The sequence below is a fragment of the Temnothorax americanus genome, unplaced genomic scaffold (genome assembly GCF_048541705.1).
Source record: "Temnothorax americanus isolate GAGA-0224 unplaced genomic scaffold, ASM4854170v1 Scaffold5, whole genome shotgun sequence".
Classification (NCBI taxonomy): domain Eukaryota; kingdom Metazoa; phylum Arthropoda; class Insecta; order Hymenoptera; family Formicidae; genus Temnothorax; species Temnothorax americanus.
The window spans coordinates 3,369,006-3,513,184 of record NW_027509657.1 but is presented as its reverse complement, the minus strand read 5'-3'; the positions used below and the strand labels follow the sequence as shown (position 1 = coordinate 3,513,184).

The 144,179-nt window shown below is 38.6% G+C and overlaps 4 protein-coding genes, 1 long non-coding RNA gene, 1 other non-coding gene and 1 pseudogene across 23 annotated transcripts; 4 read left to right on the top strand and 3 right to left on the bottom strand.

Annotated features, from left to right (window-relative positions):
- Positions 1–720: 720 nt before the first annotated feature.
- Positions 721–793, bottom strand: Trnav-aac (transfer RNA valine (anticodon AAC)). The gene has a single exon. It is a non-coding gene; the product is annotated as a tRNA-Val (tRNA).
- A 1,807-nt stretch (positions 794–2,600) lies between these two features.
- On the top strand, positions 2,601–8,839 carry Sap-r (prosaposin). Of its 2 annotated transcripts, none has more exons than XM_077418395.1 (13): positions 2,601–2,934; positions 3,990–4,086; positions 4,544–4,904; positions 5,516–5,824; positions 5,891–6,079; positions 6,149–6,268; positions 6,361–6,627; positions 6,720–6,854; positions 6,921–7,085; positions 7,164–7,383; positions 7,498–7,812; positions 7,902–8,044; positions 8,117–8,839. In XM_077418395.1, the coding sequence occupies exons 1-13, from the start codon at positions 2,895–2,897 to the stop codon at positions 8,276–8,278; spliced, it is 2,523 nt and encodes an 840-aa protein (XP_077274521.1). In that variant the 5' UTR covers positions 2,601–2,894; the 3' UTR covers positions 8,279–8,839. The 2 variants fall into 2 exon arrangements, with proteins under 2 accessions (XP_077274521.1, XP_077274520.1); XM_077418394.1 differs by having other exon boundaries at positions 3,987–4,086.
- A 699-nt stretch (positions 8,840–9,538) lies between these two features.
- On the top strand, positions 9,539–18,424 carry Srrm1 (Serine-arginine repetitive matrix 1). 8 transcript variants are annotated; one of them, XM_077418387.1, is made up of 16 exons: positions 9,539–9,689; positions 9,804–9,898; positions 10,312–10,401; positions 10,768–10,890; positions 12,630–12,800; positions 13,292–13,455; positions 13,535–13,726; positions 13,816–14,634; positions 14,910–15,047; positions 15,103–15,621; positions 15,774–15,996; positions 16,159–16,244; positions 16,319–16,557; positions 16,653–16,814; positions 16,906–17,396; positions 17,477–18,424. In XM_077418387.1, the coding sequence occupies exons 2-16, from the start codon at positions 9,887–9,889 to the stop codon at positions 17,687–17,689; spliced, it is 3,642 nt and encodes a 1,213-aa protein (XP_077274513.1). In that variant the 5' UTR covers positions 9,539–9,689; positions 9,804–9,886; the 3' UTR covers positions 17,690–18,424. The 8 variants fall into 8 exon arrangements, with proteins under 8 accessions (XP_077274513.1, XP_077274516.1, XP_077274517.1 ...); XM_077418390.1 differs by having other exon boundaries at positions 9,588–9,898; positions 17,477–17,603; positions 18,303–18,424; XM_077418391.1 differs by having other exon boundaries at positions 9,589–9,898; positions 17,477–17,593; positions 18,303–18,424.
- Positions 18,425–18,462: 38 nt separating this feature from the next.
- Rpiiic53 (RNA polymerase III subunit C53) lies at positions 18,463–20,845 on the bottom strand. 2 transcript variants are annotated; one of them, XM_077418426.1, is made up of 7 exons: positions 20,611–20,845; positions 20,025–20,453; positions 19,849–19,966; positions 19,231–19,549; positions 18,995–19,113; positions 18,711–18,941; positions 18,463–18,629 (listed from the first exon to the last, which is right to left on the bottom strand). In XM_077418426.1, exons 2-7 carry the CDS (start codon positions 20,291–20,293, stop codon positions 18,510–18,512), a joined length of 1,176 nt encoding a protein of 391 aa, XP_077274552.1. In that variant the 5' UTR covers positions 20,294–20,453; positions 20,611–20,845; the 3' UTR covers positions 18,463–18,509. The 2 variants fall into 2 exon arrangements, with proteins under 2 accessions (XP_077274552.1, XP_077274551.1); XM_077418425.1 differs by having other exon boundaries at positions 19,225–19,549; positions 20,611–20,842.
- Positions 20,846–27,208: 6,363 nt separating this feature from the next.
- Lmpt (four and a half LIM domains protein limpet) lies at positions 27,209–140,675 on the top strand. 9 transcript variants are annotated; one of them, XM_077418553.1, is made up of 10 exons: positions 27,209–27,352; positions 64,666–64,751; positions 99,706–99,880; positions 100,905–101,138; positions 101,419–101,628; positions 122,068–122,268; positions 123,318–123,492; positions 136,986–137,155; positions 137,930–138,116; positions 138,435–140,675. In XM_077418553.1, the coding sequence occupies exons 1-10, from the start codon at positions 27,308–27,310 to the stop codon at positions 138,590–138,592; spliced, it is 1,641 nt and encodes a 546-aa protein (XP_077274679.1). In that variant the 5' UTR covers positions 27,209–27,307; the 3' UTR covers positions 138,593–140,675. The 9 variants fall into 9 exon arrangements, with proteins under 9 accessions (XP_077274679.1, XP_077274676.1, XP_077274680.1 ...); XM_077418550.1 differs by lacking the exon at positions 27,209–27,352 and adding an exon at positions 55,563–58,247; XM_077418554.1 differs by lacking the exons at positions 27,209–27,352; positions 64,666–64,751 and adding an exon at positions 78,239–78,342.
- LOC143904166 (uncharacterized) lies at positions 72,330–81,635 on the bottom strand. Its single transcript, XR_013258862.1, has 3 exons — positions 81,482–81,635; positions 73,099–73,389; positions 72,330–72,769 (listed from the first exon to the last, which is right to left on the bottom strand). It is a non-coding gene; the product is annotated as an uncharacterized LOC143904166 (long non-coding RNA).
- Positions 81,675–84,023, top strand: LOC143904165 (uncharacterized; annotated as a pseudogene).
- Positions 140,676–144,179: the final 3,504 nt, after the last annotated feature.

Sequence of the window (144,179 nt, the reverse complement as noted above, 5' to 3'; positions counted from 1 at the left end):
TTTATAATGTCAGTGATACATAGAGAAACCTAAACAGAGAAACTTAAAAAGTATAAGACTTAAGCGATAAACAAATTGGCCAATCGAGACTTGTCGAAAATATAAACTTACTATTTTTAAAGTCTCGGCTATAATTAGTTGGTTTACGACGTACTGCTTAAATTTTACTTCTTACGTTTTTCTATGTGCCTAAAAGACGTACGTCCTGTAAAACGGTTTAATGTTGTCCAGGTAGTCTTGTCGTTTCCATGATGGACTTGTTTCTCGAAAGATATATTACCCACGTTTGCTTCTCAATTCAGGAAATAATTTCGAATTCTTTGAGTTTGTTTATTAATAGAAATAATGCGTCTGATAGAAAAATTTGTCTCTGTATCTTGCACTGTTAAATTCGCATTCAATTTCAGTTATTTTTAACCATTTTTATAGATCTCTCTCGTCGCTGCTTTTTATTTCAATATGTCGTGAATTTAACCAAAACAATGTTAATTGAACTAAACCAATGTCAAAATAATACTTTTTTTGTCAAAATAATAAATTTCGACACACATGTCAGTTAACAATAACAAAATGTTATTTAACTCAAGGTATTTAAATTTTATCCTTTAATATATTTAACAATGTGTAGAAGTGTCCTCACAGTGTTCTTTGAAAATGGGGGTCTGAGTCTTTACCTGCGATTTTGCAATGACCGAATTTATACGGTGACGAAAAAAAAAATGTTTCCGCCCGGGATCGAACCGGGGACCTTCCGCGTGTTAGGCGGATGTGATAACCACTACACCACGGAAACTTGTTGGGAGTACGGACTTGCTGCACGTGTTTTCGTGGGACGATATCTCTAAATTATCTGGGACACACACACACACCGCATCTATGTTATGTGTTATTATACAAGAAAAAAAGATATCATTGTTTTTGCAGCATATTTTTTTTCGCAAGAACGTCATCTAACTTATATGATTATGCTGTTACGACTAAAATTATCGACGCTTGTTATTCTGCATGCCATTAATATTCCTTTTTCCTATTTATTGAGTCATCAATGTCTTCGGCGTGTTCAACTTCAAATGATTCGAAGTACAAAGCGGCAAAATAAAACGCAAAGAATCGCGAATGCTGGTAAACGCAGGTTTCGCGAAAATAAAATCGAGATTGGCGGAAAGTGTTAAAAGCGTTCCGTGATAAGAAATATCGTGCGATAAGCAAGCGATCAATCGAACAGGTATCTCTCGAGCAGCCGATTCCGTATCGGTCGTTAGTTTATCGCCGATTAAAATCGACTGGCTCTCGTAAAAAAAATATTGCTCGTATCGCGATCACACGTATGCGCTTCGTCAGAATGTCCGTGAGATTCGCGCGTTTTTCGATAGAACCGCAACGATGCGAATCGGAATGAGTGTTCCACCATCGTTTCACCGTCGATTCCATCATCGACCGTGATACAATAACTCGCTCGGCTTTCGCGCATAAATATCATTCCGTTCTAGATTTCGCAATTCACAGCGCTTATGTATCTATATAGGTTTTATTTATAACAGCGGCGATTGGAATTTTTTTCTACGCGGAACGTCACGTGGCCTCAGGAATCTCATCGGGACGTTATATGCGAGAAACGAAGTTGCTAACAATAAGATTGAAGCTAGAACGAAGTTGGATTTCGGCCCAACAGATGAACGAAAGGAACAATTCAGAGTTTCCGCATTTAAAATTTATTAACGCTAAATTTTATCGTGATGAAAGCTTATTTCGTACGAGGTTCGTTTACGCTGGTTCTGGCAGATCTTCGAATAAATCCGTTTCATAGCGCGTTTGAAGTGAACGAGCCTCGAGTGCACGCATTTATTTCCAAACTGTGCATAATGAATATACAGAAATAAAAGCTTAATCCTATTCTAGACGAGCTTTAATTCACCTCAGATTTTTCAGGATAGGATTTTATTTGCCGTTTTATAATTTTATGTACGTAATTCCGATTTTGCGAATGTTGTTCGCGTGAAATCGTAAACTTCTACCCTGAATTTTCCGATGTAAATTATTATAGATCGTCTAAAACTCTAAAGTAGAGGTTTAACGGGAAAATTCTGGCTTGCAACTCGACCTGTGTGAACCTGATTTAGATTCCGATATTATGAATATGCGATAACGATACTCTAGAATGTTTACTCGTGACAAGATAAAAATTTCGGCAAACTATATAAAACATTTTCAGTTTACCCAGTCGGAGATACAGTTATTCTATCGAATGAGGTCTCGAACCTTTTCTATCATATAAAAATTTTTCGCAATCGACTAACGGCGCCGCATGAGTTTTATTTTTGAAAATCATATAAGAATAAAATATCTCCATTAGATCAATAACGTCAACATTTCTTGCGCCGGATAAAACTTCAGTTCCTGTTCTAGACTAATCTAGACAAACATAAAGTGTTTGTGCTTTCCAGGAACCTCTCGGAAAATTGGACAAAGACAGGTCTGTGTAACGACACGCAATGGAGACCGAAACGCGATTGGTCTGATTGGTCATCGTGATTGGCGCGCCAGTGTGTGCGCACGTGTACGTGCACGCTGTCGGCCACATTAGTCGTCGAATTGCGTGTGAACTGCGCGGTGCGGCGGACGTCACCGAGTATTGCCGAAGCCGAAGCCACGAATTGCGAGACGGAAAGCGGAAAGAGCTGTTCCTGCTGAAGTGGCTGAAGAAGTTGCAGCCGTTGCCAGCGATTCGCCGTCCAGCGTCCAGCCTGCCAGCCGTCGGTGTCGATCGTTCCGGGAAAGTGCCGTTGTTCGGTGATTCACGCTGCTTGATGTTCGCACGGCCAGCCACGCGATAATCCAACTGCGCACATATTTCGAAAACGCTTTTGGACGGAGTGACGAGGCGACGTGGAAGCATGAAGGAGATCCTGATCGCGCTCGGCGCGATTCTGGCTGGTGAGTCGAGACGTCGCCGCCCGCCGTTTCCTATGTGCCCGTGCCTTTTTTCCTCCTTATCCCGGCGATTTCCTCAACGTGTATATCTTGCGTCATCCCCCGTTTTCCCTTTGTCGTCGCGACAATCCCGCTCCGATGCGCACTTCCTTCTGGAACGTTGTTTTTTGTTTGGCATCGCGTGCTTACGCGCACGCAATCTATATTTGTACCTCGGCCTCGTAAACATTGTGACGGTTGGCTTTATCTGCGTGCGACCTTTAGTTCTTGCGAGCGATTTTTAGTGTCCGGTATACTCCAGTGCAATGCATATGACGGCGTTGGATTTAATCGATTCTGTTTTTTTTTTCTCTTCCGTCCGTGATGGAGCAGATAAAGTACTCTTGGCCGCTCGGCGTTTTCTCGGCCTCCCTCTCCCCGCGGACATTTCTCTCGCTCTTTTGTTATTGCGCTCTTTCTCTCTCTCTCTCTCTCTCTCTCTCTCTCTCTCTCTCTCTCTCTCTCTCTCTCTCTCTCTCTCTCTCTCTCTCTCTCTCTCTCTCTCTCTCTCTTTCTCTCTCTCATTGCCGGCTAAATCACGTTTCTATTACTCATTGCAAAGGAACTTCAGTTACTCTAGGATGAACATGGATGACTCAGTTAATTTGAGCTTGTAATTTGTTAATATAGGTAGAATGTACGATTCTTTTGTGGAATGTTGCATTGCGAATTGCGATAATAACAATAATAATTGCTCATAATAATGCCGATAACGCTTATCATCGAATGATTTATGAGTGCTTTCTTGTAAGATGAGATTGTTTCAAAAATCTATATTGTTGAGTCGCTCATGCATTTCCATAAATATACTAACTCGAGCAGACATCGAAAACTATGATTGAGGCAATAAATACTTCCTGCATTAAAGATTATTCACCGTTGCGAGAAGTTGAAGATATTATTCTGACAATGAGACTTATACCGAGCGCTTTGTTTTTTCACTCTAAACTCTTTGTAATATTCAGTTTATAAAGTTAGGGTTGAAAATTACGTGAATGTAATTTTTTAATTTTCAGTAGCTGCAGCCGGAGTGGTCATAACTGCTGAACCGAAAGATGGTCTTATAGGTGTAGATGAATGTACGTGGGGTCCGAGTTACTGGTGCGAAAACCTAAAGTAAGTTTTAGTAATTTGTATTTAGAATCTAAAATATTTTTTCCGTATATTGAAAAAAAGAAGATGAGGATGATTTATAAAACATATTTAACACTGCGCGGACACCGTGGTCTTAAGGCACAGTCGATTTTTCATTTGATTCCCACCCATGTAAGTATAGAAATCACTTTTTGAATCTTTAAAGATGATACATGAATTTGTATAGATTTTTTGTAACACAAAAACGCTTTCAAAAACTCTTTGGACTTGAAAAGTCCCAGAGTATCCAGGTAAGTGCTCCAAAAACACGGTGTCCGCGTAGTGTTAAAATACATTTTGTTACATATTTATAACGTATATGTTTATTAAGTAGACAATAATGATAAGACATTACTTTAATTTAAATTTTTTTAGTAATGTAATGTAGTTAATGTAATATTTCAATAATACCGATTATATATACTATTGCTAATAATAGGACAGCTAAGGGATGCAATGCTGTCAAGAATTGTATTCATAAATACTGGGAGCAGATGGAAGTTCCAGAGGATAATGATAGTGTATGCGGAATTTGTAAAGATATGGTGAAACAGGCGCGAGATCAATTGGAAAGTAATCAGACTCAACAAGACCTGAAAGATGTCTTTGAGGGAAGCTGCAAACTAATTCGCATTGAACCAATTATTGATGAATGTATCAATATTGTGGATCAATTTATCCCCGAGCTTGTGGAGACATTGGCATCTCAAATGAATCCATCTGTCGTTTGCTCTGTCGCAGGACTCTGTAACAATGCTCACATTGATAAATTGCTTGCACAGTATCCAACTCCAATTAAGGTAAGATTCAGCTCTGTCTTGTTTTATCACATCACCTTGAATGAATCAAATTTCCAAACTGGTTTAGTTACAAATTAATATTTGTTCATCGCCAATTACCTTGAGGTTAAATTTATGTTTCACAGATTTTGTTTTTATTAAAGTAAAATATTTTTCCACTAAAATCTAAAATTCTTAGCATTGTATACGGTGACGAGTCCGAAAATGAAATCTTTTGATTGAGAAGTGATTATTCTAAACTGTTTCAGATTGAGTTATTCAGCATCTTATTTTATTTATTTTTTTTTTTTTTTTTATATAATTCAGTTATGTCAATTGTCATCAAATAACTTGACATTCATATATGTTATATCTATCGCCCTCGAGTATTTTTTTAACAATTTAGATTAGATTAGTGGGACTTAATCTACCGTAAATAGCGTTCAATAACATTTTCACACATGCCTACATATTCATTACGTTATTTAATTAATTATCCCAACAATAAAGTTTAAAAATATATCGAATTTTATCTGTATGTTTGTAAATAACGGTGGATGAAGAATGTCAGTTATGTATCAGTATGATTGGTAAAATGACTTGTTGATAAAGAACGTGTGTTATATTTTTAGAAGGCCGAAACAAAGTCAGTTTTATTAAAGAATGATGAACTCGAGCCTGACGAGTGCACCAAATGCTACACAATAGCAAAGTATATGGAAAACAAATTGCATCGAACACCGCAGAACACGATGCTCCTACAATTTTTGAATATTTGTGGTCAACTTAGTTCTTTCTCAGATTCCTGTTCGGCCATTATTATGACTCATTTTGATACCATTTATAATCATCTACAGAATAATTTCAATGCTGATAACATATGTCACTTGTCGGGACAGTGCAGCGGCAAATATCATAAGCATGAAAATAGTACGGACGTGGTAAGTATGTTAATAATATTTATTGCGGCTAAAATTTATTCGTTAATGTATTGTTATTGATAACAGGTTCCACACGTAGAGATAACACCACTGTCAAGTGTAGGCATGGTAGAGGTCGAAGATGATCTCCCGTGTAAGTTGTGTGAGCAACTTGTTGGTCATTTGAAAGATCTTCTAGTTGCAAACACAACGGAGTTAGAATTTAAAGAAGTTCTCTTGGGCCTTTGTAAACAAACTAAATCTTTCGCCGACGAGGTTTGTATTTTAAATAAGTAGTCACATATTATTTCATATATCTAGTACTAATAAAAATAAATTTTCCAGTGTAAAGCCATAGTTGATGAGTATTACTCGCAAATTTATGAATATCTTACAAACGGTTTGGATAGCAATGTCGTCTGTCAAATTTCTGGAATTTGTCCTAGTCCTGGCAAAGCGATACAAGTAAGATACTACTATTGCATTATAGATAATAAAATATGTTTTGCAGATTAAAAAATCTAGTTACATTTATTTTACATTTTATGTTAAAACAGGGACCTATTTGGCCTTTGGTCCCAGTAGACGTAGCAAAAGTAGGATTGGGTATAATGAAGCAGGAACAACCTCGAAAAGATGAGGTTGAAGTAGCTATTGGCAAAGAACATCCAAAATCAGAAGCTGACGAGATGCAGTTGCCACTTGAAAGATTAATGCCTTTTCCTTTACTGCAAGCCGAAAGTCTTAATGGACCGAAAGCGTGTACATTGTGCGAATATTTGTTGCATTATATTCAAGACACTATGACAAATCCTGTAACAGAGGTAATAAATATTAAATTTTATGAAAGCATATATATAAATTTATGCCATACATAACACACACACTCATATTCGTAAATATATCACAATTTAAGGAGAAAGTGAAAGGACTTCTTGGAAAAGTGTGTAAAAAGATACCTTCTGCCATTGAAGGCGAATGTCAAGAATTCATAAATACTTATGGGGATGCAATCGTGGCCATACTTGTCCAGGAAATAGATCCATCGCAGGTAATGGTATTTTTGTATTTGAAACATTAGGATCAATAAAGAGTATAATTTAATGTGTAATTTAAGGTTTGTCCCATGTTACGTATTTGCCCATCAGAGGAATTATTGAACATGATGGAAAAAATTCCTAAGCAGTTCACCATTACAAGTGAACAAGATAAGCCAAGTTGTCCATTGTGTTTGCTTGCAGTAACGCAGATTTATAACGTTATCAAAGACAACAAAACTGAGGTATTAGTTTGCAGTTTATCATGCTATGATTCTGTTTAACTATACGATCTATTATTTCATGCAATGTTAATGTTACAGGCTAACATTGTAGCAGAATTGAATAAATTATGTAGTCATTTGCCACGAAGTTTGACCGATCAATGTACGGATTTTGTCAAGTCGTATAGTAGAGAACTTGTAGAGATGCTACTTGCAGACTTGACTCCTCAGGAAGTATGCGCCTTACTTCATTTGTGTGATCCAACCAAAGATGTTGGTCCAAAACCTGTCAACATTGCTGCGAAGGATGGAGAGATATGTTAGTTATTTCTTAAAGTATATATATATGTAGATGAGAGGAACAGAGCAATTTCTCAATTATTTTACAATAAAAATATTTGCAACAAAAGTAACTTCTTTTTAAACATTTCAGTAACCAATGAGATACCTGAGTATCCGTTACGTATACTTCAGCCCACGAACTTTTTAGACGATAGTGTGTGTATAATTTGCGAATTTGCAATGCAATATATTGATAAAGCGATTGGTAATCAAAAGACACGGGATAAGATCGAAAAGGCAGTGCATGGTGTATGCAATCATTTACCAAAAACAGTTGCAAAGGAATGTAATAGTTTTGTCGACGAGTATGCTGACGCTCTGATAAGTATCCTCTCAGAAGATGTCACTCCTAAAGAGGCCTGTTCCGTGCTAGGTCTTTGCAAAGTGAGCATGATACAGATTCAAGGTACAGTGTTAGAAATAATAATTTATTACAATTTTTGCTAATATTATGTGGAAATTATATATGTAATTTAATTACTTTTTTTTTTATAGAATCCGTATCTGAATGTGCCTTATGTCGAGCAATTATATCGCATATCGACAAGCTGTTAGGTAATGATTCAAAGGTGGACGCTGATATCGAGGAAGTTGTTAAGAAGGTGTGCAAGTATTTACCAGCAGATAGACGAGACAAGGTAATATTTTATTTTACGATTTCTTTTTAACGAAAAACTAATGACTTGACACTGAAATTTAAATCTGTACAGTGCGACAAGATGGTGGAAATTTACGGGCCGAGCATAATAAATATGCTGAAAGATCAAGTGGATAGCAATAAGATGTGCAGCAAAATGGCTCTGTGCTCTTCCAGTGATTACTTTGCGATGCCATTTAAGAATCCACGTATATCGCGATCAATTGTTTCGTAATAAGTTTCGTGATTACAAGTTTCATCGGGTTGCGGGTGATACAAGCTTCAAATTGGAGGCGAACCTAAGAAGCGAAAGTGAGCTGATAAAGAGTGATGCGCTACGCTCCTTAATGTGAAGTAATCAGATTTCTGGAGATATTAGCCATAGCGAATAGCCTATTTCACGTTATGATATTATATATATCGATGATCTTTTTATTAAATCTCTCTAACTGTATTTGAGCACTCGGATAATGTTGATCTGTGTAGACACGACGAATGCCCTGCGAGTTTCGCACTACTTGTACCAAATGTCACGCTTAGTTAGCCATAAAGTTACATTGACGTAACGAAATTTGTAATTTTTAATAAGTATCGCTGCAAGAATCCATTTCTTCCGGCTAAGATAAAATGAATTGTTATTTTATATAATCAAACCCGATATATTAAAAAATACGAATTCCCTCTACGTCTCTCTACGCGTTTCTTTTTTATTACATTCAACCTACAGCAATGATCTGTTATTTTTAACTGTGATAATGGTAAAATAAAGAATAAAAAGGTATAATTTGATTCTGTATATGAATTGCGTATATTTATTTTATCTGGAATATTTCCAGTTTTAGAGAGTATCGTTGTTTCACTCATTAATGCTCTTATCTATTGAATCATTAACGTTTTCGGTACATTTGAGTGATTCAATATGCAAAACAGTAGTAAAATAAACCGCATAGGATCGTAAATGTTGTAAGCGCAAGTTTCGCAAAGATAAAAACAAAAAATCGATGGAAAGTGTTAAATAAATAATGAGCATCTCGCAATAAAAAATTCGTGTAAATCGATCGAACAACAGATAATGTATCTTCGGAGCAGCTTATTTTTTATATCAGTTATTGGTATATCACCGATTAAAACCACCTTGCTCTCGTGGGAAAAAAATTGCGCGACCACAAAACGACGTGAATCGAAACGAGTAAAATATGTCCCGTCATCGTTCCACACACACACATTGATTCAATCATAAGAAATAAATATAATTCTAATTGTGCATTCCTAAAAATGTATGATTAAATATCAGTATTGTTTAAATAAAGATATTCTCTCTTTTTTGTGCTTATGGGATATTTTACTTGAAAAATTTTTTGTTCAATTTTGGACTAAAGAGTAGCCGCAGTAGTCATTCTTTCAAGAAATTTCTTTGTCATTTCGCGCCTACCGTTTCCGGCTACCAATTCAGACGGTTTTGTGTCGAGTTTCTGTATCTATGTATAAATCGTAAATCACAGCCGCTGCGCGCGCCGCTTCTCGGCTCGGCTCCTGTTGCGTGATCGTTGCACGACAATGCACGACTCCACTCTCCACTCCACGACTGGGCACGACCGCCATATTAGTGGACCGTGCTGAGTTTCCGTATATGATTTTTTAGCGAGGTAAATTGTTTCGCGGGGAAGTATAGCGCGTCTCGCGCCTCGCGCCCGAACGCCGTCGCTCCGTCGACGGTCACGATCACGGACCTGATTTAACCTACTCGTTTGTCGTCGCAGAGGACCAAGCTGTCGACTGGCGTCTCGCCGTTTGAGCGCACCTCGTCTCGCCGAGCTTCGGATTCCTGCTGCACGTTGCCAAGATGATGTACACAGTAAGGGGCCCCGCGTCGTCGGCGCGTTATTTCCTGACCTGATATTCGACCTCGCTTTCGACGAAAATGCCGAGGGCATTTCGCGGTTTTCGTTTTGGCTGTTGAGAATGATTTATTGACCGAAGGAGTTTATTGACCGTTTAAACTTGTAGAGACGCGAACGGAGTAGAGCAAGATATTTCTGTTTAACTTGAAAAATACTTTGCACCGACAAATTTCTAATTCGAAGATTAGGAAAATTAGATTCAAGTGACCATACCAGACCATACTCCATATTTTTGCTGAAGAGATATCAATTTTTTATTCAACTTGAAGTAGTGAATGTTTTGGAGTTTATTAGAGATAATTTTTCATTTTTAGTAATTTTTTATCTAACTTGTAAATTTATCTTTTCCAATTGTTTGTCTTTTCAGGGGACAACTGCTTCGCAGGACACCAGGTTCAGCGACAAGGAGAAGAAGCTTCTAAAGCAAATGAAGTTTGGAGATTCATTGACACAAAAAGTAATTAATAATTTTCACTTTTTTACATCATGTTCTTTATAGATTTATTTTAAATGTTTAATATATATTTGCTGTATATATCAACTACAATCTGCATTAGCGAAAATGTTGCAAATTTTTTCTATCTCTGACAGTTAAAATTTTAGTATTTAAAAAGTTATTTTAGTATCCAAAGGTTAAATTAAATTTTACGAAAGTAAATTTAATCGCCTTTGGTTAAGTGGAGTATTAAATTTTGCTGTTTCTCTACATATAAATTTTTAATTGTTGAAATGTTTAGTTTTGCTACTGTATATTCTCCTGCATTTATGATGTTTATAAAATTTATGTTAAATACAACATGAATCTTCAACACATTTGTCATAGGTGGATATGAGCAAAGTGAAACTTGATGTGCTTAAGCCATGGATAACGACGAAGATCACGCAGATTCTGGGAATGGAAGACGACGTGGTGGTAGAGTTTGTGTATAATCAACTTGACGAGAAGGTAAGAGATGTGTTGCGCTTAATTCAAGTGAAATTAGACAGTTTTATAAGAGACACATTTTTAGTACCACAACTTATGAAAAAGCAGTAATTTAGTAATGCAGTCACTTGGCTTTTTCCCCTCATCATTATAGGAAATCGATAAATATGCGTTATTTCAGCACGATGTTTTCGTACAAATCGCAAGCGTATGATATCCAAACTTTGCACGACGTGCCGAGTTTGGATAACACAAAGTAATGAGGCAGATATTCTCTTAGCCATTTTGGCATACTTGCCGCATTGTTCTTTTTTTATTTCTATGAATTTCATCGTCACTCAATATTTAAGTTTCATCGTCCCTTGTTTTTTAATCGGCCTATATATCCCTTTCCAAGCGTATCCACTTCAACAAAACAAAAAAAGAAAAAAAAAGGTTAAAAAACTGATCTGTAGCTGATCCTGCCACATTGAACTGTGCAAAATCAGTCTTTTATCATATGTGTTTGAATTCCCCGTTAGTATAAGTAGAGACCGTTGGTGGGGCCCAACCCTTTTGTCCAAATGGCATTCGGATGTGCTCCTCTCTACATCCGATTGGCCGCCTTTCTATCAGCCGTCAACCCTAATCAGTCAGCTGTGGCAGTTGGTATCTCAACATCACCTTAGAACCGCCGACAAATCTTCAGCTTCAGCAGTTACGTCGTCGCCGCTGCCACCGCTGTCGCCGCCACTGCCGCCATCTTCGTGGCTACTGCACGTCGTCGACGTCAACATCGCGACACGTCGCCGGCATCTCCAGGTGATACTCTCATCACGTCACGTTCCTGTCTCGCGTCCTTTTCCGGAGCCTGCCGATGTCTACGAGTCTCCTTCGACGGATCTGCGTCACTTCTGTTCTTGTAACTGCCTCAACCGAGGTAGTTTGTCATCGCGAGCCGTGGGACTTCGAAAGCTTTGCAGCTTTCGCTCACCCAGGGAGCTTCAACTTCGCGATGGCATCGTTTTTCCCGATCATCTCAACCCAAGGTGGCGTCCGCGTGCCAATACGATCCTCGGAACTTTCGTCTGCCGCAAGCTACGATTCTCCGTTGGAACCACCAATGTCGAGCTCCAATAGCATGGTCGAACGCCAACCTGACGCTTACTTACCACCAAAACTCAGTTCGCGAAGGACTTCGATATTCTTCCGGACGTACTGTCGGTCACGCGTCGGCATGATTGAGGCGAAAACGGCGCCCGGAGGTATCCCTACACATGGTTTGACTCTTTGCCACTGTCACAGGTTGGTGAAAAGGTTGATCCTTTTATACCACATTATCTCTCCGATTTTCAGGCGGACATTTTCGCCAGATATCCGATATGTACATGCTTCTCTCTCGTTTCAGCTCACGCACCTTAGCGGTGTAAATGTTAATAAAATCAATGAAGGGTGACGAGGTATCGGTCTATTTTCTGCTACTTGCATTTAACATAATTCTTTTTTCTCCTCAGCATGTAACTATTTTAATGCAGGTACGAAAGAGTGCGGTCGGCGGCATTGGTGGTAAGGCACGCTTAGATATAGAATAGTTAAATATCTGCTTTTTCGAGGGGGAAAAGCAGTTCATAACAGAATAGGAATATAGATTATCTGTCAAAATTTTAGTAAAAATTTAACACAATTTACTTTTATTTCATCGTTAAAATCTGTTTGCACAAAGACTTTTTTCGTTACTCTTATGTACAAAGAATTAAATTTGTACGTTGTATATTTTACAGTTTCCTGACCCCCGAAAAATGCAGATCAACCTGACAGGCTTCCTCAACGGTAGGAATGCCCGTTCTTTCATGTGTGAATTATGGGACCTTCTGGTCTCTGCTCAAGAAAGTGTTACGGGCATTCCCGCGGCATTCTTGCAACAAAAAAAAGATCAAATTAAAAAAAAATTGGTAATTATCAGTTTTCATCTCCTATGTAATAATCGAATATCAAGGCTCATAAGCACATGCAGCATAACTATTGTTAAATATGGCTATCTGATATTATTGCGTGTAATTTTCATTTATCAAATATCGATATATTAATAAATGGAACATTTATGTGGTAAATTTTATTGCACTTATTTCAGATAATAATCATAATAATCTTCAGTATCCGATAGTTATATTTAACATTTGTATGTGTGCAAAGTGCATACATGCAGCTTTACAAAAATAGATTGGCTCATCACATCCTCGCAAAAGTATTGCATGAAGTTTCTTAGAAATGAATGAACAATTGAATCACTATATTTTGACAATCAGTGAAATCATGTTCACACACAATTGAATATATCCAAATGGATGAGATCAATTTGAACTTGGTTATTATATTTAGTTGTAAGGAAGCGATATTTTGTAAGTAACATTTCTTTATGTTATGTCATAATATATCAAATTAGGAAGAGCAAGAGAAGCTTCAAGCATCGTTGGCGGAGAAAGAGAAAGAAAAGGAGCGTGAAAAGGAAAAGGATGACGCTGATAGTAAAGTGAAGAAGGAAGAGAAAGATAGAGGCTCATCGAAGGAGCGTAGAAGGGATCGAAGTAGGGATCGTGATAGAGACAGGTATTATTATCAAACAAAATATAGCTTTTAAGAAACATGGTTATATGTCATATCACTTATCTTACGTTATTTTATATAGGAGCAAAAGGAGTAGATCGCGGGATCGACACAGAGATCGCGATCGATCGAGTCGTAAGAGAAGATCTGTTTCGAGGTCGCCGAGTAAAAATTCGAAAGATAACGGAAAAGATATGCTTGAGGTTAAGGTCGAACGAGAAGATTCGCCGCAACCGGACAATGCTATACCTCTGATGCCAGTTAAAACCAAGCCGTAAGTAAACTCAATCATATTTATACATTACTGAAAAATGAAAATACATTTTATATTATAAATACAATTTAAATTTTATGTATTTGCAGGGAAGCCGCAGTAGCAATATCAAGATTGCAAGCCAAGTTGATGAGCATTGCTGATGGAAAGAAGAAAAACAATCGCACACCGTCACCAGAATCGTTGGAAAAATCAGCAAGGAAATCGCGATCTGGATCGCCGTTGTTCGAACCGAGTCGTTCGAAGAAATCTAAATCGGAGTCACCTAGTCGGGATTTGAAGACACGTCGATCACGATCGCCTGTTTCGAAGTCGAGACGATCTCGTTCCAAGTCGAGATCTAGGAGATCTCGATCTAAATCCCGGAGATCAAAGTCGCGCTCGCAGGACCGTACCAAGTCCAAGCGGAGCAAATCCAAATCGCCGAGATCACGATCACGATCGCGATCCAAGAAGTCTCGATCTAAGAGCGAGGACAGAAGCAAGTCGAGAAAATCGAGGTCCGACTCGAGCGACTCGAGATCCTCCAAGTCCCGCTCGAAGTCTCCGGAGAAGCAGAAGGACACTGGAGAGTCCATTAGAAAACGCGACGGTAGTACTAGCAGCAGCTCTGAATCCGAGGAGGGGAAAGATGCGAAGGATAAGAACGACTTCGAGATACGAAAGAAGAAGGATGGCGTGCAAGCTAAAAGATCCTACAGGAAAACCAACAAAGATGATAGTGGCAGTGATAGCGACTCTAGTCGGGAGAGAAAATCCGCTCCTAAGCGAAGAAGTCCTTCGCCGCGTAAGGATAGGGGTCGATCTAAAGACAGAGACAGAAACAGATCACGAGATAGATCACGAGACCGATCGCAAGATAGATCGCGAGATAGATCACGTGAAAGATCACGAGATAGAAACCGAAGGTAAGATTAAACTTTTGATAACAGATTTAATCTTTAAATGTAAAATGCTGTTTAAAAGATATATAATTATATATAATATTTTGTTTATATAACTATTACACACAATTTTCCTTGTATTATCAAGAGACACGGTTATATCTTGCACCAAATTAAGCACAGTAAATTTTACAATGCGATAATGTTCACCATATACCTATCTAATCTTTCTGCACCACAAAACTTAAGCTTAATGACGACAGTTTGTATGAATTTTCGATGTTTTTTTGTCTTTTTAGGAGATCATTGGACCGGGATCGCGATAGGAGGCGGGAGCGAGAACGCGAAAGGGAGAGGGAAAGGGAGAGATTGGACCGATACAGCGGCAGCCGCAGCATGCGACCACCTTCGGTGCGCAGACCGCCTAATAGGCGCAGGTTGGTGTTTTTTTTTGTATACTAAATAACTTGATTTTTGCATTTTGTGCATAAGAAATTGTTCTAGCAGTCCGCCACGCAGAAGTCCGGCGAGATATCGTCGTAGGTCACCGAGCCCCGAGGACAGACGTCGCAGGAGATCGCTGGATCGTCGAAGGCGGTCATCGGAGAGACGTGACAGGCGCCGTTCGCCCGATCGACGTGGGAGCCGACGTCGTTCGCCGGACGGACGGGATCGATCGAGCAGGTACGATAGATCTTCCTCACGCGACAGATCGAGTAAGCGGGATCGCTCCAGAGAACGACGGGATAAGGATCGTCGATCTAGATCTAAGGATCGTAGATCGAGATCCAAGGATCAGAGATCATCGGTGGATCGTTCGAGAGACGGGAAGCGGTCTCCCGACCGTGCAAAGGGTACCAAGGATAAGGCAAAGGACAGGAAAGTGGATGAGAAAACTAAAAGACCGCCTGATACAGGATCGCGAAAAGAATTACGAAATGGCCGGTCTAAGTCGAGTAGCTCGGAAAGTAGCGAGAGTAGTTCCTCTAGCAATGAGGACGAATCACTTAGGTGAGTGAGATTTTTACTTTGAACATGATACTTTCACGGAGTCTACGATCGGTGGATAATAATCGATGGATACTCGGTCGTGATGTATTTGTGTGTGCGTGTTTGTTAAATAATGTTTTACAGAAAATGTGTTTGCACTTTGGTGTCTACAGAAAATCAATCGAGCGCAAAACGCCGCAGGAGAAGCGAGAAAGAGAACGTGAACATACAGATGATGCCAAGAAGAAAGAGAAAGAGAAAACGGTGAAAGAAGAACCTGCTAAGCGACCGGAGAAAGAAATTAAGAAGATAGAACCTGTTGCTGCGAAAAAGCCCGAGCCCAGTGTTTCTCCCAAGAAACTTCAAGCTACTTCACTACCTGTTACCAGACATAGAGTAAGTTGTTTTGATTATCAAGTAAAAAAAAAAATTAATAGAGATATTTAATTTTATAATATAATTATAACATCTATAATATAAATACTTTGTTATATTAATTTAAGGTGCACATTTTGTTATAAATCCTTTTATAAAAGTTCCTTTTTTTTTACTTTCAAGTTCTCGAAGAGTTTGTCGCGTACACCCTCGCCGTTCAAGAAGACCGAAGACATTGTGGCAATAGCCAAAATTAAACTGACGATTAAGTATGTTGTAAGACATTTGTGTAGTGAATAGTATTATATTCTCGTTACTACGATTGTGTATATTTTACTTTCAGAGAAGACACTAAGGACGAATCACCAATGAAGGTTGTAGATATGAATTTTACTGCTGCAGACGCTTTCCCTCTAAAGAAAGATGAAAAGTCTTTGAAAACAACGAAATTAGTAACAGAAGACAAAAAGTCCACTCAAAAGCCGTTGGAACCTCCATCCAAGAAACCTGTAGAAATGGCTAAAAAGACAAAAAGAGAAAAACGTGATGGTTCTACAGATAGTGAAGATAGCGATGGTGAAGGTAAAATATACATTTTAATAATTAGCTAATAATTAACAACGTATAATAAATGTTTTATATAATATAATATTCCCTTTTTTATGTTTATTTTACAGGCAAGAGAAAAGTGAAAAAGATAGAAAAATCGAAGAAGTCAAAGAAAGCTTCGACGGATGAAGATAAATCTGATAAGAGCAAAGCTGGATCGAGCTCAGACTCTGAGGATGACAGAAAGCATTCAGATAAAAACAAAAAAGCTAGAGATACTAGCCGAACCGGTAAATTCTTCCTAAATAAATAATTGGCATATGTTTTGATGAAATACGTAATACAATTTATATATAAATAATTTTTATTACTTTGTTATAGATTCAGTGGATGATCGTAATAAAGATAGAAAGGATAGTAGGAAACGCGAGGTTGCTGAGAATGATTCGCGAAAGCGTTCAAGAAAGGAAATAGAGGAAGAATTGAAAAAATCAAAAAGATCACGAAAGGACTCTTCTTCAGGTGAAGAAGAGCAGAAATCTAAAAGAAGTAGAAATGAAGATGATAGATCAAGATCTCGGAAATCAAAGAAAGACTCTAGTTCTGACGAAGAACCTAAAAAAGTGAAAAAGAGGAGGGAGACATCATCAGACGATGAAAAGTCTAAGTCACGAAAGTCCAGAAAAGATTCGACAAGTGAAGACGAAACTAAATCAAAATCAAAGAAATCTAAACGAGATTCCAGCTCAGAAGATGATGAACTTGGAGATAAAGATTCGAAGAAGAAAAAGAAAGTTGACGACAGTTCGGACGACGAAAAGGTGAAAAAGAAGCGTAAGAAAAAGGCAAAAACCAGCACCAGCGAATCGGAGGTAACGTCTTTATTACAGACAACAAATTTATATTCCTTAAATATTCTGAGTTAAATAAACTGAGTTTCTTGTCCTTCCAGGAAAGCGAAGTCGAAGAGAAGAAGAAAAAGAAGGAGAAGAAACACAAGAAGCACAAGAAGCATAAGAAGCACAGAAAGCACAAGAAGAAGAAGGTTGCGGATTCAGATGAATCTGATGTAAGTGAAGGTAATACGGAAGAACTGGAAAAGAAACTTCGGGAAAAGGCATTAAAGTCCATGAAAAAGGGACATAGTATTGAACGAAGCGATTGAGACTAACGTGTGATCTCCTTGATAATGTGTATCTGTCGCATAGCGATAACATTTTAATTGTATTATGAATAGAATAACTTTCGTTTCTTATCAATAATTCGATTATTACTTTTTATCACTCAATCCCTTCGGAACAAGATCGAACGGCATTCATACTGTGAAATAGTTTTCGCATAAACATATTGAAAAAAATACGATAAATGTTCTCCTTCATCAATATTTGTTAGAATTACGTGAAGACTCATTTTTCTCGTATCATTAAACAGTGTACAGATAGTATACTTATTCATATTGATACGAATATGCATGTACGTGCTGATATAATGTAAAGGTTTTACATGTTTTGAAGACTCGACAAAAAATTATACTTTTTTTTTTTCAGACTTTAGTTGCTAAGTAAGTTGAAGTGAAATTAGGACTCGTATGCACAGCGATTTCTTTGAATTAATTTGTATAAAGCTTAGTTTTCATTGCAGTGTTTAGAAAATAATAAAATAGCATACTTAAATGACAATGTTACAGCAACTTGTGTGTATAAATCGAAGAACTAGCAAAAACCCCCATTTGCCAAAACTGTGTGTTCCCGAATGATATAATCGTTTCTATTTTACAGTGACTCCTAATTTCTCCTAGACATCAGAATCGCCATACCGAATTTGCAGACGTATAATTTATTTAATAATTGACGTAACTTGCTAGTATTAAAAAAATATATAAAAGCATTGAGAATTATAATCCGCATTATGTATTCATAAATTTCCTACAACTCAACATCCTTTTGTATAAATATATTTAAAATAATACATATTTACACAGAATCTTACGAATTTTCTAACACGGATTCCAAGTCTGGCGAACAAATTAATTTGTTATTCACTGGACCAAGATTGATAAGATCACCGGTTTGTGATGCAGCGTCTATTTTTACAGCTAAAAGGTCCTGAAAAGTAATTAATTACTTGAAGGATTGCGATAATACTTTTGTGCTTGAATTACAAATTACAAAAATACAATTTTATACCTGTTGAAAACGTTGCTGCGCTCCAATATCGACAAAAAAACACATCTCGCCAATACGCAATCTCGTTTTACCCGATTTTAAAATTTCGAGTTTGCCTAAAAGACCATCTCTTAAACCTTTTAAGGTACAACGCTCGGTTTTTGCTTTACTATCACTACGAGTACTTGTATCATTTGGTTTTGATCCCGCTTCTTCTCTACTAGATTCCAGACCTGGCAGAGATTCTGGAAACTGTTGATCAATTATTAAATAACAGTTATAATGGATTCATATGATATTCTTACCTGTATTAATGTATAGGAATTGGCCTTGTTTTCGATTATTTGAGAAATTATTTTTTTAGAAATTGTGAGTTCTTCCTTTTTGTCTGGCTCGCTTTCCTTACTTTTTTCTGTATTTACGACTATGGAAGAAAAAAATTATATATGTATGAGTTCGATAAGATTACTAAAGAGGATATCTTATATATATATATATATATATATATATATATATATATATATATATATATTACCTTCACCATTTTCTGAGATGACCGGTTTGTTATCGGTCTTGTTATTATCAATCCCATCATATATATCCTTTTTAACTCGTGGCAGTGTAAGAGGACACATCTTTTCATCGTCATCGGTATAAGGGTCATCCTCGATAAAATCATCTCCTGACAGACTCTGTAATTTCTTCTCTTCTTCTATTTTATCGATAATCTTACTTTTACTTAATTTTGGTTTCTCCAGACGTCTCGTAGCGCTTCCTGTGCTACTGGAAGTTCTAGGACCATCAAATTTTCTAGGTGCGGTAGGTGCCGTATATATTCCTTCCGACCATACACCAACAGACTAGAAGTAGAGAATAATCCTATGATTTATATTATAAAATTGGTATTTATGATTATATAAGATATTGAATACACCTGAAGAAAAACAATTTTAAATTCACGCGTGATATTAGATCAACGATCTACCTGTGTATATATCTCGATTTATAAGAGGTTAATTGGAGAGTTTAAATATTGCGAGAAAAGGAATGAGGTGGTAAATCATTTTGGAAATAAATAATGAACTAAAAGTAATATTAAATTAATAATAGCACATTAGAGGCACGTTAGGCTAAAAGATATTCAAAATAGTAGCATTACCTGTATTATATTTCCTTTGTCTCCTCTTCCACGTCCTCTGTCACCTCTCCCTCGTTCCCTTCCGCGATCGCTGTTTCTCGATCTCGCCTGCTCAGTTTTGACCGAGATCGTTGGATCGCTGAAATCGAATTACCTTTAGCATTTAGACCGTGTCGCAAATTAATTAAATAGCTTACTCCTTTTTCTTATTCCTTTGAACGTTGAGATTTGGCGTGTACACCTTCTTCGGTTTTTCAGTCTTAATGTTTCCACCCAGGGTCAGGTCCCGCGGCAGCCGGTAGGACGTCAGCCTCTGCGTGGTCGTGGGTAAGCCTGGCTCCATTTTGATGTTCGTCACCCTTTCCAAAAGCGACGAGGTCGACGGCTCCGACGATACGGACGTGCCTGGTTCCATCTTCACTCGCACGTTCGCGTGAAGGGCATCGTTCGAGCTGTTTGAAGCCATGTTCACGCGTTCACAGACAGTCTTCTATTTGTCAATAAAGCAGTAAGATACGTCCGTGCTCCTGTTTCCAAACACAGCCCAATTCTCTTTCTTTTATTCTCTATGTTCTGACACGTCCATAGATTTATCTCTCTCTTTCAGGATTGATCAGCATTTTGTTCTGCAACAATACAATGCGTTCTCTCATCAGTCAGCAATTAACCTCAAATACCACCAAATTTAAAGCGATATTTGTCGCAACGTCTCGATTGTCCGTCCGTCGAGAGGTTTGAGAAAAAGAGAAGAACTTTGCGACTGAACACTCGCACAATTAATACCTCAAGTTTGCATCGAGGTTACGCACAGTGCGAATTTCTTTACGCACAGTATTTTACACGTGCCCTACCACGCTCCACCACGCTCGATGTGTTTAGACTGTTTTAGCCAGCCTGTCTCTCGGTTGCCATGTTAGTTAGACCTGCTCTTTTTAGCTAAACTTCTCGCACGGTTCATATTTTCTTTTTTTCTCTCCAATGTGAAAAGAAAAAGAGGAAAGATGAATCGTGCAAGAAGTTCAGCTAAAAAGAACATCAAACCTGTTGTCAATCGAAGATCCAATTCTTTACAGCTGTACTTTTTGTACCTTCTATATATATATATATATATATATATATATATGCTTTTATTTCTTTTCTCTTTCTCTATGGGCCGGTATCACAGTCTCCGATTAACGTGATTCTCCCTAGATTCTTTGATTAAACTCACTCTTCGTCTCTTTCTAGGGGGATAGTTAGAAAGAGATGCAGAGTGAGTTTAATCGGAGAATCACGTTAATCGGAGACTGTGATACCGGCCCTATAATCTCTAATTATGTATCTATTTATATATCCATAGACTTAATTAGAAAAACTATAATGGATAGGAGCAATAAATTTGGGATGAAAACAATAAATTAGGACTTTAATTATGCCGAATTTTTTTTTTAAATTGCTTAATTTATGATAGAAAGATATAATATTAACTTTTTAGAATTATCCGTATATCTATTCTGTTTTAATTAAATATAATTACTGCATATAGAAATTTTGAAATTTCAGTTAAATTATAAAGCTATGATAATATAAATATAAGTAGTATATACGCGTGATAGAACGTGTGAACAAATAGTACATATAAATAAAACTCCAGAAACTTTTTTCACAGTTCTTCAACATATTGAAAGTATTAAAAAGTAAGATATTAAAAAAGAAGTTCGGTGATATATAAGCTCTCTTCCAAAATTATGCAATTATAGTTTGTATGAAAACTTTATGGTGTTAAACAAATAATTGTAATTGCACGATTCGATTCGATTTTCACCGATTCTAATCTGTCAATTAAATTCCCGATGTTTTGTCAAAATATATTTCTTTGGCCGGCCCGGTATTTATAATCAGATCAGATCTTATTTCAAGACCGGTAATATCTTAAGATGCTAATATGTGTGATATATCTTAAGATTGTGCCTAAGATGGTCTTAAAATATAAGAACCGACTATGAATACCGGCCTTTTTATTACGACACGTTAAGTTAAGCGATCGTTTGCTGCGAAGTTCGCGTCGAGTTCGATATCGCTCGGAGGGTCGCAGCGGCGTCGTTCTGACAGATTTCGAATCGCGAAGTTCAGGGTGTTGTACGTCCGCTACGTCACACTTCGCACGACGCACTTTCGCAGGAGTCACACGGGACTACGGGACGCCCGGCGTCGCGGATCCGAATCCGTATACGGCGTACCGTATCTCTCGCGATATCGTTTCGAGCGGAAGGTGAATTTCGCGCGCGAGGGACTCTCCCGCGGGTGCATCGAACAGTGTCGGGGGTGTCGTTCGAGGGCGAAGTGCGCTTGTACGCGTCTGGAGCAACGCAATGAGATCCTCGTCGCATCGTCTCCTCGTCTCCAGTCGCCACTCTCCAGCTGTTTTCTCGCCGAAGCGCATCGTAAATATAAACAGCTGCCCGATTATCGCCAGGTATGCGATACGTATCTTTTTTGTGTAATTACGGAGATCATATACTTGTGTGCGATCATATATGAATGTCGAATATGCGGCAGAGAAATTTAGGGTCGGCCATTTGCTGATTTCGCGCGCGTTGCGAGAATCGACGAACGAGTACGAATCGCCATTAAAATAAATCATAATCGTGATGCAAAGACTTTTTAAAATTGAATCGCAATTGTTTTCATGTGTTTTAAGGTTAATTCTCTCTCAGATTAATGCCAGAATAAAAAATTAAACTTGTTTTCGATCGATTCTACATATTTGGAACGTACGGTCGCGTTTCATCTTTTTCGAGCTTTCCAGGAAGATTTATAACGAAATTTTTGTTACGGAAGACGTGTGTTAGGCCAAAAAGAAGGCAGCTTTAGCTGAGAAAAGAACTGAAGCCAATAACGAGCAATGTCGATCTATTTCGCCTAATTTGAAGTCTCGTACATATTACATTGGGTGCGATCCACTAGACGATTCAAACGCTTCAGAGAGCATCATTTTGTCCTTGTTTAACATTTGACAAACAACAAGGATGAAATGATTCCAAGAGCAAGAGCGTTGGAGCGCCAAGTGGATCGCACTCGTTCTCCCGACAAATATTGCGGCCGGTTCGAAAAGCAGTTAGTCGGTACACTACTGATGGTAACGGAGAAATACCGTTACCTACCCACGTTAAATAAATATGAAACAATTAGTCGCTGCGTGACGCCTGACGAAGTCGCCGTGAAAAGTTTGTTTCTGCGACGAGAGAGACGGCAATCGCCAATCGTCATGCGTTAAATTTCTTCATCGCGAATAAAGTACGACGTAATGAATATTAAGAGACATTTCTCGTTATATACATTGCGATAACAACGACGGCGCTTCACGAAAAATCAAATTCGCTTGACGACAGTCCAGAGTATGCGTTGATAAACAAAAAAATCGTCCAGAAATATCAATTAAGTAAATTTTCAGAATAATTCGGGATTATATCGATAATTTGCATAAATGAAAATACATAAAGAATTGTTTATTAAATAAAATCTTCTCCAGTGATATTGATTTAAAGATTCGCAAACTACAGATTTTACTCTAGGGCGCTTTTATAATCTGTAACTTCGTAAATTTTGAGAGAATAGTTTAAACTGTAAAGGGATAAATTTGTCGAGCGATTTGCGATTAAGTTATCTTTCGCCGAATTAAAAAAAATATATATATCTATTTAAGAGAGATGTTTGATTTTTCTCTGTATAAATTTTCAAAACTTCACGGTGCATTTTCTTGCATCGCTTTCGCGTCTACTCGCGCTCGCTCGCGCTCGCTCGCGCTCGCAGATAAACGCGCGCGCGGTATCTGCGGCGCGGCAACCTACGGAAGACGGCGGCGTCGGCGCCGGCGGCGCCGCGGCGTGACGTTTTCAGGACGGCTAGTAGCGGCAGTGACATGGGGCAGGAGCAGGAGGAGAGCACCGTCGGCGCGGATGAGGTCATCGTATGGTTTTTTAGCCGCGCCGCGCGCCGGCAGTCGCGACGCGGAGCGCCCGAACGCCGGCCGCTGCGCTGCTGCACGCGTTCCCGCTGCTGCCGCCGCCGCACGCGTTTAGGTGCCGAGCGAGCGAGCGAAGGAGCGTGCGCCAGGACATGCGACGACGTGCCACGTGCCACGGCGCCGTGCGTTTCAGCGTGTGCCCGCGAGTTCACCCAGGTCGTCCTCCGGCAGGAGGTGAAAATTCGGAGCGAACCCGCTACCGGCATTCGAATATTGTCTCTCCTCCTAAATCCTTCCGCAACGCGCGAATCCCCCCCGCGCCAGGGGTGAATCCCCAAATCCGCGTGGGTTCCGCTGAGCGACGCACGATCTACGATCGATCTCGATCCCGCGCGATCGACGTGAGATAAGGGCCCGCTTGTATATAGAGAACGGAAATTTAATTTATCTCCATAAATATGCACGTGGTGTTCGATAATCGGGTATACCATGGGAAAGTGAGTGAGTCCTGTCAGGGGACAAGGTGTTCCGCGAGTATTTAACACTTCTGTTTCGAAAATAGCGTCGCTTCGAAGTAATACGTTGAGAGCAGATTGTAGATTTTATAGAAAAGAGACATCCTTGCGAATTAAATTCTGACAGGAAACAGACCACTTTCCGACTTTGATCGACCAATTGTCCGCTCACTTTTATGTCTAATTTCTCCACGACGAATATTTCTTTCTTTCCACGATGCAGCGTCGCTTTCGCGAGAAACGTGCGTTGATAACAAGCTATACTTTAGATATATTTCTGCCTCTCGACGAGTGTAATTTGCATAGCGAAGACTTTCTTCGTGCCGACTGTCCTTTCTATAATCCGATACGATTATTTTCACAACGCACAGCTGTTGCGCGGTGCATACAGGACAGGACGCCGTCACGCATGACAGTCGTATTCGCTTTACCTGCGTGTCAGAAACCGGGAATTGAAACCGGTACAATTTCGGTGAGTTCACGTTTCCACGCCATATCGAAGTATGACGGTAATCTCTATATTTAACTGCAAAAATTGACGTAAGAATATACGTTTTCCGTATCTTATCTATACATTTTCTTATCTTATCTTATACGTAACATCGAATTCTTGACGTTCTTAAAACTCTATTCGCCGAAATTACGTCCGTTTCTTTCTACATCGGTACAAACATAAATTTGAATACAGTTCAGAATTTAAGACTGGTGATTTGCTTCGCAGGCTTTAAATTTTGAAGCTTTGAAGTTTCGAAGGTTCAAAGGGTTTGAAAACAGCTTAAATTTCGAAGGTTCGAAGTTAACTTCGAAGTCTCGAGGGTTTCGCGATATTCGAATTCTGAAGCTTCGAAGTTTCGGAGGTTCGAAGGATTGAAGACACCTTGAACTTCGAAGGTTTAAAGTTTCAAGTCTTCGAAGTTGTCAAAAGTAACCCTATTCAGAATCATTTCTTATTCGTTGCCATCGATAAAATCCAATGTAGTTTCAGCTTGTAGCGTCGACGTTAGAACTCATCGAAATTAACGATAGTTTCGATTACCGTGATCGTGATTCTGCGAAAGGGAACGAATTGATTTCGGAGCGCCATTTCCGACTTCGGCCGTATAGAAGAGCGGATTTGAAGTTCGGTCAGCCGCAGCAGTTCTTAAACCTGTTCTGTACTCCCCCTCAGACATCGGATACATCGACGGGTTTTCGAGCAGCTGAAGTATCCGAGAGCGTGTCTTCCTGAAAGTCTTTCGCGCCGGGAATCTCTTCCTTCGGAATCCTCTCATTAGCCATCCCGTGGTCGCGGACGGGTTATTTCGCGCCTCCGAATGCGATATTTCGCGCTTTCCTCGCGAACGCGCGTCGATATTTAAACATCGTCTTGAAATTTTCGTATGCGAAGAAATATGGACAATATTATTTTGGAAATACTTACGCAATTATCTTTCGCGCGATTACTTTTCATTCATAATGTTTTGTAGTATTAGGATCTTCATCACACACATTGGAAAAGTCAGTAGTGTGTTTGCGTTAGTAAGGCTAAAGATACGAATGTAACAATAAATAGATAATTGGGCTTGAGCTGACAGCAATGATTGTTCAATGTGTTCCGAAACGTCGACGCTGACATAACGTGGTTTACGTGGTTACGAATAGATAAAGATTGTGAGCCTTGCGCGTACACATATTTCGCGATAAGCAGTTAAAAATGTCTCCATGAAATGTCGATAAAAAAAAAATAATTAAAAATCTTGCTTGCAAGGCTATGATAGCGACTTATATAAAAATGTTTCTGTATAATAAGATATATTAGGAACTATGTAAATAATTCATTAGCAGACGTTATACATACTCCTTTTTATAATAACTAATATCTTATGACTTATAAAAAATAAAATAAAACAGAGTATTACTAATAGAAGAGAATATAATAAATAGATCAGAGCATTGATGATGGAAAAGTTGCTTTCAATACAATTAAATGTTAAATCATGTTTGGATTATTAAGAATGAAAAAGGCATATTTGGACATTTTCAATTTCTTGCTTAATTAATTTGCTTTCAAAGAGTTTCCTCTCTTTGTATTATAAGCTAATTATATTTGAAGAAAATTACGTAAGGCAGCATGGTATAACTCGATCTTAATATTACATATGTCAATTAGAAAAAATATATAGTTACTTTAATTTAATGAATCGATCTATCTGTTTTATGTAAGTATTATAAATAAATTGTTACCCGAATACTCATTATATTGTTAGAATAATCGTCACGTTCAAGCTTTAGTCTTTTTATTTTATATTTTTTTAAGTAGAGATGTTATGAAATGTAAAAGTATATTTGAAAAAATCGGGCTCTGATAATAAAGTTGATGATTAGAGAATGAAGAACAATATCACATTTGTGTGATATAAATTACTATACATTTGAAAAAAATCATCGTAAGACGACATGAATGAAGATATCGGATCTCTCCATTCTCGTAATATGTATTTACGCCTCTCTTTTGCCCACCTCCTCCCGCGCAAATTCCCTCAGATCGGCGAAAACAACGCGTGCTCCGAGATAGCACGTGCTCGCGAGCGTCGGCGGCGCGCATGCGCGTCCCCGAGACGCGTTTCAAATCTCGCGTCTCTCGCAGACGGAAACGCGCGTTCCTCGCTCAAATGTCGCGGCTGCGTCTTCTCCCCGACGTCTACGGCCGCGACGGCAGCGATTCGTTGCCGTATATTAATATCAATATACCGTACAGTTAGCCGTTCGCGGATCTTGCGAATGTACGCGCGAGACTCGCGGGACCATTCGGATTCGCGAAACCTTTGTGGACGACCGCACGTGAATGAACTTCCGAACTTTCGCGATATGACGAGAATCGAAATGGAGTTTATCAGTGTCGCGAACTCTCGGAGTGAAAAGTGACATCGGACATCGTGCTCTCTCGTTGTCGATTCCCGACGGTGGGACGGGGTGCACGAACGGGACCAAAAACTGTGAGTTGATCTAATATCAGGAGAGTGACTTAACCTGTTGGAAGATGAACGGGGTGCAACGGACTCCCGTCGAGGCTTTTGACGCAAAGGTAGAGGCCGAATCTTTTACTCTAAATCAATCTACAGCTAAAATTATTAGAGACACTCCGTTAAAATAAAGTTTTTTCAAAATAACATTTATTGTTGAAAAAAAAAAATAAACGCATAAATATATACGTTCACGATAATGAACGTTTTAGTAAACAACTTTTAAGCAATAGAAATTTTTTCTGGTATTAGATTCAGTTACAGCATATAATGATTAGGATGCCTAATAATTTTGGCCAAGGTTGTAGTGGGATCTACCAGATTTCACGCTTTGCAAAAGTGATTTTTTTTTCGAAACCTGGCCATACAATTAAAATATGTTTACGCTTTGTGCGCACTATTTGTAAGTTCATTTCCTTACAAAAATATATTCACACAAAGCGTTTTCCTTTTATAATTTCTTTAGTAAGTGGAGATTTCCTGCTGAGAATTCTCAGGCAATAAATGAAACCTTATCTGTAAATTTCTATTCTATTAGAAAATTTCGTTCTCATAAACGCTATCTTTCCTTATATAATACGTTTTAAAAGATAATGTGTTGAATAATGGTGAAAATCATTAAATATTTCTGAGATCGCGCAGTTAATCGATTTATTATCCTAATCTTTTGCAGTTCGTTAGTTTGCTAATTGCACGCTTTGGCGTACTACATATTTATTGATCGGGGACGTGCTTTTGTTTGCAATCACATATTTAGCTAACCACATTTATTTCATGTGTCTAAAGTTCTAAATTATTTAAGTTGTATTATCCTTTGATAATTACAATTTTGCGAATCCAGTATTACCGCTGAAGCTTACAAATTTCTGAATAAAAAATAATGCCTACTTTAGTATGTACAGAACCTGGCATGCAAAAACTCTGTGCAGACATGAGAAACTTAGAATACCTATACTTTGAAATCGCAATGTCACGTTTTACGATATCTCTACGTGTGTAAAACACTGCGACAGAGTATGAGATATCGTATTGTTTTTACCAGAAATTTAAATTCAAGTAAAAGCAAAACGTGTGTGTAAAACAGCGAGCCGTAAAATTTTCTTAAGGTGACATGAAGTCAAATCAAAAAATTCCGAGCGTATTTTTCCATTACGCGACTCACTGAAGGCTCGTGCCTAATGGATCGAATCGATGCGATTTGAGTTTGTGCAAGGTGCATCGTGTCACACGTGTGCGTTTACGATGACCGTGGCCTGCGTAACCTAGTACCTGCGATGCCCTTGAACCGGATTGTTCCGAGCTATCCAGGAGTACGGCTGTCAGAGCGGTGTCGTCGAGTATATCGAGATAACGTATCTACACACCCCGTGTCCTTTTTACGTGCATCTTTTCGAGTAGCTGGTTAATGACGTTTTCTAATAATCGTATGTCACGCAGTTTTAATTATACCGCAGTTAATTGCACAAATTCCTCTGTTTTATCAGTCTTTAATTACAAACGAGTAATTATCATAGATTGTTTCATATACATCGAGGCAAATGATATGAGAGAGATTAGTAATTAAAAACAACAAGAGTTATATACTTGATAAAAGAAATTGCTTGTGGAGCAATTTCTTTCGTTTGGCGAGAGACTGAATTAGAATTATTAAATGCCTCAGTTCTGTAATAACTCACGTAGTAAAATTTTTACATATACATTACTATTCTTAAACCTGGTGCTTATGTACGGCGTATTGCCATCTTCATCTGGAACTGATGTATTATTTAACGAGTGACCTTGGCTGAGCTATATATGGAACTTTTTTAGCACCTTAAGAATGCCAGTTTTTACCATCTCAGACATTTTTTATGCTCTCTATGCTATTCCATGCAAATTTCTAAATTATAGAGCATTATGCTATACCTTGCTTATATCCTGATTATGTGCTGAGCGTATTATACATACTTTTGATTTCGGTCGGCTCATTCAGCAAAATGGCACAATGCTCTTTTCCTCACCGGAACATTAAATCGATCGCGCTTAGATTATATCCGCGACCTCGCGTGCCGTGTATAACTTCGTACGGCATGGCAAACGGCACCCCGTTTTCATCGAGGACAATGTATTTACGTAGTTTTAAAAATCGCTCGTGTTTGCTGAAATATCATTATCATATATCGTTAGCGCGTCGAGGGTCTTTTATCTCTATTACACTCTATAGCTATTTGTGTGTCGCGATTAAGACAACATCGATAAGATTTTCTTAAATTAATATTCCGATGTATGTGTGTGTACACGGAAAAAAAATGAAGTTGCTTCAATTAAACGTCGACGTCACGGGCTGCCACAAGCATAAATAGTTCAATTGGATATTATTGGACCAGATATTTAAATTATTAAAACAATTATCTGATATTTTTTGTTTATTAATATTGATGTTGCATCAATAAATTTTATCTTAATAACACTGATGCTGTTGATACAAAATTATTTCTTTTTTCCGTGTAGAAATACGAAAATGGCCTCTATGCTCCGTCATCATGATCGAGAAATGATTAGCATTTATATTTTATTATTAGTTAGTAGTAATAATTTATCTCTTTTTGTTTATTCTTATATAAATCGTGTATGATTATTTTTGACAAATTCAATTCTTTGTGTACCTATATCTTTTGACAATTAAGAGTTAGTTACCACGTCTATTTGATTGAATTACGTTTTATTTTATTTTTAGTAATTAGAGCGAAGTAGGCATGTCAGGTTTGTCGAGAAGAGGAAGAAAAAAGTAAAATGTACAGCAAGGCCAATTGAGAAGATAAAAATAAGCGGATTTATTTTTTCCCGTAGTGGCTGTTCCCTAATATAAGTCTTAGAATTCGCTGCTTGCTGGACGACTTTAAGCTTTGCGCGGGCGTCATCCGAATACGAGATGAATCTCTGTTAATCTCGGTTCAACGTGAGATCTAGTTACGAACGGGAAAGGAAAAAAGAACAGACAGGTGGAGCGAGCACGCGCCGGTTTCTTGCCGCAAAATCGAGCCGAGAGTTCACCCACTTTCCTTCGGTCTGTCCCTCAAAGTAGCCAGCGGCGGAGAGCATTACCATTCGGTAATTAATCTACTCGCGTGTGCATGCGTGTGGGTCGAACGTAACGTGTAATTAGGTGCCTTAGCGCGCGCCGTGACCGGTGCACTGATGTAACGCGATATCTATATAGTGATAGAAGTAAGAAGTAAAGGCTCATTCAGAATTTCCACGTCGTTGACCTTTCCTCGATCCTAGGATGATTGATCTCTTTCTGACACATTAGGGTCGATAATGGAATGAAAAAAGTTAATGATAAAAATATTAATCTCTCTTTTTCATCTTCTCCAAAAATTATCCCGTAGGAAAAAATTTTACGTAACAAGAATATTTTTTTTTAATTTTAAATAAGCTTTCGAAAATTTTAAAAGATTTTTTATTTTTTTAAAGACAGACGTTTAGCTTATGATAAATTAAATAGTCAAAATACTTTGAGATATAAAAATTATTTATTTAATTTTACTGAAAAAAATTAAGACGACTACTTCATATGTAGGAAAATATAATTAACAAGCAATATAAAATTGTTGTAAATGTCAAGTAAATTTATAGTAAATTTATAGTAAAATTATATTGGTTTTGTGCCCTTTAATTTGTACAATAAATCGAGTTTATATTATATGAAAAAGCACGTGCCAACTTTAATAATACCAATCTGAATACCTAATGCAGTCTGAAATAATGAATCTAAAAGCTAAAATATGTTAACAATAGGTGTCTCTATTATACATGACATTTTCTTTTGTATCATAGTTACATGCTACATCTGCGATACATGCGATACATCGGGTATAATAGATACATACAACAAAATTAGAAATTCACAGACTAAATTTCATTTGACTAATACAATTTTAATAATAGCATCAAACGACGCATAGAATATAGCTATAACGGAAAAGAATCATATTGCGCCGAATGCACGTCCGAGTAAGCATTATTAGCATTATTAATCTCAATCAAATCAAACTGTTTTATCGCGTGACGAAAGGCGAGTCCGTGAAATAATAAGTTTCGAGCGTCGCGTCGCGTCGCGTCGGCCTGAATCCATACGATTTAAACGCACTTCTTCTTGCGAAACAACTTTTTCTCGCGCAGTTGTTATTTACGAGTCCGCGCCAGATACGAAATGATTTTACTATTTTACCCGAACGTAAGATCGTTGCCAATTTCGGCCGGATGGCAACGGATGTAAGTATGATTCTCACGTGATATATTATGCTAATTTCCCCGGAACACTCTAATTCTCACTCTTTCGGTCTTACCGCTTCTTCTCACGTAAGATTCGCTATATATATACAGCGCGATCGTTCTGTCAATTCGGAATTTCCTTCTTAGGGTAGTGTGATCTCGTGGAAACAGGGCGTGATAATGTCTGCCGTGTAACGCAGATATCGAGCGACTTGATCGATCAAAAATGATACCTGTTCGGTAAGACAACTGTTGTTGATACATTGTTTCTCGTTTCTTATTGCACACATGCGCCAATTACGTCTGGGACGACTTGGATATATGCAACTCGAGATGCAACTGCATGATTTCAGCCGATCGTAGATAGAATATATGTACACGGTGCTCTCTTCCCTTCGAATTTTGTTGTTGTCCTCGATACACGAGTGGAGCTAAACACAAGACAGGTTTATTGTCCTCGACATTTTTTGACCTTCTTTAGAGAGACGGCGACGGCCGCACGAGCGACGTCGTCGGGACAACCCAGTTCCACCGAGCGTACGCGTCGTCGGTCGTATGCCGCCCTATCTATAAGAGGGTATCCAGTTTCCCCGTTATGGCATTGTGCTAATTGGAAAGAGACCTTTTTTTTCCTTCAAGAGAGCACGTCGATTCGCGCGATTCATTAGCATTCTTCGCGCGGCTCTTCGACGCCTCGCGACACTCCGAACTGTTATACTCGATCCGAGACGTTTCCGCGCCATCAGATGCAAGCAATTCGATAAAAACTGTTGCGATTAATTACACTCGCGCATAAGCATCATATATCATCCTTCTTCTCACGGAAAGTGCGATGAAAAATGTACAGAAATGGTAACAGCAGAAATGGAATCATAATTGTTTTATCGAAAATTTATTTTGTTGACCTTTCCACATTTTTGCACGGCTTTTAATTTCACGTATATTATAAAAAATCCATATTTCGTTAAAGTAAGACTTTGCTGTGTTACGTTTTCGTATAGATATTTACAAGACGTTTCTTGGCTTGTCAAGGTAGTCGATTGTAATTAATTGCAAAGTGTAACAAATACGTGATAGCTTTGAGAGATTTGTTCTGTTTCGTAATCGTCCTCTACCGTTCCTCTCTTGGAATTTCATGAATTAGTCAAATTAGTTTTGATTAAATCCGTATTGCACACAGCCCCTTTTCTCGATAATTTTGCTTGAATAATTCGTTGTTATATATGAATGGTCGTCTTTAATGCTAGACAATACCAATGTTTCACCAAATGCTTCGATATGTTGAGATTAATATTTATTAACGTTACTCCTCATAACATTTATACTCTGATATCTAAACAAATTGACAATATGTGAACAAATGGAAAAATGGTTGATTTACAATTTATTGATTGGACGTAGTTCTGCAATGCAGAACCAGCTTCAAAACCTTACTTTTCCGCTCGAGTAAATTTCTAGAGCGAAATATTAGAAATAAAATTATGTGCCAACGTTAGCTGAAATATAATGACCGAATATAATCGTCCTCATATACAATTCCATGTGTTATGCGTTTTTAGAAAAACATATCTTGTCTAGTTTGTGATCACTTGGCAATGCAGAGATAAACTAAAAATCATGAAAATGGCGCTTGGTTCCTTATTGCATAACTGCATCCATTTATATACATAATGATTAATACTTTTGTTTTTTTAATTGATCATTTTTACCGCGATGATTGTCATAATTTTATATTATTCAGACGCGATCGCAGCTAGTTTGTCCGCGCGAATAAAGACCTACTCGTTCTTATCTCAAGTGAAAGCAACGGGGAACCCATTCGCGTATAGGCGCTTTTTTGTCGGTGACTTTTTCGGTTTCGTATTACCGCGCTGGACTTTCACGAGGTGTGCGACGCATACGTCGAAAAGTGCTTCGATATCCTCGATCATCCGGATCGTAAAGACGGTCGTTCTTTTCGAACGACGGAGCGAGAGCTGGCGATTAAAGCTAACGATGTAATCCAGGATTGTTTGGATACAATGTATGATTATAAAGCCGGTTTGCATTTGGATCACGTAACGGGAGCGAACACGCGAGATGAGAAACAAATCTTGCTTTTTTATTGCATCTTAAATATATTTATTTTTGCTTTTTTATTTTTAATGTTACTAATATGTTACTTCATTTATCTTAATAACTTTATTTTTAATTTTATTATACATATATATCATTACTTTTTTGATTATAGCAAGAATCGGTTTTGCACGTACAGAATTAAATTAGATTTTCATTGCTTGAATAAAGTATTAGAAATTGTAGATGAAGCACTTATCTTATAACACTTCAGTCATGCAATTAATGTTAGTGAGCGCATTAGGATTTACTATAAGTTTTTGTCACGAGTGTCGTAATTTTGTGCGAAAGTTGTACGGTTTACAGTAAAACACTTGACGCAAATCATACATCGTCGACGCGGCGCACATGCCGCTACAATTAGATCAATTGTTATCGTTTACCCGAACCCGTGTTATCAAGTGACGCTTGCGTTTCGCACAACGCAACCAAAACGAGAAAAAACGTTTTTCTCGAAATACGATGCAATAATCGCTCTCCTTTTTACTCTCTCATTTTAGTAATAAAAATCGTTTTATACCAATTCTTATATTTTTAAAAAAATAAATTTATGTTTTAATCTATAATTTAATTAATTTGATTTTCACATTTTATCAATATTTTATTCTGCTCAAACTTTATAAAAGAAAATAGATGTTTTTTTTCATAAACAAACTCATTCCATTTTTAAATTTAATTTAATTATAGAAATGAAATATCAGTCCAACTCCAAGTGCACCAGAAACGTGCGTATTCGTCTTAATAGAGACGAATGTTCCAATGTCATCGCGCCGTTTTCTACTCTCGTATACACTAATCTGCAGAGGCTGATGCGTTTCGCGTGACGCGTCTGCAAAAGAAATCGGTCGCGGATGATGACGTATTGCGAGAGACGAACTTCCGCGATGATATGACCTCGTAATAGTCGCAAGGGAGAAAGTGGGGTAATCCGTGCCCACGCTGCATTCTATTGAATTTAAGCGCTACACGAAATACTCATTTTCATAAGTATTACGGTGGAAGGTGGTGCGCGATGGTGCACAAATGTGTGCACATAAGACTGTAAATACTTCATATATAATATTATGGTAACCCGGAATTTTTTTCTTACGTAAATAAGTAGCTTCTGTTCGCGCTACACTGACGATTCTTTTTTTCGCTTTAAGGGAAGTGTATAGGATTGGTGCTTGCCTTATCACGCGAGGAAGAAACGTCAGCTGCTAGGCAACCAGCGGGTTTTTCATAAACAGCGGGTAGACTGTTAGACGTCAATTATCGATAGTTAGCACGCGTTTGCGGTTTCGCTCCGAGCACGCGGTAGCGCCGTCATTTTTTACGTCATTGTTACGCACCATTTGTCGCATGAATGCTTGTCGGAGGTGGTCGTATCTTGAACGGCACAAAGTATTTTACAATGGCTGGATGGTTGCCGCTTACGTATATTATCGCAGCCTCGAGAGTAATTAGAGGAGAGCGTGTGATTTTTCTGCGTAGCTTTTCGGAATTAGAGATTTCAATTGTCGGCGGCGATGCACGTACGATTATTGTATACAAAAATGTCATGCACGCTGGCGTCGCGGTAAATGCCGGTAATAAATCAATACACGTTTTCCCTGCAAAGCTCGGCGTACACCGTGATTCAACGTTTCCCGCCGCGCGTTGCGCCACTTCGTGCCCGCTATTTTCTCATTCGTATAGATCGCGATCGGCGCCTAAAGCGAGCTCGCGATACACGTAACGCTATAAACAGGAAACGGGGAGTGACAGTTCCACCTAACGAGATTTATCCTTGCGCGAAGGCCACGCCTGGCTTTATATAGAGCTCCGAATGTTTCGAGTTCACCGGGCGATGCATATCTCTTTTCACATAGCCATAGATTTCCACTCGACGAGGAAATATGGCAGTTACGCAGATCGATGGACGTTCCGCGCGATTATCGTCGCGACACGCTGCTTTTTGTTTGGACGTTCGATTCCTTTCAAATCCTTACGTGTTTTTACCGTCCGGCAGGTTATTTTGCAAGAACGACCGGTGGAGCTGTTATCGCGTGTAACACGGTCGGACGAGATCGCGTGACTATCGGCAGTTTGTAATCCTTCGGGACTTATGCGAATATCCCGAGGGACGCTTACCTAATGTCGAGTGTGCAACGTCATTAGGGTAGCCTCTCGCAGTCTAGCCTCGGTTATCATATAGCCGAGTTTCATAATCGAAGCGGGATAAATATAGTACGTTAAATCAGTACGTTAAATTTAATTTCCTGGTTTTAACAGGAAATTACTTATATATCCTGTTAAAAACAGGAACTTAAATTTAACGTATATATACGGATACCAAAAGATCATATCAATCATAATTGTTAGCAATTCAATTAGTTTTGGGAAAATACGCTTGTACCACATATCATATATATGTACATACATTTGGGAAGGTGTTCTATAAATACAAAGATACATAGAGCAGTTTATTTTGATGATGTAATTCCATCTTCTAAAACTTTGGTAAAATCGATATGGCATGTCAGTCTATATTTTCTTCCAATTAATATTCTTAATAGCTCGAAACTTGGTACAAAAAAAATGCAGGGCGTTCCCTGTACACCTTCATTATGTACTTCGTTAATGAAATGAAGCGAAACGTTTAATGAACAAAAATTCTCAGCTTCCCTCGTTTGCAAAAGTATATTTACTAGTTCTTTTTTTACATCTAACGGTTCAATTATAATCTTATAGAACTTCAATTATATCGAGATTAGCCTGGCACAATAACGGCCAGCGAGAAAATAAGAACTCATAATTTGCATGAATCGTGTAAACAGAGCAAAGTGCGCAAATGATATGAGTCATGCTCCATGATTAAACAGCGATGGCGTGATGATTCTGATGATTATCGCGGAAAATCGAATTCTTTCCGTGGATGTCCGTTTGTGTCATTAGTGCTTTCTAAATGTTATTGCGTTTGAAATGAAACAGAAATCGTTGCGCGACTCAAGCGAAAAAAAAAAGAAATGTAAGAAAAATGCAAGGATGAAACATATAGACACATGTTAAAAGTGTTTGTATATAACGCAAATAGAATTGTTTAATAATCAAAATTCAACGACGATAGATTAAATTGGGTTGCGTTGGATGCTCGGATATTATTCGAATCATTTATAATTTCACGGTTCGTCGCACGTGCACCTTCGCTCAGATTTCGCTATTTCGTTCAGTTTCCTCGATATACGAAAGCAATGCAACTTTTCGCAACGAAATGTTTGACCATTAGTAATATTTTCAGTATTGCATCGTAGTATATTGCAATATTGATTTTCTTTCAGAAAAAATTAACTTTCAAAGAGTATTTCCCTACATCGATTATCTTTTAGTTAAAAAATGATTTTACATTTCATCTCCTTGTTACATTCTTTTAAATTGATATTTAAACATGTTCTTATGCATGCTTTTTATATGTTTTCTTTAGTTTTAAAAAAATCGCTTTTTTACTGATTATTTTACTTATTATTGCCACTTTATATCGTTGATTGCCGATTGCAAATTTGATTTATACATTACCTAACGAGCAATGTATTTTATTTTTTACCGAAACAATAATGTATACAGATATATAATTTGTATTTGATACAATAGGTTATTTAATAAATTATCGCTTTTAATGTTTGCCTTTCAATATTTTACTATTTATGCTGTTTTGAAAAGACAAAAACTGATCGTTTAATGACGATTAATAATTTACAGAATAAAATTTGGGGCAAATTAAATCAATATGTGTAAATTTATAATGAATATTACTGCAAACTACGATATCGAACGGTCATCTCAGCACGATTGCCATGAGTTAATTTAACGAGATATGTAGAACGATATTGTCGCTTCGATTTGATTTGTTCACATCAAATTCAATCAATCGGAGTAGTTAGTGGAATACAAAAAACGGCAAAATCAATATAACAATTATATAAATGTTACTCGTATGCTGGGGAAGAACACTGCACAGAGAGAGAAAGAGAGAGAGAGAGAGAGAGAGAGAGAGAGAGAGAGAGAGAGAGAGAGAGAGAGAGAGAGAGAGAGAGAGAGAGAGAGAGAGAGATTCTGCAGTGTGTATAAAATATACATATTTCAAATCTTGCGTTTTTTGGCATAAAATAATACATTGCAAGAAAGTACAGTTATTAAGAAAAAGATCTTAAAAAAAAAAAAACATTAATCTCTTATACGATATATTCTATTTATTTTAATTTTGATTTTTTGCAATAGTCCTGAATTTATTCTGTATAAACATATGTTTCGTTCTCATTGCTCATAGCGATAATTATAAATCAAGTATATACTAATAGATTTTAAATCACCTTTTATTTAATGAAAGACAACTAGAGAGTCATATTTCGTTCAACTGAGGTTGCAAGAGCATTGGGAGTTTCTACGTGTGAAACAGGAGTAGGATTTTTTGGCAGTAAACTGTGGATCCGCACGAAAGACTGTGGTCATCTCGCAATTGTAACGACACATATAACGAATATCCGGATAAAGCAAACGACCGTGAACGCCCGTCAGACACGTAACGGTAAGCTAGATGGCTTTGAATGTCGCGTATCTCCACGTGAGATTATTGGGAGCGAACGTCTTTCACGATGTCGTATATCAAGTGTGTCAAATTAATTCTACCTCGTGGACCGTGTAAGCAATTGGAACGTTATAACTTTTATTAAAAAGAACTGTAAGGAAATTACTGTATATACTCATAGAAGAATCATTCAGTACAACTAGCACAATATTTTAACATAGCAAAATCTTTTTTATCGTGTTAAAATATTTTATTGTATGCATCTGAATAAATATAAAAGAGATGTTGTCAGTATTAGTTTACATCTTGACGATGGTAATAAAAATAAACAAACAATGATTTTTTTGGGTTGATTTATAAATAGTAATAAATTACTAATAAATAGCTGTGAAATAGAATCTAGATTATAAAGAGTAAGTAAAGAGTTTATTATTAAAATTAAATTTACTTCCTCGACACCTGCGAAGACCAAAGGTAATAGCCTGATAAAGATTCTAAATTTATTTGCGCGTCCAGCTGCGGCTATTAGGTTAAACAGCCAAATAGCTTTGAACTTTCAGAATGGGGTGCCAACTATGGAAAGGTGAGCCTATACTCTGTGGTATTAGCTTGGACACAAGAATAATCAACCGCACCCTTCGGCTCTTATCTAGGCTGCACCCTTCGTGATCGCCTCCCTTCTCTCTTCGCCTTTCGTTGCCCTGAAAGCAGACATGGTCTCGTGTAGAAACTGTCCCGAGGGAGATCAGGTTTCTTTACTGAAGACAGGAAATTAGAAATAACTGTGTGTGTGTGTGTGTGTGTGTGTGTGATGAGAGTATCCTTGAAGATCACTACTGTTCGATAAACTATAGCAAGAAACTATATGTGCCATATGGAACGAAAAATATTATTTTTTAATTACATCATAAATAGAGCATTATGCACTTTTAGGATTAACATTTTTTTTCACGCGCATATCTGTTTTATAAATTCTTTAAAATTTGTCTTTTATTACGAAGATCTAATTTATTTAGTTAACAAGAATCTTGTAAAAATCATGGATGTATAAATTACGATTTTTTATAAATCTGAATCATATAATTTATATCTCACAAAAATGGATATAGAAGAATGCTTGAAGTTAGAAGTTACGTATAATTGTAAGAGTTTATGATGCATACTTATTCATAGAGGTTTCCATTTTTAATTATATTTTAAAATAATAGACATGAAAAAAGATGAAACTAAAATAACATGATGTGATTGGTATACTGCCGTGTTTGGCGATAGAATTTCGATTTCGAAATGGAAATCATTGGAGCACGGACAGTCGCTACGGAGGAAGATCCTTTTTCTCGACGTTACCAAGACAGCTTGATAAGTTTAACCTACGCGCGCATTGTTTCAGACGAACAGTGAGGCAAGAGAGGAGTTTGTCTTCTCATCTGTTATTCGCGCGACACTTCGAGCAACGTGTTTTACACTCGCGACATAATAAAGATCGACGATTTATAGGCTCATCAACTATTGTGTTTCTTAATGAAAAAAAAATGCACGCGGTAAAATATACATGTTTTTCTTCAACATTTGCACAACACATAAATCATACATATCGTCATAAAGATAGCATCATACGTTCTCTAATACCGCATAGAACGTATCTCTTCGAAAAAAAAAAAAAAAAAAATTGCTTCTCGAATTGGAATTGGTTATTTTAATGACTTCATTTCTTAACTTCTCGATGACGCATCATATCTGGTTTTATTTCTTAAAGGAATTTAAACGAGTACATATATAAATGTCAATACGAGTGATTTCAAAAACGCTTTTGTCCGTGGAATATACTTGAGGCGCATTTTGACTGTCTGTCAAACTTGATTATACATACAGCCAGCTTCTTTTCTCAGCAATCAAAAGAACGTGACACCGTCTCGCGTTTAAGTTAACGCGCATTAGCGCAAAAGCGCCTCATGCATTGCTCACATATCGCGTTTAATTACAGCCGCAGTGCTTGGCCGGAAACGGTCACTGTAGTAACAGCTGATTATCTGTCTTCCTGCGCCTCGTTTTGAGATATGGGAGAATATGCCACGCTTAAATTTATCTTGACCAAGCACCGTGAAATTCTCGCGAGATCACGGATAATTTGAGAACTCTTTCTCGTGCACCACAACGCCGCAATCTGATTTCACAGGAGACAGTAATTTCAGATTCCGTTGCGTATACGGAATTTCTCGTATTCATGGCGCAGTAATTTATTTTGGATCTCTCATAAAAAATATAACAATCCTATTTTCTATTAGCCGGTCTATAAACCCACTTTTCTAGAAAATTGAAAAGATTAATTTAACATGTAGATTTACTTTTCTGTATTCTCTGCTTGAAAAAGTGGGTTGGATCATTAGAGGATTAGAAATCTTTTTGTTAATTATACGTGTCCTCGCGAATCTCACAAGCTATTCTTGTATCTTCGTGACTAAACTGCGTTCCTGCATTTAATCCGTAAAAAGATAATCCGTTAAGTTAATGTTATTCGCTGATTATCCCAATAGACATTACAAATAAGTTGACGTTGATTGCTCCTAACCAAGAGATTAAATTTCTCTTTTCCATTTATGTTACAGGTAAGTCCACATAATCGTACAACGGGATAACAAATCGCAAACTCACGGTTAACTAATTCAGATGGTGGACGTCTAGCGGTAAGTTAAGACTTTACTTTTATCACTTAGCACAAAGTTATTTTTACCGTTGCATTTTGTATTAAATGATAAAAAAACGATTGGACATAGTCCGCATTATATTTGTGACAATTGATAAAATCCTATTGTGAGGACATCCGGGTTATTATTTTTCTTTGACTATACACTTTATTATATTACATTATCATATTTATAACAGTTGCTTTATGCAATTTTTAAGTTTATATATAATTAATAACACACACATTACATTATATACTATATATAGTATATTTTTCTATGGCAAATTAATCCATTAATAAAAGCTTTATAATCGAGGCGATTTAATCTCTAATAGTAATACATTATGCAATATTATATATAATGATACACGGAGAATATTACGGGATTCTTTTTAGAATAACACTAGATATGACTGGCTGCTGCGCCATTTAGTTTCACAAATCGCAAGGGAATGCGTTATTGAATTATTTTATGACAAGCATGACCGTCGTTCTCGGTTGTGTTAGGGTCACGTCGTTTAACATAATAAAGGTCAATTGCCCCGTGGATAAGCACGTTAGCCGTCATTGCATAATTTACGAATTATGACTCCGTCTATCCTCTCTCGCACGGCTGCTCCCGCCGCCGCCTCTGAATATATTTCCGTCGAGCATCGCTTAAAAGTTAATCCCCTCGCACATCGTTTCCGTCGCAATAAATCTATAGGGTTCACAATTTACGGTAAAACACGTATCGATGTCTCATTTTCACGCGGTACCTAACACGAGATTCCTATACCATTTTTCGCACCTGCGACACGATCAAGGATGTATACACCTCGAGAAATTATCATGACAAAATAAACTTAAATTGATGGAAAATACGAACGGAAAATTTAAATATTATATATAGTTAAAAAAAATAGAATAGAATGTAATATTGTTAATATAGAATAAACAGGAGATAAAAAAATATATATTTATAAAGATATGTATTAAGAATAAATAAAAGACAAAGTTCTGTAAACAATTTTAATTTATCTTTACGTACTGATTTTACTGAATAACGCATATATAAAAAAAATATATATATATATATATATATATATATATATATTTGAATAACTTTCATATTTTAAAATTATTTTTATATGTATTTTTATGTGTAAGCGGTTAAACGTTATAGATTCGAAATTTATAAATTTTATAAACGAGCATCTTATATTTCGAAGTAAACCAGTCTGCAGTCGTGAACGGTGATGCAGCATCACCGTATTTAGGATTTCTAACAATTACTGGCACTGTGTTTATTACGAGAAACCGTAATCTCGTAAAGTTTGTGGAATTGCATGCGTAATGGCATAAATGGGAAACGAGGGCCGATCTCGTCGTTAAAACCGCATGACGTTAAACTCTACTTAACCGAGTCGTTCTTCTAAAACCTTAAACTACGAAATTCCACATAATGTTTCTAATCCTATCATAACACACTACAAGGTGCTGATTAAATCGGCAATTCTACTTTAAAATAATTTTTTTTTTAATTTTAATTGACACTATGCGCAGAGATATTTTAGAAACATGTTAATTTAGTTTTCATAGAATGCAAAATAAATTACCTCGAAAACGCAGTTATTCAGTTACGTTTTTATCTTTCTATCACAATTTCGTGTAAAGAATGCATTAAAAATGTATGAGCTCTCGTACGTGTTACTACCACATAGCTGAATTTATGTTCGTTTCGATATACTAACTTATTGACTTATCAGTAATTCTCCTAATTACACCGATAGTGATTGAAATAGATAGTGGAAATCCAGGGTTTATTCGCATCTGGTATAATTCAACTTGTACCACAGAAATCGATTTTTATCCAGTCACATCAGATTCGGCTCTCACAATCGTCAGAATTATCGGCTATCGAGAATATCGATTCTCGACCTCCCGTTCGGCCGTCACCTCATATACGCGATAGGTTGTCGCGTACTTAATTAAAACTCGCGTGTCTAAATATAGCGACCGAGTGCCACGGCATTCCAATCGTGAACATTGGTTGGTTAAACGCACGCGAACGTATTTGTATGTGCCCGCGAACCCATACAGGACTTCTTCGTGTCCACCTGCGGATTCAAATGACACTTGTCGGAAACCCGCGAGGCTCATCAAAAGCTTTATTTATATATACATATATTTCGAATAATTAAACAAAAATTCGTTCAGGTATAACATATTGTTAAACTTTTTATTCGGGAGGGAAAGAGCATATAGCCTAAAATAGAAGGATCTCATTCTTATGACATATTTTCATCACTCTTATCTCTTTATTTTATTTTTTCTGCAGGAAATCTTAAAAAAAATGTGATTGATTTTCTATTAAAAAAAAAATATATATATATCACCCCCAAAAGAGATCATGCGCATTATATTGGAGTATATAAAAAGCATATTACACTTTCGCGTCTCTACGTATAAAATATCAGATGATGTGATTAGCAGCGAAAACGCCGGCTCGATAAACGATATATCGCGCTATACGCGACATGGGGTCTCTTTTGCGCATACCGCGATTGTTTGGCCTTCATCGGATCGCGTATATCACGTGCCGCGGATTTAACACGATCGTTTCGGACGCATTCTGACACGTAACGAACTGCGTGCAACTGCGTTCTGACAGTATCTATATGTACAGGGTGGACCGAAATGCAGAGCGAGAGTCTATCGGTACGCGTGACACAATCGTTCGGGAATGCCAGTGGGAATTATGTTAATTCCATGATAATTAAATTAAGTAACATCTTTTTATAAATTACAAGATAACGCAAACTAGTGTGATACGGCTGAAAAAAACCTATATATTTAAGCCTTTCGATTTTGCACCGGTAAATGACACGAACAAATACTTAGCGATTTTTTATAGTTAACCATTGGCATAGAGCGGAACTGTCATAGCAGTGCATGTCGTATATTGGCCAAATTCTAATTCCTCGACTGACTGTAATGCGTATAGAGTATAGAAAGTCCTTCAGCTAGGATAGCAATTGCTTATCACGCCGAATCAAGGATTTATTCAACATCAAAGCATCGCCAAATCGAATCTCTTCATGCGAAATAGAGAACATCCATGAAATTGAGTTTTCTTCTTTTTTCCTCCGTTTCTTTCTTCTACTGCAATTTCCTTTCTGTATTTATTCTGCGAATGGAATCGTGTTTTCGTAAAGCGGTTTAAAGTACACGGATATAGCGGAAACTGATTGTGAGGGAAAATTAAACGGTCAGTTAGTGGTGAAAGAAATATGGACACGTATTACAAGTAAAACGGTACATACCGATATACGCGCAATCGTGGTACGTCAAATTTAATTTAATTTAAACGAATCGGTAGCGTTGCGGTAGCGTTAATAAATTTTTCCTCGTTGATGATTCGACTCTTAATGATCCGAGTTGAGGCTCGTTACATTAGCAGCGAGGAGCAGTTGCATCGCGACTGTATTGCGGGCGAATCTCGCCGAGAGACAGTGATTAAAACGCGACGGGGGGAACGATTGGGAACAGAGAAACTGAAAGCTGTTGTGCGCTTGGCGATTCGCCATCCATGTACAGACTCTGTCCGCGAGAGTCGGCTCGAAAAGTCGTAATGAAAAATTACAATCGCAATGCGGAGAAACGCAGACTTTATCTTTAAAAGCTCTAATCTCGGTCGCAGTGGTTCAAGGATGGGCCCACACAAAGTGACGCCATGCGAATTTATAACTATAACTTGTTTATCGCGATCTCGTGATACTGAAAATTCGCATTTTTGTTTGTAGTCTCTCAAGTTTGCAAAATAATTTTAGATACATTTAGAACGCACCAATTATTACATCAGGTGTATTTCTGCGAAGTTTATAGAAAGATTTATCTCATTTCTAATCTTTCAAATCTATAATACATATATAAACGCTAATAATTTTATAACATTACTTATAAGAAATATAATACTTATAAATAAAAAAATTATAATATGCCAAAAAAGTCTTCATGTACGGGATTGATCGATCTAGTATCATAAATCTGAATTAATTTTCTGTATTACGTACGCTTTTGAGACTTGAAGCGCGTACATACATTAAAAGTTGCGATGCATGAAAAAATGCGATTTAAATAAAGGTCAGTCTGGACGAGCTGCAAATTATTCGTGGGTCGGATCAAGGAGCCGACGAAATGATGTCACTTCCGCGCGAGTGACATCATTATGCCTCGGCTCAATGTCAATGTTTGTCTTCGCATTGGTGATGGCTGCCCACTGGAGAATTCGTCCTTTCTCAGTTTGCAGCTGGCACGAGTCGCGAGATTATGATAATCAGAGACTTCCGGTATATATATACTTGCGTATTCCCTCGGAGAACTTAGGAGATATGTATAGATTTTAGTTTTCGAGAGGGAAACAAAGGAAGGGGAAATTTAAAAAATTCCGTGATGCGAGTGACTAAAACTATATCGCAATGGCATATACTATTCATTTACTATTCATCTCTCTCTCTCTCTTTGGGCAGTAAATACTTACAGAAAATCAGACGAAAGATTTGAAGAAATCTTTCAAATGTTTTTTAATGCTGTTTGCATATTTTAAGGTGGTCCTTTCGCGGACCCAGCTAGTCAAGTAACAGTCCGTCATGAGGTAATTGAAAACAAACATAGGGACAAACATTACACAACATCCCAATAATTATAATAATATAACATGATTTTACACGCACGATTTAATCGTATTTAATTATTTACTAATTAAAAAAATATCACAATAGTAGTGCGGTTGGACTCGATTTAGGTTAGGTCAGGCATGACAGTACGAGTAAAGCAATATGCGCGTGGATCCACTACTTATTTTAACCTCATATATCAGAGCAAAACATTCGGCAAGCCCTTATTTTCAAGGTATGTACGAAATCCGGAAACTTCAGGGAATATTTTAAGACATGAATAATGTATTCATCTGATCGCTGAGTACATGTATTATTCGTTGAAAACCTCGGCCGTGGCGATTTGCATCGTTCTATCTTTCTCGTTCGTTAGATGTAAACAAGGATAGAATGACAATGGCACGCTCCGCGACCGCACATTTAGAATGACTTATTTCTTGTAAACTGTCGGTAACCTCACTTGATTTTTCGTACACATGTCCCTTATTACTGTATATTTAACATATATCAAATTTAGGTACTTATCTAATACTTGTTCTCACGAAAGGACCACCTTAAAAAGTTATTAACCGATAAGAGAAGCGGCGATGTAAAATACAATCAAATAATCGTTATTAAAATATTTGATTGTATTTTACATCGCCGCTTCTCTTATCGGTTAATAACTTTTTAAAGCACCGACATAATCCGCGAGCTATCAATCTATATTGAGTATTACGTGTACACGCGATTCCGGCTCAAACGAGTATTATGCACGATCAAAGTTGTTATTGGATTTCAATATTACAAGGTATTATAATCCAGTTTCCAAGTATCTTTTCGAGTATGCGAGAACACTACAGCGTTGTGACAGCTTTTAAAAGGTCATAGGTAACGCAGCGCAATCATAATTGTTTGCTCCTCGTAAGAATATCAGTATGAAAATATGAAAAGAAGAAAATGTAAAAATGTACTTTTATTTTGTCTTAAAAAAAAAAAAAAAGACATTACATTTTACATGTGCGTTTAGATGTTGCATTAGTGTTTCAGTTATACGAATTATAACACCATTGCTTCGTCGCTTAAAATTGTTTCTCGCAAATAAATATAGCTTTCTCAAGATTTATCTTTCTTTTCACGGCATCATCTTTTTAAACATAAACATATTTGCTACACATTTGCGAATCGTGATTGAATCATTGCAAGCTTTGATTTGCAGAGCGCTGTAATGCCGGCTCCGGATAACACTGGACGTCAAGCAAAGATTCTCGTCGTTGCTTTACGATGTCGCCGTGTGATTAAAGTCGCGCAATAAAATGAACCTGCACTGTGAACAAAAAAAAGAGATAAATAAATCTGCGAGAGATGCGCATAAAAATTTCGATGCGCTAGCTGTTTGTATATAAAATTGATCGACGTAATACATATTTATGAGCCATTTGCGATGGGAAGATTGATCTTGCTAATTTCTTCTCGAGCCTTTTGATTAAAAGATAGTAGAACAAGATTGGGATATCAATTAACGTTTATAGCTCATTAATTTAACTAAGGGACAAAAAATGTTTTAGTAAATAATTCTTGATTTAGAGACGATAAATTATTGACCAAGATAAACTTGAAATCTCGAAAGAGTTTGATCATTATGCGACTTTGATCATTTCCGAGAACGCGATACGTTCCCTAATAGATACATCCATTACGTCGGACTCTCTCGGACAGCCGCCAAGTTTTTCGCAATATAAACGGCATAACGGCATTGCCAATAAAAAGCAGTTGCTGGTTAGACGGTGGCAGAACGTGTACTTTTGCTCGGCCGGAATTACCGTCATTATAAGAGCTTCTTATAAGACATTAATACAGTAATATTCCTTTGCTTTTTACGTTAACAGATGATGGAATAACTCAATATAATATGCCTGTCATGCTTTCAAAATTATCGTCTATCATCACGGTCAATCTTAAGTGACGTGTCTTAGATCAGCTTAGATAAACATCAAGATTCTGAACATCAAGATATTTATTATTGATTTAAGGCGCGAAAAGAATCGAAATATTAAAAGAAAAACAATATCTCTTTCAAATGCATAAGTATACAGTAGTTATTATGTCATGCATATTACATATGTCAAAAGCGATAACTTAACAGTATTTTTAGAAAAAGAGCTGTGGAATATTTAACGAAAACGTAAGTAATTTAGATACTAATCACAAGATATTTATGGTAAATATTTGTTTTTCGCTATAGCGGATTTTCGGGAGCAATCCGCCGATTTCTATAGCTCCTTCTTTCAATACCGATGAGACCGTGATTCCGGAGAGTTCTCGAGTTGCGCCAGAGCGCGCGAGCCGGAATCACTGTTCCCTCCAATGAAACGAGAACGGGCCGCGCGAGAGTGAGTCACCGCTATATTACGAGAGGGCCGGGGCACAGAACGCAATTGTGACGTGCACCGCTAAATGCTTAACGAGTCGCGCCCGCGGTAAATCCAATTAGAGCATTTCTTTCGCGCGGCGCGCCCGGCGTATACCCGGATCCGGCGCGAATTGGTCACGTATCCGAAGGCCACAAACAATGCGACGATAGCGCGAATTACGCGACGAACTGACGAAAAACGAAAAGGAGCTGTCGGCAGCCCCCGTTTCGGTGGACATTCCGGGAACGATTGACTTGTAAATTGAGGTAAACATGACGCGCAAGATCATCAAGCAGACGCTGTCACGCTTTAGACTCGATCTTAAGTCCATTCTTCGCACACTGAAACACTTTTTTTTCTCGCGCGTAGCGTGGCCGAGAGAGGAGAAAACGGCCTTCCGACGCGCTGATATTTTTCAGCGTAGGTGTCGTGCGATAAATGTAGATAAATGTAAGTGTGCCAGACAAGTGGTAGATAAATATGTAAATCCTAAACGTCACATTGGACGATGATATATAAAGAATATAGTCTTTAAGGAAAAGTGAATTTTGCAATTTGATTGCAATGGAATTTCAATGCTCAATCCCTACGATTTATTACAAAATATAATGAAAAACTATTTTATTATAAATTATTTCAGAATTATTAATTACTTTCTTTTGACCTAAATTTTTTCCTCGATTTTGACAATGGTTCTTTGACAAAGAAGGCTATTGCTCCTCAAGATTTTTTAGATTTCAAGAGTATAAATTAAAAGGTCTGGTCACAACACTTGAATTTAAATTTTGCGAAAGTAATTTAAATATTCGCATCTCGAATATTAATTATTTTAATTGATATGTAGCTTTTTACTTTTATAACGTGTCCATTTAGGATAAGTCCATTTCCGATTTGTCTGATGACCGGTTCTGTAATTGATAGACAATGTTGACAACTCTTTGTATTCTGTATAAAATATAATATGTGTATATAATCTCGTTTATGCGAGAGAGTAACAAAGTCTATATAAGAAGCGTTGACTGTTGTTGGCGTTGCGTTCCTTCGTTGACGGACGCAGGGAATATCGGTCACGACTAGGTGGAATGGAAATCGGCGCGCGTCCATTAACTCTTCTGATTATTAGCTAGGAGGGTCTCGTCGGTGTGAATGACGCCTTAAAACCGTTGCAGTGCGTGTGGTAGCGCCCTTGAATTCCGATAAATATGTGGGCAACGTCTGTCTTACATTATGGACGACTATGCATGTCTGTATCTATAACTTACGGATCCGACCTCTCGTTTTCGTGCACTTTCTCGAAGGAAACACACCCAAAGACGAGCACCGAGCGCGACGCTCAAATAAAGGCTCTGGTCTCTCTTAAATTACGAGATGTATCTTTCATTTATCATCTCAACGCGACTTTATTCGCGCGCAAATATGTTATAAAATATTTTCGTAAATAACAAGAACGCAAACAGAGAATAAATGCAGATACATCTGTCTTAGTAATGGAAAACGGAATAGATTAAATGCCGATTAAATGTACCGTGTCGACATCTCTGTTAGTTGACAAAACCGGTGGATCAGCAGAGCCACTCTTTTCAACTTGGATAGTCAAAGTGCCAGCCGATTCGGCTCGAGGTATATTCTCGGTCTTGCCATTTCGGGCGAAAAAGTCGATACGCGCGTAAGGGGCACCGTTCACCGTGTGGTCACAGCACGGCGTGCAAAAACGTGGGGGCGTTGTGACAGGACCTTGTCGCGGCCCACACGCAGGGACGTATTTGAAGATTTCACGAAAAGCGATTTTAAACAAAGAAAGGCCGGGCGCTGCGGTCATCGACAAATACGAAATTATTGACTTCGGTGCTCAAAAAGTCGAGAAATTTTTTATCGCGGAGCTTTCTTCAATCATACTTCTTGCCCCAGCAAACAGAGAAACGCTTGAGTTTTCTTTAGTTTAATATTTAAGAGTGCAACATTTTCCAAATTTTATAAATAGTGCCACACAGTCTAATTATTTTAATTTTTGGAATTGTAAAATTGAACGAAACTTTAATATCTCGAGTACGCAGTCTGCGATTATTTGAGTCTTCTATCACGGAGATACTTATCTAAAGGCACAATAATTGGACCGTTCGAGCGAGTAAAGTGATTCCTTTCTTGTTCTCTTTCTCCATTGTGGCTTTTGATACTAGCAGCCGTTTTACCGTGTCTCCATGCCGCGGAACAAAGTGACTTAGCCAATATATATGAAGTTCTTATCTGACACGCGTCTTATGAACCACCTGAACAGGTAACTGTGATACGTCCCCGGATTCAATTTATTTTTGCGTTACATTTTTTGAGAAGTGCGCGCGACACTTTTTCCATTATTTTACTTTCTAAACTTTACCCGTTATCTCTCGCATTAACTTTCTATATACGCTCCGATATTTCTCGACTGGCAAAAACGTCTCTACGAGTGTATCCGGCGTACGAGATAGTGATATCATTTTAAAGTAATACTTGCTCATTCATTTAAAAGTATAATAATATGCGAAATACAAAGGTACATTTTTAATGCATACGCGAGGGAACTTTTATCAAAAAACGTTATCATGAACGTATGTAAAAAACTACGATCTTATCGTACTTTTTATTTTAACGAAAATTTTGCGTAATTAATTAATGAATGTGGGCCATTTTAATTTGAATGTTATCTAAAATTAATTATGCTACACATAGCATAATTTAGCGATTTCGCGTAGGTGTCGCCGGAATTAATCCTTCCACGAACTCGTACGAATGAAAACTCTCACGAGCCCGCTTATTATATATGCCATAAAACGACGTCGAGATTCGACTCTTCTTTCCTCATCGTGCAACACCTCTATCTTTCTTTCGCTTTTTTTCATCTCGTCGGCAAAGGATCGTGAGTAGATTCGCGCGACTGCAAATTCATCGAGCAATTAGAGACGAAAGAAGCGCAAAGCGGAACTTAATTGTGCGCATTTGCAGCGCTGGGGACCCGTTAAACAACCGGCATGTTACCTGGAAACGGTTCATCCTCTCCGGTTATGGATAACTGGCCCTTCTACTTCGCCATCGGAATCGTAAAATTGCAAACCGGCATTTTGCGACGTCTATGTATAACCGGAACGTGAAACGGGGTGCAACTTTCGATTCGACCATCTTTTATTTCAGAAAAGGAGGAATCTTTGAATCCAAATGCGCTTTCGAATTTAATTGTATATAGGCGATTGTTTGAAAATTTAAGGATGACAAGAACATTTCGGTCAAGCTAAATTATAAAAATAAAAAAGAAACATAATCCGTCTAACATTTTTTACAAATATTAAATTTTATATACAGCTAAGGATCTGTCTAAAGAAGCTTTACAATCATTGTGAAAATTCCACGAGAAGAATAAGAGAGGGCGAATGTGTAAACTAAGCGATCACGGCTGTATGCGCGATTTCTCGCGAAACGCAGTGAAACGCCACGCGATGCTGGAAGCACGCGATAAATTAATTACGTCGACCCGGAGAAATTAATCGTCTCGAGAGCCGCGATAATTGTTGCGGCATGATGCGCCGAAATTTTAATATCCGATCGGCGATTCTCGCCGGCGGTCGTTCGATATCGATATCGCCGCGTCCATGCGATCGCGCGACGATTTAACGAATTACTCGACGACGACGACGACGAGGACGAGCGGTCGCGAGCGCGAGTCATGCAATTGATCAAGATATCATCGTGTCGTTGTTGCGCGTCCGACGCTCGAAACGGGAGACGTGATATATGAAGCACAGGCCGATTGTGTCTGGCTTTACGGCGTGACGCAAGAGTGAAAGCCCGCTTATGGGACACGCGTGATTAATAACGCGCGTTCGCGAATCGGATACCGGGCGAAGAAACGCGCTCGATCCATCGAGTCATCGGGCCGCATCGGCTCGCCCCGCGATAGCTTTTAATCGCCGTAAACACGCTGCCCGCCGCGCGATATAAATTATTCCGCGATAGCTAATCATCGATGCGCGCACGGGCAACGATTCAGCTAATTTAGCGATTATCCACGCTGCAACAGAGAGCGGTGATATTTCGCGCGTTCAATGCCGTCTTGGTCTCGCATTGTCTTCGATAGGACGGAAAGATTGCAGCGTGCCATTTACGTGGAAACATAATGGATGGGTGCACTGGTGAACGATCAGCAGTGAATGACCACTGAATCTATTGTTTTTGCGATCGTAGAAAATAATGTAATTATATATTTTTTAGTTTAGAATATATAATTTTACCAATTTTCTTATTATTATGTCATTATTGATCAAAACCGTTGCGTTTAATATCCCATGTGCATTATTCATTTTTTTATTCGTACGCTAAAAGCTGTTTTTGTGTATCGGAATGTATATGAAAAGAAATTCGTACAGAACATTTCTCGAGGCACGCAGCGATTCGCAGTAAAATCTCGCCGCTCGCCGCACCCGCGAGGTCGAGAAGCGATTAGGCACGCACGGACGGCTCGATTGTGCGTTTCGCCGAAGAAAATATCTTTTTCTTCCTTTATACCACGCGTTTTCATGTTGTGGAACGTCAGCGTTTATTTGGCGATGATTCACGGGCCGGTTCCTTCCCTTTGCCATTTCAGCAACGGATCGTTCGTTAACCCTTTCGTAGCTAGACGCTATCGCTATTGTCTCAAAGCTTCCAATTTCATTTAGAAGAAAAAAATCATAATCTTTGTGGATGCTAAATTTTTAAATTGTCAATTTAAATATAATAATGTTGACTATATAGGGTTTACATTATCGTTAACAATAAGAATCGACGGCCGATTGTTGAAAGTTTTATGACGTTATTATAATCGGGAATCTCTCTTACCGACAGTTGAAGATCTGTTGAAGATTTATGTTGTAATTACTGAGAATTCGAAGAGTTTTAAAACATTCCTGCTGATGATCACCGATAGCTTCAATACTGGCATATCGAAATTCGCACCAGTGTCGATTTCATTGAATCATTTGTAATTTTTCGCGAGATAAGGAGAAAACGATTTTACGAGCTAGATCATATCGTGTAGTGTTGAAGGTGCTTCTCCTTTTCCCCTCAGCCCATTCTTTTTTCTGATGGTTTTCTCCCCGTCAGCGATTTTGTCGTCTGACTTTCGTCGGCGTAAACAAGCGTTAAGTAACGTTCTCCATGGGATATTACCTTTTTTTTTTTTATCCAACCAGCCCCATTAAGAGATCGCTAAGGTCTCATTAAGCTGCGGGACCACGGTCGGCGCAAGACAGCGGCGCCTGTAGCGCCGACGACATTCTCGAAGTTCCTGCGAGAGTATCCGCGACGTCCACCTCCGCCTGGATATTCCGAGTATAATGCGCGAGCTGCGCTTTCATGCGCAGTGCGCACGAGAAGAATTGCAGCAAGCTCAACTACGTCAAGTTTAATTGTTAATTTCTTGGCTTAATTCCTAGGAATTTGCTGATGATCTTCGGCGTAACTCTTTCTTTGGAATTTAATTTCTTAACTTGATATTTAAGTTAGTCGCTGCAAATAAGAGGAAAGTTTTAATGAGGCGTAATACGGATGACCCACTTGCAAAACCTTGCAATATCAGTAATGAGAATATAATATCTTTTTTTTTTATATTTTCGCACGTTTAGCTCCTTTCACATTTGAAGTATGCCATTAATTTCCGCGCGAACGCCCGGCTCGAAAGTGAAAGACGATGCTTCCGCTCTCGTTCTGTCGTTCGAAAAAATATATCGTCATTGGTTTCTTGCGTCTTAGCTGTCATAACGAGATTGACGGAACATGCTTCTGTCATTAGTCCCAGTTCAGTAGCTTCAGTAGAATTCACAGGTAAATTGATGTATCCTCTTCGCCGCAATTTATCGCATCAAGCTGTTGATGTCCTCAAACTAGTTTAGAATTTCCAACTCTTAAAGACTCGAGTTTCCTCTTCAATTAGCAAATATTTTCTCGGAAAAGCAAGCTTTCTTTTGAGCATAAGCTTTTTATCAATTCCATATGCTTCACCGGTCGATTCGAGAGACCGATGGACCTCGGTGATGTCGAAACTTACATGACTTGACATATCTCGTGATTGTCCAAAGTATCAGCGGAATCGTGCTCACCTTAGGGAGGACCGCAGGACCGTGAATAGGAGGCAAAAGAGTCGGCGGCGCGAAGGAGGACGAAAAGGGGGGACGACGTGGCGCGCAGTGGTGACGGGGTAGAGAGGGCATAGCGAGGAAGGGGAGGGCCCGCGGACGGCTGGAAGCGAGGGGGGCCTCGACAGGATAGGGGGCTGGGACGGGAGAGCGGGAGGAACACGCTCTCCCTCCGGTGCACACTCTCGTGGTGACTCCGACCGGCAAAGTGCTCGCGTTCGTGAAAGTCCACAGACGACTTTCAGGGTCGTCTGCTGCGCGCGTTCTCGTCGTCGTCGTCGTTCCATCCCGAAGCCGGCTAGCGGCTTCTCGCCGAGGAGGAGCCACCTCGAGAGAAGAAAAGACCGGCCGCTCTTTCGCACTCTTGCAAGTTTTGGCGAGGCGCGAGAACTCGTGAGGATCCAAAGATCGTCCTTCGCTTCTCTCCCGAAAAGAAAAACATCAGAGGCGAAGAAAGAAAGAGAGAGAGAGAAAGAGAGAGGGAGAGAGGGAGAGTTCCCGGACGCGAGACGTTTACGGTTCGGTGAGATTCGGAAGGTGTATCCTTGCGCGGAAAGTACAAAGGATTCGGCGAGGTACTCATCGCGACGGCATAGTGGATATTCAGGCGTGTCATCATTCAGCCGCGATCATCGTCCACGTTGTTGGTGTTTGTTTATCTCGATGTGACGCCCCGATTTCAGTGGTCCGAGAAAAACTAAAAACTCCAGTTTGATTTTTGCGAAGACTGTGGAGGTCTGTACGAGCCGCTTCTGTTTGAGATGAAGAAATGGTTCGAATCTGTGAAGAATCTGTGCGGTTAATTAGTTCGATCAGTTTAAGCGTTTTATTCGCCAGGAGTAAATTTATTAGTGACATATTTTCGTGTCATTTTGAAACTTAAACCTAAAGCGTATTTTGTATTAGAGCATCAGTTAAATCCTTTTCGTTGAGGAGATCTTCTTGTCTGGATGTGAAATATTCGGTGAAAAAATACGGGATACGTTTAAAAAGGCATGATATTTTGCGTTTTCAATGAACGGTGCTTTTGATGTTGATTTCAAAAATCCTAGTGAACCCAGGTAGTTTCAGTGTTCCTGCACTGACGTCGAGTTACGAACACGTACACACGGTGGATGACGAAGGATCGGAGATCGATCGGCATCGACGGTAGCCGTTGGGCTGGTTCGATATACGCGAATAATAATAGGTTAGCGCTCGTACATTTAACCGTGCGTGTCTCAAGGCGCCTACGTTTCTCTTTCAAGCCTGGAGATATCGTGAGGAATTAACGACAACTTTCCTCGGTGAAAAAAGTTGCGAATTTATCTGTACAAAGGACTAAGGACTTCACTTCGTGAAATTCTTTTACTGGAGAATTTCAGTGATATTAATTGCTATATCAGAAATCACACCCACATATATATCATACAATATATATACATACATACACATACGAGCGATATCATTTGGAAATATAACAATTTTATTCTTCAAAATTCCGTTCCTCGCGAAGATGACATCCCGCCTGCGTGGCCCTTCGGCGGTGAAGGACGCGCCGAGGGCTGCCTCGTTCGCCAAGGATCATTTCCATCGAAACGAGCCGGAAGTACACTCCGGCCGGTGTAAGAACGGTGGACGCGACAATCGTTATCATTTCGGCATGTCGAAGCAACATGACAACAAGATAGAGCGGAACGGACGGGAATATAACAAAAATGCGCAGACGGAAGAGAACAATGCCGACCTGTTGTACAAAAAGAGCAGACAACACTTCGGTTCCTGGGATATCAAGGACGCCGTTCAGGACGACACGAGAAAATCGAAGAAACAGGATCTCGAGGACACGCAACTGACAAATGGAAAATTTAGGAGCGAGCCCGTGAGTGTGAAGCTGATGGATAAATTGCACGATCGCCCGGAGTATCGAGACGAAGGATACGTAGGGTCCTTGTCGAGAGAGGGTCGACAAAGAGGCGAGTCTGTCGAGAGAGAGGCCAACGGCTCTCATAAGTCGAGAATAAAAGAGTCCTGGGAAGAGGAAATGGAGTCGAGGAATCGAGGGAGGAGATCCAAGATTAGCAGGAACAACGATAGCAATAACGATTCGATGCAACCCGTCGACGAAAGGGACATACTGCTTAAGGAAATTGAAAATTTAGCTACCGATGGCAGTCAGTCGCCGGACCGTAGGATCCAGGCGATGATCGAGCGATTGAAAACGCGAGAGGAGAGTAAGTTACGGTCCAAGAGAGAGCAAAGATCGGCAAGTCCTGAAAAGGAAGCGCGCGGCATGACAAAAAGCGATGGGAGGAGTGACTTAAGATCGCCGATCATCGATCATCCGCTCGATAATCTATCTAACGATCAAGGTAGGAAATTAAAAGATGATGGCGACGAGCCACGCAGATCGAGCGAATCGAAGCTGCGTGGAAAACCCGATCGAGAAGTGGACCGGCGCGATCGCTCTACCGATCGAAAAGCGAGAAGCACAGAAAGGCGGAACGTGGCTCGCGAACCTCGAAGAGACGACAGTTTCCGAAAAACGAGCGACGAGAGAAATTACCGGAGAAGATCGATAGAAGAGGAGGAAAGTCATCCGCGATCGAGAGACAATTCTTCGAAGACGAGGAGTTACACTTATGAAGGCTCGCCGGAGGACTTCGACGTGAGGCTACAGAGGTACGACCGGGCTATCCTCGAGCCCAGGAGGGATCTGGACAGAAGTTCGCCCAGGCGAAGTTCACCTAGACGAAGCTCGTCCAGGGAACCGAATCTGGTCAGGAAAGAATCTTTAAAGGAGTACGATCGAGAACCGATAACCAAGAAAAATTCCTTCAAAGCTGAATCTAAGAGGGCGATCAGCAAAGATCGCGGTGAGTCTAATTTAGTCAGAAAAACATCCTTTAAAGATCGAGATAATGACTCGTATAAGAGGCACCTTCCGAAAAATCAACACGAGGCTTCGATCAGGTATTTCGGCAAGGATCAAGACGATCTGTCGTGCAAGGATTCCTTCAAAGATGTAAACATAGATATAAATAGAAAGGGTTTCTTCAAGATACGAGATCATGAATTCGACAGAACTTTTCTGAAAGAGCAGAACGACAAGGCGGAGAGGAAAGTCTCGTCCATGGAACAGGCAAGTGGCGTCAGCAGAATTGTCCTGAGAAACGTTGATGACGAATCGAGTAGAAATAATTCATTTAAGAATGCAAATGAAAATTTCGGAAAGAACTCGTTTAAGGAAAAAAATGCCGAGCCCGGCGAGATTTCTTACAAGGATCGCGAAAGTAATACAGAAAAAAGGAAAAACAGCTTCAAGGATGACGACAAGGAATTCGGGCGAGCATCATATCACGATTACGAGAATAATATCGATAGGAAAACCGCGAACGAACGGTATATCGAGTTCGGCAAAATATCCTTTAAGACGCAAGACGATGAGCTACGCATTTCGAGTCCTTTCAAGGAAGGGGACAACGAAGCAATAGTAAGAACTAATTCCTTCAAGGAGCACGACGCTTCCTCGAAGAGACGCGGTTCGTTGCGAAGCAGAGATCGCGAAGTGCTCGAGAAGAAATCGGACAGGTACTTGAGAGCGTTGTCGCCACTGAAGAAGGACGAGCTAGAGAGTAACGCCAAGGACTCGAAAAACTTCTGCGCCAAGTCCTGGCACGAGAGTAACCGGACGTTTTCCGCCAAGTATCTGCGGGATCATAGTAAGCTGCGGAGTGCTCCAGAAGGGCGTCTCGAACTCGAAGTCTCGCCCGAGCGAAAATTCTCGGTCCTGCAAGACGCACGGGGCAGCACGGTTGAGACATTCGATCCCGAGGAGAATCGCTTCGAGACGCGCGGCAGGATTGACTCGGGCGACAGCGAGTCGCCGCGATTCTCCTCGACTCGCGATCGCAACGGTACCACGATCATCAGGATACGACCGTCGGAGGATTCCGGAGGAGGCAGCGCGACTGAGAGGCGCCGTCGACGTCGTCCAGCGCAGCAAGTATGCGCGGTGAGGCGCAGGAAGGCGTACGAGGACGACGACGAGGACAGCGATGAGGACGAAGAGGAGGATCGTTGGCGGAGGACTCGAAGGGACGGCGGAATCCTGCCGGGGAGAGGCGGCGGCGGCGACGCCGGCGGCGCGACACCCTCGAGAACGGTCTGGAACTACCGCGAAGGGGTATGGCACTTTCATGAGTCAATTGCTTTCGATCGTTCCTTTATGGTTCAGAGGCGCGAGGCGACTTTTATAAATCGCTGGAGGAGATGAAAAAGACGGCAGTCTTGGTTGGGAACGATAAACTCCATGTGGCGTTGAGTCGAGGCGTTTATCGAAGATAAGTCCCGAGCAAGAGAGAGAGAGAGAGAGAGAGAGAGAGAGAGAGAGAGAGAGAGAGAGAGAGAGAGAGAGAGAGAGAGAGAGAGAAACCCGACTTTCCCGTTTCTTCGATCCCCATCACCATTCGCAGGAACGATCGGCTTATAGTCAAGGCGATTGTGTCAATTTTCCGCCGTCCCTGGAATTCGACTCATTGTCAAGCGAATTTGTTCTATAAGTTCGAAGTCGTGCGGAGACGAATTTGTAACGTCACGTGTGGTTGTAACGCGAGAAGTACCTATAGTAATTCTCGTTCTGCCCTCGTCTAGTATAGCAATGCATCAGTAGATGGTCATTTAAGAAATATTGTTCGATAATTCTATCTTCTCGCTATAAACAGGATTATTATTTATAGTCGACATACATTACGACTTAGCCATTGAATGAAGTTTAAATCTCCTTGTTGGCTTCGCGCGTGATAGGTAGGTATGATGTATTACTTGAAATTAATAACAAAAGATATTTTCTTTAGATTTCTTTAATTTAAAGGTTATTGTGACGGTAAGGTTATTATGATAAGATCATAAGTCATTGACACATTTTTCGTAGTTAAATATTAGAAAGGATTAGATACTGATTTTTCAAATTAAAATGTTATTAGCGTATTTAATATCCTCTTAAGTGATACCAGAAATGTGCAATTAAACATTTATCTCTAATAAATAAATCATGGAAATTACTTAACATTATGTATATTATTATTAGCTTTTAATAGCTAATAAGCATAATTACGGACTATTGGCAGAATTACCATTTAATACCTGGATATTATGGAATTACCGTACGAGCGTGATTAACTGTAGCACAAGAGAGAAAGAGAAAAGGGTTTATCCTTCGTTTATAACTATAATTATTGGAAATTATACCGTATTCTCATTTTTAAGAAATATAACGATTCTTATATGATTATCACAGAAGTAGGAATTCGATGGTCATTATTACTGATGCACTTAATAGCGATCTTTTCGCTGAGGGAATTCGAAAAGTTCGGATATACGGAATTTAAATGATGAGATATATATTAGACTGGTTTGGTTTTTTGTAGTTGTGGTCCGTGCGCACTTTGTGTGCTTGTTTATCGGCGATTTTCCGGGATCGCTGGCGAGCGAGAAGCGGCATTGTTATCTCTCGCGCGTCGAGTACGAGCGACTGAATCACCATGGAAACCTTGCGCAATATCGCACGCCTCGTGCACTAAAATTGCAATTTGCCTGGAATTTCGCGATGGCCGTTTTACGGTCGAGAGAGCGCGATACCTTAAAATTAAGCGGCTATATTGGAGACGATAAGTTTCGTAACTTGCGAATATAAACACAACACAGCGAATTGTGTGTAGCAGGATTTTATTAAAGTTCTCCTGAATAATCGGTCTCATCAATTTTATTCTCCAACCCTCGCAATGCGTTACATTTTACTGAACCACGCAAAATAATTTCCCCCCTTTAAACCTATAAAATACAATATATTACATTCATCTTATTCTTAATTCACATTCACAGATTCTTTTTTATGTTTTACAATACAAAATATTATAATTACATTAATCATATTCATAATTCACATTATTATTTGTTCTTGTACATGTTTTTTAACATCACACATTAATTTTTATATATTTCTTAAATTGTAAACGTTTGTTACGCGATCTGCAAGCAACTGTTTTCTTAAATTAAACAGTATAGGATCAATGCAACTTTATTGACGTTCAAATGGCACGCTGGTTTCTTAACAAACTTCGTAAGCGTTTCAGATCCATCCAGAACGGGCAATTTATAATTTCCATTTATCATCCACGTCTATTTACGTCCACAGGGTGCACAAATTACGCTACATCGCGGTTCAATCCGATTAAGTGAAAGCTGAATACCGGTAGTTCGGCCGCTACCATTGCTAATCCTTTAAATGGTAATGACGCAATGACTCGCTGTGATCCTTCTTGTGAAAAAAGTTTTCGTAAAGTTAATTTCATATCGCATCACATTATTATCATTGAATCAAACAATTAATTAATTCGGAGAAAAAATGTAAGATATTTAATAAAATAAAATAAAATAAAACTTTCTGCAGCTGCTATAGTTTGCATTCATACGTAACGTTAACAAAAAAGTAAGAGTTTATTACTTGCATTTAAAATCTATAATGGATTTTTATTTAGTATTTTAGTATCTTTTGCGCTCTATGCAAAGGAATAATTAACTATTTTATAAATAACCTTAATGATTTTCACTTCAAGTTTTGCAATTGTGGCTCGCTGATTTTGAGACAATCAATTCAATTATGCATGATATCGTGAAACAAACCAAATTTTTCCAACGGCGGGAATTACTTATCAATTTGTCGTCGGGTTTGCCGTGCGCACAGGTTTTCAACGCGTGGACTTTCGCGCAATCACCTTGTCTATTGGCCAACGCGTCACGCAAATGTCAGCGAACCGCCCACGAGCTGAATGGCCAGTATCGCGCGTAAGACACGTCGTTACGGATAACATCTCTCCTTAAACGGGTCGTCACATTAAAAACGCGGCCTTTGTCCGCGGGATAATCGAGTGATCGGTTCGTTAAGGGGGTAGGTATGAGTGTTGACCCGTTATGTCCTAATCAATTTCTCTTCCAAGATCCACCGTATATGAAATTGAGATGCTAATTATATTGGCCGAATGCGGGAACAATACCTAACAATTTTTACTCAATTTAATGCGGATATTAAATATATTATATTATTTAAGGAATAATAAAAATACGTAATTCAATAAAACTCACTTACAGTTTAGTTTTCGGTTCAGTTTTCGGAAAAATTTTATATTATTTCTTACGTTTAAGATATTTCGGAATAAACAACACGGAGCAAACATTTTTTTTCCAAATTTGTCGTTTACATCTATTCAATTGAAAACGAAGATTAATGCAATCGTTCCATTAAAAATCTAAATTCTAAATGCGCCGCATTTTGGCATCTTAACGGCAGCTATATGATCCGTTAAAATAGCGACCGAGCGAAAGTGTGTAGCCGTCGAATCAAACCAGATTCGTCAAACTGCATTCTCGCTACAATTCTGCATTACAGCAGCGCCGTTAATTTCCAACCGCAAATGATTGGAACAATTTTTCACAACGTTCGCGGTATGTTAATTCTATAAGTAATTTGTCTTCTTGAGCAACGCAGCTGCAATCAAAAGCATCGTTTAATCATTACAAGAGCTACTTTTGCGCATAAACTTGTAGATGGATAAAAGGTCCTTTAATGCTTAGAGGGATAATTAATCAGAACCACATTGACGCAATAAAGTTGTAACTTTGATATTTTCGAGGGGTTTTCCAACTAAAATCAGATTAATTACAATTAGTTAAAAATTCTCATTAATCTTCAGCAATCGCGACCCTCCTTCATGAACAGGTACACGCTCATTTTTGAACACAGATTACATACATCAATTTTTGTAAGCGACGTAAGGTCGGGTATGAAAAAAAGTCATCGATTAAGCGCTCGTTTCTCTCGCTCGTTTATATTTTCGTATGATCCGCCTTGACATCGCGAGGGAAAGAGCGGGCCCTTCACCGCGCGATGAGTCAGGACGAAAAATATGTTAATTAAACAGCAACGCTCGGCGCTGCGGGCATCGTTATTCGGTATTGCTATATATAGGCAGCTAGAGACAGATCGGCGACGGCTGGCACATTTTCCAACGCGTGTCTACTCGATATTTGGCGATGAGGCCGGCAGTGAGCGGACCCACGTGGGCGGACCGACCATATACGCCGGCCGGAAGGTTCTTGAACGCATCCAACGCGCTTCAGACACTTTCTTCCATCCAGCGCGGCGGTTTTCTCTTCTCCTCTCCGTTTGTAGACAAACCGATGACTACAGACCGAGAAGACTAAGAATCTCTCGACCGATGCAAACAATATAGATACTCAGCGGTTCCTTTTTAATGATCTACGCTCTCAGACATCAATTCTTTAACCACTCGCAGTCACATATTTTGTCAGAAGTTCCTTCCGATAGATTAAAAATTTTTTATCTTTAATACTTATTAAATCTTTTTAATACTTATATATTGAAATAAATAATTCTTATGTGTGTATGAGATATTTACGTAAAAGAGTGATGATGTATCAGTAAGTTTTTTTACTCTCTACATGATTGTATTAATCTTCCCATTTCCCTTGTTTTGCGGGATTAAATAAAAATAAAAATTAATTACGTCATTTTATAACCTGAGATTATATCTCGGATTACATAATATTCTACTTATTATGAATTCTCTCTAATTTATAATAATTACATTTTGTGTGAATATATAGTGCCTATATAAATTATAATATTTAATATATTAGCATTTTATATGTCGTTCCGCCTGTTCTCCTTTTCGGTGAAACGTAACCTTCTTCGAAAAATTTATGACGTCCCATTAATTTGATTTCCCCGGTGATCATCGATGAATGTGAGCGCGAGCTAGGAAAAAACGCGCTGTCAAAAATACTTGGGACGTTTTTAAAAACGCGATGGTAGCCGGCGACTAACGCGCGGTGAAACATCCATAATTTACGTTGCTCGAGCCCGAGTAATCTCGGCTTCCAGGGCGTGCAAGGAAATCGACGTGTTATTAATGTTTCCTGACCGAAGACGATAATGCGAGGTGATAATTGCACTAGAAGCGGCCAGTAAATGGGCTCGATGATAATGTATAATACACCTATTACATCCTGCCCGTTCGTCGATTTATCTAATGTGGAAACTGTTAATAAATGTGCTTAGAGCTTCCTTCCTTAACTTACAGTCCGAGCAACATTTTACGTTCGACATCCAATTTCCGGATACCATTTATCTGGTTTAGTACATCCTTGATATGAAATCTTTGGTTTTTACAGCGATATTCTCTTAGTTGAAGGCCTATTCTTTTACAGTTTGAGGGTTTAATTAGTCCTTCTCTTTTAGTAAAAACAAAGACAAAGAACGCAGAAAATTAAAAAAAGGAGAAACATAAAATTTTTTAGTCGCAGTTATGTTTCGTGTCAGCTTCGCCGACACGTCGACAATTATTATATAGCGACGAGCGCTCATTAATGGTTCATCGTCCGCTTACAAATGAGATAAACACCACCTTGTACGTACAGTGACATAACAAGGCTCGCGCAATTATAAACTTTTCCCAATTGCACGTGGTTTATCGTTTCGTGAGGACCTTGTCCCCATTCACACGTGTCAGCGAGCGTCATGCATGTACAAAACGACGACGTACTTTCCCGTGTTGTTCTTCTTCGCCATCACGGGAAAAGATTTGCGAGTTAGAATTTAGAATACCAAAGTGCTAATACTCCGCTTTTAACACTCAATATATTCCCAACATCAATATTTTTCTTTACAATTAGACGTTAACGTGGAATTACCTTAGCTATCGATATTTCAAAGGCAGTAAAAGAAAAAACGTATTGTTCCGCGCAAAACACTGATTGCTTCTGAAATATTTTTTTTTAATGTATTATTTTCTGAATATTTTATGCATTGCATATTAAAATACATTAATTTTTACAATGTAATAGACTTTAACTCAATGCTGCAAAAGCTTTAGATTGCAATACTAAGAAATCGACTTTGAAACAGAAAAATTATTTAGTAATATTGGTACATTTGACACACAATGAATGAAATAATCGATATTTTTACTAGCTTATCGAATTGTCATCAAGAGCGTTTTATAAACCAACGCTCGCGCACATAACGGTTGACATTTACAATGATCCAGACCTTTCACTGTTCTGCAATTAACGTGATTTCATTGGTCACGTCGATCGAGGACGTTTGCATTTATTGGAATTTGGACGACATTTACGTTCAGACATTTAGACGAATAATCTACTACGAATTTCATTTGCCGATATTGTAGATAGCTTTTTTAATATTTGCTATTAATTTATAAATGTTTTAAAATTGATCATTAAGTCCAACATTTTTAAAGATAATTGATTTTAATTTAATGAAAGGCACCATTTATTATAAGATATTAAGATTATATTTCGGGGTATATATTTGAATGATCGAGCATATATAGAAACTTTTTCTCAGACTATCAATGAATAGATAAAACATAAGTTCATGTGCCTGCTTTAAATAAAATAAAAAGAATTATTAGGATTAAGAATTAAGATCAACTTACATTATTAATTTATCATACTTGTTTATCACATTTGTTTATTTATTAACGAATTTACTCGCTTTCTAGGGCGTCCTCATTACGGATGTGGAAGAAGGGCAACCCTGTTTGCAGTGTGGAGAAGCATGTTCCGGATTTTCACCGCATAGTTGGAGGTGAGTCTTTTTCGCGCAATAAAGAAACAAAGATTGAAACTATGGCTGAATGTAATTATCAGATAATTCTTTCTTATGTCAATACGAGTAAGCATGTCGTACATAAACATAGGCCTCGCTTTTTGGTCTATCTGCAATGTCGAAATGTGAAATGGTCAAAATTGTTTCCATTACGATTGCGGAAATAGAGTTTCTACGACGAAGCCTTCTGATTATAGTACAAATAATGTTATTATCCACGGACATGCGGTGAATAGAGAGAAACAGAATCAAATCGGCGAGAATCCGATCGCGTAATCGGGTTGCCGAATCATGCTGAAACTGTTAGGTTCCAATGACCGCGCGACGTATCCATTACCCCGGCAGCGTAACCCAGCAGCGGTGAAATTACCGCTCGGTAATTACCCTCCGTGACTTACGGCCCAGTAATGCGGTAATAGCGAATTAATTGCCTGAGGCTTTGGGGAGCGGAGGTGGGGCCGCCTTCCAGCATCTCTCCGCTGCAAAGAGAAAGGCGGGCCCGCTGCGTCATGTAGTGCATTTATGGCATGGAGATGGATTCACAGTTATATCCCGCCTAAGGACAAGTCAAAGCGCGCAAATTTTTCACCGCATTGCGCTAATTACGATTGTAATAATTGAGAAAAATACGTTGCGGATTTCCAAAAATATATAACAGCAGTATCTGCTCTTGTTATAATTTTGACTTGAAAAGAATGTCGAAAATATTTTATTTCTATTTTATAACAAAGAGAGAAGATAAATGTCTGTGATTACTAGTAATCTAATATTTAAAAAGAATCGCGATTAATTCTTTAAAATTGATATATAAAAAATATGAGATATTAAATATATGTCCTAATTTTTTTAAAATAATTGCAAGCATTGCTTTAATCAATTTCTGTTTGTTCGAATAATCAATTCTATTTAACGAATAAACATTATTTACATATTATAATTATTAATTTTATTTTAAGTGTTTGGAAAAAATATATATATAAATATAATATATATATGTAGAGGACTAACAACTATGTTACTAAAAATTTAAATCTGAGATACCATGACAAGTTATTACTCAAAATTTAACGTTTGTCGCTTCGTGGAAAGCGTAAATAATAAGTTCGATTAATAATGAATTGTTTAATGTTGAAGACATACAAATTGATGTTAAAATTAAATTCATGATCATAAAAAACTTTTTTTAGTACGTGACAGAAAGTGAGATTCAAAGAAATTACAGTCAGGGCTATTTAATTATCGCGAAAAACACTTGTTAATGTCAGCCAAAGTGGAGAAAGGACGAACGTGTCCGACAGAGAACATAAAATTGATGATGAATCGGTGCCGCTGTATCCTCGACTCGCCGTTTTGCACTCGTTGAAAATTAGTCTCGTTAAACAGGAAGAGAAACAACAGGCCCGGACATAAGCGAAGAACACGGGCGCGATTACGCTCGAGATCGGGGCGCACGTTGTAAAAATAAATCGTTGACATTTATGGGCGGTACGGTGCTCTTTCGGGGACGTCTCTTTCACTCGCGTCTCGGCCTCGAATGATTAATAACTGCCGATCTCGTTGACTTAGAATAAGCAACCGTTGCACAATTCCCGACTCGTGCAATCCATTCATGATTATCTTCTTCGGTAGCGCAATGCAAACCAGTACATCTCGAAGATTGCATTAAGCGTAGGATAGATGCACCTACGTGAATAACTAGTTAATGAATATTGTTAGACAATCTTTTATTAAATAATAGTATACCGTTATATATTTGTGCCTTGAATATTACGTAATTTTTTCGAATATCAAAGCTTTGTGCGAAAAGTGTTATTATAAAAGAAGATAAAAGTCAAATAAAGAATGAAATTAGAATAAAATTAATAAAAGTAATATCAAAGCCATGTATATCTACAATTTGCATTATGTGAATATAAAAATTAGAAGCAATTATTATTCATCAGTATAAGGTATATTTACTATTTAATTAATTCCTATATTAATTATCAAATCTCTCTCTTCTCTCATTTTTTATTCCAATTCTCGGATTTGTCAAATAACACCGTCGCGTTTCAGTGTATATTATAAAACAGATGGTTTAAAGAGAATTTATGTCTTTTCTTTTCTTATCTCTTTGTAAGTATGCTATATTTCTTTATGCTTTATATAACTGTAAGATAAGTAAATAAATTGAAATCATCACTATTACGTTCTAAATCAAGTTCTGCTCAAATGGACGCAAATAAATAACACAATAAAGCTACGCGCCGACAGGATTCTTCGCATGTATCTTCGACTGTCATCCATAATATGGGCATAAAACTGCATGCGTAAAACTGATGCGAGTGTCCTCTGGCAATCTGTGTTGTTCGGTTCGTAAAATCTGTTTGATTTACGGTGGCTATATACTGATTCGAAATAAAGCTCCTTCGCGGCCAGCCACCAGATCTGGCACGCGGCTCTGCAATGCTCTGGCTCGAATCTTGACCGGCGCCTCCTTGAGTACGACCGTTGATATTTATAGATTTATAACATATCAAACCCTGTCAAGAGCAAATGCGGTGATAGCTAATTCTTCCACGATATGTCTTTGTCAAGACATCATAACTTAATACGCATTTTGCAGTAATTGAACGTGCATTACGCGTTATAGAAAGATTATTACAATTCTTTTATATCTGTTAAAATTAGATTAAAACTAAATACTTTTAAGAAATATAATATTGGCAATTTTATAATAATCTATATATAAAAATGATGACATCAGTATAAATTGCATTTTATTTTTAATATTTTTAATATTTTTCTACTATAATATTAGAATTGCAGTCTTTATAGCAATGATGATTACAATTAGATTCGTATACTAGGATCTGGCTGCAAGTGGAATTTTCATGTCGCAATTTAATTTTGTATTTGTTACATCAATGACGAAGTGAATCAATTTTTGACGTTTCAGAAAGAATCGGACGCGCAGCGAATTTTAAACGACTCTTTCGCGTACCTATCTCTCTATTTTTGCTTTTCGTATCGCGTCAAAGGAGCGTTCAAGTCGAAAAAATCTCGGCTCGGTTTATTTCGAACTCTTCGCGCGCGATTGTCGGACGCGACAGGCGACTGACAGTGAACCGCGGGGGCATGGGTGATGTGTACCTTTTGAAAACTCATAAATAATCATTCCTCAAAGTGATACACGCTTATTTACAACGCGTATCTAAATTTATTCGTGATCCCGTTGCGTTACTCAGCGAACGGTGATCTCGGAATTGGCTTCCGCTATTAATAAAATGGTAACCGATGTCTCCGGAAATAGGAAATCGGTGTACTTTCGCGTACTTTCTTCATATATATGAACCGCGATGTATATGACTGCGTCCTATATGTAGATTTGTTTATTAACGTACACATAAAACTGGTGTATGCGTGTGCCATTGACATACAGTACCTGGACTGCGCGCATATAGCAGCACGTGAAAATCGGTCCGCGTCATAAAAGAGGGATAGAGTGCATGTGCGGCCAATTATCTATCTCTTTCTATTCAACATTGCAATATTGGTTGAAAAGAGTCAGAGATTGGCTGCACATGCGCTCTATCCTTTTCTACGACGTGGACCATTTTGGTACAGTGTTTAGATATACGGATAGCGCAGTCCAGTACTATGTCGATGGCATATGCCACACATCTCGTCTTGCTTGGCCACCTATGCGTAGGTACACTTTTTCTTCTATGAGCATTGCACAACAGCAAAATCAAATAGTACACCAATCCCTATATAGTTTATCTATTTGTGCATGATGCGTGTGTAATATAACTATCATTGCTTAAAGACTGCGATTCTAATTTTGTATCAGCAAAAAACTTAAAAATACTCTGTTCTTTTTTGGTACTGTAACCAATGTTTAATCTAAAAAACGAATTATAATGTCTAAACATTTTCTTTTATAAAACTTATACAAATTATACTTTGCTCTTCTCTCTTCTGACTTTTGTACAGAATATTTTGGGAATATAAACGAGAGGATCTTGATGTATTAGATAGAATCTGATAGTCCCATTCTCGTCTCATTTTTAAAATAAAACAATCAAATTTTGTAAGATCTCGCAACTTCTAAGTTCACGCACCGGCCGTGCGCCGCAATCCGCGTGTGTCTCGCACACGCGCCGGCGACAGCGGCGCGGGCCCGTGAGTCACTCTCACGCGGGCCACGGCTCGCTCTCGCCTGCATCGCGGCTTTTCTCGTCGATCTCGGCTCGGCGGCGGTCCGCGCACGTGCTTCGACGGCGTTACATGCGGTCGCGGCCAGTGCGGGGCCGGTTGGCGGGCGCGTCGGCACACGACCGCGTCCCGATTCCGCGTTACGTGCGAAACCGACGACACGCTACTTCGGCACCTGTCGCCGAACGCCGTCGCGACGCATCGCGCACCGCATCGCGCCGCGTCCGCGACAATCCCCGTGCTGCGGCCAGTGCTGCGCCGCCGGGCCGCCGGCGTGTTGATCACGTTTGCTCCAAATTCCCGCCCGATCACGCGTCCGCTCTCAGGTCGGCTCGCTGGCGCTTTCGAAACCGCGGCTGTCTGCGCGAGCGCGAATGGTATCTCGTGGAAGATAACTTTGTTTCTGTACAATCGAAATTAGACGGTTTCAAAGTGAATAACGAGGACACGGGATTTCGTTGAACCTATAAGTGATTTAAAGACAAATAACAAGATCGCGATTATTAAAATTCGACGATTTAGGAGGCGATGAGATGGATATGAAAGTTTGATTGTAACATCGAAAAGGAAGATCATGTGTGAGTGGCTTATAGGCGAGTGATTCTCATTATGAATGTGAGAAATATTTGCTGCTTACATTTAAAAATTAATGAGTGATTAATAATAAGTGAAGGAAGATTGTAACTTCTCTGAGTGAAGAAAAGAATTAGCGTGCGAGAGCGTTGCCGCGTGTGCAGATTGTGTTACGCGTAAAATGCAACAGGTGAGATCAGCTGACGCGACGTGATCATCGCTATCGCCTTACATTCGGTGAATTCCTAATCTGCCAAACGGCAAAAGTTGAATACGCATTGCAAGTATGTGCGTGACGATGAACTAGCCATCGTCTGAAATAATATTTGTACCGCACGTCTTGGATTAAATGTTTTTTCGCAGATCACTATATATTAATTCAATCCACTATATACTTTGAGACATGTATTATTTATTGATTATTAGTAAAACATTTGTGACAGACGACTTTAGAATTTGACATTATGTTATGTATTTAGGCATTAGATACTTGTATTGCTAATTTTCCGTGGCTACATTAATATTCTTCAATATGTAGGAAAAGCTTCTGGCAATAATGATTCAATCAAAATTATTGAAATTATTTATCTCAAAATTTATGCGCTCAATCAAGAAAAAAATTTCGTTTATTTGCGTTTTCATGAAAAATTACTTCCTGGTTGGTTGTTTATTTCACATTCTATACATTTTATGAAAGCATCTCACATCGATGAAATTATCTGGAAAGACTGACTCTGTTACTATCTTCATCCTCGCTTGGATTCTTTCGCGCATATGCTCACACGTCGCTATAACAAGCTTCGCGAGCAATCTTTGAATCCGCTATTATCTACGTTAACTCAACCGCGTACCGTTAAGATCCATTTGCTCGCATGCCTGCTCCGGGAAAAAGAGCGGATTTAATACGCTTTTTATGAGCTTTTATACGTTCACGAGTTGAAGGGGATTGAGTGATTTAACGGCTGTTTTCGTCGATTATCTTCAAAATGTCGTTTCCGCCCAGTTTCCGTTCCAAATCAATTTATTAATTTTTTATTTTAAACTTGGCAACATCCTACAAGGTACATTTTTTTATTGCATAGATTATAAAAATTTTTATTTACAGATAAAATCTATTTTCAAAATGTATTTTCTTCATTCTCCTGCATAAATCACGTTTATATTCGACATTGGTCATTAAATGTTTATAATTCTCATAAATTAAGTTCTGATACTTGTATGTTTTCTGATTGATTATAGTTATTTTTTGAATACGAAACAATGTATTCCAGAAAAATCATATTAAAAAAAGAATTGTTTCAAGAATCTTTCTCATAGTAAATGTAAGCTAATTCTTTAACGTAATTTTGAACTAGTGCTTTAAAATTATTTGACGTCTGTCGATGGTGCACATCTCGTCGATGGGGTCTTCTTCATAATAATAACTCAATTTAATATTTTTGTATTGAATTCCAGCAATGCAGTTATTTCTGCATGGTAATCCTTTCAACAAACATTCTTGGCTAGCTGGACGGGTATAACTATTTCAGATCTTTAAACGTAGCTATGGCAAGATCGTATTCTGTGATATTGAGTCTCTCAGAAACTAATTAAACGGTTCTTCCTACGGCAATCTTTCTCCAGACGAGGCGGAAATGATATCGATCTAACGGAGACTCGATACGGACCGATGGATCGATGGTTGACCCGAAGTTTTAGCACGATTCGCAACGCACGTTTTTACTCTCGCTATACTAATTCGTGCTATACTAATAGAGAGATCTAAGTCATTTTTTTTCTATTGTGTAATTCTGATATTTGTGCATTCTGCATTCTGCTGAGAATGTATTAATTTCATTTTTCGGATTCTCCATTGAAAGATTTTTGTAGCATATTAAACAATATTAAAAACAATATTTTCAAATTAATACGCTTGTGAGATTGTCAGAAAACTTTTTTAAATTTTACCTAGTTTGTTCTTGTGTTGTAATATCAAGCCACAAAATTTTGAAATTGGTATTTTACCGTTCATTTTTGCTTTTGATAAATATCACGTATAATATATTTGACTTTTGAGAGAACCAGGTCACGTTTATATGACATAAATCCGCATCCGCGTCTGCTTCGCCTTTACCTTTATCAATGTTGTATACAAATACAGTTCTCGGACGCGGGATTATGTATGTATATATTCAGTTTCTCGAGCGGCAGGATGCAGAAAATGCGCCGGGACGGACGGTTCTTTGCGGTTCCGCGCGATTTAAGGCGAGAGAGAGCATTTCGTTCGGCGCGCATGTGCGCCTCTCGTGCACTCTCTCGACCCGTGCTATTCTTAAATCCGGCCACCTATCGCGTTTTTAAACGCACTAAACGCTGATTTACGATACCCTACCTCCTTTCGAAGCTACGATAAAATACTATTCTCGGTCTTGGACCAGTAACGACGTCCCTGCACTCTTCGTTGGAGAACTTATGGCTAAGTGCCGCGAAGGCCGAGAGAGAGAGAAAGAGAGAGAGAGAAAGAGAGAGAGAGAGAGAGAGAGAGAGAGAGAGAGAGAGAGAGAGAGAGAGAAAGAGAGAGAGAGAGAATTCTATATTCTCCCCAATGATCTATCCTACATGCACCAAACAAATACGGTTTAAAGCTGTAACTTATACAGCTAATATAGTTGTAATGTAAAATACCTAAGAAGTACAGGAAAAATATATAAGCTGTGTCTCGAATATGATGTAAATATTATACATGGGGATATAGCGTAGTATTAGCTATTACTGTTATCTTACGGAAATCGCAGCAGAAGGGACGTGTAAAGACAAGTATTTATTACTTTCGCTATTATACAGTTAGTTTTACTTATCACTGAAGAAAATTCCCGTTGCTAACGTACACTAATTATCTTCATCGATTCTTCTATTTTCCGGATTCCTTGCGGGTTTGCGGATTCACCGTGCGTTTGTCTCGAGGAACGACGGTGTTCGTGCAATAATTGTAGCCAGTAGAATTATTGCACGGCGCGGCGGTCACGCGCAGGTGTGCGATGCGGTGCGTGTGAGTCTCGGATACCGTTCACCCACGCGACGCACAGTGAGATCACCTTTATACTTTAACTCCGTAGTCACGGCCGACTGTCGTATCGTCGGACGAAAAATAATGCCTTTGTGAAACGAACCCGTAGGACTTACGAAAATGTTCCTGTACCCACACATCCTGTACTCTGACATATTTTTGTTATCGTGCGGGTAGTTACCTGAAAGTGTGAGACATTTTACTATTACAGAATATCTAGATTGAAATTATATTTCTTTCAATATAAACTTTTGTTTTGTTGCAAAGACATTGATGTTGCAAATGTATTTTACATAATAATAGAAATCTACATAAGTAATAAAAAAATTATTAATGTCACAATAGTACTATTGAATAATAATTGATACCTGTAAATTGTCTCGATTTTTAATTTATAATCAAATAATAATTAAACAGATTGTATAACACCTCGCACGATATAAGAATGTTATGTTGAAAGTAGTAAGTTAACGCACAACAACGCGACACAAGATTCTCCATGCACTTTACCTCCGACATCTTCGCTCAAAGAAGAATCTCGATTATTAACGATCGCGAGTTTCGCGACATTTGTTTCTAACGGCGTGTTTCTCGCATCGGAAATGTCGAGTTTTCAAAGGGTCGAAACCATGCGCAACATCGCAACGCGACGTTGTTACGTGTGAAGGTGTCACTGTCAGATTGACAAATTACTTCGGCTCAGCGTCGGACACTTTAGATTTGTGGTCGCGCACGCACGTCATCACCGTGCGGGACGTTTTAATTTGCAGCTGTGCGGAAACATGCCACGCGACGGATCTCCTGCAAAAAGAATGAAATATTAATCGACCCTATGAACATTTTTCTTCTTTCGGAAATCAATTCATCATAAACGTAAGAACATGTAACAATTGAGTTATTCTTTGAGGACGAAGCAAAAATGAAAATTTCCTTATAATGTTAATCGATATGTTTAAAAATGTGTCGCGATATGGCTGTCTGTGTTGGTTGAAGGATGAGATGGGACAATTAAAAGCGTGGTCGTCGGATTTACGGGCAATCTGGGCGCGGCCGGTCGTAATTCCGTAGGCCGGTTCTTGGCCCGTGTAATTTGAGAGCTTCAAGGAAAGGGTAGTCAGCGACATTTCTGGTAAATATCGTGCTTACCGCATTACTTTACCGGCGTCATGGCCGCTGCCGCGGAAAGAGAGGGTTAAGTCGTTTAGCGATGAGGCTACAAGGCATTTACTAAACAAACCGAAATCTGAGAGAGTTTTCCAAGGATCGCGCGGTATTTTCGCGCCGCGCAAGTTATTTCCCTTTCATCTTCCTCGACGGTTCACGTGCAGGGATGTTGAGAGGATGTGCCCCTCGCTCTTCCCGCTCGCATTTATCGAAATAAATAACGTGTCTTTGCGGAGAATAGGGTAAAGAAGCACATTCGGCGAAGTTTGGAGTTCGTGCCGAGCTGGCTTGAGTTTCAACAAGTTCGTGAGAATATTATGAAATCGCGGATATAAGTATTTCCGATCCGTTTAATTTGGACTTCACGTATGGATATAACATAGTGATATTTATATTCGTAGATATATATTCTGATTAATTTACAATTCGATTTCTCTTTAGCTGATCAAAATGTCAATGGAAAACTTTCAAACTCGATTAAACTCAATTAAATCTCACGGTTGTAAATAGATAATAAGAGTTCGCGCGTTCTTTCGTAAATTTAAATTAAACAATATTATACACGTATTAAACAATTTTATATATGACATTCAATTGCTATGATATTTAACGATAAAGGTTAGTAGTGGAATCATAAAAAAAAGTATGTCTATAGGTTTATAGCAATTGATTCACGATGAAACTTTTACTCATAATAATTTTACCCTAGTTTTATCTATCATTATTAACGTAGCAGTTCGAATCTCACGTTACGGCGAATACGCGCTCTTTAAATAAGAGCCGCGATCGAGCGAAATCGCGTAATTCACGACGTACCAGGTGTAATTAACGTCAAAGATATCGTCGCTTATCATCCTTAGGCGGAAAAATTGCCGAGATACCGTTGCGGTATCGCACGAACGAAGCGAAGCGAACGAGACCCCGATAAGTACGTTTATCAACCGCCTGACGATATAATCGACCGATCTCTCGCTACGGGAAGAAGACTATTTCTGGAGATCGCGGCACGACGCGGCTGCCCATTTATTGCGTCTAATGCTCGGCGTTAATAACCCCGTCACGAATTCCGTGGGCACCCGCGCGTCGTGTAATAGAGACATAATCGACTCTCTCTTAACTTTACGCTCGGCTCGCTCGCTCGCTCGCTCGGCTCATTCGCTCGATCGCCTCTTAATATCACGATTCGTAATAATCGCCGCGGATCTTTGATCTCCGCGCGCGATTATATTTACGATTTTCTTCACGACCATTTCTGCCGGCGAAATTGCATCGTATCGAATTTAGATTGCGGTACATGTGCGCGTTCCGTGTAAAATAGTCTCGTCGAATGGCAACTTGGACGTGGAATAAACAGGACAATTCTTAACTTTCAAGCGATGTCCGACGGACGGACGGATGGATATTGGACGCGATTTCAGGCAACGGCGACGGCGACTTGGCAGCGATTTCGTGTTGCTCCAAACAGTATCGCAGCCGAAGCGGGCTTGAAAAAAAATCTGTAAATATATCTTTTCTAGATAGAAGATATGGAAAAATATACGAATTAAAATTAAGTAAATAAGTGCGGAGGACCACAATGAAAAAAACTTAAAATTAAACTTTGTCGTTAATTATTAGAGTATAACGTATAGAGATTTTGAAAGTTATATACCGACGCTCCAAAAACAAACCAATCCAATATTGCCTGTGAGAAATGCATTTTCTTTACGTCATGCGACGATTTATTTATGACGACACCCATGCGCGCGTCATTCGGATAAAAAAAGAAGTTAAAAGCTTCTTTGTGAGAAATTATCGTCTTACGTCAAGTTAACAAATCGAATACAGCATTTTAAATTCCCTCTTTTCGTATCGTGATTAATCTTAATAAAAAAAATTTAAACATCGAACGTTACATGGTCGTAAAATTAACTACGCGCTTGCCATAATAACGAGAATACGTTGAACTCGCCGGTCGCACGATTATTTCGAGGCCTCTCTACTTGCTTTGATACATTGCAAAGTGCGCACATTTTCGCCGTATCGCATTATATACTTCAACGTGTCAGTATCCGTCCTGTAGACACGCGACACGCTGTGTATGCATGCGTGTTTGCCTGCATGCGAAGTGCATACGCATAATCACGTCGTCGTCGTTGCCCCTCGCTTCTTTGCCGTCGTATGAGAATGCAATGCGTGGGTGAGCGAAGCACGAAGGAGTTTAGAATTCCCCGCGAAAAGCGTGTCGTCTTCAGTTTGCATGAAGCCCGCCACGTGTCTCTCCGCTTAAGAATATCGTGAGCTTGTCGAAGGTAACTTCCTCTTCACAATGCATATTCGTGTGATTCGTCAAGCCGTTCGGTCATTGACTTTTGAAACAATAAACGTGGAAATGTTTTTATATTTATAATTTTAAAGGGTAAAGCATTTTTTATCGACATCTCTATCTGAAACCTCTGTCGGATCGATTTTGATTCAATATGATGTAGCGTGTGTTCGAGGCGATATATATGAAACGCACACAAAGAATTTATAACGCGGACGGGCGTCGGAAGTGCTGAAAAGTAAACGTACAGCATAAATTTCACGGATGTCACGATGCTACAATAGGCGGAGCGAAAATTAAGAGTGACGGAAGAATATGATTAAATCAACCTTGATGGTGCTCAGTGGGGTGACCGTGATGCGGCATGATTGAAAAGACTTGTACATCGCCATCAGAACGAACGCTCTAACGCACTCCAGATCGCAATCTGTTGTCTTGATTTATTCAAGTATCTTTTGATTTCAATATATCCTTTCAATATATCCTTTCTGACGCGTACTATCTTTTCACTTATTCCGGGATACTCTCCGTTTTAGAATTTTTTTGGTACCCGCGCCGCGGTAATGTACTTTGATCCTGCATATTCTGAACTTTATTTTATGTCAGATAAAATTCCTAATTGAAATGCGTACTTGCGTCACCGCATAATTTTCTACGTATAAATTACAATTTAAAATATTCGACGTAAATAAAGTATATCCGGTTTATCATCAAGGTTTCATGAAAGGCAGAAATATATGAAGGCATCACAAATATTTAACGCTGGGTTCGATGCGCGCGTTCGATAAGTCTAAAATTATCGGATAACTGATGTTAGGTAATATCCATGACAGACGTCGATAAATTCCTTTTATTATATAAATTGAAAGGCAGATAGACGCAGGCGTGGGCGTCCATTCATTCGCGACAGACACAGCGCGTATATGTATGCCGTCACGGAAATTTGTAATGCGCAATCCATGCATGCACGAGCCGTGGTAGGAAACACGTTGCTTTGTCGGCCGGCACTTCGTTGCGAATTTCTTCTGCAATGTATCTCTTGCAATCGATTTTACATTTTAATCTCCGAATTCCAATATATCCGGTTTCACGGTTGAAAGTGTGTACACGTATAACACATATTATTCTACTTTTATTTTTGTTATTATAGTGTTATTTTTTAAACTATATAAGAGACCTCATGAGTATTCTTCATTAATATTATGTGTGATATAAATTATATATTTATACGTATACATATTTATACAAAGTATTACATGACGTACTGTACAAAACAGAAGGAGCATGTTTCTGATATAAAATGAAATAGAAAATGTCCCGTAAATATAAATCCGATTTGATACGGTTTTTTATTTACAAGTATTTGAAGCTTATTAATGATATTTATTAGGACATTTGTTTATTAAAAATAGAAAATTTAGAATAAAAACTTGGAAATAAAAATATCATTTCTTTCTTTTACCGATTTTATATATGACAACAATAAATAATTCGGTATCGAATCACTGACAGAGAATTCACGAAATGACTAACAATAAGAGCATCATTCGATCGGTCGGGTAGAGGAACACGTATACGTTTACGTGTCGGAGCAACAAGGTTATTACCGAACAAATCGATAAATCCACCGACGTGAAAGTCAACTATCGACGCGATCAGCTGACACTGACGAGGCACGAGTATGGAGCGAATCATCATCGCGCGTTTCGCGTCTCTTCTCAGTGCGTGCGATCGCGTCTTCCCTTCCGGACGTGTGCGTGCATATATGCGTGCGTTACTCTCCTCTTTCTGTCACTATCCCTCTCTCTCGCTTGCGCGCCACCGCTAAATTTAGAGTATGATCGACCGGTCGTCTGCCGCTATCGGGACAAACAGCCTGGGCGATAAAGTTATTGGACGGGTGTTCAAGAGCAGGCTGCAAGTTTGTGAGAGAGAGAGCGTGGATGATCGGAAGTGAATCCTTCTCGAACGACGCTTCTCTGCGTTCGTAAGTCGCTTTCACGAATAGAGACGATCATTTTCAACTGGAGCAGCCTAGTTTCTACTTATTTCGGTCCGGCAATCACAATCGGATTCATTGTGTCGTTTTAATCGATCGACTGTGACTCGCAATTTGGTCGGTGAACTCCTTCGCGATTCTTGTCACGTTTCACCACGTGGTTACCACGTGCGGGCTATTCAATCGCTGCACCCGAGATGGGGGCCAAATGGGAGGATTCGTGGCACCCGAGCGACATTCCTGAGAGCAAGAGGCATCGAGAGGAGGAAATTTGTCATGACGCGCGGTGAGTGATATTCGAAAATAAAAACGAGAGTGTGTCGCGATCTTTAAGTTTTTATGCGACCGTTAATTGAATTATTAAAATATGTAAAATATTGATTGTGAAAAATGGGGTATCGGAACGAGTGATGGTTTTGCATCAACTTTCCGTTAATAGAAACTCTTTAATGCAAAAGATTTATATAGCTGAGCAGATGTACCTGATAGATCTGAAACATCCTGGGTCTAGATAGTTTGCATGAACTATTTAGGAGGTCTGCTTATTTTCGTATTTTCGTCGAAATACATTTCGCAAGTATTGCCCGAAGATAATTCGGAAAGCATTTTCGTAGCGGTTTATTCTCGGACGCTTGATTTCTACACACGTGTCATTACGCGCGTTCGGATGTAAAAAGATTTATGTATGCATCTATCAACAGCTCGCTTTAAGACCCCTTTCGTAATATATATATCAACAGATGTCACACGACATTATACTGCAATTCTATATAACACAGAGTAGCATTTTACTTCATTAGATATTTATTGTTATAATAATTATGTGAAATTTTTTATCAAATAAATTTGATATTTAATTGAAACATTTTGTACTCGAATCGCGGTATTCATAAAAAATGAAAACTTGATATTAAAAAAAAAATTAATAAATGTTTAAAAAATAGATCTTAAAATGCACTACTTACTTAACATTAATTTATATATTTTATTTATTCATGGGGAAATAAAACGTCTACTTCATCTTAATGGAGAATATAGAGACAAGCAAACTTCTTGATTCCTTCTTGGCTGTGTGAACCTTAGATGAACGCTCTACCATTAGCTTTCGTAAAACACCGAAAACTCATGATTAGCTTCTGTGTGACTGGTCACGTATAGGTACACCGGGCATCGCACGTTCGAACTCGCGCGACTCTTGGCATCGCGCCACGCTCGTGATCGAGCGCGCGTCTTTACGATCGGGGTAAATAAGTGCATCTAGCTTGTTGTGACAAGCGCACGTCATTGTCCGAAACTGCATTTCGCGCAATTCTTCTAAACCCGGGGGTATATACGGATAATATTTTCTGTTGCTACGCAGCGCGATCTCGTGAAATCGTTCGACATAATGTGCTGTGTAATCCTGTTTTATGTAATATAAATCTACATGTGCGTGATATATATATATATTTCGAATATTATCATCTTTCTTTCGATAAGCACGCAGGCTCCGAACACTGACAATGAGTTTATAACGCCTAGTGCATAAAATGACTATACCCCCGTGGAGAACCGAGTTCAAATGCTACGAGTAAATCGTCTTAAGTTATTACCCCGAGACGGAAAGAGGTCCGCACTAAATGTCCCCCTGTACAGTAAAACGCGATAAGTCAGTTAGCAGTCTCGCTGCTAAGGATTCTCAGTCTGAGAAACCTGCTAGCGAGACCGTTTTACATGGCACTTCAAAATGCATTTCGTGCATTTCGTGCATTTCGTGAAATGCAAAGTAGCTGCGATGATATATACATAATTCCTGTTATAAATAGAAGAATGGAATTCAGATGCCTCGCACACATCGATGAAATGAATATTGAAGTACATGGAGCGACCTGGAGTCTAAACATCCGCATTTATTCATATATGGAATGATGTTTGAATGATGTTAGCAGCATATTCCGAGATTAAAATAGTGTCAATGTAATGTGCAAAAAAAATATTATTTTATTACTGATTAATTTGTTACATTAAGAATAAAAGATTGAAGTTCCAAGTTAAATCTGCATTATCAAGACAAATTTCAAAAAGGAGACAATGGCTACTTGTATATATATTTTAATATCACGTTACTCCTCGTAACAAAGTAGTATAATAAAGCAGTATATTAAATTCACACAGGAAAGTCATCGCGCGTGAATTACACGATGAATAATAAAATCCTGCTGTCAGAAGTTTCGCGGAGCACCTAACGCACGCGAATTATTCGTCTACTCTGCACTGCGACTGAGAAACGGCCGCATTAATATCTCCGCGTAGATGACGAGCGTCCCCCGTGTGCCGCGTGCATCTCATTGAGATACACTTTGCGCCAATTCACGAGGCAAGAACATCAGCGCGATGATAAAGGGCTGTAAAACGGCGCGGGAGATACTCGCTCAGCAGGCTCTTGTTTGCAACATTTACTTTATGATTAACGCGGTCGACCGTCCCGATTGTCGCCCTCGTTCTTCGGTCGAGGATTCCTAAGATAACGAGGTCATTCCTTCGCGATAATCCTTATCGACTTGGATGCCACTGACTGAATCTCCGACCGCCGGCAGTCGTATATTCAGTGCTGAAGCGAACGCGACGCGATCGTCATCCGAGTATTTCGCGTCGTGTTGTTATTGTGCGAGTTTCCTCGCGAGTGCCTCGGAGTTCATTGTCCATCAAGCCAATCCGCGAGTTTGACCTAGTCCATAGTCCATACATGAAGTACGTTTGAATTCATTGTGATAAATGTGTGACGGTAATCGTATACTCCCATCAGGTGCGGCGATGGCGTCCTTTTGTCAGTTGTCCCCAATCTTAAATTCAATGTTAATTAAATATCGCGCGCGCGCGCGCACCGATATTTATTTTTAAAATATAAAAGGAGAAATGAACTAAAACAGCTCATATCACTAATCTAATTTAGAACGATTATCTATTCTCAAAAGGAAAGAACGAAACTAATTGAGAGACTAAGAAAATATAAGACTAAGAAAAATAGAAGACTATAATAAGAAAAGGGATTCTAGAAGAAACGTTATTTTCGTTAATCGAATTAGCCGAGACTCCTCCTCGCCATTAAATTCACATAAACGTGTGGCTATGTGGCGTGCATAACATCGTAGGATAACGATGACGAGCCGCGCGTATCACGCGATGTAGGCGATTTACGTCATATTTCGATCGTAAACGTTTTTGCAGGTGGTAAATAATTCGAAATTACTATTTTCGATAAAAATCAAGATCACAACGATCGCGTCAGATACAATTTCGCGGAACGGCTGCTACTACGATATTTATAGTATAAATACTTTGACAAAACGCATAAATTTGTTTCTGTTACGTGCGAGCCTACTCCTAGCGTACTGCGTAATTATCTACCCGGCGTAATTGTCTATGTTAATATCTCAGGACATTACCGGTCGCGCGGTGTCAAAGTCCGACTCAATGCCAGGGGGTAACAAAGGTCTCCTCTTCGCTTGCCTAATGGAAAACGCCCGGCTTTTTACCGGACTGCTATAATCGGTGCACGCACAACGTCGCGTATGGCGCCGAGTTCGCTGGAAACTGCGATTCATGGAAAGTCATTTCGATGCGCGCGCCGAGGAAACACGCGAATAAAGATAAACGCAGACGTGGCTAATGTGGCCGTACTTAATGCGAAACAGTCGCGAACGTACGGGGATCCTCGAATAATCCGCGGGATGATTTACGACCGATGTAACAAACGCGCAAATTGTTCGAGAAACTCTGTCAAGAGTTCTTATAACATTTTCTTTCGCCGTATTCTCGATGTGTATGTATCGAGCAAATTATAGTTATTTCACACAAATCTTTTAAGCTGTCATTCATGTCGTCGGTGCTTCTCCAAATTGCATCAAGCGTTCACGGGTCTCACACGCAATCCATTTTACATTTTCATATATGTTGCATATTTTGTGTGCGTTCGTATTTTTTATCTATTCAGATATATACGCGTAAAGATAATGCAAAAATCGAGACGGTATATGCAAACTGCGTTTGCCCATTCACGCGACGTGACGTTAGTGACGCATGAGAGAGGCATGGCTGACGGTGTCCGCTCGCTGCAATCGAGAAGCAGTGCGGAAGACGGGTGACATAAAGCGGACGAGAGCTATCCAGGACAATGGTCGTAATGAAAACCAACGTTCGAAGGTCGCCGTCGTGCCTTCTTCTGCGACCAAACCGTGTCGCTTTGCCGTGTGCTTCGCAGGGGACGAGTCAGTCGAAACTCGTGCGTGGATGAGCGTGGAAGGCGGTTTAGCATAAATCGGTAGAACTCGCAGGCGCGATCGGAAAGAAAGATTCTGCACCGAGATAGAGGAAACGTATTCTCGCACAATTTGAGCGCGACTGCTAAGAACGCCGTTGGGTTTCGCGATCGATATCAGATAAGAAAAAAAAAATGATTATAGTTTATTGCGCGCGACGTAGCGTCGATATGAGAAAAACGTTGGTAAAAATCCGAATGTGTTATCCGTTATAAAATCATTAAAAAATTACGCAATCGAATGTAACGTACAACACGGTGCTGGATTTCGGTGAAAAGCTGTGCGGCTTGAAAAATATATTGCATCGACGCAGGACGGAGAATTGTACTTAACGATGCAACGATGGTTGCGTTACACAGAGCGTGAAGCTCATTATCGTGTCTCTTCTTCTTAATTAAATGCACGATAATACGTCGATTAATTAAATGCGTACATAGCGGAATTGCGTCATGCGATTCCCTTAATGGTAGTGTATAATAATGTATCATATTATAGAGGGAAACGGAAAAAAATTTCGAGAAGTTAAATTGCATTGCTTAATGTTCTCAGGATATACGCAGTTATAGTAACGCAGTTTTTCTTTCTAATACATCTCGTTTCTTAATTCCGATGTTTTATTAATTGATATGTGAGCTCGTAGATTATGAAATCGTAGAAACGATGAGCCGTAATAATACGAATAGAGAAGACATTTTAGTATTTCTACTATAACATGATTTCCTCGATTTCTGTTTCCCTGTCCTCATATTTTTTTTGCGATAAACGTTTGAGAAAAACGTGACTCATCGATTGCGTCAATCAGTATGGAAATATTGGAAACGCGATTGCATGGCATATAATTAATTGTTAAATGATGCAAAAATGCGTACTCTTTTTTTCGATGGATGCATGGATATGACTAATTGTGTCGCGTTATAACGTGACGCAAGAATATTTTTACGATGTTTTGATTCTTATTACATTAACTGTTACTAGAATGAATTCAGCGATCTTTTCATAGGAAAATTAGCTGAAGTTTCTAAAAGATTTGCTTATGGATTGAACGTTGAATATTAAAGACCTCTGGGGAATCAAGCTTTTCAAAGAATTAACTTTCCAAATCAATGATCCTCGCGAGCATAACGAACTTAACGGCGAAGACGAACGCCATCGATTTATAATCGCGTTAACGTAACTCGATTTACCAAGTCACGTGTATTTCGGTAAAGTGTGTTGTTACCACAGCCTTAGGCAATCGCGCGTTTGGTTTGGTTTCAGTTTTACCCGATAGAAGGTCGAGACAACTGTGTCATCGCGCGCTTTCTCAGCCGTTACCGCTTCGATCCTCCGTGTCCTTTCATCGACGCAAATAACGTGCGTTAGAAAACGCTCCTTACCGAATTGTGCGAATTTCTGTCCGACTGCGATTAAAGTTCCTCGGCGGGATCGCTAGCAAAATGGTTTGGGACAATGGGCTCTTGGTGAAAGAGGTGACGGAAATGAAGAAGAAAACACCGCGATTCCCCTCGCGCGAGCGGAACTTCGCGATGAGAAGACGCGGCCCTCGCAGATCTTCCTCCCTGATCGTCGGAGGGGCATCGCCGATCGGCGCCCCTCCGATCGAGCCGCAGGACGCCGCGGAACCTGATCGTCGCACTTACGAGGATCCATGCAGCAGCGATTGTAACGTGTAAGAATTTATTTTCTTTTATCGGCGTGCGCATCGCGCGCGCACGAATAAGGTGCGTGATTTGTTGCTGCTCAACTTAATCTGTCGCATGAAAGTGTGCATGCTAATAAAAGTACATTGAGATATCGACAAGATACAAATAGGAGAGTTGATGGACGCACATAGAAAAATATGTTACTGCAAATTTACTTAATCGTATTGACTGACACATGATTAACTTAATTTCAATATAAAACTATCTGAGGACCGACTTTTGTAATTAACAAGTCAAACGCAGGATTTTTTCATTACATCACATACATTTACATCATATATATTCTTATATAATTAGTTATTAATTCATTTGGATATTTTACGCAAAGAAAATTATCTTATATAATTTGTCAAATAAATTTTCTAAAATAAAGATAAACGATCATTCACACGTAATGAAATCATATAAAATCTTTTTGTTCAACATATCGCGTAAATCTATAATTAATCAATATAGGTATTAAAAGAACGATGAGAAAGGGTGGTTGAACTTTAATAAAACAAACGTGAAGGTTACTTATAAAGAAATTTATGCGAAATAGCAGCGTACAGCACAGTTACTTGAAATAAATCCAACCCTCGTGATCTCGCGCGAATTATACGATCAATAAGAGTCGGAATGTGCAACAAATTAAGTACGTCGCGTAATAATTTGCCGGGCCGGTTGACGGCGGCGACGACAGCGACGGCGCGACCGTCCCCGGAATGAATTATCGTCGTGAGAGAGAGAACGAGATATCGCTCGCGCATAGAGACCGACGGCCGTCCTTTCGTTGATTTAATGAGATCATTAACGAAACATCCTCGTTATACTGGGGCGTCGCGTCGGCAGAAACCCGGGGGACAGTAACCTGTCCGTTTTTCACGGTTCATAAGTCCGCGCGGTGTGATTTATCGACGACGGCAGTAGCGGAAGATGAGCTTTTTCAGAATGTACTTCCTCGTATGCGCGGCTCGTCGGATTCATACGATCATCGGTCGAGCGACTAATCCGTTCGCGGGCCCTTGATTGCAGACCCGCATGAGCGATCATAAATTCTCACACGGAATCATCGTCACGTGTCTTCGTTAGGACGACGTCGCAAAGGACCGCTTTGATCAGCTCAGCGTGCATCACTCGTGGGAGGATGCGATGGGCGAGATATCGCCGCGCGCGGTATATAGTCGAGTTAAATCACAAACTCGCGAGCTCTCGATGAACGGGAATTACGGACGAGTCGTATTCTGCTCGAGCGTGTTAAGTTGGAACCTCATGGAATTCATGCCGAATTATTTCGTTCGATCCGTAATAAGCACGTACTAAGAGCAAAATTCATAAGAACGCTTTATTTAAATTACGGTTGATTTATTACTTTGACGATTTAACATATAGATTGCTAATACAGAAAAAAATGATCCATATGGCGAGAAAGATATTTTGAATATACACATGAACATTAATTTAAAAAAGTAGCAGTAAAACACAGCAAAAATATATGGAAAGAAGTTTTGCTAAAGTATCTAAAAATTTAGCTATATACTTACAGATGTGAAAATAATTTTGTTGCATCATCAAAATAATTATAGTAGGTCGCTGAAGTATGATGATAATGCTGTAAAAAATGTTGACATTTTAGCAATCAGTTTGAGTGTTCTTACATAATTATTTTGATGATCCAACAAAATTATTTTCGGATTTGTATCTAGCTAAATTTTTAAATATTTCAGCAAAACAGTTCTTTCTGTGTAAGTATGATGTAAAAGAAAATAATTATTAATGTTGTTAATAACAGAAATAAGAATATAATAAACTATATTTGCATATATACATCAAGCATTATTAGGAAGGCATTCAAGATATGAATAGTTTTGCATGCTTCTTTATAAACTTTATTTATATTTAATGAAAAGTGCAATGAAACAGATATTTCTGTAAATTTATTGCAAGTACTATATCTTCCTATACAATATCAGAATTAAAAAAAAACCGAAGGATACATTACTATTGCAAAGTTACAAACAAATATCGCATATTCAATAAGATCGCGAAGTTACTCTCAGCGATTACAAGAGTCCCTTAACATTATTCAGGTTCGTTATTTAAGAGACGTAATCCCTTAAAATCCGATTAAAATCATTCCTATATGTATCTTCTCATGTTTCTTCCGTAATTATTTACATGTTAATGGTGTGGCGTTTCATGCGACGCCCCTAAATCTTCTCTCGGAGCGACAGGCTCCGTAATGTCTTAAACCGGCCTGCCCCGGGCTCTGCATATATATAATCTCGCGTTAAGCCTTTCGGGCATACATATTTGCGTAATATGAATCGCGAACGCGACCTTATTCGTGGGCATGTTTCAAAAGCGTACAAATTCATAAGTGTTCCTCCACGATGCAGTGCGCCATGATAAGCTGTGCCTGCGGGATCAATACGTGGATCGATAACAAGATCGATCGATGGCCTTATAAGACTTCGTATTGCATCGTTTTTTTTAAATCGACGAACATGCATAATTCTCATTAAAGTTGCGCAACGTGCGTGTACAATGTCTCGTTCTACGCTCGAGGATCGAATATTGAGTACCGTAAGTACGCGGTCACGAGAACTTTAAGATTCATCATGTAATCAGATTAAGAAAACATGTAATCAGATGAGACAACTTATATATAAAATACATAAAAAAAGTGCATTAAAAAATATTTATTTTAAATTGCATTTAACAAAGCGTATGTGTATATGTAAAAATATAATCTTGTAATAATTTTTTTTCAAAATTAAAGATAATAAGGCAGCATATATTTCCTAATTAATATTTTCATATTTTCTGTGTACTTTCTTTTACATACATACATATACCTATACATACACGGATATGTTAAAGTTAAACTCATCTTAAACAAACCCTCGCAGTTTTACCTACACAAGAAGCATGTCGAACGTAAAATTATAAATATGTTTCTGTGAGTCATGAACAAGAATAACAGACTACATCGTTACAACGCTGTGCCGCTAAATAGAGCGGTTAATTAGTAATTAAGCCGCTATTTAAAAGGAGGAGGGTCCATTTCAACAAAGTCGCACGCGCCAGATGTTTCAAGTCTTACTCGAAAAGTTAGCCGCCTACCACACACGCGCGATGTCAAAATCTCGGAAGATAAATCTTTGTGCATTTTTGAACCAGAATAAGTTACGGACTCATTGCCAAGGTGATCTGTCCGGCAAGCCCGGTTCTCTATAGATCGCGATTCGACTCTCTTGACGTCTCGACTCTGTCGAAGCTCGTTATTCTCTCCATTGAGGTACCATCTAGAAAAACAATAAACAGCCGAGCAGCGGAAAATTTTCGGGACTAAATCTCGAATCATGGAAAACGGAGAAGTGTTTGCGAAATTATAGTGACATAAATCAAGCTAATTGGAAATACTATGTTAATAACTCAAACTCAAATTTGCAGCCATTACAAATAAATCTTAAGATGATGTATTATTTAGATGAAATTATTTTATGTTTTTTAAAGACGAAATCATACGAATTTTTGAAACATATAATTAACAAGCTAACGTGATTTCTAGATTTTTGTTTGTGTTTCAATATAACGTACATAGTTTCCGAAACAGTCTATGGATTTATATATCGTTTCTTTTAAATAATATTATTAGCTTATTATATTAATTACTAAATCGTAATTAACTGTTACCATTTCATAATTTAGAATAAAATAAATACTTGGTATAACAAAATATCGTTACACAAAAATACTTGCTTTTATAAATAATATCTTATCTGAAAAGATGTAAAAAGACTATACAAATTAATAAAAAGTAAGAAACACACTTGCATATTCAAGATAATTGCAAAAAAAAAATATGAAATAGAATTTATATATAGAAAGAAAATATAACCACGCTCTTGAAAAATAAAGACCGATTATTGTAATTTAGTTGTTAATGCTGCTCTGTTAATCATTGTTTGTACCTATTGAGAATACTGAGATTACTGGCGTGCCATGTCATGTGTCTTGTAAGGCTTATATATTATCGACCAAGTCCAAAAAAGATACGTCGCGTTTACATCCCACCTCGAGAGTAAGAGAGAAAGAGAAAGAACCTTCATTGGCCGTAAAGGCGGGTCTGCCAAAACCTTGTCAAGTTATGTCACGGGCTTGTGCGACGGAACTACGCAGCTACGCCGCCGCATCGAGCTTGGCGGGATAGTTAATGCGTTCGCACCGAGTTACTCATCAAAGTTCCGTTACGTAAACCCGAACGAATTAAATGCTCGGACGGTGTCTTCCCGACGAATATGACGCAAATTTTTGAATATATATATATATATATATATATATATATATATATGTAGGTCTGGAAGTATGTTCCGGGACTTTTATTTTTGATATCGGTATATTCCGGGACATTTGGCAGTTTCCAGGACTGTCCTGGAAAAAATTGATGTCCTACGGCATTTTTCGGGACAGTTTTTTGAATCTGATTACATATATATGCGTTATATTCCAGGACTGTACATTTCAAAAAACGTAAACAGTCCCGGAACATACCTCTGGACCTACATATATATATACACACACAACATAAAAAATATTTGACATTAACAAATGTTCTTATAACAGGACGATAATAATCTTAAACTCACGAGATTATTTTTGAAGTAGCTATAATGAGTCAATTTTGATGCTCGCGTCCACCTACGGCTAGTCTATGCACTTATTGCGATAATTACGTGCGCGCACACTTATTAACGAATATTTGCCAATCAAATTTTCTGGATGTCCCTCGTAGTCTTCATTAGTATAACGACTAACCTTTCACGCATTTCTTCGCGTTACATCCTGCGTTTCAAGCAATCCGCAGTATCACGCGGTTGCCCATCGGTAAATTTTATCGCAGCCAAACGCAGAGACAAGCTGGTCAATAAGACCGAGGAAACCCCCGCTGAGACGAGGATTGCGAAAGAAGAAGAAAGAAAGCTATTATATTAAGTCACGAGAATTGCTCTAAAAAAAGAAGCGAACCAAATGAAGAAGGGAGGCACGCCGCGGACATATGTATAAGTAAAGTGTGTTATTTAAGAATTTATATTTTGTATAAGACTAATTTGAAATGATATATTTGAGGTCATTCTCATTGTATATTCACTGTCATACTGTCTTTAAATATGAAGATATTTATATGAAATTTGCATATTCGTGCTTTATTTCTTTTTCTTTCTTGAAGAAACATTTGTGACTCACAATCCTCACATTTTTACATAATTTCTATTCAATAGACATTGATTTACAATTTCTATATACATATATTTGTTGTTACAAGTAAAAACATATACACACACACACACACATATATTTGAAGGGAGAAAGTGAGCTTATAAAAATTTAATTTTATTTAATCTTATTCTTATCCTTTTTTTTCCTCTCTTATAATCTTTTCTTTCGTGAAACATGTCCACCAGATAAGAAACTATATACAAATTTTCCTTTTTAGTAATTTCTTAACCAATTTACCCTTGGCAGAACATGACGATGCACGTTTCTTCGTCGAGAGTACGCTAGGACTTTTACGCGCTGTTTAAAGATAATAAAATCCTTTACGATATTAAAGTGGTGGCGGCGGCGGCGGCGGCGGCGGCGAGAAACGCATCGGACATCGCGATCTTTCTCCGGCGTGTAAAACGATCTGCGGCGAGTTAGCAAAACGACGGTAATTAAAGTTACTGGGGAGCGTTAAAGCGATCGGCCACTGGCTCGGAATCGCGCAAATAACGGCGAACATCAGCATGGGGATGATGATACCATAGTTTTTGCAGTCATCTTACTGCTTTCTGCCGTAAAGGAGTCGCTTTATTTTTCTGCAAGTGCGAAGTATCATCCCAATCGCGAAATATCATCCTTCCTTCAGGAATAACGATGAGCAGCGATTTGAAGTTAAATACCAGTTGTAACGTACTTCGCACACGCGAAGCAACGCAGAAATTATATATTTCGCATGTAAGTGAGATATACGTCCTTAGATATACGTCCAACACTAGCAATACTTATTAAGCAAATAACGAAAATCTAAATAGTGAAGAAGTGATTTTTCTGTTCGCGATATGTATGCGCAATATGAAATTTCGTGTCATTGGACGTACTGGATATTCACGTTGGGTCTGGCGAGCGCACAAATCGAACGCGCGTCTTCTTTAACGAGCGAAGCGAAATGCCAGTGTCATTTTACATGGCAACTTACATGCCTCAACACTGATGGTTGGATTGGCGCTAAACGCCGGTCTTGCAACGTGATCCTTGTTAGAATCAAGAATACAAATCATCTTTCTTCATCTGCAGATGCAGAATTTTTCGAATAGTAAACGATGAATTTACAATATTAATAATCAATTAATTATGTATAACATCTGTAACTGAATAGATCATGCGATTGGTAAAACAAATATTCAAAAATCATCTAGAAGAAAGAAAAGAGAGAGTCGCGATTAAAATGATAAGCCATTTGTATGTACGATTCTGTGGATCTTACGACAGCGAGACTTCGTTTCACCAAAAGAATAATCCTAATAATTTACAAACCAATATCTTTTTCGGAATAGATACAATTACTTCTCAACGATCAGAAAGAAAACAGACCGAAATAACTTTTTCAAATGCTTTCAATTTATTCATTGCATTATGCATTGAGCATTCACGTACTGAATTCACTGAGTTATCCGAGGCAGATCAGAGAAAAGCCGGACGTTTCCGGAAGGGAAGGACGCATAATGCAACAGTTGCATCGTCATCTCATGAGATTCCTTTCTGCTTGACGCGTCGTCGCATCAGGCAGACGAGTCTCATTTGCGCCAAATGTTCCGGAGCCCATCGGGAACGCCCGAGATCGAGGCTTGCAAGCTACCTTGTAGCTCGCGCGAACCTAAGGCACCTAAGGTGGGAGCTTTGGCCGAGCTTTCAACTACGAGCGACGAACGCGATCGTAGTCGCGCTTGCGCCATCATCGTGACGGCTGTTTCTCGCGGTCACCCGGTATTAACTATATAGGTACACACCTACCGACGTCGTCGTCGTCGAACCGCATGGCGCCAGTTTGAAGCACGCTCCTCTTGCGGATGCACTCTTACGTGACGCGTGTGGCATAGTTTCGTTTGTGTCTCTTCGCGTCCAGCCTAAACATCAGTCTAGATTCGATGTTGGAAAAAGATTTTATTGATCGATGATTCCGGGAAAAATGACAGTGACATTTGGTTTTCCGTTCGCGTCGGGATCTATAGAGATGTATATAGTGGCAGCTAGTTGGAAAATTTAATAGCAGAGACTGCATTGTATTTATATTCCGCGGTATAATTGCATCTTGAAAGACGTCTGAGCGAATTAATAGTAGTGCACGTATACGTTTTCACGAGCTCGAATCATAAGTATATGACTTGCGACGACTCTGCTCCGATATGCTTATTGATTTAAAGAATTTAATATTTTTGAATCACTTGGGATTTATTTCGATAAATAGGAAAGGTTTGAAGAAATCGTACTGAACGAAAAAATTTTTGTTCTCAACTCGTTATTGGATACAGAATGCATTTTCTTCTATTTAATTCTCATACATCCTGAGAGGCCATTGTCACTATAACATTATAAATAATTGTCAGAAGGTAAAACAGCGTCATGTTTAGCGTCACATTTATCTCATCGTCACGATTATCTTGATTACTCGGCCAGTTTATTCTATTCGTAGTATATTTGTAGTAAGGAGTAGTGGTGAGGAAAGACGCGCTTAGTCAGACAGCGCGACTTTCCCCGTTTCATCTTACGAGAAACACCCGAGATATTTCGTGCGAGACGCGAGAAGCTGCGTTTTATCGTGCGTTATTGCGTCTATTTCCGACGAGGACTATTACTGGCGCTTATATATATAGCGTGCATTTATCTAATTAATAGCTATTAGCCGCGCGCAGCCTCCGATTCTCGGTTGACTTGTCGGAGCGATGTTGTGCTAAGTCGAAAAGCTTCCGGGCGCCTTCTTCCGCGTGACACCTGTCAGTAGTTTAACCGAGCGATTTACATACTGCTACCCACATCGCGCGATCTATGAACTTGCGCGACCTATGAGAAATACTTAAAAATATCTTCGTAGATTACAATAATGGAATTATCATAGCGCGTGAGAATTTCTCTTTCTTCTTTATCCGCCTTAAAGTCTCTTTTTATTATAACTCTACGTTAATTTATTTCTCTATGCGTGGTTAAGTATATTTTGTACATAAGCTTAATTTTTATTTACGAAAAATAAAAGATGCAATCCTTTTTTCGAGATGTTTTCGCGTGACTTTTGCGATACGTGCTGCATTTCGCAGATGATCATAATGACGTTTATTGTTCCACACATATGTGTCAAGATGCGCCGGGAGTCCTAGTTTTAGATTCCCCTCTTGGCAGAGCGAATCTGTGACTGACTATAACGGGCACCCTCTCTACCGCGATGATTCACCTTGCGGGAGAAATAGCTATTTTCCAGATAAAGCCGTTTCCGCGGTGGAAAAGCGTACGTGCCCTATTAAATAAACGTCATTGCTCTTGATTATAGTAATCCATTAATTCAGTCGATGCGTGCCTCGTAGAGTTACCGCCTTCTCTTGACTTACGTCAATCCCCTTTATACAGTTCTCATCGCCGGGGCCGGCCGGCATGTTTTATTCAGCGCGTACAACAGAATTGTGCAAAAATAGCAATTCGAAGTTAATGCATTTCCACGAATCACGTGAAAAATGTCAACATCGAGGAGCCCGCATTCTTTTCATCGCCTTTCTGCGATTCGAATCATCGAAATGCCACACGTCGTTGTTAACATATATCATCTAATCGTGCAAATTCTTTTTTGTATAAACTTTTGGAGAAAGTAGAGGTTAACTTTTTTCACTTTAATTAATTTCCAGAAACAAGCGAATATTGAATATTTACATTTTTATTTTAAGATATAATATTAATTTGAATCTATTCAAACATTTTATATTGAATATTTATAAATATTAGAATTGATATTTTATGAAAATTTGGAAGACATAATTTAAGAAGGTATAACTGGAAGTTATAACTGGAGTAGAATATTATCTATCATTTCTAGTGACTGAAAAATTATGATAATTTATTACATTGATTTTAATTTAATGTAGAATCATAAAGATACATCGATATATTCTTACGTTCGAAGAAATTTCGTTAGTAGAGTCTAAAAATTTTGCCGTTTTCTTTCGGACGAACCAAAGTCAGACGATACGAGAAGTCGATCGCGTTCCGCTATCTTCACTGTCAGACTTATCGAGATAATCTACTGGCCGGACAGCATACGGCACTTCGATGTTATTCGCTTAACGCATACATGAGAAACCACGTATGATCGTGAACGCGTTCCTCAAAACCCATCTTGGCAAGTCGATTGTGCGTATCGATCGAAAGATTAGCTTTACGAGCTGACGCTTGCGTTTTTTCAAAATTACTCGAAGTCATCTGACGTTAGTATTTGATGCATAGCTGGATAGCAACATACACTTGCTTGACGAGTAATAAAATACTTTTAAAGATAGCTTGAAAAAAAGAAGTAAAAAAAAATAGATAATGTTGGACAAATCAATTCCTATTATATATGTAATTGCTTTAACAAATATTCATCAGTGATTGGATAAAAAAGTTAATTACGAATATTTGAAAAGCCATATAAAGCATTAAATAACAACAAAATTAATCACAAATTATTTAAAAATATCAGATTCAAAACTGGAAAAAAAATAAAATAATCAGATTTATTTGTCAAAATTTCGTACTATCCAGTCATTACTCATGCATGATGTAATTCAACGTACTCAACCAGGTTGATTTTATCAGAGATGCATGTGTCGCGGTTAGATAAAAAGTCGGAAAAAGAGAGAGAAAAGAGAAAGGGCGAAAGGATGAAACCGATCAAACAAGGCTACCCTCGAAACGTCAAATAAATGGCCAGTTATTAACTGGGCCGGCAGCCGGCAGTCAGTCTCATGACTGACGATGTACGTCTTTGATGTCGAGGGCGATTCGATCTCTGCTCCTCCGGATCCTTTTTCGCTGCGCGTTCGGGCGGGACGAGGGGCCGACGATCTTTTCTCACTATAAATAACCGGACGCGACTGTGAATCGCGGCGATTTCCGCAATGAAAATAAATTCAACGATATGTATGTGCGTGGCCGCGCGTGCGAGCTAGCGCCCGCGTTACGTTCGTCCGCCGTGCATCCCCGGCACATGACACGTGCGCATAGCGGCGCGCTGCAATTATTTTCGCGAAGACAGCCGCGGCACCCACTCGCCGCCGCGATCGTAAAATAAACCGTGAATATCGATTTGCCTAAATTATAAACTACGCTCACGATGTATGACGCCGACACGGTGTTTGCGTTATGGATGTCCACATGCGTCTCGTTTAACGCCAAGAGATAAACCAGATTATCTCGCGCGGAATTGATGTGATCACGGTATATGCTCACGACCTGAGTATTCCCAGTTTACGATGTATTCTGTATCCAGATAATGCGGCCACACTCTCTCATTTGCATTTTTCATTCTACTTTCATAAATAATTTGCAACGTTTGCATGTGTAATATTTATTCTTGTAATCCTCAATTTGTCTGTAATTTTCAATATTTAGTTTTTAATCAAAAAATATTTTTAGAAGATATAATACGTCTATTTTCTTTATCCATGCACTAATATACAGACTAATTAAATTTCTCAATATTTTATATTTATTATTTAAAACACAAAAACGTGCATTTTATTTTACATTTTATATTATCTTTTTTAAAAAAATTTGGAAAATTATATATACAACATAGCTTCCGAGAGGCATTATTACAACAAACTTCTAAATATGTTACAACTGTGTAAACCCTTAAAAATAATAAATTTTGTAGAATACGAGTTTATTTCTTATAGGACATATTGCCAAGTTCAGGATTAATGGAGAAATTCTTCTATCCTCAAGCTATAAGTTTTCTTCACAAGTGAATATCGCTATAATTTCAATAATAGACATCCATTTCGGTGACTATAAAAACTCTTAATTAAAACATTGAATAAGAATAACCATATGTTACCTTAGAAAAGTATCTTTAAACAACACCCTTTGTACTGTTGTGAACTATCTCGCTTATTTCGGGGCTAATGTAAATTTATTAACCGAGATGAACACAGTTTCGAAAAAAGTTAAGATCTTCGAAAACGACAATGAATAAAATGAAAGCGACGAAGAAGGAACCATGACGCCGATTACCGATTCGGCACCCTGAACGAGCGACTACAGAGGCGTCACACGACGCCGACCTTACTTTCGGGGCCGACCTCGGGCCCGACGAGGATGAGCCCGAAGGGGCCCGGGAGCCAGGAAGGGCCGAAGATGGAGGTGCGGGTGTCGTGCGTCCCGACGCCCGGCGCCGAGCCGCAAGGCGTTCGCGTCCGTATACCGGAGCCGAAGAAGCGACCCATGAGCCCGCCTGTTCTCGAGTCCACCGCGATGCGCACCAGGTGTCCGTCCGTTCCGGAGAAGGACTTCTACAGGAAGACCTCGTCGTTGGAACGGCGGGACCGTTACCCAACTCTGTCCGGCGCGGAGATCAAACGGGGCCTTATCCCCAATTCCGCGGAACCGCTACAGGCGCGCAGACGGAACCCGATGCTGGACCGGAAGAACCGATATCCGACCATCACCGGCGCGGAGCTCCGACGGAGTATGGCGATCGGCAAATGTCCTCTCGAGGACGGCCTGGATCTCAGCCTGGCGCCGTGGCCCGGCATGAAGTGGGCCTGCGTCCGAGTGCTGCATCTCTACTGCAAGGTGTTCGACCAGTTCGAGCTGTTTGAGCTGATCGTTAGGTAATTGCATGTGGCGGTTGATGACTTGATAAATGTGGCTCGTACGAATAAAAATGAATGCACACTTGTGAATTTAGATCATGTTATTAATATATAATCGAAAGACCTTTTTAATATCTTGTTCATAACGTATATTGGATTTTAGATTCCATTTAAAAAGCAATTATCAGAAAAATATTACGCATTGTAAAGTTCGGAAAACTTCAATTTTTCTATCATCAAATTATTTAACGTAAAATCATACAGTCAGAATAAAAAAATCAATTTGTTGATACGAAATTATAAACTCAAACGTAACATTTGTAACTATAGCTTGAAAATTCTTCTAATAAATTCTGTGAATAAATATTTTTTTTCCCAATAATTTGTAGAGAAAGAATAAAAGTGCTTTTTTGGAAGAGAATTTCAATCAAGTCAAGCTTTTGATTCCACTGACTCGGAATTGTTGACCGGATTTGTCTACGAAAGATTACGCGGTCCATCTATCAATCGGGTTTTAGGAGATCGCTAACGTCCAGTGAACATAGCGCGAACGCAATTAGCTGCCGTTAGTATCTATTAGGTGAAAGCTTCTAACAGTTTCTCCAGTGCTTTACGATGGAAAACGACGGGCAAGCAGCGCCAAGCCAAACCCGACCGAATGATTTATGTTGGACTACGTTTGTAGGTTAATGAAGTTGATTTTTGCACGCTGGCGCTGCCACGTTTGCTTGCGAACCAGATATTATTAAGCACGCAGCCTCTCTTGCTTCTTCTTATCGTTATGTTTTCTTATTACATAAGATGCAAAGGATCTATCATCTTATGATTCTTTGACTAACAGAATTACAGAAATAATTTTTTTCCTCTAATATATCTAACAGTATTAATTACAATCCAATCCTTATAACACGAGAGATGTTTTTCGTCTGTCCGTTTTTCTTTTTGCTTGTCGTGTTAATATAAGTCGACGACACGGCACGTCGCGTTTCTCCACTCGACTTTTGCACTTTTTCTTCTTTGCGCGTTCTCGACATGTCTTACGCCTCTGTGAAAAAAGAAGGATCTCTCTCTCTTAGAATTTACCGTGCTATTCCGCGCGTCACGCCTCCCACTTGTAAAATTAATTTGCCATATCGATATCTGATATGACACCGAAATAAAATAAAATTCCTCTTTGATGTTCTTAAGTCTCGATTATCGAATCATAAAGTAAACCGGATACATGGATGAAGATATATTATCAAGCATATTATCAATTAATGAATGCCATATGCAAATAATGAATTTCTAAAAATGATGTGCAAGAAGTAATTTCGCGTGAATTCTTGCGAAAAAAAGTTAAGGTATAATTAATGTCTGCCAAAATTTGTTGTCAAATTTATGATCTTTAAAAATAGAAGATGATAAAAAATAGGTGTCATAAATTCAGCGATATGTTTCGTGCAAAAGATACATTTTATATGTAAATTTAGTAGCACGTTTCGCGTAAAAGATACATTTAATATATGTATCTTTTTGCTCATATCCATGACTCACTGAGCGTGTCAGTCTTTTTTGTCATAATTAGGTAAGAGTTAAAAATAAAAAAGGAATTTCGAATGTTATGTTTGCAATCCGTATGACGGCGGTAAGTGCAATGTATACGCGCGCGGCGATCGTCGATGTGAGTTACTTACGTTCGAGTGAATTACGATCCACGTGCAAGTATAACGTAACACGTCCGCCGAATTAACGAGGCGTCAACATTAATTTGCACCCAACCTCGCGTAAAATATCGCATTCGACAAGGCATAAGATTAAGTCTGGCTGTAACGAGAGCATCGGAGAAAGGGACGAACGAACGCTTTCCAGGATCTACGAGGATTTTTTTTATAGCGCAAGATTCCTCGTAAAACCGCGAATTATGGCTCGCTGGCAAATAAGATAATTGTACGACTGACATTATCAACGTGACATTACGGAAATCGCCGATGATACGCCCCCGGAGACGCTTCGCACGACAAGAAGAAGTAATCGTCCTTGACATCTTGCATTTTTGTATAACAAACTTTATCCTTCATCGATTCTAAAACTTTAGATATTATAAAACAGGAAGCCAAAATAGGATTGAAAAAGAATTTATTATTCTCTGTATAAAATAAATTACTCTTGTTACCATATAATAATATTTTTTATAAAGTAAACATTTATTGAAAATATGCATTAAAATATTAAATGTAATTAAAACTTTGCAGAATTTTGTACTATTCTATAATGCATAATTGGAAATTATATATAATATAAAAATTATATAATTTGTTATACACAAAATATTCAATTAAATTAAAAAGAAATCAAACAAAAATGAAATTTTATTGCTTATTAATAACTTATATATAAATTTTATTTACAATTTAAGTAACAATGTATGTATACATAGGGAAAAAAATGTCATGCATTCAAAGTGAAAAAATAATTCTGTTAAGATGGATATAATTGCGATAAAAACTAACAATAAGAGTAAGAATTTATATTTTAAATAAGTAAAGCAAAAAATAAATTACTGTCAAATAATAAAAATATTAATTTGCAACGGATGTTCGTTTTTCTTGTGCAAATGGGTCTTAAAATAAAGACAAGAAGCATGGATAAAAAAAGGAAAAGAATAAATTCCTACCAACGCGATAATCGAGTCCTTATCCAGCTGTTATCGTGTACAAGGGGCTTAGATATAGCTGCGAGAGAAGGTCTCCCTGGCATTAGCGGCAAGGGTCTCGACGACCTTGGGCCCGACACGTCCGGAAGGGTGCGGTAAAGCCGCGATAAACGTCCGGCGCAAATGCATCCCCTTGATTATGCGATCGCCGTTCGATACGGTAGTGCTGGTATCGATTCGCGGCCTCTCGCGCGCTCTTTTCACCAGTAAAAATTTCCTGTCGCACCCACGCGTCACGAACATATGGTTATTGATATCTTTCGCACACCTCGCTACAAATATTATGTATTACTTATGCTAATCGGTCGCGCGTCTGTCGCAAGACTATTCGCCGATCTATCGGCGTTGCTGCGAATGAGATACAAATGCAGAATTATGCAAATAGCTCTGCGACGCGTTCTTCATGTATTTATATATTTGCAATACGGTAATAATTCTTTCTTTAACGTTTATTCAAAACTATTTTCGGTCTTGGAGTCTATCTTTTTGTATTCTCGTAATTTTTTTGTGCAACGATAGCGACATTTATATTGTCCTCGCACCTTTTTGCAACGCGTCTTACTTGATTAACATCCCACTTAATCAATGTTTGATTCAATTTAATTAACTAACGCCAACAGTGATGTTTAGCTTTACGATGTGGTAAAACAGTAATTAGTAAATAATTATCGCAAAGCTATAGGCGAAAGTTTAACGCAGCAATGACAAATAACAGCGTTATTGTAGGATTAAAGAGAAAATATAACCCAAATTTCCCCAAATATTGTTGGCATTCGGCCTAATTATGTGATTATCGACGCACGAGCATGACATGTAAAGGTAATAAAAGTTTATTGGATACCTCATCACAGCGCCCCAGGGTCTAGAGTTAATGAACAACGAACACGCAGCAAATATTTATCAGAGGACCTCTTTTCTTGGACGAAAAAGATTTAATCGAAAGACTTTAATTGAGTCGCGAGATCTTACATATAATAATCTTTATCATTCTGTAATTAAAATCGGCCCGCCATAAAGTGTCCGGATAATGGAAAAGATTTCGTTGCGCATGCTGAGGAACTGATACTTAACAACAATATGTTTTTCTTTCAGAAAGAACTGCACTAGCTGCAAGTGTCCCCGCGAGGCCCACGATGTCTGCCACGAAGAATGGGTGTCCGTCAGATCCCGATTGGGACTTAAAGGCGACGAATCGAACGGGCCCATCGGCGTGGACCCGAGAGAAAGAGGCCTCGCTTGGGCACCACCTGGACTTCCATCGCACAAGGTCAGCTTTTTTCCTTGTTCTTTATATTTTTGTATATTTTGTAAAAACGAATATTAAAAGTATAATTTATAGAAATTATGTACGAGTTATATGTACATGTAGATGAAGAAATATCAACAGATCGCTATGTATAGAAAGTAAAGAATATTTCATTATCCGTGTCTGTGTATTAAATATTGTAGAAAATATTATAAATCGCGCCTCTCTTCTCTCTCTCCCTTTTTTGCCATTAAATTATAAATAATTTTTACAACATTCTTTGAAGGTTCTTCGATTTCAATTCCGTTCAACGTTCTCAGCACAAAACATTTATCTTATTTTTTAATAAAACATTATTATTTTTCATTTTCTAATTTAACACAATTTTATCTATCGCAATTCTAATCTTTGGATGTCACGAAACGCGTCTATCACCGTTCACGTATACAGACAGAACTCGCAGTGCTCGCACAGCTGACAAAGGTGGTTTCCCTAAACGGCCGTTTGCGGTTTATATCGCGAAGCGAATGGGATAATAACGGGTGGTTGTGGGCGGAGGAAAGGTAGGAGCGAAGCGTGCATAGCGAAATAGACGTGCGAGACGTTTGACGGCCGACGAGAATCTTGGCCTGCCGCCAACCTTCAATATTTTTCGAAAAATCCCGGCGCGAAGCTTTACGGCTCAGAACTGGTCTTTATCACCGCCGGTGTGCTTTATTACGGACGCTCCTTATTTTTTTACGAGCCCGGGCCACTTTCGGCCGATTGGCACTGTGATGCATTTACGATATGTTTTCGATGCTCGTAATATTTGCGATCGTTTGCACATCTTGCTGAAAGCAATATTATGAAAAAAAATCGTGATTTTTATACAGAAGCTGAAATAAGCGATGTTCTTTGGAAGCTTATATTCTGTAGTTATTTTAAAGAAAAATCACATTACTTGTTTGTATATATTTGCAACCTAAATTTTATTAGCATTCACAAGTAAAGATACGATTACAGCTTATATATGTAATTAAAACTGACAAATTATTTTTTGCAGGTGGAAGAATATTTCTCAATGCTACCGGAGATCGCTGTACCAAGACTCGGCACGCCCGGCGAACGGCACAGAGATCGTCAATTAGTGATCCAGTTGCCTAAACAGGATTTAGCAAGGGCTTACTGTCGCCACTTGGATCCCAAACATGCCAGCAGCGCTGACGATTTCATGGCCGCCAGGAATGAGATCGCCCTGGACATCGGTAGTGTGCAGGAAGTTCCCGAGAGAGATCTCGTGAGTAGAGTTTTCAGTTTTCACCACCACGCATAAAAAAAATTCTGAAAATTAATTTATAAAACCAATTCTAAATTTTATATCACATAGAAATTAATTGTTATATGATATAAAATTTTTAATACAAGAATTTCTCATAAAAATTATACAACGCAAAATGAGATCTTTCCGTAAAATGATTGGGTAATGAAACTTTGACATAAGAAATCAATATTGAGAGTAACAAACGCAAATCCGCGTCAACAGCAAAGTTTCTAATATGCAGGCTTTTGTCTTCCAGGAGTGCGGCGTGTGCGAATCGTCCCTGAAATACGGCAGCCTCGCTGTGTCAGCCAGCAAACTTTTTCTCCTCTATCACCCGACATGCTTCAGATGCACGGATTGCAAAGAGCTCCTGGTCGATCTCGCTTATTGCGTGCACGACGACATGCTTTTCTGTGAGAGGCATTATGCGGAACAACTTAAACCGAGATGTGCAGCATGTGACGAGGTGAGTATCCACATTTATATACGCACGGAAAAAGAGAGCCGTTTATATTTTACATGAAATAATACGGCGACCATTGCCGAATTCAGGTTGATTGTTTCGCAAATTGTTACCGCGTAAAAAAATGGTGGTACTTTGTCTAGCTATATAATGTGAAACGTTATAATTTGATGATCTTTATATCTTTATATTTATTTGCAAATTCCTTTGAATTAAAAAAATTGGTATCATATATGTAAAAATATATATTGCATTATAATTTTAGTCAGTGAAAGAATTACAGAAAATATGAATTACACAAACATATCAAAATATGATAAAACTAAGAATTCGAAAAAGAGATATGTCAATTATTTCTGTATGGCAAATATCTTGATTTGATGTTTGATGATTTTTATGGTTTACATGATATGTTTCCATATAAATTCAAATAGATAATTTTAAAATCACTAGTAAAAGTATCATGTTCAAGTAAAAATCAAATAAAAATCTCAAATAAAAACCGAGTTCAATTGAGTTTTGTAACATACTAGAATCAAGATGTTTCAAAATTATTTCAATAACAGTTGCATAAATAAATCCATGGTTGATGTAAAAATAATCAGAGACATTGGGATGGATAAAACATTATTTTAAAAAAATATCCGTTGTTTATGAAACAAAACAATAGTAGATAATATTTATTAAGAACAGAATTATCGTTGGGCGTTAACGAAGGAAAGCCGCCGCAGTAGTCGAGGTAGGTAATTGTCAGACCTCAGTGGTTAACGAGTTTATCCTCAGCCATCTGCCTTACCGGCAACGGTACGTATCTACTTAATGCAACTGCAACCGTGAAACTGGCATTGGCGATCGTACGAATGCCCGTAAAATGCTCGATAAAAGCGAAATTGTATAAAACGCTAAACAATAAGAAATGTAAATATATGAAGGATAAAAAAAATGAAAAAGGTCATAATCACTGTATTTCAGGGTTTACAATTTAAGACCGAGAGACTGCACAGAATCGATTATGCGCAATCCGATCGTATCTGTACTCGAATGCGCTCTTTCCCGGGATGTCGACGGAGTCGTCCAATCCATTTAAGGCATTCTCGCGACGCCGGTAAGGCTATACCTCGTATACCGTACATCATTTCGCCAGACGTTTATTACGCCGATGGCATTGCTTTTGCATTAAGAAAACCTGAAATCTCAAGTGACCCAAATATAAGCGCTGTCGTCAAGGTAGACGTTCAAGTCATACGTCCCGGCAATTTGGTTTTCAATGAACGCATCTTTTCTTTAAGCTTTAACTGGTTTTTCACAGAGACGCGCATCTTCTTTTCCATTACAATATTACATACATACATTTGCGAGGTATAGCTGATCGGCATGTGTTTGAATTTTGCAATACATACAATTGCAATTCAATCTTTTAGCGTGAGCCTTTCAATTATCTGCGCTTTCTAATACGTTACAACACACATGTAATTCCGTTTGTCGTCTTTGTTTGCACGTTGCGAAATACTACGTAAACTGGCAATGTAACAATATAAAAGGGACTTTAGCCCTCTCTTAAAATATCTAAAGAATAATATTAAATGTCGCGCGATTGCATGCCGTTGTTTCGCTTGTTGCGTAGAAACTGGGCCACTTTCGGCTTTATTTAGATGAACGAAAATAGAGATCGAGTAAGATAGCGGAGGAACATCATAGTCGGCCGTTCGTCACTTTCGGAACTGCGCAATGCAAATTATATTGCGACAACACGAACCGCCGATTTATGCGCCAAGATTCTCAGTTTTTCATTGTGATCTGTCAAGACAGTTGGCGGATCATAACAATTTACACGAAATATTACGCCAGAGAAGTTGACAATAATATATTTTGCAATTTAGAAACGTTACAAGTTTTGAAAAACTAAATTTATCATAATAAACTTATTTACATCGATCAAAAATTATTGTGTCATTTCATAGTTTTATGCTTCAAATTCGAAGATTATTGACGCATCAATATTGAAATTCAACGGAAACAACTTCAGAACTAAAGATTTAAAAAGATCTGTTGTTAAAATAAAAATTCTTGCGGATTTTTCGGGATTTCTTACGGAATAAAATTGATATATATCAGTACTTTATTCTCAAACTTATCGAGAATTACTACGAATTTATTTCAGATTAATCGATATAGTAAAAAAAAAATTACGATATCATGTGATTCCATGTAATGTAGGCCTACATATACATAAGTCGAATTATACGTATATAACGCGAGATTCTTCGCGAGGTTGCGGAATTCACCTACGAAAAGTGTCAGCTGTTTCGTTAAGAATTATTGCCTCAGGTTGGTTTTAATCCAACTGGAAACCTCGTTGGCCGGTAATCTATTTTGATTCCTTGTCGAAGCTCCCACCCCACGATGGGATCCAGAGACTGACCCGTTCGGGTCTTTTATTAGAGCCAGTCAGAGAGTTTCAGGAAGGGAACGAAAGACGACGAAAGCGCGCTAATCAATCGACGTAATATCCTTATTGCGGTAGTAGGAGATTCGTATACTTTCTTTTTAAATCCATACAGAAAAGCGATATCTCTATTCTTTCCGTCCGATTAACAAACCAAAAAAAAGTGACCGCGTCTTTCCCTGACACGAAATCCTTCGTGACGACCACGGCCTGCGAGAAAGGTGGTTTTGGATTTCGGTAAGTGAAGTGCGCCAGCGCGTAGTCAGACACGGTTGCGCGATAATCGCTCGAGGAAAAGTGTTTACGGGTCGGCTGCCAAGATCGTCCGCAACCGCGAACGATCGGAAAGAAAAGTCGTCGCGTAAAAGTCATGGCGGGATGGTAAGGAGCCTGGTGAAATGACCCACTCGCTATATCGATTTATATCTGTATATCTGATAATAAAGTACGCAAACACTACCCCAAAAAACAAAGTACACCGCCCCCCCCTCCCCCACTCGCACCCGCGCGAACATCTCGTAAAATTACGACGCGCCTAAGGATACAAAACAATTTACACAGAGACAATTCGCGCTATACATATATTTGCAATGTCGCGACGGTGTGAATTAGAGATTGTTCCGTCTACGATAAAAATGATGTGTGATAATGGAACATACAGTGACAACCGATTGGGACTTGCAGTAAAAATTAATGTATTCTAATAACGCAACTTTAATGCAAAAGATTGTGCAATATAAAGACAACTTACATCGGTGCAATTTGCGAAAATATTTACGATATAAATCGCGCAGAATGCGGATCGTATCAATTTTTGTAGGAGTAGGTACGCGATTTTTTGGCACGGTCGTTGGAGCTTTCTGTCGAGACTTTGTGAGTGTTGTGAGCTCCGAACAAGCAAGTGGCGGGTTTTATAATGAAAGCATGGCGTAACAATGACGCAACGTGTTGTAATAGCGTCACCGTAAAATTCTGGCATATTGTCTATTTCAAGCGAGCAGCGTTTTTACGACGTGCAACTGCTGCATGAAAATTGCTATATGATATACGAATTTAGAACGGGTCTGTAAATTATAATTTTCAATATCGATAACATCACATTTTTAAAGATTTTACCATGAATTTTAGCTAGGTAATTAAGCATCAATTTATACAATATATCTTTACGTGTACTTGTAAAAAGAAATTGTTTCTGGAGACAATATTGATGTACGATAAATATTTAACAGTTTTTTATCATTTAGATATAAATAAATTTAGATCAGGCAAAATTATATACGCGATAAATTTATGCCAGAAATAATTTGAAAAGTAAAATAATTGTGAAAGACTTGTCTGAAAAATTGTTTGAATTACTTGTATATTTCATGTAAATTAATCACAACAGTGCTTCAAGACGCGAAATTACATGGACACTCGTGTTAAAGTGATTTATCGAGCAGTCACTTCTTAAATCCGCTAATTTATTATTGGCACATAAACTGAAAATGTAACAGAATTAAACAACGCATACAGTAAATATACCGCTCTACGATTTGGCCAATAGTGCAAAACGAGGTTTTGCTTTTAGATGCGATTCATTATGATTTAATGTTAGTTAAAGCTTTTAGTAGCAAAAGATCATTATTAGTTGTCCGTTCAGCTCGATGCCAACTCGCACAGCTAAAAATGTATCTCTGAATGCGCTCATTTGTGTTAAATATAGCTCATTCACTCGGTTATAGTAATGTAATCCAATTCTTTTAGAAAATTATAGTTTAATCAGTATATATCTATAATTTTGTTTTAAATACCAAAGTATTTATTTATACATATAATATTTATTAATATTTAAGCAGATAATAAACTATTAGGGTTCGAATAGCATGATATAAATGACGTCCGAAATAACTGTAGCTTCAACGTCATAATAGCATTTTGCAATTTACTGACGAATGAGACATTTAACAAAAATAATTAGAATGTCAGTGACACTCTTGTTGGTAAGAAATGCTATGCGATGGCAAGGGGTTGCGCGCCTCTCGAACGCCAGGCATTCTAGCTAGGTCTTTGCACTTGACCATTTCCTGGTTGCCAGAGGTATACATTTCATCTTGATCGGCCAGACCGAGTCTGTCACTATTGTAATTACTTCCGCGATTTTGATTAAAAATAAACAGTTTTAAAAAATATTTATACGGCAAATTATAATTTTTCAATTTGAGAATGTTTATCTTATAGTTTTAGCATGTGGTTTAGCGAGATTTGGCTAAATTGTACTTACTGCAAATAATTAATTCGCTTTATAAATGATTCCATTAAAGAATCTTGCGAATAAAATATATTTGCTTCGCGCAAGAGCTGTTTCAAATTGCTTTGCAAAAAATTGCAATATCTGATAGCGTAACAGATTGTACGCGGTCCAATAATAAATACTTCGCGACAAAAACGAGTTCGCAACAGTGCGACGCAATTTAGGTCACGCGCCACCAACGTTACATTAAAGTTAAGATAAAAGAAACGACGGAGAGCAAAGAGAACGAGATAGAGATAGTGAGAGAGAAAGAGAAGAGCGTATATTAACGGCTCTGTGAGTACGCGAAACGAGATCACGGTCGATTTGATGTAGGTGTATACCTGATGTCAAACCGAAGAGACGAGGGACTGAGGGACTCGCGCAGTCCTGAGGGAATAATCCCGTCAGCGGCGACTAGACTTCAGTTCCGCCACTTTAATCTAATTCGGTCGGCTCGGCGAACGAGTTGCGGGGCTGTTCAGATCCGGTGGCACGCTTTTCTTCGACCGTGGCCACCGCCGCCGTTCGATCATCGACCGAAATAGCATTGGCATTGTTCCGTTTCCCTCCAGGAGAACCGGCTCTCTCGGGTGCGGGCAAGGAGGTCGACTAATTTCGACCTCCACCGCACCGCCCGCCGCCACCGCAACCGCCGGCCGTCGCTGCCGCTGATAGGATATGATGTCGCGAGCACGAGTTTTCTTCTACATCTGGATTACACGCCGCGATCTCTCTCTCTCTCTCTCTCTCTCTCTCTCTCTCTCTCTCTCTTTCTCTCTCTCAAGAGTGTTTGGACGTTGCTTTTTTTTACGGTTCATCGATTAGCCATTACCTGCGAACGGCGCGCACACACGTGGGGAAGACCCGCTCCGAGTCCGTTCTTGGCTTTTACGGGCAGAGTCAAGGTCCTCCACTCACAGCGAGTCCAATTTGCTTGTCGACAAGGTGTAGTCCGATTGTATGCTCAATGCTTTAACGGCTTACCGTTCGGTACCATGACGCTATTTATAACGTCAAATTGATATTATGTTGACACCTGCTTTTTCTTATTTATTCTTCACACGTGCTGTCGCCTTTTCCTCACATATTTCTGTTGAATATCTTATTAGTGATTCGTGGAAAACTTATTACATCAATATATATTTTTCTAAATAGACTGTCAAGATGCTATAGATATAGAAATTCGGTTCAGCGACAATTCACGAAATCGCTAGTACATTTATTAATAATAAAGCAACGTGTTAAAAGTGTCATATGTGATTAGCAGAGATTATAAAATAACGTGCTAATCTGAAAAGTTAATTTCAAAACTACCGAAAAACATTTTAAAGCTTCTTAATTCGCATGTTGTCGAATCAAGAAAAGAAAACGTTTCGATATACATATTTAAGAGAGAGAGAGAGATTTAAAATAAAAATGTACACAAATTTAATTACGAATACATATAATTTACATACGCTGCGTAAGAAAATGATCTTTTATCGCATAGAGGTTAATGAGTTAAAGCGATGTATATGTTCTCTCGCCATTACGGATCTGGCTTGCCGAGCAAAACTTTTTGGATTAATCGCGATTGCGTGCCAGTGGACACTCGACGCGTCGGATAATCTGACGAGTAAATTCGCGGAGCGAGACGTCGCAAGACGCGATTTATTTTGGTTTGCATCCCGATACGCTGTCGACATACACGTTTATTTTCGGCGGCAGTCGGGGAAGTGGTCCGGCCCGGTGGATTGCGCAGCCGATGTTCCATCACCCACTCCGCGTGTCTCGCGATTCTTCATTCTCCGATTCCATTGCATGTCTCTATGAATTTTAATAGAGCGTATCGCGCCTCCGGAAAAAAAACGCCCAGTAAAATACGAATAAGAACATTAAATTGAAATTGTCGTAAGTGTTCTTAAATATTCCAATATGAAAAATTAATTAAAATAACTTGAACAAATTATCATATAGCTATTATTGAATATATTGGTGTAAGAACATTGTTTTTCTATCAAATGATTTTATAATTCTTTATCTTTTCTTCTTATTGCGAGATTTTTCATAAATCTAGTTCTTAATAGTAGTAAACGTTTTTTCGGAAAAATTCATCTGCAATTTTCTAAGTTTATCCAGAAAGAACGAACATTGGGAAAAATGTCAAAATGTGTTAACATTGGATATTTATTATCTCAGTACTTATCTTAACAGAAGTTTAAAAGAAAAGAGGTTTAAAAGAAAATGGTCTTCAACATGTGGTATCTTAAAGACTCTCGACAGCATTTATAGATAACACATATCGTGTAAAATGGCACCAAGAAATGATTGAGTCATAGGACACTTGGCACTTAACGTTGAAAAATTTATTCATTGTTAATCAAACAAAGCGGACGAGATTAAGATTAAGATTAAGATTAAACCTTGCGGCACAAGTACAAATGCATCACTCAAAGACAATGCTCGATTTTAATTATTAATTTAATTACGGGTCTTTACTCGGAAACGCCCCACTGCATGCAGCAATCTAAATCGATTGCGCAAAATTTCTGATACAAATGGATCTTATTCCTCGTACTTTACGCTGATACAATTAAATCTCTGGCACGCAATAAATCGTCATTACGATGTATCAGAATCGTTTAATATTTTCGTGTTACATTTTATTAAATAGATATTTAAATGGATCTTAGATTAAATATATTTTCTTAATATTTTAAAAAATTTTTGCTATTATTTGAAAGATTTATTTAAACATATATAGTCATAATAATTCTTAACGAATGTGTTATTTATCTGTATTGCATTACTAAAGAATCAAGAATTTGCTTTTTGTTATATCAGTGCGTACTTTTTGTTGGATCTCAAACATCTTTGTAGAATTTTAAAAAGTCCCTGTGCGTTGCATCTGCTATGTCTGCTCTGTGAGTAAAACATTTCTGATAATAGCACGAATGTAACTCGTCGATGAGACAACGCGTGCTGACCGTTTAGCACGCGTTCTCGTTGTATCTACATTTTTGTCACATTGCTATCTTGTTTGTCCACTTGCGCCGTGACTCGGACGCGATAAATCGGACGACCGCGGCCGGGGGAGGCGCTCGTCGCTTCCGCGAAATCCGACTTTCCCGGATTCCGTCGCGTTCGAGTCGTTCGCGGACGCTATCGCGACGTGCGAATATGGATCATCGAGGGTTCGATAAGGGGCTCGATCCGGGGGCCGCCGCTCCGATATCTTCTCGTTGGAGGCGCGCCAGAGCGATGTACCGCGCGCAAAACGCGCGGTATCGGGGTTCGTGAATCCTGACGTTGATCCGTACAAACCGATGAAGTAACCGAAATAAAATCTATCGAGTGACGCCAGAAGCTTACTCTGTTCTCTCGGCCGAACGCGGCCGAACGCGCGCGTGTAAACACCGCGCGCGGCATGAGATGTGCAGCCTTTAAACTTTAAACGCCGTGCGCGAGAATCATCGCGCGTGTTAGAGCGAACGTATCCGGCGAATCGAACGCAGAGCCAGTTTAGAATTGCAGCCGAACTATTCTTGACCCTGTTAATAGTCGCACGGAATTCGGTTTCCGAGTACTGTTATACCCGAGTACAGAGAAATCGTTGTTTGAACCGAATGAACTGCACTTTGCCTCCAGATATATTTTATTTGTTCTAATCTGCACGCGTTGAAAGAAAATGGAAGAAAAATCTTGCAATTAATAAAAACACGGAAGGCTTTAGTGAGATGATTATCATCGACGATATAAAACGATAACAAACGATTATCATGTCATAAAGTTTATAACTCATTATATAATTATTGTAGAGTTAATTCTCCTTATATCTCATGTTCCATTAATGTTGCAATAACATAATGGAATTTTTATCTTAATCTTATTTCACGTTAGAGAAAGGCACAGCATTGAAGAGATTAAAGTTAACCTTGACTTGGAGCGAAAACGGCTATCAGGCAATCAGATATGAATCAGTTAATTATCAGTGGCTAAGCGCCAAATTAACATCCCACGTACATCAAAACCGAAAAATTTTGTTTACCTCTCAGATCTACGCTTTTGGCAGCCACATGAGATTACCGGCGTCATCACGTGGTTGAAATATTCATCAGGTCGTTCTAACGAACGAGAGTCGCATTCGATGCGCTCGCACTAAAACATCGGCGAGTTTTCTTTTCTCTCGCGAACAAACTGCGATTATTGAACCGGCACAATCGATGGCCGACAGTTTTGGCAAGCGGCGCGGTAGCGGCGATGAGTGCTGCTGCTGCTACTGCTCTGCCTCTGCGGATCGGCATTGCTAATTGTCGTCCGCAGCCGATCGATCGCGCCGTTCATCGCATCGTGCATTAAGGACAGGTACTCGCGTTCAGGGACATTCGGGCTAACTTTAGCCTTTAGCCGGGGCCCCGCGCATCGTAACCGTCGTCTCGCGACGTCGACGTCGACGTCGACGCATCGGGACATAACGAGCCGACGGCCACCAGCCTGGTCAGCCGCTTTTGCCCGCGGAAAATAAAACAGTGCTCCGGCCGCCATCCGGCCGCATGGATAAGCCGATAATCGCGTGATCGGACATGATCCTCGCGTTCGGATAGCCGCTCATTTCTGTTTCGATACCGAAAGCGCCGAAAGGGAGAGAAAGAAAGGAAAGGGGGAGGAAAAGAAGGACGCAGACGTCACAATGCCCCTTCATCGATGAGTGGAGAACGCTTACGTTTCTCAGTGGTGGCACCAGAGTGACGCGTGGGTGGTCCGGCCCCCCTCTCAAAATCGCGTAATCGTCGTCTGTCTTCCCGGTGACGTCATTGACACCAAGAATTACTACCGTGCTTACGACAGACACCGCCGGTGCTCACGCCGCTGAGAGGCCACGAGGTTGCCTCGCGCGAAAGGTCGGAGGCCCCCCGATCCGGACGATGCTTTCAGGAAGGAACGCCAGAATACCGATGAATCTTTGGAAAGATGCGGAGAAATATCCCCGAGAATGTTATCTAAGGTGGAATTTCTCACGAATTGTATCTTTCTTTATTTGAACGTGACTGTGAGAAATCTCACGAGATCTCGAATTTGTTTCACGTCGGGGTTCTCGTTGGATATTCCCTCGGGAGGACATCGAGATAGATATCGAGCGGAGAATACTCTTCACAGGAATACTCTTGGAAATCCTGGGCTGAATCCGAAGCTGAAGACAAGTGTCTTGCGATTGGGTTTTCGTGCTCGCACGGCGTCTGCCAAAATTATCTTTCATCGATCGGAATACAGAATATTCTTGTGAGATTACAAACTGCGACTGTTCTCTCTCTCGAGAGAGAGAAGACTCGCATGTTCTCCCGATCGCGCGGTGTAGGACTTCGTACGAATTTGGAAAAAGGTAGGCGTGTACGACTCATATGATCTCCAGCGAATTGGCACTCATTCTCTCTCTTTCGTTATGTGACGTCATTCGTCAGCAATTTCCATCGGGACAGGAAGAAATTAATAAATCGCATACGACGATCTTCATCTATCAGCAGAAAGAAACTATCTGTCTTGAAAATTTTACTTTAAAAAATCGTTTCTCGCATAAAAGTCTCTTGGATTTTAATGACGTCTGTGAAGCTAATTTTAGCGACGATGCGATCATGTTTGATGAAAAGTGAAGAATTAGATCATCATTCGAAACGCTGCCAGAACATAATTATTTATAGCTGATTGAAAGTACGAGAATACTCATTTAAATTATGCAACGAGACAAATATTACCAGTAATCAATATAAAAAAAACTGCAATTTCAATAATCGATACAATTCCTTGAAAAAAAAAGTCTTATGTTAAACGTACTTGAATTTCTGCTTGCAAGACAAATTCTTCATTCGAAGATGAATCCAAATGTGAACGGTTATTCATGAGCTAACTCGGATCATTCTCAATAATTAATTCGAAGATGGGTTTATTGCTATCGGTGTTGGTCGGCTGCGTCGGCGTTCTGGAGCTGCTGGCATGCCTGCGACACGCGTCTGACGCCGTAGTGATCAGCATCGATCCACCAACACCGTGCCTCTCCTATCACGAGCCGGCTAACAATGACATTCAGAGCATTCACGATTCGCTCTGTAGCTTTAGCCATTCGATCGACGTGAGGCTACCTCGCGACGCTAGGCATAAGCTCGAAAATCTGCACGAGTACAGTCTGAGAGTGCGAAGCGAACTCCGATCGTTAGACAGGAACTTTGACGGTCGAAGCACCTTATCGGAGTGCAGCACCAGGTACTTGCTCGGTGGCTCTCGACCGGACTCGAGACTCAGCCCGGACTTCAGTTATATCATACGAGAGGACGATGAAACGTGGATCGTCCAAACCGATCGACATTACAATGTTGACAACGACGACTATGACGAGGCGAAAAAATTCCTGGAGGAAATCAATATGGAAATTAGAGAGAGCTTACAGCAAGTCGCGCGATCGCTGGCTCCGCCGGAGCCGAAGAAGTATGTCAGGATACCGACGCCGATCCCGTTTGCCCTCGATGAAGAAAAAATATCCGCCTCCTCGAGCGAGGTGGACACGTCCTTTGACAAGGACTCGGGCAACGAGGCGCCCACCACGAGATCCTTCGATGACTTCCCGATCATCAAGAGGTACAAGGACTCGCAGTCAGCTTCGTCAGTCGACGAGTCTGATCACGAGGAGAGAAGGATCGCGCGAAGACCGAGAAAGTCTGCCTCGAAATCTCCAGATTTATCGAAAAAATCGAAAATTATCGACATTTCCAAAAAAGTGAAAAAACTCTCCAACGATCTTACGAAAATCGACTCGGCTGTCCGTCCAGCTGCCGTAGAAACAGAGAAGAAGACCTTCGTCAGCCAGAAGAAACCGAGATCCGGCAAATCCTCCACTACGATCCTGAGAAAGCCTACCAGACTGAAGTCTAAGAACGCGGAAATCAGTAAATCAGCGGAGGATTTGAACACGAAAAAGTCGAAGAAAAATCGCGATTCAGAACGTCGCAAGTCTGATATATCCGTGCAGACGGTGCGCGACGCGTTGAAGGACATGTCGACGAACACGTCTCCAACCAATAGCCCGTCGTTGTCCAGATCGGAGAGTAAGAAGAGCGTCTCGGTAGAAGTACAGACCGTTCTGGAGGACATACTGTTCGATGATGATGCCTTAGAGGAGCTGGTTAGCAGCGTCATCGGATTCTCCGAGAGCAGAAAGGATTTGTGCTCTCGAGCAAACTCCGCTAGAAAGTCTTTCAAGAACAAAAGGTTTCGATCCAGCTCGAGAGATCAGTCGGATGATCAGGATAAACAAACTTACGTGACAACCAGCGCCGTCGCCTCCGTGGAACGATCGCGAAGAGATAAGACGAAGGCGTTGAAAGTGTCCAGCTTCGAAGACGCCAGCGAGGAGGACTACGAAAGAATCAGAAATGTTATTTTCGATAGTTCGAGTAAGGGATCGAGTATTTGGAGGAGAGGGGAGGACTCGAGAGCGAGATCATCGTTCGAAGAGGACGACGATGAATTCGTCGACGCGGAGGATGTGAGTTCCGGAAAGCCACCTATACAGTACACAACACCCGACACCGATCAGAACAAAGCGTTCTGGGTAATACGCTTGACAATCAAAGTCATATGTTTTATAATTGTATAAATCCTTAGTTTTAAATATTTTCGTAAATCGCTTGTAGAATCTAAAATGGTAGAACAATTCAATCTTTCATTCAAGAAACCGTAATGTAAAATAATTATTTTTACATTTTTATATCGAGTTTTTAATACAGACTCGTGCGATTATAAAATTTGTGGCTTTTATTAATACTACAGAATGGTCAGGTTCTTCTTATAGTTCAGAATCCTCTTGAATTGTAGTAACGACATAAAAATCTTTAATTTAATGAATACACTGCAAACGATGCAAAAAAAATTTATATTATTGTTTTATTCTAACTACACACTTATATTCTTCGAGATATTGCAATCAGACACGTGAGAATGTGGAAAATTTTCTAGCAATAGATTGCCTTCTGACAGTCATCTAAAAATATATTTGAAGTAACAGGTAATCACAATTTTAATCTACGTAATTAAATCATTTTATTATTCCCTTTCGAAAGTCTTCGTTGATTTTAACAATCTTTATAAAATTTCGAAAATTTTTCACAATTGATCTGATTCTTCGCGTTATTTTCTAGCTTTAATTTTCTTATGACTCTACCTTTTTTCAAACTTCATATTTCAATTCCAAAGTTTACACACACAGTTTCTTTGTATGTTAAAAGATTATGAGAAATCCATATGAATATAATACTTGTAATTATGTACAAATAAAAAATTGTGTTCGTGAGAAAGATCAGGCAAAGTGTTCTCATAAAATGAGTTAAAAATTCTTTTATAAATCTAATACATTAAATAAAAACCTAAAATGATTAAAAATAAAATAAATATTAAAACGGCTTTAAAAAAAGTCTGAATAAGGCTGGATTATTCTGTGCATTATTCTATGCATGAATTACTGGAACATTTTATTTGTCTATTTATTGAATTAAAGTGGTTTATGTTTGACGAAAGCTATTTATTTATGTTAGCTATAAAAAACCTGCGTGAATTTTCGCACTTCTGACGTCGTGATCAAGCTAGTGTAGCTATTGCGGATCCTCGGTCGTAATCTGTGCGGGTTGAGTAAAAAAAGCAGGGATTTACTCTCAGCTAGAGCATTTACTTGCTACGTGCAGAAGCCGTGCATTTATAGCCACGAGCAGGTTTCAAGACGAATGGAGTCTTTTAATATCCAACGTATTTAGCGACTAAAAATAATCGACGTTGATCTTGGTTTTTACTCGCGTGGTCTAATATGTCAATAAATGTTATTCGATAAGGCAGTTTAGATCCGGACAGTTCACTAACTTTATTTTTCATACTCTACTCTATACTGTGAGGAAAACCTCCCTCACGCTCAGACACACGTCGCGTCGCGTGGAATCTCGCGCAAGTCAAGCTTCCGATCTTGCGCAATGCTTGTTCTCAAAATATTTCGAATATTTGGCTACGCAAAGCAAGCATTCGTTACTAAAGGATCCCACGCACTTCCCTATCAGACATATTCACCCACTTTCGTGAAATTAGTAACCAAGTATTGGCATCACAACAGTCCAAATGTACGGAAATCTAGTTGATTACTGAATGTAATTGAAATGTAATTGAAATTACGATTACCATGTTATTACAAAATAATTGTAAAAATAAATATCTAAATTATTTTAGATCACATATATAATCACGATATATATTATTTTGTATATGTTAAATATTTATACAATCTCCCTGTCGCACACATAGACAGTAGTTAAAATTGTCTAATAGCAAGAGCCATTTAGACGGCCAACTATTTCGGCAACATCGACTGCCAGTCGAGAAACTAACTATATAATATTAACAACATGTGAGTGCGTCAATCAAAATTAGAAGTCATGCTCGAGATGTATCACAATAAAACAACGACATTCGGGTTCCATGAGCAATTGTGTTAATTGACCCCACATGCCGGGGACCAATTAACGCCGGCTACTTTGCTTTATCAGCGATTCCTCAAGCATGCGAGGGGTGCAATTTCGCAATCGGACGCTTTCACATGAGAACAGTATACGCAAACGCCATAACAAAACGCACTTGATATTTGCGCGGAACCCTCTCGTCGGTGCCCGCGGCGTTTATTGGTGCCGTGTGCCTCTCGCGTGGGGTCTCCCAAAATATCAATCTCATACCCGTCTGCAAATAATATACGTATACATCGCGCGCGAGCGCGCATCTAACACGACATTTACACGACGACGAGACTCCACCGACTCGACGCCGAACTTCATCAGACGTCTCATTCTTTTTTTCGCGTCGCGAAGCGTCGCCTGAATATTTTTAATCCATCCTCTTCCGGCTCTCGTAATATTATATTCTAGGTATCCTCCCCGCCGCGATATTTCGATATCTTTTGATTATTTACGAGCAGCTATTTCGATACGCGTTGTTTACGATAACGATAAACTGACGAACTTATAATCCCGTATTTTATGACTATTTGAATTATACAAGATAAAATTGCATTCGGTTTATTGCAATTATCTTTAACGATATTGCATTCCCGATAAGACTAGCAATAAGACATATAGTTAAATATAAAATACTATCGCTGATCACGTTTCAAGAATAGGTACAGAAATAAGTGAAACACGGAAATAAGTATTGAACCATCGAGATTGAGCTACGACACAATTTTGCAGAAATTTCTTTATACATATTACGTTATATCGGCAACCTCTTATATAAGTCAAAACGACACCGTTCTTCGAGAAAAATTGAAAAGAACGATGGTCTTTCTTTTCAATGATTTTTAATAATATATAGAAAGGCAAATATATTTTTTGGCTTCTTACGTGTATTATTATCACATTATTCTCACGAATAACGTCCGCGCGCGAGTTTTCTTCGCGCGTAGGTGGCCGGGGGATATTGGTGATGTGTGAAACATTCCGACCCAATTACATCGCCGATTGCTCTCTCTCTATCTCTACTTTTCGTTCGAGTTCTATTTTTCCGCACTCCCACGCGCGTGGCCCGGAACCACCTGTTTGGCAAGGGATCAAGGCGCCGCGCGCGGCGAAGCTTTTTTTCGGCGGACTCGAAGGGAAAAAATCGACAGGGAATTTCTGAGTCAGGAGGAGTGCCGACCGCGCATTTTTATCACCGTGTCGGGTAGCCTCGGCAATCTGATACTCTTTTGTGAAACGGAAACGCGAACGAACGCGCCAGTAAGGGATGATCTCTCTATTTTCGCGCTGCTAGATACATAAAATTAAAAAAAGATAGATATAATACTAAATGTCATAGTGTTACGACGCGGCGCGTCTCATTGCAAAACCGTCAAAAGTCGCGAGTGGAGCGTTCACGGTTGATCGTAAACGGTTCGGTTTATGGTCGCTCGCCGTCACTCTTAAAGAATATTTATATGGCGCCTTTATGAACTATCGGAGATTTGTTGTTCCCAACTGCAACCCGCTATTTTTATTGTAGCGATCTCTAGTAAATTTGCGAATAGATTAATTAATCATTCCTTACGTTTCATAAATGAAGCGGAACGAGAAGCGTAACAAGCGCGAGATTTATATTCCCTCGTATTTCACCCTTTATAAGTGATATCTGATATCTATTTGCGAAATATGTAAGATAAAGACATTGCGGGAGTTAGATAATTATTTTTAAATAAATAATCATTTATGGCAAAATAAGTCTGTAAGAGCTTTTATTTCTTGAGTATCATGAAAAATTGTAAACGATATATAAAAGTAAGAAATAATTTTTATTCGATCAAAATCAAATCAAACGTTCGAGTTTAAGAGGAATTTTGCACTTTTAATGGATTATTTACACTGACGAAGCGATAGTTAAGCATTAATATTTTTCTGATCTTGGACATGAAAAGCGTTGCTGAGGAAAAATAATTTCTTTTTTTCAAAAATCTTAATAGAATCGACATATTCACAGTTCTTGGTTACGTCGTTTCGATTGAGGTCGTAGCAAGTCGCAGCCATAAATTATTAAAACCGATTATTCAAACATGCATTTCGCTATGAAAAATAAATTTGAGTATTTTCGCGACTGTCGCACGCGGTAGCAGTGGCGGCGACGGCGGCGGCGGCGGCGACGACGACGGCGACGCGACATCAACGATTTAACACGGAGGATAAAGCTGAAGAGAGATGAATTTAACGAAGCGTACACCCGCATCGGAAGTTCCCCGTTCTCCTCCTGGTATCAAGAGATCCCAGGAGCTGCGCGAAGCAAAACCGTTCCTCCGGAATTCGCACCAGACTACATCGACCCCGTTTCGTTTCTTCGCGCAAATCGCAGATACAGGCCGCTCCATAAATACTCGCGAAAAGAAGAACGTCGAGGAGAAGAAGAGAAAGTGGGAGGAAGAGGCGGGGGGGATATCATCGAGAAGATCGGCCACTGGTATCTGAACATTCTGAACTGGAAAATCGTACAAAAGAAGCGACGGGGAAGAGCAAGATGAAGAAGCTCGAAAAAGTTCGGACAAACTCGAGGAAAAAGAGCGAGAGAGGGGAAAAAAGAGAGACAGAGAGAGAAAGAGTAGACAGGCGTAACCGGCGTAACGTAGAAAAGTTGCACCCGGCACACTGCATCGAGATTCAGGAGAAGGAGAGGCTACGCCAAAAGAGAGACGAGGGAGCAGAAGGGTGGCGGAGAAAGGAGAGCGGTCGGTTGGCATGGTGGAGGGTGCGGAAGAATGACGGGGGAGGGTGGCGAAGGGGAGACGGAGGGGCGCGCGCGGCGCGTTTCTGGAGTCGTCGGGACGCCGAAAATAGCGTCCCGATATGATGACGCCCGGAGCGGGCCGATCCTAGATTTCAGTCAGTTCGCAAGCTCGAAAGCCGCTGAGCAGTAGTAGCCCCGGATCCAGTGGTCTCGCCGCTCTGATTTCTTTTTCCAAACCGACAGAGTCGAAAAACTCGCGGACTCTCTCTCTCTCTCTCTCTTTCTCCCCCTCTCGTCTTTTCCTCTGTTCACCGTGTCCTTCTCACCCTCCCGAGAGAGTCGCCCGAATACGACAGTCCGCAGTTGATTCTGTCGCCTAGGAGAGAGCGCATCGCGACGACAGAAGACGGAAGAGGGTAGAACACAGAGATGGCGGACGTAGAGAGTGTAGTGTTCACGACCACCGAGCGCAAGGTGCGCAAAGTGAAGAAGACGAGCAAGCGCCGGGAGAGCAGCGACCAGAACGCGTCGGAGGTCACGATCACCGAGGTCGACGGCACGCAGAACAACCACCACGCCATCGAAGAGTATGTGCTGGCTGACGATACAATCCGGCAGACCCGCATAGCCTCTTTATCACCTTTTCTTTCTTTCTGCTCGTCTTAACGACGACCCGTCGTCGTCGTGGTCACTGTCGTGCTCGATTCGCATCATTTGGGAGCGGGATTTCGCGAGCGTCACCCCCCCCCCAAAATTACGCGCGCGCGCGACCAGAATCATGATAGCAATGGTGATGGTAGCACAGACAACACGGACATTCGAGAGCTGGTTGCGCCAAGTTTGATGCTGATCTCGGTTATAAGTGAATCTTTTTCTTTATTAAGTAGGACTGTAATATAGATCATTAAAGGGTAGTGAACTAAGATTATTTAACAAAGATTGTTGGTACAACCAGTCTAAAATAAAATGCAAAAGATGCTCTAATAATAAATGTTATGTTTGGACGTCTTTTGAATTTTGATGTTGTTTGAGAGTTTGAGAGAAAAAAAATGGTATAATATTTAGCTGACTTCTATGTTCGATACTATAAGCGCGAGAAAATACGTCTTGTGGCATTTCCATCGATAGCATCAAAGTTACGTCAATTTTAAAATTCAATTCTGTTGAGCTCTTTATAGATAATCTACACAAACTAACATAATCGTATCACGCGAAAATTAATATCTTTGGTTATAAGCGACGTATCCTTGCGGTTTCATTTTGTTCGCGACTCGATCGTAACCTGGAAGACGACGACGCGTTTAATCTCAAACACCCTTTCACTCCGTTCGCTCGAACTGCGGGCGATTTACGAGCGGCCGAAAATACTCGCGAGTGAAGAAAGATTAACTTCGGGCATCGCTTTTCCATCTCGTCACGCGAGCGAAGACCGCACTTGCCGTATCTAAAACGATATCGCTCGTCGTGAATGATCCTCTCCGGATATCCCCTGACATTTCGTGACTGCGGGCCACAATTCGACGGACGTACCTTGCCGTATCTTGGCGAAGGACTAGGGTGACGCTCCAGGAACTCGAGCCTTTCCAAAATTACATGAGAAAAAGAGAAACGGCTCTTCTTTCATAAGATCGCATGATTGTCTTATCAGCCTTTGAAAAGCCACTATAGTTACGGCGATTCTATTCTGCTTAGAAAAAAATGGGAACGGTGTATTTTATTTCTGAGATTGTCAATTTGATCGAAAAATTGAAAATGAGAGAAAGAAATTTTAAATGGTGCTATATTTATTTATTACATGCATACATAAATTAGGTGCGTTATCTGGAATTTTAGAATTCACTGTTTTAGATCATACATGTCTTTTTTGCGTTAAATTAAAACTGCGTTTATTAAAACTTAGAGTTCCATGCAAATTTCAAGAATGAAATGGATGCGACAGATATCAGTAACTACCATGTAAGAAAGTTATAAAATAATTGGGACATTTCAAAAAATTTTACAATGTTATATCTTGATATTTATGTATCTTTTCCTTATGCAGTATATTTTTTATGAAAAAATATAATTAGGAGTATATACTTTGCAATAAGTATGATTGAGAAACATCTCTAACCTTTTTCTCGTTAATTAACGGTTTTTCAAGGGCTGATAAAGCAAGTAATTGTCATTGAGAAAGTAAAAAAAGAACACTCGTTCGACTCGCGCAATGAAAACGCTCAGAACAAGATTTGTACAGTCATACGCGCGTCACGATATAGATATGACTTTGTACAGAAATACTCAGCCAGCACATACAACAGCACTCATCCAAGGTACATATCACCAGCACGTATCAACGATTCCGTTCGCCATGATCGCGTATAATACATGAACGAAAAATGCGATCGAAGAATTCTCGACGAGAAGTAAACCACGATACTTTGAGAGGAGCGATTTTTTAGCTATCTCATTGCAAGTTGGATATTTTATGTCACTTCCACAAACTTTTGAGAGGAAATATTTCAATTATCATAAATGATTTTTCTCTTTTAGTAGCATTAAACGTTCAAAAATCAGCGTAGGAATAAGGCATAGCCCAAAATGCGTAGCAAAAATTTAATTTAAAGGCATAATTGACGATTAAAATTCATAAATTTTAAACTAACTCACGGCACATTTATGCACTCATAACTGGAATTTATGAGTTCGAGAAATCTCAATAATATTCAAATCAATAAACTTGTTCTTTCTTTTATATAGAAACAACAAGAGATGTTTAAGCCATATATAAATATTATAAAGATAAACTATTATATCAATTAGTATGCAAACTTAACATTATGAAACAATTTAAATCGACATGTTTTCAACAATAGTTACATGGTAAACATGAAACTACTGATACCAACGTCAACGGTGTACATTACGTCATAGTTTGCAGCAACAGAGTCAAAGTACCACTATACGCAAACATTGGACAATACTCTCTCTATTATAAAACAAACTAGGTTACATAAAGATATACAAAGCAACGCAAACTATAATGACAAACATATAAAATATTTATTAAATCTTAATTTTTCCCTTTTTACTTATTCATGTGTAATATAATCGTAGAATGGAAATTATAAGAAGCTAAACATTTTCACATGTTTTTCAAATATGCACAAGTTTTTATTTAAATGTTTTATGAATCTTGTTATCATATTGTTTTACTAACATTTATTATTTAATTAACCTACTTTTAAATTTTATGCTGGGTGTGCGTCCTATGTATCTCTTTTAAGATGTTTTATTAAAGGAAGAGCATTTTTTATTATGCAAAATGTCAATTTTGATATATAGCTCCTTGTGATTTTCTAGTTTAAAGATCATCGCACAAGATTTGATTTAGAATTAGTTTTGATACAGAGCTACATTGAGAACTGACTGATGTAAAAGCTCCGAGATGAATCTTCACGAGTGTGTCACGCATTCTAAACGCTTGGTATTCGCGTTGCAGTTGATTTTCAGTGGCGAGTACACAAAGGCGATGAACAAGGACTGGCACAGCGGCCACTTCTGTTGCTGGCAGTGTGACGAATCCCTGACAGGACAGCGCTACGTTCTCAGAGACGAGCATCCTTACTGCATTAAGTGCTACGAAAGCGTTTTCGCCAATGGCTGCGAGGAATGCAACAAAATCATCGGCATCGACTCCAAGGTATTTCTATCATACGAAAAAAGTGTTTTATATATAACTTGTTCAAACATGCTTCTCCATTTATATATAAAAAAAAAGAACAGGACTTTTATTAGCTTTTAACTTAGATGTAGACAATTTAAAATTTCTCCCTAATTTTCTAATGTATCAATTTTTGAAACAAAGATCATAACTCGGTGCTAAACTATTTAAGCCATAAATAATAAGACGTAACAACAGACGCGAATAGCTTTATAGAAACTACATATTTGCGTGTTGCATGTGAACAAGATATGCTAAGTCAGAGTCGTCCAGAAAATCGTCCTTGAACGTTCTTGAGCTAGGTTACGCATTTCGATGCGTGCGCGAACGATAAATTACTTCGTTTGTTGTACAGCCTAGAGGCGTAATTAGCGGCCGTCGAATGATTACGAGACCCGGTGTCAATAGATGGAGAGGCATGGGCGTTGACTTACTCATTTCTAGAAATAGAAGCGATGATGCAGGTGCCGTGTATCGGGCTTCGAGCACCGCGCGCGATTTCCGCACCTCTCTCTTTCCCGATCGCCTTTATTATAACATTTCGTTCGCTCCTACGCGCAAAAATCAACGACCTGTAGTGGGAAAGTGAAGACGTTATTTTCCTCGCGACAATCATCATCGCGCGGAATTACGTAATTCATATGATTAATAATACCATCAGTGATCTCAGCATCCGCAACGGTTTCCAGAAATTATTTAGATAAAACACACGTGACGCTGTTTGCGGAAGATTGATCAAATTCTTCTGTAATACAAAACTTGATACGCTAATCGCATTTCCCAAATGAAAATCGTGCGATTTTAGCTCTCTCAGGATCGAATTTTTACCAAGAGAAACATTTAAATGAATCGCTTTCACATCGCTGCGTAAACGAGCCTGTAATTTTTCGACATTTAATATATATTTGATGAAACAGTCACATAATAGATTTATCCAAATTACAGAAGTAAAATAAAATTACATAAGATAAAAGTAAAAAAATAAATGTAAACTGAAAAGGATTAACGCAGTTCAATGTCGTTTTCAGGATCTGTCGTACAAGGATAAGCACTGGCACGAGGCCTGCTTCCTCTGCAACAGGTGCAGAGTGTCCTTGGTGGACAAACAGTTCGGTAGCAAGGTGGATAAAATCTACTGCGGCAACTGCTACGACTCCCAATTCGCCAGTCGTTGCGATGGATGCGGCGAGATCTTCCGTGCTGGTACGTATATAGTCGTTAATACTGTAGTTAATTTTTATTTTACGCACGACAGTTAAAGAGATCCTTACAATGTCACGGAACCTCGATCTAGTCTTTCAAATGTAAATACGTTTATATGATCATGATTTATTTATGTCTGACGCGGATATTACAATTGTTTATATAGCTATTTATAGCACGTATACGCAAACTGTGAGAAATGCAGTTTTCATTTATTTTTTATAATGACGCAAGCAGAACCATTGAAATTTCATAAAACTTTGGGAGATTTGCATTTAGGTGTTACCCGATAAAATATAATCATTGAAAAAAGAAAAATCTGTGTCTGTGATCACTAGATTTTGCAATGAATGAAAGTATTTTATTTTTATTCTTGTTCCTCTCTTTTTTTCGCATTTTAAACGAAAATAGAAAAAATAGGAAGTTAGAAGAAGTTACGAATTTTATGATGCAATAATATAGTCTTTGTAATTTACTGCATCGCGTAAACTTTCTGACAACCATTCGATTTTAATGAGACTAAATATGTTTTCTAAAAGTGATTAATGTAAAAATAAATTTAAACGTATAAAAATACAAATAAACACACACACACAATCAATCCAAAATGCAATACAATCAACGCGATCGATAAACATAAATGATAAATGTTTCAATTAATCAGCTATCTCTGTCTGGATGACCACATCGGCGATTATATCGTGAAACGTAGACAAACGTGAGAAGAGTATAATTTACGAAGTGAGAGAGATAAATACGGAGGTAACAGTCATGGCGTACAATGAAAGGTCGAGTCAGAAACAAATCTCCTAGTAATTTCCACCTACGACCGCGTTAACACCTGTTCTTGATCGATCGTTGGCGAATCGTTCCCCGACAGTGATTCATGGTGTCAGGTACGAGCGCGAACGACCGAGAAAGAAAGAGAAAACCGATAGATCTTGCATTCGGCGTTTCTTATTAAGGTAATCGAGTCAAGGCTCGGGCTCCAGACGCGGGCCAATTATTGTGAGCCGTTTTGAGACTGAGTACGTCATTTTATACGTCTAATTCACCAGCTCTCTTATAATAGCATTAAATCGTTTTGCATAAACATCTTAATTAAGCTGCATTTATCTTTCTCTCGTATTTAGATATCTTGTTCTACCTCTTGAAATGGCTTTTTTCATGGATCGATCTCAAAGTTAGTCTTTTTGCACAAAGCTCTCTCGGCTATGAGAATGTATGACAGATAATAAAGCCGATAAGTGTGGACAATGAGAGTGTTTATCTTGCAACATGCTAACAATAAGTCTGTTTAGATTTTACTAAGTATTAATTTTATTTCTTTGATTGTTTCTTATTTGAAGAAAGCTTTTTCTTCGTCTACGAAAATGTATAGGCAAAAGTCGTAAGAATCATAACGCAGGACTGGATTTATAAACATTTCGATAGAATTAATAAAATATAGTACACAACACATATATGACATTAAGCTCTATACTGTCTTTAATTTCTGCATTGGAAAACAAACCGTTCTGTAAATTAATGGAGCACATCGAAAGGCAATCTTTCCGCATCCCATGCGAAATCGAAACGCGCACGTAAGTGGGTCAACTGTGAAGATTAGTGGTCAACCGTGACGATCGACCTTTTTCGAGATAAATCGACGAAGGAACCGGTCGTTATCCGAGATGATAATCGCCATATCCACACAACTCAAAGTTTGCTTAAAGTACGCGCAACCTTCAGCAGATATACCACGAGAACGATGACAGTTCACATGCACGATTCACGATCCATTCAAAAGATTATGAGACATTTAAAAAATGTTATAGAGAACCTCGGCAGAGTAGCACAAATGTCGTTTTACCCAAGATAACTAGGATATAATTTAAATATCTGAGCGTTCAAAGTGTGTTGACTCATGGATCTTGATAATCGATGAGATAACAGATGAGATAAAGATGAGAGAAATTCTCGCTCTTTGAATAGATGGCATTGAAATATCTGAGGATTTGATTGTAGAAGATTGTGAAAAACTAAAAAAATAGAGAAATTTTTTGTTCTAAAGTATAGGATAGAAAATTATAATCGTAGATCTAGGAAAAAGTAAGACCTTTGATGCTATAAAATTTCGAGAAAATATCGCAAACTATAATTTTTAATGATATATTATTTCACTTATTTTCAAAATTTGTGACGCAGTGCGCTCTAATAAAATTCGCTTATCATCAGGATCCAGCTCGCATTGTTCTCACAACATGGTTGTTCGTTAGGGAAGATTTGCGTGACATATTGAGGAAGGTCGGACGGCGTGGGAGTTAGGACGAATTCCAATTTAGCTTCTAGACAGATAAAAAGGATTAGCTGACGTCGGGGTCAATTCGAGAAATTGTCGGCGTGAATGATTCGGTACCAACGTGTGTCCGTATACGGAGCTCGACATTTCGCGAACTATCGTATCAATCTTTGAAATCGTTAATAAATTCTGAACCGGATTCATGATACCGCGAACATGCGATCTGTTCGAACATCGAAGTTTCCCGTTTCCTTAATGTCCGTTTCCGCCATGATACTCTTCCGATATCGATTGAAGAATAGATTGAAGAGAGTTACTTATGGACACTTATACGTGCAAAGTCATATGGAACAAATTTTCCAGACAACCGGTTAAAAGAAATTACGAATCATTAATCATTCAATGTCCGCAGAGAAATCCTCAGGCACTGTAATGTAACGAAATGTGAATAACAGTCCATAAATAACAACTGACAAACTTTTATATTAAATATGTCATGTACTTATTTCTATTTGCAAAATCAGTTAAGAGATATATTATTCCAAAGAAAAATGTATAGAAGTTGCCAAGAAATATAAAAGATTTCAAATAGCTTTTCTCCACGCGAATTTGTCATTTGCTGCTCCAAATTAGAAAACTTCAGGAAAGTTGCCATTGCATATAGAATAGCACGTACAATTAATGTTAGAGAAAACGAATCCATATTCCCTTAATAATAAATTGTATATATTATTTGCTACACTATTTTTGACATTGTAGAAGCTTAATTCGCTAAACTACGTGTATATTCAATCGCTTATACCTAGTTATAACTTCAAAGATATTAATATTGAATTGTATTAATATGTTGTAAAAAAAAGCCGATCTCTCAAATTAGACAGAAACTTATCGTTAAAATCGAGGTCGGGATTCTGCGCAATTCTGTATATATGGAAACAGGTCGCATTAGATGGATATATAATTTCAATTCGCATAAGTCCATTTATAATCGAAGCTTGCAATATGCAGAATCCTTGAGAAACTTGTAACGAGACTGCGATAGAAATATCCTAATCGAAAAGGAAGTGCGCGTGACTTATTGAGAGATCTTAAATTCTTCTTTGTGACGGGTTTCACTTTATTATAAAAATATTACGTGAATTATCTCGTGTGCTATTTAAGTCAGTATAACTCGAGAAGTGCCTTATGTAAATTTTTCCCAGTTGAAAAGGTGGGTTGTCTAGAACTAAGAATCCCCCACAGTGCGTCTTTGATCAACACGGATCCACGGTCTCGAAATCTGAAGGCGCGTGTCCAGATATAATCCGCGGGCACCAACCAGCGTAGAATGCCTCTCTCGTTGGCTATATAACGGCCAAGTTATCACACGGTAACACACGTTGCGCCTGCCCGCAACGGTGACTCCAGCGAGAACCGACGAGCGGTCTGCCTTCAGTGGCTCGTAAGACCTCGGCCCAATCGCACGGCTCGATTCTCCACGTTCGATTATTCGGCACACATTCGGATTACGGGCTTTTCTCTCTCCTCCCATTATCTCGCGATTTATTTCGCACTTTAATTAACTCGAATTAAACAGGAATTAAGGCTTATATATATATAGTTCGGAATTGAAATGACAGTTTGGATAAACTGGTAAACGAGCGCCTAAATTAAACATTTGAATTAAAAAAAATAATCATAACTAATTCGCGACTGTCTCGCGTAATTCTATCTTAGACGTCGTTAATTATAGTCACAGGTCAGATCCAATCGCGATCATTGCAGAGCGCCGCGCCGGCCGTGTGTAAAAAGACGCCCGCGAGAGCTTTGTTTCTATACGAGTTCGCGTTTCGCGTAAACTTCGCGGTAGCCGGCAAATGCACGCGTGTTTGTTTGTATAAACGTTTTTGAGAGAAAATATGGCCACCGACGCGTTGAGTGAGCGACTGTCGAGCAAGCTGCACCTGCTGACGAAGACGGTGGGTGAGGATAGAATCAGAAGGGCGAAAGAGAAGGACGAAGATGTCGCGATCTTCAGCATGTTCCCCATGGAGGGCGATCCTACATTCAAATGCTGTCTGGGCAAATACTGCCTGATCGGAGACCCGAAGAAAACAGACCCAGGTGACGATCGCGACGATCGTCCGTCTCAAAAACGGATTATGTCGCAGCGTTGACATTCATTAATATGATATAAATATCGCAACCACATATGTGGCGTATATTCTTGCATTGAGTTAATAATGATGGAGAAATGAATTCATGAGCATTTCCTTAATAATACATTTTCACCGAAATTATTATTTACCATGACGTTCTTGACATCGAAAGCTCGCCAAAGAACCTTCATATTCAATCGCCTAATATAACTGCAAAGTTAGTAAAGTTAGTAGAGGCATATATATTGTGAAAAAATCGATTTCAAGTTAGACGAAAATCCATTAAAATTGAAGTCGAGATTTTACGGTCGGAGCTCACAATATGCGAAATCCTTGCGAATCTCGTAACGTGACTAGGATAGAAATATCTTAATCACAAAAACGAAATTCGCGCGATAAGAGCATTAATTGCAAATTAATTGAGAGATATATTCTGTCAACATTAAATCTCTCATGTCATAGCTTTTCGAATTTCACTACGTTACAAAAATATTACGAGGATTATCTCGTGCTACTTAAATTAGTGTAATTTGAAAAGTAATGCCTTATGCAAATTGTTCCTGGCTGAGAAAGGGAATTAGTCAAAACTGAGGGTCCCCATAATGTGTCTTTTGATCAGCGCGCATTCATGGTTGTCACCGCATATCCAAGAGATGCGATATAATCCAGGTATAATCCGCCGATATTAATCAAAGCCTTTTTCGTTGGCTGTATAACGACCAACTTGTCACACGATCACACAAGCGGCTCGCGGCGCAATAATGACTTTAGCGAGAGCCGAAAAGCGGTCCGCTTTCAATTTGTAAGACCTCGATCCAATCGCACGTTCGATTCTCCACGTTCAATTATTCGGCTCGCCGGTTTACGGTTTCTTCTCCCCTTCCTTTTCTCACAATTTATTTTACGCTTTAATGAACTTGATCCCCTATTTGCTCAATATAAAAAGGAACTGAGTTTATAGACCAAAATTGAAATGACAAATTTAATAAACTGTTAAATAAGCGCCTAATTTAAACATTTTAATAAAAATAATCATATTGATATGATAATTTTCAATTATAATTATTAAGAATATTATAAATTATATATTATAAATTAATTCGCGGCTATCTCTCGCGTAAATTTATCTCGATGTCATTAATCATAATCGCAAATTAGATCTAATCTTGACCATAGAACACCTTGTAAAGAGGCGCGCAAAAGTTGTGTTTCTGTAAGATCGCATTTCGTGTAAACTTCGAGTGGCAGCCGGTACATACGTGTTTGCTTGTACAAACGTTTCGAGAGAAAGATTCAACTGCGATAGAAGATATCTCGTATGCCACACAAAAATCAGTTTATACTGAGTGAGTACTTGTTGAACAAATGGCGCACAAGGAACGTCTGTAGGTAAAGACGGAAGAGAAGAGAACGGCAAAGAGAATGTCGCAATTTTGAGTACATTCTTCATGGAGGGTGATCCTAAGTTCAAATGCTGCTTGAACAAAGACTGTCTAGTCGAAAACTCGAAGAAAACAAATGATCCAAATGATGATCGCGACGATCATTCGACTCAAAAGCGGATTATGTTGCAGTGAACATAAATTAACATTTATTCGTATGATATACTATCATAATGCAATCGCAAACAGATATAGATATAAGTAATAATAATAATTTATAATGTAAATATTTTTAGGAATACGTTGGAGATATATCGTACAGAATCGTCAAATCATTATTCAGAAGCATTAAATCAAAAGACTTTTATTCAATTAATTAAAGTTGCATTTAATATAATCATATATTAATATATTCAAAATTATACAACCACGTTTGAAAAAGTGGTATAATCAGATATGTCAAGTATTAAAGAGAAATGATACTTGTGCATCATTAAGATTTTCATCTTCGATATATCTGATAAGATACACATAAAGAACCTTTGATTTGTTCTCGCGTTCTTGCAAAACGAGTTTTGCAACATAAGGGCTTATTTTCAAAATTGTCCTAAGATTGAAGGAACTTAGGTATATCAGAACCGGTTGAACGTAATGATATCGCAACGTATATGGGGGAAGAAAGAGAAAAAGAGAGGAAGAAAAGGGAGATGGAGAACCTCGAGCGTGACCTTATCAGGAAACACCAGTGCGCACAGTTGCTCGACTGTGTACGGTGCATTCGGCTGTCTAATTGCTAGTTGCCACCTGATGCAAAGCCTCAATTCCCAAACGATCAACAGGCATCGAATCGACGCGACGCATCAGCTCGAATTTTTCTCGCGCAATTTAGTTTACACTCCGACACTAATGCGTTTGTTCTGTAATTATCGGCCTCTTCGTCGTTATCGTCGATGATAATGCCCGCGCGGAAGATTACCAGCGAGTCTTCCCGTCGCCGTGTACGTCCACGTGTGGGTTTTGCATGATGGTTGCGCTTAAGCCTGACAAATATTTGCACGGAATCGCAGCATGGAGATCGAGGAAATCTCGGTTGTCACAACGCAAATGCTGCATTACGCGTTCTTATTCTTTTAATTTAATTGCACGTGGAGATACGAACGAAGGTGTAACTGACAAATATGGTTATTCAAATCAGCCACTTAATAGTATCATCAGTAATATAGACGCACGACAGTCATCCGTAAAAATAACTACGAGTTTTCGAAACGAGTAAACTCGATAAGTAAATTGGAATTAATCTCGAAAAACAGTTGGGAAGGAATAATTTAATTCGATAAGCATAATAGGTTCGTAGGAGTGAAGAAATTCTTTATGGTTGTATTATATGTGTAAAAAATCTTGTTCTATAAAAATAACTTGTTCGGCAGACAAACATATGCATAAAAATCTGAGTTTATTCGGTAAAATTTCAGTATATATAAATAAAAATGTTAGTTGTATTTAATATTGCTCGTAATTGCATTAAATATAGATTATATCATCGAACGATATCAGACTGTGTTGATTGTGTGAAAATGCGGAAATAAGATATAGTCACGTAGGTGACTAAAATATGATAATGGCATTCAATCGATTTGCATCTAATCTTTCTTCTATGAAAACACTTATATCATGCAAATTGTCCTGTATTATTACAAAAGTGCACGTTTATTATACAATTTAAAAAAAACTACGTGGTTGAACTCTAAAGCAAATTATTCGTACATACGCTGATAGAAAAAACTTTTTTTATTATATCTTTTTTACAAAATTTTTTAAACTCAACCCTTTCTTGATAAAAATAGAAAATTTGAACATCTTCTTTCTTCTTAAGTTATTTAAAATATACAATTACGTCTCGTATTAATTTCTTTATTATAAAAAAAATTAAAAAAAGAGTTTATACAAAATACTTCAATATTTATTCAAATATCTCTCTTTTACAAAATGTCATTAACACTTAATTTTAAATGTTTTTTTAACTAATGATACAGCCAATATAGTCTCTTAAAAGCAAGTGAAATTAAACTTTGAAGTTGATTAATATTTTATTATCTGCCTCTTTCACACGAGCTTTATTTGAATTTTCCTAAATTTTATTCATCTATAATCGCGAAAACTCCGAATTAATTTTAAATTGATCAAAAGATTGCTAGATAGAAGGAAGTGCGAGGGAACCTTGGACACTCCGTATAGGCGGGCAGGTTTGTACATACGACGATTGTGCAGGCTCGCGTATCTATGATTGATTTTATTGCAAACGTGACTCACGACATCGTATACGTCCAGATAGTCTCAGCACGTGTACGCGGTTAAACATACTGAATTGCATGCGCATTCTATCGCGGCTTCGTCGAATCAAACGGGTAATTTCAAAGGAAGCATATCTGCGATTAATTTCTAATTCATAACGAAAAAACCAATTAGCGATTACGATCGTTTCGTCACGTACCATTAAATTGGGAAACATTAGTCGAAGTTACGGTGACGAAAGTCAATCGAAAAGGATATCTTTTTTAATTGCATAAATGTTTAAAAGAACACATGTGTTCTGACACGCCGTAATTTATTCGCTCAAATACGTAATCGGACGTTGTCAGCGATTATACACGATGATTGACGTAAAAATCGTTGTGAAACACCTTGGAATTCATTTTAATGCGATGAAAAGGCCTACATCGCGACTGCGTGTTTAAGGCTCTGCGACGAAAAAAAAATATATGCAACTCGTTTTGATCGTCCCACCAGAACTTTTAATATACGTTACGTGTTCCGAGAGAAGCGAACAATTGTGCAATTTGTAACGAACCGTCCTGTTTATATACATACGTCTTATTGCTGAGCTGGTAGAAAAAGGATCGATGCACGCGAGTGGATCGAGTTGAAAGGAAAAAAAATGGCATTGGCAATCGCGATGCAGTTATACGGATTATATCGAAATCGCATATCATCAAACATGATTCCATAAAGGGGATTCCACTCGATATCGATGTATTAATATGAATGATATCATCAATCGCTGCATAACGGCAGATCGTATCGTCGATACATACTTACTTGAATGTCAATCGGTGTGGCATGTCCAAACAAACGTATCATTATTGAGTTGCTGATCTCTTCCGCAAGTCTGATCCTTAACGTGATATTCAGGTTTCATTTACATAAGAATGCAAATATTCGACATTTAATTATGTGTGTATAGCTGTATATATTTCTGTCCAAATAATTAATCAAATGAAAAAGAGCATGACGCTGACATTACTTACTCATACATACAAAATTATACGAATATATTTATAGATAAATACATCATTAAAAGTCGAGAAGGCACGTCGCAGAATTAAAAACACAGCTGAAAGAAACTTTCATTTGGGAATAGTTTCGCGGGCATGAGATAAACAATTTATATACAACTTTGATCATTCATTTTCGTACGTTTAGCGAACAGAGTTTGCCTGGGGTCAGGAAATTTTCGCCCGCACGACAGCCTCTGCTTCTCGTTGAATTATATTTAGACCTGACGTAGGAAAGAGGAGGCAGCTTCCGCCTCGCGATAGAGTCAGCTTAGAAGGGTGCGTTACCAATTTGACGAGTAATGACCATAAAATTCATCTGAATGGATCATATTAACAATCGGCAAACATCGAAGAAGAAGAATGATGATAATCAATAATGGCATTCAAAGTTATGGAAATAGATATAGTGTTTCTGTTGAATTGTTTACTCGTCTGGCCAATGAAGGAACTAACAAGCCTTAATGGATGTCTATTGCTAAAGAAACAGTTAATTAAATGGATATCCAGTAGTTTGAAATATTTCATATGCATCTCGTGTTAATGGTGGCAACGAAAACACATTATAAGAATCGTGATATTGCGTTATGTATGTATATGAAAAGACTTATGCGTTAGTAGGATGAGTTTCAAATGATGTTTGAGAGTATCTGCGGTAATCGAAAAATCTTCCTCGTCACCGGAGCCGGGAGATACTTCATTACCGTGACGAACGAACAGGTCATTTAAGAGCGTGAATGACACTTCTTAAGTAGGTGTTAAAGCGCATCTCTCGTGCCTGACAATGAGGTGCGATTCCACACGGTTACCACGCGTCCTGTCAAGAAGCATAAATTGCTTTATGTCTTGAAATATAACTACAGTTACATTAAGCATTCGTATTTTTAAATATACATCTCTCTTGAGTGCCTTAAGTACAAACACTCCATTATTTTATTCATAAACTCCGTAACCAGTTTTTTTTGGTGGATTTTTATTTAAACATTCAATAATGTGGGTAAAATATCATTATTGTCATATCTATTATTTTTTTTAGATATTCTTCACATTTTAAAAGATTAAAAAGGATGCTGATAAGATTATATATAAAAGGTTACTTCACAATGGCGACTATATATAAATGTTTGATGCTGATGAAGGATATGTAAATATACCCAATTTTTAACATGTATACGCACCGTTCATAGCGCGAATAACACGCGTGGATTACAACGCGACGCGCATAAGATTACCACATCAGCCTTGGGCCATCAGCTTTATACATATACGGAGGTATTGCCTGGCTGACGTGACGTCACGAATCTCTACTTGAGTCATAGTGGTCCAGGAGGCGGCGTGTCGTGCACGAAAGATACATGGATATCAGAACGTCCATCTTTAATGTGCACTTTGAAAAGTATCGAAATAAGTAAACGCACTTGAAAATTCCACATGTAAATGACTATAAATAGCAAAAATAAAAATCTCAAATGTACATATACTTTTTTAAAAAATATTTAGATATTTATAAAAAGAAATGAAGATGTATATATATATATATATATATATATATATATATATATATATAAATTAAGAATATATGCTGCATGTTTATTTTGAACATCATAGATGTTCCAGTAAATTCTATCTGCAGATCGAATGCATTGATCTTAACGTATAAAATGTGAATATCTTCTTTAATGAAAAAAATAATAAAAATAAAAAAATTTTGGCGATATATATCATTTTTTTATTTGTAGCAAAATACTCTCTCAAAAAATGGTATAACTTTCGTAACATGAATTAATTGAATTTGCTTTAATATTTTTGATTCTGCAGTCTCAAGTTGATTACTATAACATAATTATTATGTCCACCGCGATCGAGATGTAATTAGTTGCTTGAATAACGCATGAACGGATGAATAATTAGTAGTTTGTGGACGGCCGCGGCGATTCAGTTATAATTGGAAGACTAGATTGAGCAAAATTTGACAAAGTGCTCAGTGACGAATAATTTAACGAATCAGCTCACGATGATTAGAGCTGGTATTGAACAGATATTGCGCGTTGTTCAATAATCACATCTATATCGGTGATGATAGAGACGATTATCGGCACTCAAGTCGATATACGATAATACAAACGTTATTCGATAGGGTAATGAGTAATCTTTTCAGACACATTGGAGATCAGTCAAGGAGAGAATTTAGAGTTAGTTTTTACAAAGTCGTGGTATATATAACATATTCTATCCGTCTATCTTCGAAGAAAAATTAGATGGGGATGAGATTTGAGCGTTCTTTAATGAAACAAGCTTTTCGATCGTCATCGAGAGAGATCTGTCGTCTCTCAGACGTGATCGTATGTCATAAACATTTAGGATCGAGCTGATGATTCACGAGACACGTTATAATACTTAATGTCATATTTAAGTGTGTCATTTGGCCGGGGTTTAGATCACCTTTCGAAATAGACAGAATTATTAATTCGTCTTTTTGCGTGTCTCTCGGACATAACAGGAAAAAACAACGCGAAAAAAAACAAACGCTCGCGCACTATCGTTCTTTGCGAATAGATTTGATTGCGTCGTCGTTGAATTGGATTCTACATGTGTAACATATATATATATATATATATATATATATATATATATATATATATATATCAATTTCAAAAGTTTTAAAATAAGATATAAAATTCATTAAATGTATAGAGAAAGAAAAATTATACAACGTAATGTATTATCTTAATTAAATGAAAAATTAAGAATGTGATATATTAAAATTTAAGATAGAAATAAATAAAATAAATACTTATTTCAAAAAATTCGTAAGTTTGCAAACAAATCGTACATAGAATTTAAAACCTAACATAAAAATGTTTAAAAAATATATAATTTTTTAATATATTAATTTAGTTCGGCACTTTTAAATATCTTTAGAAAATTTTGAGGGACATATTATATTCATATTCGTACATTTCATAATCATTTCACGTATGAAACAACAGATTATACCATAATCACCGTGTAATTATATCAAGATGGTGTAAGAATTTTAACTTGAAGTATGTGATTTTCAGATTAGTATGGCATTAGCAATAGACAATACGTTTGCGTTTCCTAGTCAATGATCTTCGGTGCTATCTGCCTGTTTTTCTCGAGTCACGGGCCAGAACGTGACCACGATAACGAACCGACAATACTCATCTGCTCAGACAACGTTACGTTACGTCACGTTTCTCGCATAACAATCCTAAATTTAATGAAAACAAGTAACCGAGACCTTTTTGTTCCTATTTATAGATCACGGCAATTTCGTGGTGGATGAGCAAAGTAATGTGAAAAAGAAATCCTAATGTTACGATTGTTCCGATGTGCTTTTATCTTCACGTATATGTATCGAAATACATCTTTGAAAAATCACGTCGAAAACCAAAGAGATTAACAGCGGAGATATTTTATTAATAAAGCCACATTTAAATTAACATTTTTATTTCTGAATAAAAGTCCTATTATATATACGCCTCAATAATTTATATTTCCTAATTCACCGCAATCACGCGGTTCGCCAATCAAAGCCCCGGGACCGCAGTGCGGTTAATTTCTTTCGGCCGTTCTTATTCCCGTGCGACTGTTTGCATCTGTACATGTGCTAATTCCGGATCGCGAAAGACAGCGCATCTATACGCGGCAGCAAAACGGGAACGCTTTCTATGGTCGAACAAGGTTCTGAACGAGGCAAAATGCGAAACCGTGGGCGAATTAAGAAATTCCGCGGATCGATCTGATTCGCTCGCAACGAACGGTGTTTTATAGACGAATAATGCCCAATAGGGAGCTCGCGAAGAAATTTACGAAAAATTTATTTCGCCATGTACGTAGCTGACGGAGTGCTCGAACGAAACACGCGATGATGCACGCGACTGCGATTTGCAGAATTTCAGCCAACCAGTCGCCGCACGCAACCACCCGCTCGTCTTGACGCTAAAACGCGGAGCGCAACAACCCCCGTTACACTTATTTGAAACTTGAATTTGTTTACAATTTCCTGCAACTTGCGAAGCAATCATCAGTAAGCGTCAATATTTTCTTAATCGATTGAACATAAATTCAACAGAGGGAATGAAACGATTTTGATAAACAACATAATAAGTAAGAGTGGAAATTGGAAGAAAAATTGATGCATAGATGGTCTTTTTATACCGTGTTTTAAACAACACACACACTTAAACAGTAATGTGCGCAAGTTTCTCTTCCTCTTCTACTTATTATTAGACTCGTTAAATATAAATAAAATATTGTGTTAAATATAGTTAAATGTCATTCAATCTCAAAGGCGCTATATTTATAACTCAATTTTGTTGCCTGCATGTTTCAGGCACCAAGAAGATGGAATACAAGACCAGACAATGGCACGAGAAGTGCTTCTGCTGCGTGGTCTGCAAGAATCCGATCGGCACGAAGAGCTTCATCCCGCGCGAGCAAGAGATTTACTGTGCCGGATGTTACGAGGACAAGTTCGCCACCCGGTGTGTTAAGTGCAACAAGGTGGGCCACTCCTTTCTCCGTATCGATGATTGCTCCGCGATCCCGTCTCGCGTTCGTTTATTGCGTGTCGCGCAAAAAGCTCGTCGAGCGTAACAGGCGAATCGAAAATGGGATCTCGTTGCGAGATCATAAATCTCAATCCGATAAAATCACTGATACAGATACTGCATTCGTATTGATGCTTTACCGTTACGTAGGTCGTTAAATGAAACGGCCAACAGCATTCGGTATTCATTTACCTCATATAATATAAACGTATCAATCACGAAATTATAGACGGTCTTTTATTTTTGACAAAACTCCTGTATGCTTTTAAATGTCCGCATGTTTTTAACATCCTTCCATAAATCTTTCATAAATCACTTGTAATCTTTGGAACTCGTTTCCTTTCTATTGATGCGTATGATGTAACTTCAATATCATCTGTCAAACGGCTCTTATATAATATATTAAAAGCAAAAACGTTATTAAAAAAGTTTTTTTATTTCTATATATATTTTTTATATCCTATATATCTACATATAGACACATATAGTCCTTCACCTTTTTTTCAACTTGAACTTTTATGCGGATATATAGTCAGTTAATCGATTCTTATACTACCGTTACTCTCTGTTTCTGCTATTTTCTTCGCATCGTGTTTTGAAGCGAAATTTTAGAGAAATAAGTTCTATGAAGTGTGTTTAAAAAACTCGAGTGAATTACGTCGCAGAGACACAACGGATCGATGAAACGACTTGTCCTACATGAGATATCGCGAACTGTTTGTTGCAGATCATCACCAGCGGCGGGGTGACATACAAGAACGAGCCGTGGCACAGAGATTGCTTCACCTGCAGCAACTGCAACAACTCCCTGGCGGGACAACGATTCACGTCGCGCGACGACAAACCGTACTGCGCCGACTGCTTCGGCGAGCTCTTCGCCAAGAGGTGCACCGCTTGCTCCAAGCCGATCACCGGTGCGTATCACCTTTATTAGTTATTAATAAAAAAAAAAATTTTTCTTGTTAATAAATATCGAACGATAAGTATTAAGAAAGGTTTAAGAAACTGAATCTTCCAAAAAATCCAACAGTTAATGACTTAAATGGATTTGACTGCCCAATAATAACCGATCATTCAATGGAGCGTTCATTGTTATTTGATAATAGATCTTTTAACGAATATACGCGCGTTTACCGTTAGAAACAATTCCGAATACAATACACAAACGCGATATAAGTGAACAGCTGGAATTAAGCTTAATCCAACCGCGATTTGCATCGATTAATTTGCAGGTATTGGCGGGACTCGCTTCATCTCATTCGAGGACAGGCACTGGCATAACGATTGCTTCATCTGCGCGGGCTGCAAAACTTCGCTGGTCGGACGTGGCTTCATCACCGACGCCGACGACATCATCTGCCCCGAGTGCGCCAAGATGAAGCTGATGTAAGGCGCGCGGCTTCACGACGACGACATTGACAGCGGTGTCGTCAGGGGAGGAGCGAAGGGAGAGGAAAGGATGAGGAGCAAGACGCACTCCGACGCGGAATCCGTATAGTCAAGCGGATTCCGTTGCACGCCATAATAATACCGTCGTCGCGAATCTTATTGACCGTCAAGTCAAACTTGAGACACGCACGCAGACGATAGAGAACGTTCGCAGAGCTCACATCGAGGGACGAGAGATCGCGAGGAGACGTAATAAAAATTATAAATTAAAAAAGAAAAACAGAACCTTCGCGTTAGCGCCGCGATAATTTTTGTTACGAATAACCGACGTGTTTCGACGAGATTTTCCGCGCCGACTTTCTTTCAGAGGACGGCCAAGCTCGCGAATCCTCTGACCAAGTCCTCGTCTTGGTCAGCACAGTGATTTCACGATCGTCGACTGATCGTTCGGAAAGGAAGGCGGCGCCGAGAGTCATTTCTAGCTTCGTAGTCGTAGCGACATTAGTCTATTCGTTATTTCGTTCTATACGTGTATTTATGAGGACACTGACGCGAATCTGCCTGTGTTCGAAATGATCTGCTCGATCACCGCGTGACATCGGGTAGTGAAAGAGATACGAACAGGAGAGAAGAAACAAAAAAAGGGGGGAGGATGCGCAACCAGCGAGCTTGATGAAGAGAAATCAAATCGCCTTACTGTAATAAAACGATCGTTGATATACGGACACGTCGATTAGGATAATGAATAAGCCTAAGCGCTCCGCGTGCTCTCGTGATGTTACTAATATTAATAACGTTTTTGCTTTGTACAATGGTAGAGAGATAAGCGCGCGTGTGCGCACAAAAAGAGAGTCCTACATATTATTATATATTCTTATGAAGAACTAAAAATTTGATATACGTATAGCGATGTTATTTCTATTCGACTCGCACCCGCGCGAAAAATGCGACGGTCTAACATGTACACATGTACACGCCACACACTGACACAGGTCTATCAGACACTATTTTTCCTTTTCTTGCCTTCTTTGTACGACACTCTGTTCTCTCGTATCTAATATCCGAATAATATAATGTCAGCTATTAATAAACGGAACTGCGAAATGAGAAAATCTATCTCTACCAATTTTCCATATATTACACGACGTTTTCCAAAACTGTCAATACATATATTCGGATTTTGAGAGAAAGTTATTTTAATGCACGAAGAATCGGCAGAGTGAAAAAATTTTTTTTATCAAAAGATTTATCGGTTCTGTATGTACACGTTACACATACGCGTGTCGTCAGTCGAAGCAGAATACGATAAACAATATGTACGTGTTACGGTTTTCACGATGTCCCGGCTCTCTTCTCTTCTCGGTCCTTTTCTCCCTTTCTCTCGTTCGTCGAGAGAAATATAGGCGCGCAACGTAAGGATCCATCATTACCCCGTGTAAATCGCGCGCGCGCACACACAAATACACACACGTCACTTACATACATACGCACACGCACACACACTCACATATGACACATGACACATGCGTACACGACACAGATATACACACACATGCTGCGAACATTTTTTTGCAATAACATGTTAAAAGAGTTTTGTTGAAAAAAAATGTAGGGGAAAGAGAAGGGACAAAGCTCTTATCCATTACATATGCACACATGTACACGGACATGCACGAGTATACTCACACATGCGAACGAGTGTGCGACGGACGCACACGCGGAAATACTAATTGTGGCCTTATCCGCACCGAATACCATAGGAGTAAAAAAAATGGGAACTAACTTACACAGTAATTTACTTCGTTATTTAATATCAAATCTGTTGTTATACAACGCGAACGAAGGTAAGTGTAACGCCGCGCGAACCGAGTCCACGAACACGGGAACTACGAGGCAAGTTCGAACCACGAACGTTCGAACCACACACGTGCTATAATATAATATGTATGTTATCCGACGGAGTCACTTACACACACTAATCGCCTTAATTAGTAAACGATAAAAAAAAGAGATTATTCTATATTCAGCGTATCCTATACACTGTTACACTGTAAAATTGATAAATAAATAAATGTAATTATTTACACAGGGGTTTTCTACCTCATCTCCTATCATCGAAAATTCTACTGAAATTGAGAATGATAGAGAGAATTCATTATACACGATGATAATGAATTACCAACTCACTTACCTCGTAATTAACGAAATTTTTGTATTTTTAACGTTAAATATTGTTGACACACAGAAATAAAAAGTTAAATAGTTATTTAATATATTAATATATACACATAATTAACAATATAGTCACTCAATATATTAATACATTAAAAAACTAAATAATTAAAAATAGCTAATCTTATTCAGGTACTTAAAGAATTTGATTTTTTAATAGTTTCAGAACACACCACTAGATTTTAAGTTTTAAATTTAAAAATTAAATTAAGAATGTAAATTGAATTTATTTTATAATATAATATTTAATTATAAATTCTAAATTCTTAATTTAATTTTTAAGTATATAATTTAAATATTTAGAATTTATATAATTTAAAATTTATACAGAATGTGTTGATTTTTTTCCACTTTTTGAAAAAAATAATTTATAAAAAAATAATTTAAATACTTTAAATAAATAATGAATATTAATGCTTATTCTTAATGCTTTTTAACAGCCTATTGATTAATTTACATGCTATTAATCTATTTAACATACGAATTATCAAAACATGCAATAAAAACAGCCGTTCATGACGAGAGGTAACGTACATATAATATGCATCCAGATGATCATTTAGCATTAAAGGGAAAATAATTTTAAATGCGATTTCCGATTTATATGCCTTTTTCAAAAATGGGTAATAATTCATACATGCAGAATTGATTCTCTAATTTACTTATATTACCTGCAAAACCCCCCCCTGAAGGAACTAATTAGTAAAAAATAATAATCGTAAATTTTAATCAAGAATTGAAATTACACTTTCAGCAGAATTATAATTTACAGTTATAGAACTGTGATACGATCAAATTGATTTGATTAACAATTCGCCAATACAAGATTGTTCAATATGATATTAAATTAAATAGATTAATTAGAACAGAAACATAATTAAACGTCTGATGACGTTTATTCTGCTGCCATCTAGCAGATCAGGTAAAGTCATCTTCTGCTGATAATGTTCTACCCACAGATGTAAAATTAGTTTCTCTTTTCTTCTATAGATGTCTGTACTATTTCCTTACGCGATATGATAAAACAATTGTGATAAAAAAATTATTATAACTCTTTAGTTGACATATTTTTAATTAAAATCATTAATTTCCAATTTTTATCAATATTTCTGTATAATAAAATGTTAACGACAATTTCCAGTTTAAATAAACGTTAACAATAGATGGAGTTGTCATAAAATTAATTCAATTTCCATTAAATTGAGTTAAATTTTTAAAACAAAAAGCAAAAAATGAATGGAAAGACTGAATAATGTTGTACAAATGTTGTACGATTATATTCTCGTCAAACGTAATGGGCCTGTAATTTTCGGTTCCAGGACTTATTTCATTTTTTTTGCTGCTAAAACTCAATTTCAGCAATTTGTATAAAGATTAAAGACTGGTTTCACACATGCATCGCAGAAATGGAAATTTATTTCGGCACACACAGTTGAATATGTGTAAGGGTCACCGCACGTAAATCGGCGTCTCGAGTTCATCATCGGCATTAAGGTCGTGTTGTCGGAGGTCACACGATAGGTCAATGCACGCTCGGCTCTCCTGCGTGACAGCGAGCCACCCGTTGGATGACGACCTCCAAATTACAATTTATTTCATCAGTTCCGACATCAATTTATCCAAGCCCACTTACAATGACTCTTTTACATCACCCGGAGCCCCCAGGCGCTATATAGAATTTCGAGGACTCCTCCCGCAAAAAACGGGAAATACCTTCCATCAAGAAAGTTATTCGTAAGATTACACGTGCGAAGTCTTATAACTCTTTGCAAAATAAGCTTTAATTATAACATTAATAAATCATATTGTAACCTTTAGTATATTTTTTGGCATACTCCCTAAGTTTTGTAAATAGCAATTTTTTTGTCTTTTACAATGTCTTCACAAAGTGGATTCAAAAATACAATGTTTATGTATTATTTAATATATTTTTTATATATTTATTTTTTATACAGATAATTATCAAAAATTAAATGAAAGATAATACTTCGAGTTTATATATATATATTTTTTATAGAGGTCAGCTCTATATTAGCTTAAGGAAAAATCTAAAGAAGGATTTTTTTAGAAACTCGAAGTATTATCTTTTCATTTAATTTTTGATTAATATTATCTCTATAAAAAATGAATATATAAATTTTTTATACCTATATATCTGATTCAGATTATAAAAAAAAACGAGACTTATTTCGAACGTTTCCTCTCCATTTTAATACAAAATGAATGAACTCCAACTCGGTCCCAAAATCCGTATAAAAGCGTTGACGACAGTTCTGGAACGGTGATTCTCTATGCACAAGCTACCCCGTTTCTGTAAAATTAATCTCCTTTTCGAAGTTACGCTCCCCATCGCGTTTAAATCCGCTGAACAGGACGACCCGCGCGTTCCCGATGCAGAGTCGCTCTGTAAATTTATTATAACCAACGCACGTCCGTATCACGCGGTAAGCCAAATTCTACAACAGCCCCGAATCGAACTGATAATTACACGTGGGCCACACGCACACGCGCGGACGACCCGTATACGCGCTTTTACATTGCACGCGCGAACGAGCGTACCGCGCTCGGGGTAAGGAGAGGTCGATGGAAAGTGGTATAATCGCGAATGTGGATCGACTCAAGGAGAGCAGAGAAGAGGAGATCCTTTACCTTACTTATGTAACGAGCGACCATGGTGGTGTCTCGTGTCTTCGACCGCGTCCCGAAGAGGGAGAGCGAGCGCGCTCTGATGGCCTCTCTCCTCGGAGAGACTTGCCGGCTCCCCGTTCTCTCTCCTCCCCCCCCCCCCCCCGCCCTCGACCCCCACAAACGTCACCGTTCGCCTTGACTCTGTCCCGCTCGTGCTCCGCTCGACACTGTCCCTGAAAATCCCTCCACGGGACTCGTCCACGCAAGCGCGAGCTTAATAGGCATTCGCTTGTAATTGTAATTATTATCGAGCCAACGAACAAAGGGATATTCATCACGAGCTGCATACTATGCGCTACATAAATAATTAAAAATATTTAAGACTCACGTGAGAGAGAGAGAGAGAGAGAGAGAGAGAGAGAGAGAGAGAGAGAGAGAGAGAGAGAGAGAGAGAGAGAGAGAGAGAGAGAGAGGAACGTTCATGAGAATTGTGATTGATTTGCCTCACTTATTATAGTCGAGTTAAAAAATTCTGTTATTTAAATAATATTTAAATACATGTTCGTTAACATATTACGTCTTATCTATTATTTTGATTATATTTAAATAATAGAACACGCGACCTTTTGGTACATTTGAATATTATTTGATACATCGAAGTTTTCTGAATATTAGATGCGAAATAACATAATTCCGAAGAGAATTGGGATACTGCAGTAGAATGTAAT

Excerpts from the sequence above, each read along its gene's own strand:
- Srrm1 (XM_077418387.1), top strand. Across the intron at positions 12,801-13,291 it reads ATCAAATTAAAAAAAAATTG|GAAGAGCAAGAGAAGCTTCA; the intron begins GTAATTATCAGT and ends ATATCAAATTAG. Across the intron at positions 15,048-15,102 it reads AGACCGCCTAATAGGCGCAG|AAATTGTTCTAGCAGTCCGC; the intron begins GTTGGTGTTTTT and ends TTTGTGCATAAG.
- Lmpt (XM_077418550.1), top strand. The coding sequence starts at position 55,578 with ATGACATCCCGCCTGCGTGGCCCTTCGGCGGTGAAGGACGCGCCGAGG. Across the intron at positions 122,269-123,317 it reads TCATCGGCATCGACTCCAAG|GATCTGTCGTACAAGGATAA; the intron begins GTATTTCTATCA and ends TGTCGTTTTCAG. Across the intron at positions 137,156-137,929 it reads GGTGTGTTAAGTGCAACAAG|ATCATCACCAGCGGCGGGGT; the intron begins GTGGGCCACTCC and ends TGTTTGTTGCAG.
- Rpiiic53 (XM_077418425.1), bottom strand. The coding sequence starts at position 20,293 with ATGGCTTCAAACAGCTCGAACGATGCCCTTCACGCGAACGTGCGAGTG. Across the intron at positions 19,967-20,024 it reads CAAAGGAATAAGAAAAAGGA|CGATCCAACGATCTCGGTCA; the intron begins GTAAGCTATTTA and ends ATTCGATTTCAG. Across the intron at positions 19,114-19,224 it reads CATCTCAGAAAATGGTGAAG|TCGTAAATACAGAAAAAAGT; the intron begins GTAATATATATA and ends TTTCTTCCATAG.
- Sap-r (XM_077418394.1), top strand. The coding sequence starts at position 2,895 with ATGAAGGAGATCCTGATCGCGCTCGGCGCGATTCTGGCTG. Across the intron at positions 4,087-4,543 it reads TACTGGTGCGAAAACCTAAA|GACAGCTAAGGGATGCAATG; the intron begins GTAAGTTTTAGT and ends TGCTAATAATAG. Across the intron at positions 7,813-7,901 it reads GAGCATGATACAGATTCAAG|AATCCGTATCTGAATGTGCC; the intron begins GTACAGTGTTAG and ends TTTTTTTTATAG.